The 144,179-nt window shown below is 46.4% G+C and overlaps 6 protein-coding genes, 1 long non-coding RNA gene and 1 pseudogene across 10 annotated transcripts; 3 read left to right on the plus strand and 5 right to left on the minus strand.

The window, feature by feature from the left end:
* Positions 1–5,056: 5,056 nt before the first annotated feature.
* On the minus strand, positions 5,057–8,387 carry LOC142564951 (uncharacterized). The gene is made up of 2 exons (XM_075676167.1): positions 8,109–8,387; positions 5,057–7,050 (listed from the first exon to the last, which is right to left on the minus strand). Exon 2 carries the CDS (start codon positions 6,498–6,500, stop codon positions 5,484–5,486), a length of 1,017 nt encoding a protein of 338 aa, XP_075532282.1. The 5' UTR covers positions 6,501–7,050; positions 8,109–8,387; the 3' UTR covers positions 5,057–5,483.
* A 7,445-nt stretch (positions 8,388–15,832) lies between these two features.
* LOC142564575 (uncharacterized) lies at positions 15,833–18,767 on the minus strand. Its single transcript, XM_075675629.1, has 2 exons — positions 18,684–18,767; positions 15,833–16,287 (listed from the first exon to the last, which is right to left on the minus strand). The coding sequence occupies exon 2, from the start codon at positions 16,219–16,221 to the stop codon at positions 15,856–15,858; it is 366 nt and encodes a 121-aa protein (XP_075531744.1). The 5' UTR covers positions 16,222–16,287; positions 18,684–18,767; the 3' UTR covers positions 15,833–15,855.
* Positions 18,768–25,505: 6,738 nt separating this feature from the next.
* LOC142563714 (uncharacterized) lies at positions 25,506–32,480 on the plus strand. The gene is made up of 2 exons (XR_012824393.1): positions 25,506–25,744; positions 28,338–32,480. It is a non-coding gene; the product is annotated as an uncharacterized LOC142563714 (long non-coding RNA).
* An 842-nt stretch (positions 32,481–33,322) lies between these two features.
* LOC142563713 (ral GTPase-activating protein subunit beta) lies at positions 33,323–94,658 on the minus strand. Of its 3 annotated transcripts, none has more exons than XM_075674309.1 (28): positions 94,435–94,658; positions 93,567–93,765; positions 91,858–92,022; positions 90,695–90,928; positions 89,488–89,745; positions 85,185–85,355; positions 83,244–83,522; positions 81,773–82,071; positions 78,621–78,763; positions 78,431–78,534; positions 77,797–77,910; positions 75,312–75,434; positions 67,405–67,488; positions 60,987–61,127; positions 59,517–59,743; positions 58,524–58,634; positions 57,432–57,621; positions 57,040–57,128; positions 52,929–53,053; positions 52,021–52,191; positions 50,519–50,591; positions 49,952–50,122; positions 48,035–48,173; positions 46,381–46,536; positions 42,973–43,221; positions 38,865–38,991; positions 36,897–37,013; positions 33,323–35,014 (listed from the first exon to the last, which is right to left on the minus strand). In XM_075674309.1, exons 1-28 carry the CDS (start codon positions 94,636–94,638, stop codon positions 34,900–34,902), a joined length of 4,578 nt encoding a protein of 1,525 aa, XP_075530424.1. In that variant the 5' UTR covers positions 94,639–94,658; the 3' UTR covers positions 33,323–34,899. The 3 variants fall into 3 exon arrangements, with proteins under 3 accessions (XP_075530424.1, XP_075530423.1, XP_075530425.1); XM_075674308.1 differs by having other exon boundaries at positions 67,369–67,488; XM_075674310.1 differs by lacking the exon at positions 67,405–67,488.
* Positions 80,444–80,612, minus strand: LOC142565076 (U2 spliceosomal RNA; annotated as a pseudogene).
* Positions 94,659–104,812: 10,154 nt separating the features above from the next.
* Positions 104,813–122,289, plus strand: LOC142564854 (uncharacterized). Its single transcript, XM_075676035.1, has 6 exons — positions 104,813–105,836; positions 106,864–107,738; positions 112,614–112,967; positions 117,458–118,413; positions 119,452–119,805; positions 120,661–122,289. Exons 1-6 carry the CDS (start codon positions 105,190–105,192, stop codon positions 121,087–121,089), a joined length of 3,615 nt encoding a protein of 1,204 aa, XP_075532150.1. The 5' UTR covers positions 104,813–105,189; the 3' UTR covers positions 121,090–122,289.
* A 2,183-nt stretch (positions 122,290–124,472) lies between these two features.
* On the minus strand, positions 124,473–142,723 carry LOC142564727 (uncharacterized). Of its 2 annotated transcripts, none has more exons than XM_075675865.1 (5): positions 140,229–142,723; positions 136,597–136,953; positions 135,545–136,082; positions 133,067–133,487; positions 124,473–124,915 (listed from the first exon to the last, which is right to left on the minus strand). In XM_075675865.1, the coding sequence occupies exons 1-5, from the start codon at positions 141,538–141,540 to the stop codon at positions 124,475–124,477; spliced, it is 3,069 nt and encodes a 1,022-aa protein (XP_075531980.1). In that variant the 5' UTR covers positions 141,541–142,723; the 3' UTR covers positions 124,473–124,474. The 2 variants fall into 2 exon arrangements, with proteins under 2 accessions (XP_075531980.1, XP_075531981.1); XM_075675866.1 differs by lacking the exon at positions 124,473–124,915 and adding an exon at positions 128,458–129,999.
* Positions 142,724–142,793: 70 nt separating this feature from the next.
* Positions 142,794–144,041, plus strand: LOC142564728 (uncharacterized). Its single transcript, XM_075675867.1, has one exon. The coding sequence runs from the start codon at positions 143,058–143,060 to the stop codon at positions 143,883–143,885; it is 828 nt and encodes a 275-aa protein (XP_075531982.1). The 5' UTR covers positions 142,794–143,057; the 3' UTR covers positions 143,886–144,041.
* Positions 144,042–144,179: the final 138 nt, after the last annotated feature.

Below are 144,179 nucleotides of genomic sequence, written 5' to 3' on the forward strand. Positions count from 1 at the left end.
CATATTTCAGTTCCCGGGAGTGTCCAGACGCCGTTTAACGCGATAAAAAAACGCTTGGGCAGAGAATAATTTTTCCCCCAAAATCGAAAAAACACTAAGCCTATAGCCCATGAAAATATCATTTTTCCAACGAAAAATAAAGTGCCTCGAAAGCGGTGGTACTCCACATATTTCAGTCCCTGGGAGTGCGCAGACGCCGTTTAAAGCGATAAAAATACGATTGGGCAGAGATTAATTTTTCCCCAAAAATCGAAAAAACACTAAGCCTATAGCCCATGAAAATATCATTTTCCCAACGAAAAATAATGTGCCTCGAAAGCGGTGGTACTCCACACATTTCAGTCCCAGGGAGTGCGCAGACGCCGTTTAACGCGATAAAAATACGATTGGGCAGAGATTAATTTTTCCCCCCAAATCGAAAGAACACTAAGCCTATAGCCCATGAAAATATCATTTTTCCAACGAAAAATAAAGTGCCTCAAAAGCGGTGGTACTCCACATATTTCAGTTCCTGGGAGTGCGCAGACGCCGTTTAACGCGATAAAAATACGATTGGGCAGAGATTAATTTTTCCCCAAAAATCGAAAAAATACTAAGCCTATATAGCCCATGAAAATATCATTTTTCCAACGAAAAATAAAGTGCCTCGAAAACGGTGGTACTCCACATATTTCAGTCCCTGGGAGTGCGCAGACGCCGTTTAAAGCGATAAAAATACGATTGGGCAGAGATTAATTTTTCCCCAAAAATCGAAAAAACACTAAGCCTATAGCCCATGAAAATATCATTTTCCCAACGAAAAATAATGTGCCTCGAAAGCGGTGGTACTCCACACATTTCAGTCCCAGGGAGTGCGCAGACGCCGTTTAACGCGATAAAAATACGATTGGGCAGAGATTAATTTTTCCCCCCAAATCGAAAGAACACTAAGCCTATAGCCCATGAAAATATCATTTTTCCAACGAAAAATAAAGTGCCTCAAAAGCGGTGGTACTCCACATATTTCAGTTCCTGGGAGTGCGCAGACGCCGTTTAACGCGATAAAAATACGATTGGGCAGAGATTAATTTTTCCCCAAAAATCGAAAAAACACTAAGCCTATATAGCCCATGAAAATATCATTCTTCCAACGAAAAATAAAGTGCCTCGAAAACGGTGGTACTCCACATATTTCAGTCCCTGGGAGTGCGCAGACGCCGTTTAAAGCGATAAAAATACGATTGGGCAGAGATTAATTTTCCCCAAAAATCGAAAATACACTAAGCCTCTAGCACATGAAAATATCCGTTTCAGGCAAGTAAAATAATACCTTCCAAAGAGCTGTTTGCTTGCATAGATCGCTCCGCACGCATTCTCAGAAGTCGGTTTGCGCGATAACGATACGATTGGCCACAATGTAATTTTCCCGGAAAATTGCGCTGATGTGAGCACGTCATGGATGTAGCATGCTATATGTAGTGTGTGCGACGTAGTACGTACGTTGCGATCGCGGAGACGGGCGTAAGATAATTTTAAGGCGAATTTTGCCCTGCTCGCGTCACACTTGTGCGACGTTTATTTCGAGGCCAAATAACGTGAGACTGTTTGTCTGCATGTGAAATGCGTACAGTGTTCGTAAAGAGAAATTACGCATTTGTGAGAACCTGTTCCTAAGTGCAATGCTTAAAGGGTTTTGAGAGACCACGAAGCATCCTGTTCACTATTCAGCACCCAAGGAATGGTTATACCTGTATGTAATGATGTGGATTGTGCGGCCATGACGCCTAATGAGTGGGTATGCGCCACACGCATCAAGGTGTACATCGTCATCATCATCAAGAAAACTCGTGGCCACCACAACGGGAGCTGCGTGCGGCTAGAGAGCACCGAGCAAAATCGGAACGCTCGCGTCTCCTACTGCAAGCCGGCCTCCGCTACAGTGTGACAACCAGCTATAACCGCTGGATACATGACAACAGATTCCACAAAACACTGCTTCAATTCATACACAACACAGGCCTCACAGCACACATATAACACACATATACGCACCAAGAATTATGCCTTAAGGGCAGTCTTTATCGCAATTAAAAGAAAGAACGTCTAGGCTCTGCATCTACGGGCGTGGAGCGATTCGGACGGCAGCTCGTTAACCGGCGGTTCGAGTCGCGGCTTACTGTGACCAACTGTCCGGCGGCCACGGGGACCTGATGAGGCCTATGTCCCGCTGAGCGCTGCTTCTCGCCCGGCGAGCTGGTGTCGTAGCGGCCTGTTGGCTAGCGGTGTTAGCAGCCCATGGGCAAGGAGGCACCAGCCTGCGGACCAGATGATCCAATGTGCCCGTAGATCGCGGCAACCGTGGCTGGCTAACCACTGACCTGTACTGCAGCGGCTTGGTGTTCTGCCGGCCTGCTGTACGCTTCTAAACAAAATTATATCATGGGGTTTTACGCGCCAAAACCACGATATGATTATGAAGCATGCCGTAGTGGCGGACTCTGGAATAACTTGGACGTAACCTGGGGTTGTTTAACGTGCACCTAAATCTAAGTACACTGGTGTTTTAGAATTTAGCCCCCGTCGAAATGCGGCCGCCGGGGCCGCTGCTTTAGGCTTCTACTGCCGCCGAGTCGTGGTCCGGTACAAGCCATCTCGAGGGGTGCTGGACTTCAGACTGCCTCGCAGAGCTCCCAGGTTGACAACCACCACGGCAACCATGACGGAACTCTGACGAGTAGGACGGTCGATGTGTAATCGGGCGCGGCAGGGATTCCAGACGTGCCAGACTATTGCAAATATCATTGTTCAGTTTTTCGAGTATGTAAATTATCGCGTCTGTGCAATGTAGTCTGTGTTCTCCGTACAAAGCTTCTGACTGCCGTGTTAATAAGGATCCTGAAGCGTCCACATTATCTTATTGCAACGTCCCATTTCTGAAACTTACATATGACGAGTCTTTATTTCAGATTCCAGAGCAGGACCATTGCAGGAGCAGTCAAGTGACCTGGCTGCACAGCACAGGTGAATGGGCTTGTGTAGGAGAAGGAGGAGAAACATTTATTAAAAAAAAGAAAGGACAAGCAGGTGTCTTCCTGCTTGTGCGGGAGGCGCCCTTAGTCCAGGGCTCCTGCGGCTCTTGCTGTCTCCCGGGCCCGCCGCACCAGTTGCTGCTGGTTACGAGGGTGCGAACTAGTCAGCACGGCCTCCCACTGTTCGGGTGTGGGGTTGGGTATTTGCGGGGCTGCCTTCACGTTGGGGCACGCCCATGTGGTGTGATATAGGGAGGCGTAATCATTACAAAGGGGACATTTGTATGACTATAGCGTAGGGTGGATTGCGTGAAGTCTGCTTAAATGTGGGTATGTATTGGTTTGTAGTTGTCTCCATGTTACGGCGTCTTCACGCGAGAAGGTCTTGTGCGGAGGTGGGTATTGTCGTCTGTTCAATCTGTGGTGTTGTAGTATGGCGTAGGTACGGTACGGGCTCCATGGATGCGTCTGCATGTATCCCTCTCTTGTGGCGCCCGGGAGGCATGAGCTCGGGCTACAGTGTGCGCACGCTGATTTCCACGGAGGGACTCGTGTCCTGGAGTCCACACTATTTCAACGTCCGAAAATTGGGAGGCTTGTTTGAGGAGTCGGTGGGCGATTGAAGATATTCGAGCTCTCGCGTAGCTACGGCAAGCTGCCTGGGAGTCGGTAATAATTGTGATGTACTCGTTTGTCAGACTAGAGCTGATGGCCAAGGCGATGGCTGTCTCCTCCGCTACGAGGGCGCTGGCAGTGCGGACCGTCATCGAGACCACCTCTTGCAGGTTATAGTTGATAACGCTGGCCGTCATGGCTGCTTATTGGGGGTACTGTGCGGCATCTGTGTATAGTGTGGTGGGGAGACTGCCATATTTTGTCTGTAGAGTTTTTGCGCGAGCTTGGCGACGATCGGCATGATGTTCTGGGTGCATGCTTCTGGGGATAGGGGCTACCTTGATGTGCTCCCGGAAGTTGGGGGCCAGATGGATTGCTTTTTCGTGGCCTTTGCCGTGTGTGGGGTAGCCTAGGCGCGCTAGGACTGTTCTTCCTGTTGGTGTGAGGGCTAGTCGTTCTCGTTGGCTTGTGAGGTGGGCGTCTATAATTTCTCTTATAGTATTATGGACTCCTAGGGCTTCAAGCTTGAGTGTCGCTGTTCCCGGGGGTAGGCCGAGCGCTTGCTTGTAGGCTTTCCAAAGAAGTACGTCTAATTGATCTATCTCCTTGGGAGTGAGGGGCAAGTAGGGAGCAGCGTAGGCAATGCGGCTGATTATCAGGGCCTGGACGAGCTGTATTATGTCGTCTTCTTTCAGTCCGTATTGTTTGATGGTGATACGGCTGACCATTCGCATGATTTGGAAGGTGGTCTGCTTGAGACGTTGGATGGTGTTTGCGCCTCCGCCGTCCTGTTGTATGTGGAGTCCGAGAATGCGGACGCGGTTTACTGAGACAGACATATTCAAGTACCCTAACAAGGCTGTCATTGTTTTTTGTTTGACTGTACCATTAACCTACTATTTACTGCATTTCACAACAAAGTATCCAATTTCTGTTGTGTTTGTATCTTAATAGCTCAATAAAATTCGACAAAAATAACTGAAGTGATAATTTCTTCACAATTCTTAGTGAGACACCAAGGAAAGCATATCGGAAGTTACTTGTACTTACCAACTGAATTGAAGAAATGATAAATGAATGGCAATAAAAGTGGATGAAAAACAACTTGCCGCCGGTGGGGAACAATCCCACGTCTTCGCATTACTCGTGGGATGCGTTGCAACCGACAAAAGAACGCTGGCCGCGGAGAAACCATGCGGTTACCGTCGTGGAGAAATCGTCGGCCCGTATGTCAGCCCAATGCGGCCACGATGATTAAACCGGCTGTGATGACTCCGGCCCAGTGTAGCGGGCGAACCACCTGCCGGTGGTCGGCAAACAGACTGGCCACGTGCAAAAACCAAGCCTGGCCCAACCCAGGTGGCCAAGACCGGGCCGACTACTTATTAACTGGTCATGGGCGCCTGTCCGACGTTCTTGGGCGTGCATATAGAAGTTGGCCGTACATATACGATACTAGCATCCGACCCAACGCAAACATTATACAATCCTTGCATGAAAGGTTCTAGACATGACTCAACGCCGCTAAGACGCAAATCCTTGTTTTAGATAGTTAAGAAAGCAAGCAAATGAAACAGGCATGTCATTCACAACCACACTTTTGACAAAGCATATTGTCGTTGTCCACTTATCCTAGAGCGCTATGAAAAGCTGCCAACGCGTCTTTAATTGAGTTTTGGAGATTTCTGGTGTCTAGAATTGCTAAGACGTATACTCACAATATTCAAAGGGCAAATGTAAATGTCAGAAACCTCTTTAAAAAACAAGCACCACGCACACGCGCTGACGAATAAGCGAATAAAAAAAGTCAGGGTGGCGCCAGCAACTTTAGCAACGCATCGGGTCTATAACAAAAAAAAACTACATTTTACACATTCGAGGTTGCGCCATTGGATCGGCACGGGTGCAACCGAACGTTTCGTGAAACGCTGGCATGCTGGACACACCGAGCGTGCAAGATGCCGAGGCAGTGTCTCGGTCCAAAGAATCGAAGTCCGCACGTTGCTTTCCGCCGGCGCAGAACGACAGGCACGCCCGTCGAAAGAACAGCTGCTTCGAAGAGAATCGATCGTCGTCGGAAGGCAAGGTCATGTCCATCCTGGACAAGAAGGCGTAGCGGATTGCCAAGGCTGTCGCGGTGGCGTCGCCGAACTGTTCGTCGTCCAGCTGCCCGTGGAAGGCGAACGATGAGTTCGCGTAGCACTTCTTCAGCTCCTCGTAAGCGGTCATCGTTTGCTTCGACCACGACGCCGAGGCGACCGCCCCGTCAACGAGCAGTCGCAGCGCCTGTCGCGCCATCTGGACGCCCAGCAGCGCGATATTCGCGTTGCTGGCCCCTGGCACGTCGTCGAAAAACAGGGGAGGCAGGGCGAACATGTACGGCACGGAGACCAAGTTCCGATTCGCGTCGGCCGAGAGCTCGGTCTCGTACCTGCCCACGTTGCCCGCGGAGAACGCCGGCGCGCGCGAGAACGAGTCGACGTCGTCGGCGATCCTCGTCCTCTTCATTACGGTCACCTTGTTGTAGATCCAGTGGTCTTTGCGCATGCCGAAAGCCGCATCGAACCCGGTTCCACCGACCTCGTTCTCATAGAGGGAAGAGCTGGCGCCGAAGGCGGTGACTTGGAGGGCTCTCGCCCTGGCAACCGCGGCGCGCCTGTCCTCATCGGTCATCCACGCGCCCAGCACGTGGGCCTCGTCCGCGATCACCGCCTTGAGGGCCGAGAAGTAGGTTTCCACGGTCTGTGCGGCTGTCGACGATACGGACAGCACTTTCGCGAGCGATTCCCCGAAGAGGAGCCCGAAGGTGGTCCACGTATCCGCGTGGCAGACGTCCTCGACCAGCTTCCGGTCGTGCTCCGATCCCGAGGCGATCATGAAGTCGAGCTTCAGAAAGTTGGCCGCCAGCAAGGTACGGGGTAGAAGACCCTCACTTGCGGCACTTGGCTGAGGAGCGCTGATCTTAGGTTGCGGCAGGTGTCGTGGTATGCCGCAGCGAAGACCCTTGTGTCACCTGGCAGGTTTTCCAAGCCTTCGAAAGAGTTCGTCACTGTAATCCATTTTTGCGGCGGGAAATCTGCGCACTCGCTCGTGGAAATAGGCAACGGTGTAGAACCGTAATTTTCCAGGCGTGCGATGCTATCGTCGAGAGAGAGGCAGTCCTCGATGACAGTGTCATTAACATCGTCGTGACCGATGACTTTTAACACTGATTCGAGGTAGAGGCCACTGCTGCTGTCTTTACCGATGTTTCGGAAGCGTCCCTTGAAGGAGGCCACCCTGTGCACTTCAAATATGGTGTAGTTGCCGTCCTTCGGAACAGTGACGTTGAACAGGCCATGAACGCGGTAAACATAAGGCGGAGTAAATGGGTGAATTCTTCGTCGGAAGTCATGTTCAGCCACAAGTGAGGCTTTATGTCAGTCACCTGGCAAGAAAGAATAAGCGTAGTGTTAATTCCTTTGACAGCGTAGAATCCATTAGCACACAAAATACTTATTTTCTATGTCGCCTACGACGGCAAAGCTATTTCGGCGGTGTCGAAATTTGTATCGCTTTGCGCATGTGGAGTACAAAACTGCTTGCAGCCACTCTCTATACTCTATGGCCGCTCTGGTGGATCAATAATTAAAATGAAGCACAGGAGTACGCTCCCACGTCTAAAGTTACCACCAAGCATCTCGAATTTAGCGGCACAGTCCCGATTCTTGAATAAACGTCCCGAGTTTGGACTTAACCCAGTCGGGGACGGCTAAATATCATTTTCTTTTTTTTACAAAATAATCAATTAGCTAGATGGTTTTAATGCCTATCAGCCCGATCGCACATTCTTCAATTTTGTCTTTCTTTGCATTGTCCCACTAAGGCGCTTTAGTTCTTTCGTGGTTCTAGTTCCGTGCTAGGCCTTAGCCGTTCAACGTAATTCAGTAGGCACTGACATCCGAATTAGTCAGGCAAGAACTGCATCTTTCAGTTGGTAGGGCTAAACATTTGTGCAACTCTGTTGCACTCACAAACTGGCGGCTCCTCATGTTTGGCTGCTAAGAAAAAAAAAGATTATGGGGTTTTACGTGCCAAAACCACTTTCTGATTATGAGGTACGCCGTAGTGGAAGACTCCAGAAATTTCGACCACTTGAGGTTCTTTAACGTGCACCTAAATCTAAGTACACGGCTGTTTTCACATTTCGCCCCGATCGAAATGCGGCCGCCGTGGCCGGGATGTGGCAGCTAAGAGGTGCGCATAAGTTCCTAATTTTTATGTTTCTTAATTTTTATCTTTTTTTTTGCTTTTCGTTCATTGTTGAATTGGTTGGAAGTCTCTGCGGTGATTAAGCGTTCACATGACCTGGGCGTTGCCACGTAATGCTTTAACAACGTCCGCCAGAACGTGTGGCCCGATACGACTACGCGACGAAGGGTTGCCCTATTTCAGATTCTACGCTATGCGACAAACAACTATTTTTTCCCAGGGTCCCGCCGTCACCTTGAAGAGTTCCTCCAAGGTTTCCCCAAGGCTCCGCTTTTCGTACAAGTAGGCGACGCAGCCGCGGTAGTAGTGGGAAACGTAATCGGCAGGCTCCTTCCAATCCTGTCGCGCCATCATCTTCCGGTGCCTCAGGGCAGTGTAGTTGCGAAGCACGTCCGTCATGAATGACGACGGTGGTGGCGCTGGCGTCGGCAACGACTCCTCTCGGAGCCAGCGGCCGCAAACGTGACGGTAAAAGCCGCGGTAAGGTGCCACGCGTCAAGGTGCCTATGGCGTCCATGTATTCCAGCACCTGCATGGAGCGAATTTCATTAAAATAAAATTAATTCAATTATCGGTTTTTACGTGCCAAAACCACTTTCTGATTACGAGGCACGCTGTAGTGGAGGACTCCGGAAATTTCGACCACCTGGGGTTCTTTAACGTGCACCTAAATCTAACTACACGGGTGTTTTCGCATTTCGCCTCCATCGAAATGCGGCCGCCGGGGCCGGTATTCGATCCCGCGACCTCGTGCTCAGCAGCCCAACACCATAGCCACTGAGCAACCACGGCGGGTCGAATTTTATTCATTTGGGTAGGAGATACCACAAATTCCACAAGCATACGGTTTCCCACACAGCTGACTTGCCCTAACCAAGATGGCCGCGTTCCAGCTAGCAGCAATGGTAAACCCGAAACACGCGTCTTCGAAGCTTGGATGGTGCGAAGGAGGGAAGGCAGCAGGAATAGTGTCAGCAACCCTCGTATTGAGACCTTAATTATCATTCTAACCCGAGGTTCGCGATCGTGGTTAAAGTCTACAGACAAGGACTCACAACTATGGGCCATCCAGCAGGCCCGGGGTGCGCTCGAAAGGCACAAGCCTCGTGACCCACTACAAACGCGCCCAACGGGGCTAGTGCAGAGTAGAGTATAACCCCGGGTCGACGCTTGGCCAGCGTCACGACTCGTTAAATCGTCGTTTGCCGGCACTTTATTAAAGTTATTCCTATCCTATCCTACAGACAAATATTAAGTCAAGCTTAGGTAATGGATTAGTTCTCGAGAATCTCTAAGGTGTCAATATTATCGCGAGCAGAGCCTTAGTAATTGAGAAATTGAGGTAAATGCAGAGCACGATTAGAGACTCCCCCGGGACATTCAAGTGCTTGCTCGATGACAAAGGCACTCCTCACTTAAATTCTGTGACTAGCACTCAACTACTCTTTACAAAAAACATCATTATATTGCATTATAACACGACAGAAAATGCTAGTTGTTCACTTCGATTTCAGTTTTAGAAAATGAAGACCTCATTGACATTACCCTTGACAACGACGCGGACACTCGACAGGTTTCATTTTCGCTTGACTCCGCGCAGCCCGCGCTTTCGCTAGTTTCGTTATCGCGTAGTGCTGCGCTGATTTCACTGGCTCCGAAAAATCGCACAAACTGCATTTGAGTAGCATAGAATTGCATTTCCATGCGATGCCGCGCGATGCCCGAACGGTTCACGCCACTTGACCAAAAGCAGCTTCAGCGGCAAACCCACCGCTCTGTCGTGGCACGGTTTCTCCATGGCCGTGCGTTCGCGTTTTAGGCAAAATACCGTACCGCCCTTATACCGTACCCGTACCCTTATATATAGCTTTCATTGATTACGAGAAAGCGTTTGATTCAGTCGAAACCTCAGCAGTCATGGAGGCATTACGGAATCAGGGTGTAGATGAGCCATATATAAAAATACTGGAAGATATCTATAGCGGCTCCACAGCCACCGTAGTCCTCCATAAAGCAAGCAACAAAATCTCAATAAAGAAAGGCGTCAGGCAGGGAGATACGATATCTCCAATGCTATTCACAACGTGTTTACAGGAGGTATTCAGAGACCTGGATTGGGAAGAACTGGGGATAAAAGTTAATGGAGAATACCTTAGTAACTTGCGATTCGCTGATGATATTGCCTTGCTTAGTAACTCAGGGGACCAATTGCAATGCATGCTCACTGACCTGGAGAGGCAAAGCAGGAGAGTGGGTCTAAAAATCAATATGCAGAAAACTAAAGTAATGCTTAACAGTCTCGGGAGAGAACAGCAATTTACAATAGGCAGCGAGGCACTGGAAGTCGTAAGGGAATACATCTACTTAGGGCAGGTAGTGACGGCGGATCCGGATCATGAGACGGAAATAATCAGAAGAATAAGAATGGGCTGGAGTGCGTTTGGCAGGCATTCCCAAATCATGAACAGCAGGTTGCCGTTATCCCTGAAGAGAAAAGTATATAATAGCTGTGTCTTACCAGTACTCACCTACGGGGCAGAAACCTGGAGGCTTACGAAAAGGGTTCTACTCAAATTGAGGACGACACAACGAGCTATGGAAAGAAGAATGATAGGTGTAACGTTAAGGGATAAGAAAAGAGCAGATTGGGTGAGGGAAAAAACGCGAGTTAATGACATCTTAGTTGAAATCAAGAAAAAGAAATGGGCATGGGCAGGACATGTAATGAGGAGGGAAGATAACCGATGGTCATTAAGGGTTACGGACTGGATCCCAAGGGAAGGGAAGCGTAGCAGGGGGCAGCAGAAAGTTAGGTGGGCGGATGAGATTAAGAAGTTTGCAGGGACGGCATGGCCACAATTAGTACATGACCGGGGTTGTTGGAGAAGTATGGGAGAGGCCTTTGCCCTGCAGTGGGCGTAACCAGGCTGATGATGATGATGACCGTACCGCCGTCTGTCGGGCGCCATTCTACTCACCGGCGGCCACAAAGGGCGGTGACGGCGTACGCAACGTCACCACTGCCCCGGTTGTTTGGCGGGAGATTTGAATTTCGAAAGAGGTATTCAGACCCTTCAGATGCAACTGTCTCGCAAACTAAGTCTTTTCATGGCACGAAACAAGCGTTGCGAGGTTTCTGGAATGGTATTTAAACAGACCACCACGTCGGCTGAGTGTTGGCCTTTAGTGTCCCCTTAATTCAAACTAGATATGTGGAGAAGCGCACTTGCAGAACTTCGCGTATACCCTATTGAATTTTATTGTGTGTAAATGAATGCACACAAATATATAGATACTTTCCGGAAACCATCAGAATTGTTCAAGGATCCCGTTCTATTGTAACTAAACATTTTCAGCGGCAGTTGTAACAAACAAACTGGAACTAATACGCCAAATAATAACACAATAATGATTGAAGAGACAGACGTACAAAATAAACTCGAGGAACTGACCTAGTCGGTGTCCCTTTACTTTTGAGCTGCGCTGAGTGAAATTAATCACCTGCATCTGACTGCCATGAGCCAAGGCACTGAGCATGATCTCAGAAGCCGCACGTCATCGAGTTTATACTCGCCGAAATGCGAGGCCGCTGTTCCCCTAAAACGAACCTAAACGAACACGGACGGACGATAAAGCTTCGGCAACAAAGCGTTGTACCCGTAAAAAAAGAAACGATAAGTTATTCAGCGCGCAGCCCCAACTTTTGCTACGATGGCCATCTGCTAAGGCACCGAACGGCAAGCTTAGATTAGTGGAGCGCTCGACCGGCTATCGCTATCCCTATCCCTGCCTGAGATACACGCTTATGCGGACCCCTGATAAGCACGCGTTGCCTGACGTCGGTTGTTTCGGATTGCCGACTTTTCCCTTGAACCGAAAACCGATCAAAGAAATGGCGGTTTTGCTCCGAAGAAAATAACAAATAACGTTTCGATTACGTTTTCGTTCCAAACAAAGATATCCTTATTGTTCGATTTTCGTTCCTGTTTTCGTTCCGTTCGACACATTGGACGCAGGACGCGAAAGCGCAAACGATACCAACTGGTTTGTCAGTTGGTTCTAAAACCAGGCGGTAGTTTCAGCTCTCTCGTCCTGTCATGCATGTCTATTTGTGTTAGCTGATGGTGATTTATCAATGCGGAAGCATTACATCTGCGCCGTGACCACCGCATGGCCATTGTAATGATATACCGGAAGCATTTACCTTGGGGAAATTCTAAAATTAAATTATGGGGTTTTACGTGCCAGAACGATGACCTGATTATGAGGCACGCCGTAGGGGGCTGGGGGGGGGGGGGCGTTGCTCGGGAATTATCTAGACCACCTTGTGTTTTTCGGCCTGCACACAAATCTAAGTACACGAGTGTTTTTGCATTTCGTCCCCATCGAAATGCGGCCGCAGTGGCCGGAAGTTTGGGGACCTTCTTCCGTTCACCGGATTTTTAGTGACAATTCTGAAATGAAAAAAGGCAAGAGCCATGATGCTGCCGGAACTGCTGACTCTTAAGCTAAAGTTGCAACTTCAGACGACAGCGATGAATTATTGCAACGTAACCGGTGACGAAACTTCGAGTTTACGGATATGGCATCGAGATGGAAGTCGCCGAAGAGCAAGGAGTGGGCGCATCTTCCCTTCCGAAATGCGCTATATACCGCCACTTTGTATGCAAGGTTTAGTATAATGCGTGTTGTCATTGGTTGTAGTTAAAATTTCATTATGCGTTCACTAGATGTATTCTCGCGTCCTGCGTACGTTAAATTGTGTATCCAGTCTTTTCCTGGGACGAACGGCTTTGTCCTTGATTGGGTACTCTGAGGTTCTGCCTCCGCGAAATCGTTCGAAAGCTTGAAACGAACCTGCATCTCGACGAGCAGCGTGGAAAAAGGAGAGCGAAGAAAAGGGCTCACAGGATTCTCACCTCCACGCATGCCCGGCTGACGCACAGCGCTTTGGGCCTGGGGAACGCCCGGAAGACCAAGACGCTGAGAGTGACGCCAAACAGAGCCATGAGGGCGACCGCAATTATCGCCACTGGGGTCCGGTTCAAGGAGAGCGCACCTGCATGCGTGTATAGAGCGGTGTCGCAGGTCTAAAGGGAGGGGAGAAAATCAACGACAGATATCTAACGCGCTTGATCGTCAAATAAATGTTTGGCAAAGCTTTCTTAAGATGTTGCGAGTTAAAAGCAACAAGACACGTGTTGCGCGCAGTTTTATTTTACGTCCTTGTACATACCGCAAGGAAGTGTGATCGATTTTCTCTCATAGCAGATTTATTTATTTATTTATTTAATTATTTATTTATTTATTTATTTATTTGGAATGTTCACGAAATGCGCAATACGAGTCACCGACTGCTCCACAGCGTTCCCATCATCAGAACATGTTGTGATTTGCTTTTGGCGGTGACATGCATACATATATAACTGTCGGCGCTCAGAGACGCGTTTTGCAGCGTAGCGAGTGTATACGTTCCCGCCCGGCCACGTGGCAGGACAGTTTTTTTTTAATGTGGTCAATATGTAAGAACAGCGCCACCCACCGGTACATCTGTACAGGTGAGTACAGATGGCGACATTGAAACCTTGTTACGACGAAGTGAAAGGGGGAGCTAAAATTGCTTCGTTATACGTCATTATTACATGTACTGTAATATGAATCTCTACGGGGATTTCAAAGGGAGCTTCATTTGCTTCACTATATCCATTGTTTTGTTACATCCCGTTTCGTTATAACGAGGTTTGTCTTAATATTATATATATATATATATATATATATATATATATATATATATAAACCGATTCGTTGTACGATCGAGTGCTGTCCTTCGTGTGAGTCATTTGACCAGACGGCAGCTGCAGCCACGCTCAACAAAGTCCGCAAGGTTTCACTATAGTTGCATCATTCGAAATATATGATGTCGACAGGATACCGTGCTGGCGCCGAAGAAAGATGGGTAAACGATAAAGGCGGCTCGTACATCTTCACAATATCTAAACCTAGACAATAGGCGAAACTGTCATAAAATTGCGCGTGCCTCAAACCAAGACAGGTTTCATACAAGTATAGCTTTGTTTGTTCCAGTGGCCCATGTTTGTGTAATGTTTACGGAAACCGTTTTTTTTTTATTTTTATTTGGGGGGAAGGGAAGCCGAATTCTCGCAAAGCCTCGCCAGCATACTCTCAAATATAAATTCGACAAGGCTCAAATTCAATCTTTTAGGCCTATTATGAGAAGCCAACAAACACTGACACCAGGGAGAGCATAGGGGAAATTGTGCTTAATGAATGAAATAAAGATACGATAAATTAATAGAAATTAAAATTGATGCAAAAACAACTTGCCACAGCTGGGGAACGATCCCACATCGGGCCCCTCGGTTTCCTTTCTTCTCGATTAATACATTAAAAGTGTCTCGAATCGGGCAGCATTAATGCGTTCAAGTGGCATGTGTGGGTTTATTGACCTGTTGCCATCGCCCAAATAGATCACGTACCCGTGACGCCTCCGGCACAACGGATGTTCCATATCTGCCGCCAAAGTTTGTGAGTGGTGGCGCTGGCTAACACTCCCAGGGTTAGTTCTAGTAGGAAAAAAATAAATAGCCCAGAAAGTGTATGGGAAAACGGCGCCGCGGTAGCTCAATTCGTAAGAGCATCGCACGCGCAATACGAACACGTGGGTTCGTTCCCACCTGCGGCCAGTTCTTTTTTAGTCCACTTTCATTTCCATTCATTCATCATTTCTTTAATTCAGTTAGTAAGTGCGAGTAATCTCCCCTATGGTTGTCCTTGGTATCTTTGGTTGTTGGCTTCTTACGGTACTATTCATACATGAGGTTGTTAAACAACTGCACACTTCGTACAAAAATGAAAGATACGGGACCCTGCCTGTCCTCTGCGAGGACCGCACTCTCCTGGAGCCGCGAATACACGCAAAGTAACTCGAGCGCCCACTCGGGCGGCAATTTTGCGAGTATTTGCGGGCTTCTTTCACGTTCGGTAAGACACTTTTATGTAGCACGTATTCAGCAACAGAAAGCTGTATTGGGAGTTTTTCATGTCGCTCTACAATTTTCCCATCGACGCTTTTAATCTAACTATAATATTTGAGAAGCTGATTAATTAAGACTGTAATTAGGCGGAATGCAATAATATAATCTGAGCATCTCCAAGCGACGGCTAACAACATTACCTTGGTTCTGCCCAGCTACGTGGCATTCGCAAATATTTCAATCTTGGTGCCCGATAGTTGGGACAGCCTGTATATGTAGTGTCATTTCCAAATAATTCTGTTTACGGTACACGGCTGTGTTGTGCAACTACGTTATTTTTCCACGCTCTTTGTTTTAGCGGAGCAGTACCAACCAACCCAAGCTTCCACCCTTGTCTAAAAAAAAAGATTATACGCGCCAAAACACAGATATGATTATGGGGCACGCCGTAGTGGGACTCCGGGACAATTTTGACCATCTGTGCTTCTTTAACGTGAACATAAAGCCAAGTAATTGGAGAACGTTGGGCGAGGCCTTCGTCCTGCAGCAGACATAAAAAAATAGGTTGATGATGATGGTTATTATTATGATGATGAAAGCTAAGTAATGACTTGGGCGAGTTGGTTCATACTTGGATAAAAAAAACGTAGCGCGACTGATACGAGGAGGAGGAGAAACACAAAGCTTGCGATGTAGCTCTGTGTTTCTTCTCGCCCTTGTCTCGGTCGCGCTGCGTTTTTTTTTTTTTTGTTATCCAAGTCTAAAGCTAAACACACGAACGTTTCTTTTTTTTTTTTGCGCTTCGCCACCATCGAAATGCAGCAGGCGTGGCCGAAATCGGACCCGCGACTTCAACCTTGGAAGCGCAATGTCGTAACCACTGCTCTACCATGCCTGATCACTTCTGCGTTAGCTCAGTGCAGCAGATGCTGCGCGTTTGGCCCACTCACCTGGTTGTGCGCCTAGTTGAGCTGCACCCACTGGTTTCATAACCTGCTGCCGCAGGCGCTGCAGCTGTTCCAGCGACCCGTCTGCCTTTGCTTCACGCTTCCAATGCGATGGAATAACATGAGCATCCTCTGCTGCAAGATGACTCGGTTCTTGTGCCCACCAGCCCGAGGTAGCCTGCACCTCTTGTCCAGCTGGAGGTGTTTGGTCCTTCTGCTGCTGCGGTTCCTGTTGATGCGAGGCCTGCGCTTCTTGTCCCGCTGTTTTCTCCGGCTCCTGTTGTTGGCCTTCTTGTTGGAGCGGTTCCGTTGTCGAGTGTGGCTCCTGAAGTTCTGCTGGTTGCTGTTGCTGTCCCCGACTTGCCTCTTCGTCTTTCGCCGGCTCCGCTGCCGCTTTCGTCGCATCTCTTTGTTCGCCGTGCGAGACAACCGGCTGGGGGGTGCTCCATGGGCTTCCCGTTCCTCGCGAATCTGAGCAACGAAGTAGAATCAAGGTACATATAGTTGAACGTGGCTTTCCCGGTGTGTGCAACTTCCTGTTGTCGCATACTGTTGTTACCGCATCAGTAAGAGGCAGCAGCAGCCGTAGTATTGTGCTACAATCGACTTCCGTTAATCTGACCCTTGCGGTACCGCGAGTCTTGGTCGAATTATGTGCAATTTTGTGCACACTGTTGCGTTCGCGCACGTGATGCATACCTCGTGTCTTTTCTGTTAGATGGCTCCAGTGGGTGAAATCAGCCTACCAGTACATAAATATATACATAAAGACCAGCTTGAACGATGGCGGGATAGAACCTGTCTTCAAGCACAGCAGCCCAATTTCTCTAACGATTAGGCCACGATCGCAGGCATGATCCTGTCATGCCAAAGCAACGCTTTGAAACGCCTGGCGCGTTTGTCACGTGCACGCTCTCGCATTCTTCCTTCGTGAGAGCTAGCGCTTTGAGACAGTGCGTAACACTGTACTGCCTTCGGCATCGTCCCATGAAAGCAGTTAGATACAAGTAAAGAAAACTGGTCGGACGATTCAAAGAAAACGATTCGTGTTTAAAACAAAATTAACTTTCTGTCCCGGCCCTGCCAAAGCACATGTTCAGTGAAGCTGTTGGAAACCATCGCTACAACTGCTGATGGGAAGTACGCCGCCGCTGGTCGTATTGCCGTTTGCTTTTCCCTTTGCCGCTCCTCGTATTCATTGCTGCTCCTCGGCAGTCCTAACTATGCGTTGCCTACCCATAGCAGTGCTGCGGCAACAATGAAATCATTTGCTAAGCCGGTTCTTATATATATGAAAGGCTTGTGACGTCACTCCCCACGTCGCAAGCTGCCGTTATCAGCAGTAATCTTTGCCGGGAAACGTATGCGGGGAGCGCTACGTGGTTCCCATTATCAGAAGCACCTCATCATATATTATGTGGTTTGGGTGCTTGTTTTGCGCTTGTTCTTTAGTGAGGCGAATGCTGAACTATATGTCGCATGCGTGACACCAAAGGATGTATGCACTCTTCACTTTAACCCCGAGGCATTTTTTTCCTCTTTTTTTTCTCGTGAGGATGACGCCGCGAAAAATCCTGACCAACTGGAAGCTAACAGCTTCGCCGTAAAAGGTCATGTACAGTACATTCCACGTGCTGTGAAAAGCCGCGTAAGCGAAGCTTAGACGAGTATAGACAAGGCGACATGGTGCATCAATATAAGGAAAGCGCCGCGGATTTCGGCAAGAAAAAAGTAAATTCTATTCAGGGGCGATATATATTCTCCAAGCATCACTTTCGGTGACGCCACTGTCTTCGCCAGATTACGCGTAACTCAACGCCGGATGCGTCGAAGAATATACAGCCGAACGCGTTCCTGTTACGCGCATATACACAGAGCGAGCCTGGAGTTAATAGCGCCAGAATCGCTTTCACTCGTATACGCTAACGCATAGATATAGGGCGCCGCGTCGCGTGAGGAACCCCCCCCCCCCCCCCCGGAAGTGATCGCATCACCGACGACAGCAGCAGCCGCTTCTGCCATAAGGTTTGTTCGATTCAGAAAAAGGTGCACGGCACCTCAAACGAAAAAGTGCAGAGGGTGCAGGGGGTGCCGGGCTGCACCCACTCGCTGCAAGGTTCAAGGGTGCAGTGCACCACGGCGGCACCTTGCCTTGCACCCCATTCAATCGAGCACGGGGGTGCAGGGTGCACTGCTGCACCTTGGGGAATCGAGGGTCTAGGTGCAGTGCACCATGAATAGGTGCAGAAGGTGCAGAGAAACTTGGCTGAATCGAATAGACCTATACTTGGCGAGACAGTGGTCGAGAATCGCGACAGGCCAAATCGAGGAGAAATGGGATCGCTTGCCGTGGGGTTTATACTTCATGGCAAGCGATCTTGGGCGCGACAGCGACAAGCGACGCGATGGAGATGGCTGTCGCGTTCACTCGTCGCTTACAAGTCGTACGCCATGCGAGCGATGACTTCCAGCGACGTCTCCTTGGTGTTGCCAGTATTAGGGCAGCAATATAGGCGCCGGAACTAGCGCGACGCGTGCTTTATTAACTTAAGTTGATGTGTTTTACTGTGAAAAGCAGCACAAAATATTTCTTAAGGTCTTCCAGTAGGTGCTTATCCTTGCACTATAGAAATTAAATCGTTTGCTCGTTCCGTGCCACAATACGTAGTACTTGAGTGATGTACATCCTGTTCCGGCTTAGTCACTCATGGCACTTCCGGGCGACGAGCGACGAATTCTAGATTTGCAGAACCGAGCGATCGCGCGACAAGGCGGGGCGATCTGTTCAAGCGACGGCCCGATCCGTCACTCGAAGCCGTCGCTCGTCGCTGTCGCGCACAAAATCGCGCTCTTGGGTTTAGGCTTACCTTAGACGCCGCTGCTCATGCTTACAGGGCTCCCCAATCCGACCTGACCGTCCGGCGCGGTGTGGTGGTGTTTTCCTGCGATAAGCCCAGTGACGCACCGCAGCTTATGCAATACAACATAATACGTGCAATAATTAGAATAAAATACAATAAATGTTAAAATAATAAACAATAAAATAGCAATGGGATCAGCACGACAAGAGCAACGTTCAGTCACTTAACGCAAGTCAAATCGAGTCAAATCAATTTCGCTTTGAGAGCAGTGACAGTAGAGATTCTAAAAAGAAACTCTCTACTGCTGACGGCACACGTCATGCAGTAGAGAAAATGACAGAAAAAGATGCATATAAGTACATTTTAATGCACGAAAGTACATCATGAACTACAGATTGCGAGTATTTCAATCGAAATGTAGCATGCTTCAATAACGTCCCCCTTCATTACGCCACCTATATATATATATATATATATATATATATATATATATATATATATATATATATATATATATATATATATATGTTATGGCAGTCTAATAAATGAAGACTACGGAATGGCAGCGTCGGTGTCTGTCACCGAATTATGCAGTTGCAGACACGATCAATGCATCAAGCTTTTGCATGTTACCATCGCCGTTAATTCTTCTAAAAAATTGAACTTGCAGCGAAGAAGTGTCGTTCAGGGACAATAAGTATCATATATTTTTTAAGTATCCGACAAATTTCGTTTAAATCAAATTAAATTAGCCATGCAAAAACCTTTCTGCGTTTGGCGTGCGTTTTCCGGCTCTCAATTTTTCTATAACTTGGTACTTGAGTTGTTTGGTTGTGGAGCACTTCGTGCTATACTTGAGCAACTGTAACGCTACAGTATTATCATTATCATCCCTACCCACGTGTTTGATCGTAGTATACAGTGAAAGCGAGAACCTGTGTGACGCATTGTGACTACATGACATTTGGTGCCACGGCGATCGCCTAGCGCTCACCTATGGCGCAAAAGAAAGAAACAAAGAAAACGCTGTGGCAGCCGTGCGCTCCGAGTATCGCGTTTCACTCACTGAGCACTGTACATTGCCTGCACTGCTTTGCCGCGGTCTACTTGTTCCAACGTTCATAAAGGAGCCGTTCATACGCAAGAGCTTCGTGTCCCACGTGAATTGGCTGTCTTCGCCTCCGCAGGGGTAACGGCTCCGGAGTTTGGGCACCGAAGGCGAGCACTCAAATCTGTAGTCGTAACTTTGCCGTCTCATCAGTGTATCAGCCTTCCTATTATATGGTGCGTTTTCCTTCCTCGCGCTTCCCAACTTTGCATGGTTGCGTCCGGCACACGAGTGCTTGCTGTGCGTCGACGGCGAACGCAAACGCACGGCCCTGCTCACACTCGCCGCCATACCGTCGGCTCTCTTCGCGTTAAGCTTTGTGAAATGGGCCATGACTGAATGCTGGGCTATAGTTTCTAAGACATTAGGAATGGCGAAGCATTGCAAAGATAAATATAATTACAAGGGGCAGAGAACGGGAACTCACCGACACATGCGTGATCAGCGAAGCAGCTCAACAGAAAAGATATGTATGTATGTCTGCTTTGCATGCCACTGGCTCAGACTTCTGCCGTTGGCGGCGCTGTTCGCCAACACGACGCTGGCGACTTACGACGGCCGCCCGGTGTTGCGCACCCGATGTTAGGGCGCGCAAGAACGCAAAAAGATATACAGTGGAGCGCAAAAGGAGTGCAAAATGACGCAAGCGGGGCGCGAGGCTTTTGGTACCTCAAAGACGCTTGGGTCCGCTATTTCTAAAGCTGCCTAATGTCCCTTACGAAACACCGGTTTACCAGGGCCGTGGAGGACAGCAGCAACGCTGGTAGCGCCATCTTGTATTACTTTGTCGAAGTACAACGCATTAAAAAGGCGTTCTTGTCGAAAGAAAGAAAAAGCTGCGTGTTAACGCCTATATTCCTGCCAACTGTTTACGCCAGCAGCCAAGTAGGATATGGTTGATAACTGCAATAAAAAGTCGCAGTTTCGACCTAAACGAAAAACACTGATAGTGATAGCGACCTATTAGACACGAGGTAAGATTCGTAGAGTGAACTGCAATAAACACTGGCTTACTGACTAAATTATCAAGCGCGGTGTCACGCGCGCACAGGACACCGTGACCTTACTCGGTGACCTGGAGCACTCGCAGTCACAACGCTGGCGTGATGAAGAGCGACGGCAGCAGGGAGCGAGAGCTTCGCGTTGCCGCTGGCTTTACCGGAACTTGGGTCTCCAGAACTTGATATTACGGAGCCCCATCACAAGGCGCGCGAAACAACGGCACGCATGAAGCCACCGGGCACCTATTGGCCTCGAGCTCCACCACTGGAAAAGCTGGCGCCACCGTCGGCGTGACGTGCTAGGAGGGATCACGTGGACATAGCGGCCGCGTCGGCTGCTACGGGAGCGCCGAAGCGAGCTGAAAACGAGTTTGAATTCCCTCGTACGCTGCGATCCTCATTTAGTGGCGAAGTTTTCCCGCTTCGAGTGTCTCCTTTACAACGCTTGAAAGAACTACCATAGATAGTGGCTGCCTTTGAAGGCGCGCAACATGGTAGGCTACTGCTCGGTGCCGCAGGGCCGGACGCACGTAACGGAGGCCGGTGTCAGCCTTATTCACACGTAGCCGCAGGACAAGAAGGTGCGTGAAGCTTGGCTAGCGAAACATAAAACCGGCGAACAGTCATCGGCTACAACTCGGGTATGCAGCAAGCACAGACGCGAGGAAGATTTCTGCTACGGCGCCCGGTCTGCGATGTTCTGAAGACGCGCACTGAGACGCTCGCCCGAGTCTGCTGCACGAATAATGTCATGACGGTTCGGTCTATCAACTTGTCGATGCTACAGATACTGGCAAGTTCAGTGGAGTGGAAAGGCAGCGGTAAGAAACACATTTAAAAAAAGCATGGCACATGGTCATGTTTGTGTTATGAATTAATGAACTGGATGACAAAAAAAGGAGCAGCGGGATATTGAACGCTGAGAACACCGATAAACATACAGTGCGACGCAACTCGAGAAGTAATATTGAAAGGTCAAAGAATTTAGAAGAAAAGAAAGATTGAATCGTCGCGACGGCACATCATAGTCCCTGTAGGCGTCGAAATCTCTACAATGAAATTATTTTTGAACCACTCTGATAGCGCCCACGCAACAATGGTTGCTTGTATGCTGTCAAATGCTCATATTCTGCGGCCTAAAGCTCATGGCACGGTGCGAAAACGCGCACGCGGCGAAAGCGAAACTGTGCGCGTACAAGCATACAGACGCGCAGTCGGTCGCTGCGAATCTGCGCGATCGCTGCATTGAGGCTTCTTTACAAACACTATATAAGAGTTATACAAACACTATAAGAACAAATTTCATATAGTTTGCTCTCAGCGTTTACCTACCTTTCACGCAAGAAGCCGGTTCGGGAGACTCCATCGCGGCGACCGCGCGCAGTGGCGTTCACTGTACGTATTCGGTAAAGAGATAGCGTCTGTAAACGATTGTGTGCTTTCAGTTTGCCCAAGATTATTATTTAGACAGTAAACAACTTCTCTCGTTTCGAAAGTACTTACAGAAATGTCCGGGAGAGCTCGCGCGTGGTGTTTTCAGTGAGCGCTGACAGCAAAACCTATGAGTAGCGCGCCGCGTGATCCCACATACTACGCCAGCGAGGCGCTTCCGATAGATGGCGACTCCGTAATTCCTCGCCGCCAATAGGCTCGGCCTAACATTCGCACCCGCCGCAGATTTCCTCCAATAAACGGTGCGCTGGCGGGCCGCGTACGCGCAGCTACGGCCGGGTTGAGGAGGAGACGCGCACAACCAACGCGCGCTTGATCACGTGACCTCCAACTTTGGACGAGCGGGAAGACGGCGCGCACTAAGCCAACATCCTTCTCGGCTCCCCCTCGCTACCCTCGCGCTCTCTCTCGCACCCGCAGCATACGGCACGCGGGGCGCTGTATTATTGGACTTGGACTTCGTAGGAACGTCGAGGTGACGGAAATTCAGCTGGAGTGTCCATATAAGTGCTAGTGCAATAATAGCTTCGTGTCCAATCTAGAGATTTCGCGCACAGAGATCTCAATAGCTAAGAATAGACCATTATGAATATCATTTCAAGATATTAAAGGGCCCCTGAAACGGTTCGGACAAATTTTGTAGACGCGTAGGATACAGCTTAAGTGGAACATTCGCACCACAATTTAAGTGAAGCGTTACGTATTAATGGAGCTACAAGCGATTAGAAGCTACCCTCCTCCCTAGCCATGCTTTTCCTCCTCAACTCGCTCGCCGAGCGAGTGGGGCTAAGCTCCGCCTTCACTGGTTCAGCGTCACGATGCGACGTCACATCGTCCACTTCCGGTTGTTTTGGAGCCCGCCCCCGCCCGCGCGAGACCGCTCCGCTAGCCGCTTGGCCGTCGACCCCAAGCGAGAGCTATCGAAGCAGCGTGCGTTGCGAGCATTCTGTCGTAGCGCCGAACGTGTCTTGTATTCCGGTAACCACAGGCAAGCTGGTCATTTCGGCAAATGACTGCAGGCATAAACTCAAGCTGATGAAGGAAGTTTAGCGTAGACGTACGTGAGCGGCCTGATCGGTCTGCGCGGTCGATACACTTGTTGGTGCAGCGCTTAACCAGCCAAACAAAGCGCTAATATTGCTCTAACCAAGTGTAAAACATTGTAAACATTTATAAAAACAACGTGTTACACTCCTGCGAAAAATACACACCAGCAGCAAAGAAGAATACACTCCCTAATACCGGACTCGGGAAACGCTATTGCGTTAGTAATCTTCCGGTGTAAAGTGACGGCCACAAACGCGCAAATCCTGGCGCCGATCGGATAGCGGCAGTCCGATGCGCAGCAGCCAGTTCGCTCGTACGCTGCCTTGCAGAGGGACACGATGTCGCAGCTTGACATATTGCCAGTCGCTACGTTTGCAGTCCACAAGGCAACAAAGTCGAATCGTAGTGCTCGCGAAAAGACTGAGACCGACTCTGACCGCGGCGCTCTCTTTAAAATGGAGTACGTTGTAACACAAGCAGACGACACATGCTGTGTGCCGGAAGTGCTTAAGTGTACTGAAAAATTATTCTTGTGCATTCTCTTTATGTTACTTTCTTTTGATAAAAACAAATTAACTAACATTCAAACTATTACGAAGATCATTTGTTTACCATAAAGTTGGAAAAATTATCGATCACGCGCCCTTGTCAGCCAATCGGATAGCTCGCCCCACTGACGTCGTGTGGGTGATTTCGGTCATATGGGTAGGGGTGGCTTAAAATTCCGCCGAGCAGTGCGCTGCGATCGGCAGCGATGTGCATATTTAAAACCTTATAATAAATTACACGCTTTACGCGGAGCACTTATACGTGTCAATTAATGATCAGAAGGACCTACTCTAACGACTCAATACGTTTGTAGAAAATCGTCAAAAGCGTTTCAGGGTCCCTTTAAGGGAGTTTACGGTAACGTAGACAGGGAATTGCTATAGGATATTCTCAAGCACGAGGGCATAGACGAAGATTTCTTGGAGCTGTTGATGGAGGTACACAAGGACACCCAAGTACTTATATTATGGGAAGACGGGAAATGCAATGAAGTTGTAGGAAATTCCCCAAGAACTGAAAGGATGTCCTCTGTCTTCACTGTAATTTACGCTGTGTTAAGAGCGTAGAAGGATCACTGCAAAGCAGTGAATTAGCTTTTAATTGATCTATCTTCCATCCCTAATGGACAAAATGGGCAACAGAAAGCCACTAGGCTGGCGTATGCGGACGACCTATAGCCTTACTGGCGGACTTACAGAGAATTGCGAACGTCAGTGGCAGTGCGGCGATTAATCTAGGCCTCAATTAGGCCTATATCAATTCAACAGGAAGTCGCACCCATAGTCAAGCAATATAAATACCTCGGTGTATACATAAACGGAGAAAAGGCCTACTGAAGTATCCACCAAGATAACATAAAAATGAAAGGGATCGCAGCGGGATGCAGCAATAACGAAATATAGAGCACTTTGTGGCTACAATGATTACGAGGTGGTGCTAGGAACGTGGGCAAGTGTAGCGATACCAGCGCTAACGTTTTCAAATGCAATTCTGTGTTATTCAGCAGAAATCTTGTCAGGATTGGAGATTAACCAGGGGGTGGTGGGCCGACTGGCTTTGAGTGCCCTTGACGATGAAGCCACAAATGAAGCATTGCAAGGTGACATGGGTTGGACTTTTTTTGAAGTCAGTAATTTTAATTAGTAATTAAATTTACTTAAATTAATTTTTAAAGTAATTTAACCATAATTTTTCATACAATTTGAACATCTTCATGTGGTATCTACAACAGGAGCCATTCTACCCAGTTAGCCACCGTAATCCAGTCTCGAATATCTAAAAGCAAGATTAATTCTAATTCCCATTTGTTCGTATTATTACGGCAGATCATCTCGTCTGTGATGCGGAAGGTGACTTCTGAGTGCAGCAGCGAAGGCAGGGCAGCGTGCTTTCTCGGCTAGTAGTGCATGGATGCGCACATGCCTCTCGACACTTTAAGGTTTCTTACCTTCTAAAGGTCCTTAGAGCCAACCCACCGTTGTAACCAGCTGATAAAGCTTCACAATATTCTGTCTTCCTTTGCATATTCGCATACTCTGCCGCTACCTGGCCCGCTAAACCTTGCGCAACCTTGATGCAGCTGGGCCCAGGTGAGGTTCGCGATTGCAGCGCCGCAGTTTCCCGTAGTGACGTTGAAATAACTGCGTGTTTATTTTGACGGCTTGTGAAAGCGCGAAAAAGCGTGCGTGCGTGCTGTAAACATGACCTGCGAACTAGCGAAAATTTTTCTGTGATTTTTGCTTAGGCCAAAATGTTGATGCTTCAGATTTCGTGAGGAATGATCAACCGTTCTATAGCGAGTCGTGCGAGTAAGTTAGCGGCGCCCTGTGATGCGGCGATAAGAGTTGCTCGAATCGGTGATAACTCATTGGATAACCCACGCGGCTGTACAAGATCCAGCTCTTGCTCGGGTAAGGTGACGCATATCTATCGCTCTTTTTTTGTGAAAGCTGCCTTTTGCTTTGCTTTATGTTTTTTTAAATGGTAAGCCAATCATCACGATCAATGCTTGAGAAGCCGTTGTGTCTGATGGATCGTTTTCTCTATTGTAGCGTTTGCAGGAACGTTTTGCCGTCTTGCTTACACCTTTGCCTAAAAGATAGGGCGAATGATTGCGCAATTAGATTGGGAAACGGGCATATTCTACGACTCTGAATGCCGTAGGAACCCGTATGTATTGTCAGAAGCAGCCTCTAGGAACCGGCGAATAACTAGATCGCATCGTGTTTCGTCAGAAAGTGCGTAGCAGCGTTTATCGTATGTTGCCGGCGTCTCATCTTTTACCATCCGATGTATGATCAAGTTCGTTGCAAATTGGCCTCGATTTCGTGCTAGTAAGAGCAGCAGTAAACGCTATAGAGTGTTTTTGTTTATGAAGAGAGTTGTCGTTTACTAATCGTCTTTACCGTAATATCTAGACTTCACGAGCAGGCTCTGATCTTAACTCACGGAGATATGTTTCGTACAAAGCCGGTGTCTTAAACTGCCTCTCACGAACACCGAGACTACGGTTGGACTTGCACTGAACACACCGCGTAGAACATATGCTGTATCAACGCCTTCATTTGGCGTTTGAAGCGCATCGCTATTATCTTCCCGGGTATGCACATCGGTATGTTGTCGCCTTAGCATAAGCACGGAACTTGGCTTTGTTGCAAAATCCCCCTGGCCTTGGCAAAATGCAGGGAAGAGATAAGCAGTTTGTGGTAACGACTCATTGCAGTAATGTGTGGAATTTCAAGGAGCAAGTTCTGACAAAGTGAACATGTATATGATGGTCCAATATATTCATTCAAGATGTGAACTAAAGCCGTTTCTGAGGCCGACACAGACGTTGGTAGGCTGAGTCCCTCACATTGGTAATATGTTGAGATAAGTTGACCATACTGAAACTCATTGCCAAAGAAAAATAACTCTAATGACTCTTAAATGCCGGATCACTTAAGGAGCCATATTAATTGATGGCTATCTCGACTACACTGCTGGCTTACGTGCACTCAAATTCTGCACAGCCAAAGGATTTCTTGAATATCATGGGGTGCAGTGTTTGTCTAAGAGGAATTAAACTTGTTTATCTATTTTGTCAACAAATTATCAGTAGACTACTAGCTGAAGAGAACAGTGTTGCCAGCTGTTGCTACAACAGTAAAACACCTTCCACATACGCAACAGTCTGGAAATTTCCAGGCACCCCACAACAGATGACGCCACTGCACCTTGTCACTAAGAAAATAAACTTCCTTGGTTTGGCATCACCACGGAATTCCATCACCATGTAATTTAGAATTCCTGTTTGTTACAGATAAATCAGGGAAGGAACATGGTTATTAAAGCAAATTGCACCAATAAATTCCACTTCTGTGCAGCATTTCACCACAAGCAGGCCAATGGTTTCGAATGGAGCCGCTGGCAAATGCCTCCCTGAACGGTGCAGAGCATGTTAGAAAGTTAGAAAAGTTTATCGAGAAATTAGCTGGTCTTGAAGCGTTGCGGACATCACATTTTCCATGCGTTTTTTTTTTTCTTTTTTTTTTCCGTTGAATGAAGGTGCAAGCCCTCTTGAAGGTACAACCTTAGAAACAATACCGGTGCTTACAGTACATTTATTTTTTCATATTCACCATCACCATACTTCCTAGCCTTACTGGTACATGACATCAGCAAATTTTGTCTTTAGAACCTTATTACTCAGCTCCAATCCGGAGATTCAACTGAAGACCGTCCGATTGGCCGAACCCGCCACTAGGGTCCAAGGACTCCAGGCCGTCATCTAGCAGGGAAGGCTTAAAGCCTTCCCTACATCTGTTGGACAAATAAAGTTTTACAATCCAATCCAATCTGTGTCATGACCATGGTAAAGTTGGTGAATCCAGGTCTGGCATTTTGAGGTCCCACCCCCAATTTTAGTATCAAACTAAAATATCTTGCAAGTGTTTCCCGACCTTCACGCAAGCTAGTTGTCTCTACAACTTCAAAAATATGCTGGTACGGCTTTAGCCAGTTGTGTAGGAGAGAGAAAGAGGGAAGTTTAACCCTCTCTGGGCCAATGATTCCTGTAGGAATCATAATCTTTTGTTGGAGAAAATATGACACTGAGAAAAACAAACAATAAAATTATTCTCTAAAATCCGAGTGTCAGCAACCGTCTATATGCAAGTCCGAATAGCCACGTGCTGCTTACACCACCTCGAGTTGTTGGCCCTTCGCGAGAGAAGATTCTAGTGGGATATATTTTTCTTTATTTTTCCCTTAGTTTTGTTGTTCAAATGTACATATGAAATAAATTTTCACTTTGTCAAGAAATCTCAGACCAGAAAGGGTTTAGAAACGGCATAGAGGTCAACCTGAGGTTGATTCCTCTACCCTGCTACTCTGTGTTGGTATAAAGGGAAGAGGGGACAGAGAGAAAAAGTGGGTTACGAGTGCTGACGACGCAGACAAAAGCTGTAAAAGTGTATTTGACAGAGTAACCCAATGGACAGAACTAAGTGCAAATTTTTGCAGCTGACAGACTCATGGGTCCGGCCAAATCCCAACGGCGATGCAGTTTCGGCAGCGAGCAGCCTGGGTTGTGCTCTTCCTCTACCTCGGCTGCGGCTTCCTCTGCCTGACACCCCTGTTTCGACTGACAAACCGCGACACTTTGTTGCGCATTCAAGGGCCCAACGGAGCTCCAGCAGCCACATTCATATTGAACAATGTTCCAGGCGTGGTGCTCATCACCGCGGCAATCCTCCTTTACGTTCAGGGATTCGCAGTGTTGTTGGCGTGTACGAGGACGGACTTCAAGTCGCGCGTAGTGAGGAGCATGTTCCCGTTTCTGCTGTGCGCTGCGTGGGCAACGCTTTGGAAGAAACCGGAAAGAAGTGACGACGACTGCAAGAAGTTGGATGTCGTTGGGGAGCCACTTGTACTCATAGTGTAACGCCCCGATCACATGGTGCACTCTAGATCGCTGTTGAGCCTAGTCGGGATAGAATTTATCGCGATTGGCTGCCTTCTGAAGCTCCTTCAGAGAAGCCAATCACGATAAAGAAATTCAATTCTGATCGAATGTGCCCGTGTGATAGCGGTACAAGATGTGTCTGTGTAATATGAACCGAAGGATGCTGTTCTTGACCCTTTTTTAATTCCGCCGCGCATTTTCTCGTTCGAGCCAATAGCTTGATTACCCGATCTGAGCCTATCAAGTAGAAGAAAGACGGGGAATTCAGGAACAGCAAAATATCCGCTATGGCACCTAGGATCTGTACAGAAAAGTGCTATAACATGGAAAAGTGCTCTACGTGCATACATTTTGCCAGATAGGAAGATTCAATCTTTCCATCTGACGGTCACATTTGCATGTCTGGAGCCATAGGACAAAGTGAAAACTGCTTAAGAGACGGCATTTAGAGAAAATCCGAAGGCAACCATAACAAGCTCACTTGTACAGAGTGCTGTATTCCAAGAACACTAACGTGCCTCATTTTAGTTATTTGTGTGTGCCTTTAGCAGTGCAATACATGTTTTTGTGTCCTGTCCTAGAATAAGAGTCATATGGTGAGAGGGTCAGAAAGCCATGACAGGAACAAGTCGCATGAATCCATGAGAATTGTTTAATTCTCTCCAAATGCTCAGTTTTGTTATTCTCCATTGTGTTTCACTAATGCCAAAGGAGTCCTGTTCTTGCGTTCTTCAGAGCGTGGTGAACAGAACGTCAGTTATGTGTAGCGTCAGGACAGATGAGATAGCTTCTCCGAAATGTTGCTCAACATGTGCAGAGATATCGCGCAGCTACAGTATTGCACACAGAAGACATGTTTTCATTTCGCACGTTTCCTCAGCAGAAATATTTTTTATCATAAGAACAACTGAGAAGTCGCACGTCTTTCATTATAAACCAAATTTAATTTTTGCTCCAGAGAATGTTAACACTTTTCTGTTCACTACTTAACGTAAACTAGTCCAAGGTGCTCTCAGTTTGCACACCTCAAAGGGAGCCTGGAACACTTTCCTAACTAATCATGTAATGACCTCACTACAAAAGGATGTCGTCTCGCGAAACTCGTACTGACATTTTTTTAATCCTTCAAGTGGAGTTAGAGGTGGTTATCGCACCGACGAGTGCCTTTCTCTTTTGTCTCCACTAGCATGCTGGAAGCTACACAGGGGAGAAGCTAAGGGGTCAATGCTCCGCCCAAAAGTTGAGTCTCTTGACCGTGAGAGGGCTCGTTGCAGCCCCTCATGGTGGCTGCGCTAGACTACACTTTGCAGCACGCTACGCCACCGCTATTTCAGAGGCCGCATGCAGCAGATGCAGCTACGCACAACTGTCGTGTGCAGACTGGTAGTGCAAAGATGGAATGATTTTTCTGTATTTCTGACGCTGCAGATATATATTTCGATTTATTTAACTCAAGATGAACAATAATAGTATTACTTGGAATGTTCTCGCGATCACAGAATCGTCCAATAGCTGTTGGTGGGCACCACTGCTCGTAGCGACAGTGCGCAACAACATCGCGGAGGCGAGAGCAAGTGATTTTACGCTGCTTTTGGCAAGAGATTGTAAATTCCCTGCTGCATGAAGTGCAACAATAATTGGTTCACATGTTCACAGGAACCTCTTCTACAGACTGGCATTGTTTTCTTAGTATGTTCAACAAGTGTTTTGGCGCCTCTTCAAGGCAACTATATGTCACCATGACAACTCAACTGCTAATACTACTAGTGCGCATTTATATTAGTTTAAATCCATGAAAAAAGTTGCCTTTCCCATGGCGCAGCTGGGGGCATTCAGGAAAGTAGAAAAGCTCCGCAATGTGTATTAAACTGGCTTTACAGCAACGTGCCTTGCATTACAGACAAAAGCAATGCATCATTGTCTGTAGACCACACTTTTCGCTTTCCAAAATTTACTGAAGCTTTGGTGCCACTTAAACGCATGAAAATGTGATATACTGAGCTAAGCTAATTGACTTGCATTGTGCATGTCTGACTTTTGTTCTGTCAATGTTACGACTTCTTTTGCAGTTAGCACGATTTTGTAACCTGTTCTCAAACATGCACACAAAAAATACTTTGCATATCAGTCCTATTCACACTCTCACTTGTGTAAACTGCCATGTATGGAAGGAAAATGTACCATCACCTTGCAGAGCACTTCAATCACAACTATGTTTAAAATGCCGTTTAAGGGGAAGCTTTAGCATTGGGCCCAACTCCGATGGCACCTATTCAAATACATGTAAAACGTGGAAATGCTTTTCTAAGATAATTCCTTGGCCGATTTTAAAGAAACTTGTTGCATTTGAGAGGGAAAGTTAAATTCTAGTGGCTGTCGAAAGCAGAATTTTGATTTTGGGCCTTTTGATTTTTGCAAAACTTGCCAAGAATCGGTAAATCTGAAAAAAAAAAATTGACGCACAGAGATTGCAAGTCTGGAACTCTGCACCAAGAAAAGATGCTGCAGTTCTGTAAGCAGCATCCGTTAGAGTATCTAAAGCAGACAAATTTAATATATTCATTTACAGCTTACGTGGATTTGTTAAAATGCTCACAAGAGTTTTGCAAAAGTTCCATCATCAATACTGATTATATTTCACAGATATATCAATGTTTTTCCACTTTAGATCTATTATTGTGATGTCTTTATTCAATGTCAAACTACAGAGTTGTAAATTTGATGTTTTCAAAAATTTTGCAGATTTCAACAATTTTATTGAAAGATCGACGCCTTAAGTAAAGAATCAGCTTGCAACAGTCACTACATTATAACTTCCTTCTTTTAAATGTAACAAGCCTCATCAAATTCATAGCACTGGTTGCCAAGAAAAACGATTTCTCCTTTCCTATGTATTGAGATATGAGGCCCCGAACTAAAGCTTCCTCTTAATATTACCTTGGGATGACTTGAAGTATTTCCTTCGGATCAGCTCAGCAAACGTAGTTAAAGTTACATTATTTCATCACCAGCCTCCATCTTTCACTTAAAATAACCGCACAAATCATTGCAGCCAAACTTGTGATACTTTGCTTTTGTTGTCAAAAGACAAGAAGTCTTTACAACATCTCACTTGTTACCGTTTGCAATTTGCAAGGCATCAGTCATCGGCCATTTTCCTTTTATTGTCATGATCCAAAGCAACAACACGACTTCACTGTCACACACTCTTTCTCTTTTTTTTTTCTTGCCATAGCTTTCACACCTTCTCATTCTATATGAAAAGCTGACTTGCCATACCCTGAAAGGTCACCTATTTTTTTACAAGGCTCCATTCGTAGTATTCCACACTGGGTCAAGGCAAAACTGCGCATTTAACAAACCACTACAGAAGTCGGTGTCATTCACATGCCAAATACGTCTATGCTTAACCCACTTTGATGTACAGTGAAACTTTAAGATGACACCCCCCCTCCCCAAACACGGATATAATGAACTAAATACAATATGTTTCTCACTGATATCAACTTGTGAAGCATACACGATTATAGTGAATATCAGATTATACTGGAGTTATTTTTACTTCTGATATTAGTTCATTATAATGAGGTTCAAAAGTACAGTCATATTGTAGTCCTGCATTTAGTCACATGGACTTGCAGAGTGTTTGTGATATTTGATGCTTGTCATTGCAGAAACCAAATAAAGAACTTTGTCATGTCTTGGAATTTATTTCTTAAAGGCTGCGTCTTCGCTAGCGCTCGAGACTTCTTGGCACAATTTTTACAGCAGTAACCATTGTCGGTACTTCAGCTCTCAACAACTGCCGGAGACATGCAGACACTTGAATGAAACCACTTTTACCTAGTGTGAAGATGGTAATACTATAATTAAAAAACAGCCTTATCGTCATGACGCGGAGATACTATAATGGATGTGGTATCCTAAAACGCAGGTTGGGGTATGCTGCATCCACTCATCCTGAACTATAAATGCCCATGCATTTCCTGCATTGATATGATTATTCGTACCTATAAGTTGATTTTACTATCCCCTTGTCCCTGAATGATACCCTCACAAAAAGACCTTTAGGTTGTTTTCAAATAAGCCTCCGCAGCTCTCTTGTAATATCAACTGCCACAGAAATTTTCACTCAAGGGAGTCGTGCACTCCTGTACCACTTGGCTTCTTTGATCTCGCAACATCATGGAGAAAGTGCTTACTGCCCAATTCTTTAACAGTACCGTGTAAGCGCCGACAAGAAAGTACATCAATGCCTTGCATTGAGGGAACGTGGCGAAATGCGTGTGGTTAAGTGCATGCACTTAAAGCACACACGTCGCAGTGTCGTCTGCTAGGCTGTTTCATTCACGGCAACACATCTGCCCTGCCACAAGGACAGCATCGTCTGCTAGGCTGTCTCATGCATTGCAACACTTCTGCCCTGCCACACAGTAATGATGAACTTTTTGGTTGATGTTCATGTGATATTTAAAAATTGGGCAGCTGTACAGTGACATGCAAATTTGCACACATATATTTACTCTAATGGAGACACGGGTCCTGTTTGAGCAGAATTTTTAGTTCCACGATGGTGCACACAAGTTTTCTTGTAATTAAACAATCCATTATACGCAAGGCATTACACGTGCAAGCGCTCAAAAACAAATCAATACGTGCAATGCGTGCCCACTGTGGGAGGCTGCGTGAATAACTTATTCAGTTATTGTCTTTCTTGTATTGAGCATTCTGAAACTCTGGATTGGTTCTACTTCACAAACATGACATACTGATCCTACAGAGCAGCTTACTAATGACCTTGCGTATCATTATTTACAAAAATCGGCAAGGCGCATGATTTGTTCATGTTTCTTCAATATGCTTATCTAATTTCTTAAGCAGATGTTTGCGCTGCGTCCTTTTTTGTTATTCTTTGTTTCATAGATTCAGAAGCTTGTAATGAGCAAGGCATGAACATCTGACCGATAGATGTCACTGTATATTACATCGCTGAAATGCACAATGGCTTCACACCATGTTTCAAGTAAATAAAATTATTTATCTGCAATCAGAAATAGAGTGACGTCCAGTGATACCACTACTCATACAACAAACTGCCATTAAACATTCTACAAGATGTATGCTTAAATGGACTTTACACCTTATCAGGGGAGCCTTCAGCAATGCTCACTATTCCTTGAAGGAAGTGCAATGTTTTTCTAGTGTTTGGCAAATGATGCAGCATTTTCACATAAAGAAATAATATACACTGCCACTTTCTGTACGTCAGTACAAATTATTAAGTACAAAGCACATAACTGACACATAACCAACATTTTTGTATCAGGTCAAAATCGCTATCGTGGACAAGTGAAACAACACAGATTCGAATGGGAAAATAAAAATCTGAAGATTGTGTTTGAAGGTGGTAGAAATGTAGCGTGTATAATTAGAACTCTGATGTTCGATTCACCATTTTTTGCAAGAGAAAATGGAACTGAACCCTTGTAAAAATATCCATTCACAAAATTTGTGCATCCTGTGCGCATATGTAAATTGGCTTATTTGAATCTCATTCATGCATAATGTTACACGGTCAGCAGGAATGCAGCTTATTATCATACAATAACCGTCACCTAACACTTTTACAGTGACACATTAAAGGACGCACATGTGTCCATGACACCATAATACATGCAGTGCAATTGCACATCAGGACGCCCACAGTGGCAGCCACTTCGAAACATGTCGTTACTTCAAACTGCACTAATTAACATGACGGCAATCGTGCACTGCTATGAAGACACGGTTGCTGCGTACACACACCAAGGAATGCCCTGTGACAGGACAGCTGTCTTTCCATAGAAAGTGATCAAGTCGTAACTTCCACCGCACAGAGCCATGTAGGAGCATGATATTATATCACAATCATGCCCCTGCCGTCTTTGAAACAGGGGTGTGACCATTGATTGTCATGTTTCGCTGTTCACGGCAGAGCCGCATGGCACTGCGAGCCACTGCCACGTGGCAGACCTCTTCTGAATACTGAAGCTCACAGCAGCAATGATGTCGGGCACAAACACGTGACGTTGGAAAGCCATGCTGCTCCTGTTCTGAAGTTTGTCGCTGCCTGACGCTGTCTCAGTGGGTACTCCTGAATAGCTGCTCGTAAAGTTCTGGCTGCCCTTGTGGCTGCTGGAACTTGGTTGCTATCTCTTGAATCTTCATTCGGCGCCTCACATGCGGTGGTGGACACCTGTTGTGAAATGTAGACAGCACCAGCACTTAATGTCCAGCACTGCACATACTTCTACAAATAAAGTGCCATTGCAGATATAACACAAGCAATAACATTTAACAGCTGGAAAACTTTAAATTTGTTATGTCTTGTGGAGCGCATGTGAATGCATAAAGTGATAGCTGAGCACATGGTGTTTACAGCAATAGCCAAGCATGTAGCTCTTACAGCAATAGCCAAACATGCGGTTCTTACAGTGATAGCTGAGCATGTTTTTTATGGCAATAGCTGAGCTCATTCTGATGAAAGAGCGCAGAATGGTTTCTTCTGAAATGCTTTTATGCTCAAATTCAGGTACCATAGCTTTCTGCTTTGTCTTCAGCCGGCACTGTGAGTACTTTATGCACAGTTGAGAAGGAAGCACTGATGATCCACAGCAGTGCTATGGGAGCCCTTGGCAAAGAGGCCCTAAAGTTTGTGACTATTGCATAACCCGGTGCAAGGCCACCATAAACTTAGAAGCCAGGGCACTTAACAGCTGCATCACACGGACACCTGTAAACTCTTCTGAACTTTTTGTCTATCTCAGGGAAGATATACTGGGTGTCACATGATTGCCCTTCCGCTTTTGGTGAAGGGAGCTCATCGATATCCCTTGACAGCTGAAGAAAGTACCCTTGTTTGCGCAGTGCTTGAGATATAACTGAAGTTTTAATTGTCATCTGTCTTTAATTTACTCTTGCTTGTATATATATCAATTTTGGTTCCATAACAGACCAGTTGAAGCAACGCTTGGTCACATTTATGCTTGCTGCTTCATTATACTCTCGACCCAGAGCACCGCTTAAGAGGAAGCTTTAGCTCGAGTGCTCCTATCTAAATGCATGTAAAAGGAGAATTCGTTTTTCTCGGCAACCACCGCACCAAATTTGACGAGGTTTGTTGCAGTTAAAAGACAAACTTAAAATCTAGTGACTGTTGGTTTCGAATTTTTGAGTTAGATTGTCAATTTTTTATTAAAAATTGGCAAAAATCGGAAATTTTCAAAAAACGAAACTATCAAGTTTACAACTCTGTAACTTAACCACTAAATATGATAATACAATTCTGTGAATTGCATCTAATAGTACATCTAAAGCGGACAAAATTGATATGTTACACATGAATATAAAAAAAATTTAATCATAGGTAAATACAACTTTTGCAAAACCATTGTAACCAACGTAACAAATTCACGTAAGATGTAAAATGACATATTGAATTTGTCCGCTTTGAATGATCTAATGAATGCCGTTTACAGAACCGCGATATCAATTCTTGATGCAGAGCTATGAATTTGTAAACTTCGTGATTCTATTTCTTTCAAACGGTCAAATATTTGAAAATCGTTTTAAGAAAATTCAAGCCCTAAATCAAAATTCCGCTTCCAGCAGTCACTAGAATTTAACTTTCTCTTTCAAATGCGACAAATTTCATCAAAATCGGTCCAGGGGTTATCTCATAAAAACGTTTTTGCGTTTTACATGTATTTGAATAGGCCGCGTCGGAGTTGGGCCCGAGCTAAAGCTTCCTCTTAATTGTACACATGTGAACATGATGTACACCCTCGGCCCCTGCATGGGAGAAGGCAGAGAAGACATGTTGCTTGCGGACACTAGTCGAGGCAAAGGAGAGTGTCTATGTTGGAAGTGAAGCTCATCCCCTGGCAGCATGGCAACACATTTCAATTCCTCCTATCTCCTCTAATAACAAACGAGTTTAAAAAGTTTAAAATTTTATTTAAATAAAATGCTCCTTAGATGGCACTTTACAAGTTGTAGAGTATAAGCAAAACTTCAGGTGGGGCCTGGTGAGAGGCCCTTTAAAGTAACAAGACAGGCCTAGAACTAAAGGATCTCACATCTCAGCTTCTAGCCGCCGTCTCCGGCATATGTTGACAGCAGTCTGGCGGATAAGGACACCCAGGACACGGCGACTGACGACCATTCCGTCCACCAGTGGCAATGCCTGCATGGTTCTGGAAAAGAATTCGAAGTACCTGTGGTGATACACTGCTCACAGGACACACTACCAAGTACTTAGCAGCACTGTATGTCCATAATCCTGTTTGACTACTTTCTGGTATACTTTCTCACTTTGTGAGATCACTTTCTGAGATACTAAAGTAGGAAGCGCAGGGTCTAGTCATGAGTGGCAATGCCTGTGTGGTCATGGAAAGGTGCACCTAAATCTAATTAGGTAAGCGTTTAAATCCTCACTACGAAGAAGTTGAAGGGAGTGCCAACATTGCTTTGTTATGTCTATTAGTTCATTGTAACTGTCTCCCATGGTCAACAATGCCTGCCGAAGAGTGGCAGATTGCAGCGAGTTACTACTACAGTCGAACGCCTTCATAACAAATTGATTGAGGCCTCTGAAATAATTCGATATACAGGTCACTTCGATATAGAGGTCGCGCACTGCAAATCTTGAAGCAGAACTGGGGCAGAATTATTCCTTCGTTATACAAGTCATTCCGTTGCAGAAGCGCTCGACTGTATTGGGTAAGCTGAATGGCAGCTAGCTTTTCTTTTTTTTTTTTTTTTTATTGCGATAAGGCTTGCCCTTAAGGCATAATTCTTGGACTGTATATGTGTATTATATGTGTGCTGTGAGGCCTGTGTTGTGTATGAATTGGAGCATTGTTTTGTGGAATCTGTTGTCATGTATCCAGCGGTCATAGCTGGTTGTCACACTGTAGCGGAGGCCGGCTTCCAGTAGGAGACGCGAGCGTTCCGATTGTAAACCCGTACATGTCCATATTAGGTGGTATGCATCTGATTCCACCACAGGAACGGAGCAGTATGGACACGTAGCACCCAGTGGTAAATGCGACCAGTTCCACCTTGAGACAACAGCCGGTGTAAGGGCCACCCCGGCCCGAAGCCTCCTAAGCACAACTTCCTCCGCCCTAGTAAGGTGAAGGGGGAGGGAGCAGACACACGGTGGGATAAGAGCGCGTGTGTCCTGCCGGAGAACATTTTTACGGGCTCGCAGCGAGTTACGGGGTTGGGGTGGGAGGGGAATAGGTGGAGGATCAGGATTAGGAGGGCAGTGTGCCTGCTGGTCAGCAGCAATGTTGTGAGGGTTCGCTGAATGGCCTTGAATCCAGTGTACCTTGACGCAAGTAGATGTCTTACTATTCATAGTGTGTATTGTCTCGCAGATTTCCATCGCCTTATCAACCTTCTTGAGTTCCTGGATAGCCGCTAAAGAATCGGTGAAGATATCTAGTTGCTTGATGGTAGGCAGCTTAGAAGTCGCATCTTGCACAGCGTCGTGGATGGCTTGAAGTTCCATTACTAGAGCGCTGGCTTCTGTAGATAAATAGCGCTGGTGGCCGCTGATGAAATTATGCGTAGTACTCAGGAATGATGTCCTTCCGCCCTCTGGGAGAATGGCAGCATCCGTAGAGACTTGGCAGGTGTTAACTAGCTAGCTAGCTAGTTAGAAAAGCTAGCAGCTAGCTTTTCAGCGCAGCCAGTTTGGCACGTTGCCAGTAGCTGACAACTTGCAAGTGTTTTGCACTTACTACTTTCATTAGCAGTGTCTCACGCCACCACATTTTGGTGCAATGAACAGAAAATTGTCAGTAAATGTTGAATATACACTAAAAAAAAGTTTGTTAAGCCCATTCATAGGAAATTATGCTTTCTTAGACTGAAGTTTTAAAGACATGGATTTCTATTAACTTTCTATGATAACTTCAAGAAGAAATTACGTACTTTCTTCTATTTATTACATTGTTACAACCTGTTCAATAATGCATATGAATTGCAATGCACTAAGGGCACCAAACTGCACAGGAGGGGTCTGAATAGGTACCTACTTGGTTCCTCGGCTTTGTACTTTTATGCGAAACAGGCCACTTTGCAAAGCATGGACGAATATCACAAACACGTCTCCACGTCCAGACGGAGTTTCCTGGCCGGTATTTGTGGCTGGTAGCAATTCGCCTGCAATGCAAAGAACGGCCCAAAGACAAAGCATAAGCCAAAAACAAATAAGCCACTCTCATCGCACAAGAAAGAGCAAAAAGCAGACTCGTAAAGCCAGCTTTTCTCTCAATAGCACTTTTTTTTTTCACGCAAGATTTGCCATCCACCTAACTATAGCTTCATTTGCAGCATATTTGGCTAAATCAGGTTAGTTCAGTTGAGCACAACTTGCCTTCCTTTGTTCATCTGATCTTTCTTTTTTTTTAATGAAAATAAGAAAGGAGAATTTACCAACCTATAATGCTGAAGGCTACCCCTTTTACAATAGTGATAAAAGGAGTACAAAAAGTTATTAACACAAGGAAGAAAAACATGCTTACTGTGTTGTTTCTTTATATTGTATTTTTTTATTACTATGCGAGTGCTTAGTTTGCATGCTCTTCGGCATTTTCATTTCCGAAAGCCTGCCTCATCCTTGTGAACTTAGACATGACTGGCAATACACACAGTATTTCGGCAGTGCAATTTCCCCACGGAAGGCTGCTAGCCTCTCGTGGCGCTGCTGTGCCTTTCACTGCTATTTTCGACATTTTTTTTTTAATGCGAAAGCTTTACTGGCCACGAACTTGCGATTTTTCCGTGGCGGTGCTCCGAGGAGGCACATGACGTTACACCGCGTTCCTCGTCATTGCGTTCGCCTTCGCTTGCTTCGCCAGCTGCGTCACATGCCTGATAACATGTCGGAGGATTGAAAAGGAGAGCTCGTGAGCGCCGCAACCACAGCTGAGGTGTCAGTATGGGCGGCGACAATTCTGATAAGCAGGAGGAGGCCTGGAATCGACATTGGAACGAGATGAAGAGGAAACGAGTCGCCCAGGGAACAGACAAACAGCGCACCGAACGACTGGCTAAATGCCGCAACATAGCTAGACAACCAGACTAACCTGGACTTGCAATCAAAATTAACGAAGGCTAACCATGCTATGCCTTAGCTTTCGCTACGCACATTCTGGCAAAGCCGAGCTAAGCCACTGCCAATTTTTTATTTACTTTCTAGCATTGCAACACTGCAAATGCAGTGAAGTCACTCCGCTTTATGGATGCCAATTAAACGGCCCTGAAATACTTTACTAACTAATGATAGATTAACATCACTGTTAAATTATGTCACCTCACGAATCTCCTGCTGTGAAAATTTTCCAAATCCTTCAAGCACAAATGAATGGAGGCAGAAACTGTGTATTTCGTGACCGGGCAGAAGGGGAACTGACAATTGGGGCTCAACCTCGTATGTGAAATGAAGGAAAGTGTGGGGGGGGGGTGGTTCTACTCTGCCAGCAAATGCGTACTCGATCTGCAGATGGCTCATACATTTGTGCATGCTGTTTCCTCACCACTGTTTGCGTTGAAGTGACAGACAGCATGAATCACTTTGCTCACTGCTGCTGCCGTGCTTGCTCATGCCAACGCTTTGAGAGTGAGTGTCTGCAGTCATCGAGTATGAGGTGTTCGCGTTTGCCTGTGTGCACTGACACCATAAAAAAAAATTAAATTTTGGGGCTTTATATGCCAAAACCACAATCTGACTCTGAGGCACGCTGCAATGGGGGACTCCAGAACTTTTGATCACCTGGGGTTCCTTAACGTGCACCGAAATCTAAGCACAGAGGTGTTTTTGCATTTTGCCCCCATTGAAATGCGGCTGCTGTGGCTGGGATTTGATCCCGCGACCTCGTGCTTAGCAGCCCAACACCATAGCCACTAAGCAACCACAGTAGGTGCTGACACCATGCTTGTTAATTCAGTTAGTAAGGAAATGTTTCCAAGTTTAGAGGGCCGATAAACCTACTATCCTACCTTCGTATAACTGCACTAATATGCTATCACAATCGACGCTTCACCTTTCGGCCAACACTATGACCTTCTTTAAAATTTATTTATATCAAATGAGCAATAATCGTATTTCTGATAATGTTCTCACGTCATGAAATCAGCCAATATAGCTGTTATGGGCCCAGCTACTTGCGACAATGCTGCATGATAACATTGCGAAAGCGAGAGCAAGCGATTTTTCACCACTGTTAACACAATAATGTAAATTCCCTGCTGTATACAGTGCAATAATAACTGGCTCTCATGTTCACAGGAGCCTTGTTAACAGATGGGCAACATTTTCTTACTGTGTTCAAAAAGTGTTTCAGGGCTCCTTTAACCAAGATGGCTAATTTCCCACTCAGTTGTCAAAAGCAAGCTTTCAAAGCTCAGATGACACAAGGAACACAGGTTGACCAGGATGGTGGTGTCAGTCTACACACCAATAATTTATCTACAATTCTAGCTTGAGATCCGCTACCTTGGAGATTTCACTTGATTTTACTTGATCAGTTTATTTCATCAAATGACACTGAATCACCTTTCCATTCTTTTATAGGCAAAATTGCCATCTACTTGACAGTAGTGGGAAGCTACAAAGGAAACCCATACAAGCTTCACAGTTCAAGAAAAAAATCTTTTAGAGATGTATGCTGATCTCACAGCTGATATATCAAAGACCCTACATGCCCTATGTGCTAGTTTTTACACCCTTCGGGAGTACTAAGGGTCTGTTTGATGGCTCACATTCAAGCACATTCGTGACTGGCCATTCTAAGTGACGGCAGCAACACACAAGGGGTCCGGAACTAGTGCTTGCAAATATCTGCCAACTGGCTGTGCGGTTTAACTAGAGGGAGGTGAATTTGGTCGCGAAAACCGGTTATCCGGATGTCAAGAAATTGATGTTTAGGATATCCGGTTTAAATAACCGGTTAGCTGGATATTCAAATATTCGCACGTGAATATTTGGTGTTGCTTATAGCTTATTTAAATTTTCAGTTCTATTGCATGTCTAAATATTCCAAATATGTTACGAATATAAGAACAGAAATTACAATACAAGTACAGGAGAACAAATAGCAGGCTATCCGAACATTTGGATACTATAACCGAATGACCAACCGAATAACTGATCACTCCGGTTATCCGGTTTTGAAATTTGAATAACTAACAAATCGAATAACCAGATAGCCGGTTTTTCCGCAAAACCAGTTTGATGTTGCTGCACTAGTTGAAGCACGATGGCGTTAGCTTTTACCACCGCAACCGTATGAACATCCAGCAGAACTCTAACATGGAACCAGTATAACATAAAAAACACAAATGACAGATCACTGGTTAAAAAATCTGTGCATATAATTTGTCTATTTGAATGAGATGCTATATGCAACACGACTTCTATTTTACAGTCACTGACCATTGCATTTCAAAGCACATTGGGGGCTTCCACATGCATTGCATTGCATTTACATTTGGCATCGACCATTCTATTGCACATTGGCCTTCGCTAAATGAAAGTCGTTGTGGAACTTCCCTCAACAGCTTCAATGCAAAGGAAATATTCATCCTGGTCAGCGTTTTTAACCCAGGATGAACACATTTCCAAGGCTCTATCACCTGAGCTAACCAGGAGGCTAGCAGATTGCAGAGAGAGGTCAATTTAACCGACAACTCTTAAGTGCAGTGACACTGAATAATGAAAAATTTGTTGCACAAAAACTTGCAGTCACTCAGTAAATTTGGTCAGTCAGCTAGCAGACCGAAGCTATTATAGCTTCCTGCTACTACTGTCAGATGAATAACAATTTTTCCTTTTATGGACCTTCTTTGAGGATTTCTGCAGAACTAATTTGTCATTGCTTAGTTTTGCGCATTATTTGTTATCCTCTTAACTGCTGTCACGAATTCCGAAAAAAAATTTATAAGCATAAAAACAAAGTTGGCAAAAGTAATTGTGCATTATTGTCAAAATTACAGAAACCTGATGTTATAGACATGTACAAACATTGCCAAAAATTCACGACGCACTAACTTGCCGTCGGCACCAGAGGACGCTCGCTGTGATGGCGTATCATCTTGTCACCGGCAGTTAAGTGGTTAACTAGCTGAGGGACTACAACTTACTCAGAGGAAAGCAGACGTGGTCCTCGAAACTCTCAAGCCACACAACCAGCACCTTGAGTTCGGCCAGTGCCACGTTCGGCATGCGTGCCGGTCGTGAGCGGGCGGGACGTGTCACTGTCTCTGTGGTGTCAATGTTGAGAGACATGGCACGCTGAACCTTCTCCGGCGGCCCCTCGGCACCTGCCGTCATGCCGTCGTACACTGGCGATCCCATCATAGTCGTTGTCGACCGCTCGGGGAAGCTGTCGGCTACATGGGAAAAGGAAGCACCGAAAAATCTGGCCTCAAGACTTCAGCACTCACTTTGTGCATAGATTACTAAACCTATAGCCAGGCCTAGCAAGCAGAAGTTGCCATTAACCTGATTGTAACATAATTCAATTTATTTCATGTTCCAATAACGCTGGAAAACACAAACTATGTGGGTTCTTCGTAAAGAAAATAATGAAACTTGGTTTACATAATCAAGGCCAATGAAGCAATGCAAACAATTAAACTGACCGAAAATTTCGTTCATTCATTGATTAATTGACAACATGCTTCTTTGATTGATTGATTGATTGACTGACTGATTGATCAATCGATTGATCTATCAGGTTTAACGTTCCAGAGTAACACAGGGGCTATGAGACAGCTGTAGTGAAGGGCTCCGGATTAATTATGACCACCTGCAGTTCTTAAATGCACGCCTGAACCTAAGTGAACATTTCAGCACTCTGCCACAATGGGCATGCTGCCATCGCGGCGACTAAGCCACCACGGTGGGTATGGACGTGCACAGTAATGCCTTCTCCATGGTAGAGTGTATAAGTGAGAGTGGACGAGGATGAAGAAAGAAACAGATACACAGACACAGTGCTTCTGTATCTGTTTCTTTCTTCGTCCTCGTCCAGTCGCGCTTATACACTCTACCATGGATTCTAACCAACTAGCCCGCCAACGTGTTTTAACCAATGCCTTCTCATTGTCTCTGTTTTGTTGCGTGCTGATCCACAAGAACACAGAGCTAACATGCTCAAAACTTCTTTAAGGAAAAATATGTGCCAACCTGTGAGCTTTCAAATTTGTAAGATCCCTGGACATAAGGGAGGGGTGGGGTAATTGCATGGAGTTTTCTTTTTTTCTTTAAGCCTGCTGTGAGCACACACTTTTTGTGGGACGCACACACTTCATTAAACTAGTACCGACAGAAATTTTTTGTCCTATCTTTATTACTTTATAAGATTGCCCTCGAACCAATAATTTACGTTAGGGAGCCTCAATTCCCCGACAGCGCAGCAAATAATTACGTTAGCTTTTATTACGCCCATTTCAAAACACACGCCAAGAGCAGAGCAGTTGCAGATGTGAGAAAGGTTACCTATTTCGACACCGAAACCTGTTATGGCGGCCTCGTGGTGCCACATAGCACTGATCCATACACACACACTGTGGCCGTCACGCGTAAAACCAAGTCCATTCACAACGCAACAGGAAAAGAGGGGAGAGAGCGTCCTCCTGCGTTCCCAAGAGAACAGAACAATTGGGGAGGAGGGGGGGTCGCGCAGTCTGGCAGCTTTCGGCAACACAGTCACTGTATGTCCTGCAACCATTACACCTCGCGACCTCCAATTTCGGTGATGTGAGAAGTAACCTTTCTTTATGTCCAAGGCTGCACTGCACTTGAAAGTTTTGGGCAGGCCGTACAAAGGGTGCTGTAATTATTCATTTGTGACGCTCTCAAGGAATTGGGGCTTCGTACCATAACTATGGAGCTACCTATTAAAGCAAGAAAAGGGGGACTACAAATTTTTGTCTCGCGAATCCTTAAAGGGGTGGAGACATCAAAATTTTCGTTCATGCGTTTGTTGATTCAAACGTTGCGTCATGCTTCAGGGAGCACGATACACACAGCGGGATTCATATATATCCGATAAATAATTTAATAATAGCATTATTATACCGAGCGATTTCGGTTTCGGTTTCTGGGCTCCGGGGGATGCTATGACGTCACAGAGGAGGAAACGCACCATGGCTTGGTCACGTGGCCTACAAAAAATGGTGACGTAAAACTATGCTGCGTCGTCTGCTCGCGCATACGCGTGCTCTGCCAGCAGAGGTCAGCCACTGGCGATTCGAAGTGCATGTCGCGTTTATTATAATTATTGCGAAGAGCGACAACAACGGTAAGAATATATTGCGGTTTGAGAGAGTCATTGATTCATACCGAAGCGTCGTAAGCTTTAGCTTTGAAGTGAACTGGAAAAGGCCTAGCAACGATATCGGCAGCACCGAACAATCAGAGGCGGTGAGGCTGCCGTCGGTGCCAGAGTGACCACTCCTCGGTCGCTGATTGGCCGCTTCGCCGTACGGCTGCCACACACATGGGTCCCGGGCCCGTCCTCTCTACGGCAAGGAAATCTCACCATTCGCGAGCAAAACGGCTGTCGCACGGGGGCCGACGAACGGCAAATGGCATGCGGCGAGTCTCCATGCCGGTAACGTGGACGGGCCCTCACATTGAGAAAGGCCAAGCGAACGAGAGACCGCTCCGAGCTGCTGAACTATGCGACAATGCGGGGAGAGAAGCGGACAACACGAACGCCGCATATCCTGGTCCCTTTCGGAGTCGGCCGGCTAGTGTTACACGCAGTTTGCCGTTCGCGGGCCGCCGTGCGGCGTTCGTGCTGTCCACTTCTCTCCTCTTGTGTCCGTGTCTGCACGCCTTACCCCTTCTTTGCATTAAGAAAGGATTTCTATATGCCTGTAGCTCGGTCATAGTGGAGGCTATGCTCGGTCACTCGGCTCAGCAGGCTCTGTAATCGGCATTTCATCGCTACTCATCATACGTCACGTTTTTGTGATAGTGTGCTATGACGTCAATATTTTCGTTCCTCCTCTGTGACATCATAACTGCCGTGCTAGCGATTGGTCTTGACCACAAGAAGGAGTTTTTAATGACTTTTTGGAGCTGAATTAAAATTATTTTGAAATGTTTGCAGCGTCCAATACCTCGTTCTGGGTGTCCTTGCATACGGAAGCAGCCTACAACATGCTTTTTATAGCCTCAAAATTTGGTGTCCCAACCCCTTTAAACAATATTTTACCTTTAGATGTAGCAGAAAAGCTGTAGCACACTTGGAACAGAATTGATGGACAAGCAACACATTGTTTTTAGGTCACAGCGACTTTACCTGCAAGTTTGTTGTTGCCGATTTCACCTGGTTTGAGAACTTGCTCGAAGCAAGTACCCCTCTAGTGTCCTCCGAACGAAAGGTTTGGAGACCAACGAGCTTTCTCACGAAGATAATTTCTTTTTAGTAAAATTTGAGGCAACACTTGTAAAGCGGTAAAACGAGCCTGAATTCGTAAACTGTATGATTAATTTTGGAGGAATGGCACATATGAATAAAGCACACTCAAACAAACCTTTGGGCCTCAGGGTGACTTCACCAGATGCGACGTCTCTGGGAAGGTTCTTGGGCGAAGGGACCACAAAGACTAGCTCGGAGAGCACGTCCGACCAGTACAGGACCTGGTGGTGGCCGCTGTATAGGCTCCCACCGTGGTCTGCTGGCAGGTCAGCTGCACAAAGACAGTCTTCATTTGCAGTATGCCCCTATGGTCAAAGCTCGACTAAACACGATATAGCTCATTGTTAGATACAACGAATTATCGGATATAATAAAGCAAGTGCACAGTTTGCAGAAGGAGTGAAAAGCGGGCAAGTTTCTTCCAGTATATACTTTCAGTTGTGAGACTTTTTCATTCTTTCTCACGTTTCGTTTTTATGTATGCTGCCCAAGAACGTAAAGTTTGGTTGGCCATGGTTACTATACATAGCATCATCATTAGTCCAATTTCAGTCCTAAACTTTAGGCCTGAACTTAGCGCCTAACCCTTCGATTGCCAAGATAAGAATTAGCATGGGAATGATCTTCATGCTGCCTTTTTTAAGCACCTCAAAATAGACCTCTAGCATAATGCCAACAGCTCTGGGTGCTCAGTAGGTTCCTGCTGCCATCATGAAAGATAGCAGGAACCGCTAAGATTCGTTTTCCCGTGAACACAGTGAACTCGGGTCCAAAATGTTTGTGGGAATGCAGGTCCAAAATGACATTAATCGAAGCAACCACCACCGGTATTTTGATTATCCGGAAGCCTTGAACCGGTGCTCTCACATGCCAATTCCCTGGCAGCCCTAGCCACCACCGCAGCAACGTTAGGCCTAGCTGCTTTGACGTTGGCTACCAAGCTTCCTGCTGTTCGCTGCACAGCAACAAAGCACAACGCGTTGAATAATGCCAGTTTTGAAAAGTCAGCTTCGCCGCAATACCACGAAGTTACACGGGGAAGCCTACACAATGTATTGCGGTGAAGCACAGTAAGAGTAGAAAGAGGCAATGGTCACTAAACACTATTTGTATTCTTTAATTATACATGCGTGCACCTGCCATCTCCGGTCAACGTACGAGCACTAATATGCCTAATAAGTGTGCCGGAAGGCCTTCAGAGCCATTTTGGCGGTGCGAGTGGTGATTTGTGCCCTTGGGGGCAGTAGGCACTCATTTTCTGGGTTTGCTCGATTTTTTGGATGTTTTTGCAGCCCCTGGAAATCTGAGAAATCGGACATTGATTGTAAACAAATTAACCTGTTGACATATTGACACCGAGAGCAAACGCCCAGTCATCTACTTTCTTACCAATCTTACATTACATATATTATTCAAAGAAGCCGTACAAGTCCAATCGGAAGTGCTTCAAGATGTATGCAAGATGCTTAAATATTGTTTTCATGAGTGCTTCTTGCTTTGAATGCAACCTTGTCATGCACAATTGGCAACGAAAGGGTTCAAAACACATCAAAAGTCTCATGCACGTAGTTCTGTTTTCAAGAGATCCCATACCGGGAAGAGCATGAAAATGGTGCCAACATCCCTCTTGAAACCACCAATCGTGGCTTGATTCGACTGTGAATCGGATCCAACCTGCTTGTACGTCGCAACGCAACAAAGCACCCGTGCTAAATGAGACAGAGGCGCACGCTTTCAGAAAGGTGAAACGGTCGAAAACCACGCCTCACCAATGTTGAAATCCCCACTGGTGACTCGCCATGACGTGGCTACATTGCCAGTCCAGCCAGTGTGCATTCCCACATCTACCGGCCAGCCCAAGGACCGCAGGAACTCGAGGAACTGGGGGTGCACGTTCCGGCTGCTCGTCTGCATCAACGAAAAAGATCCCGACAAGACCAACTTTGGCTTGATACCTTTGTAAGCGACACAGTGTGCATTACGACAAGAAATGCGCTGCCGATTTCAGTGATGCGCATGTCCCTAGGCTATCATGAGGGCCTTGCAGAGAAATTAAAATGTGTTGAATCACAAGACACAATGTACTTCACCTTGTACAATCGTGCCATATCACCACAGTACGATGGGAGACACACAGCATATTTAAGTGACTCACACATCCCCTAACTTCTATTTTCATTGTCAGCTAGAAGATGTGTGTGCTCACTTTTTATATGTAAATTGTTGCTATGCAACGCAGGCTAATGTGCCAAGCATCATCTTCCATGAGAGAAATTCGTAAAGGTGTTTTATTCTGCTTTTCAGGCATGGCTTAATGGTTAGAGCAGTGGGCTTCTGTGCTGGGGGACCTCCCCTTCCCCCCGCCTAAGTTGGAAACCCAGTTGACCAAGCTGGCCCATAAACGGCCAGAAACATACAAACCACAAAGTGGTAGCAACAATCAAGGAAAGCTCTCGCTTTAGAAAAAGGAAATTGCGAGTGCAATCCTCCGGAGAGCAAAGCTTGTGGCAAAAGCTGTTATCGCCCTTTCCAATTTTTCCCATAAATAAATGTGATTCAGGACACATTTATAGCACCCTCAAATGGAAAAATGTCATCCACCTGACTGTGGCACTAAGTTATTATAGAAACTGGATTGTCCATTTCATAAACTTTCCTACATCTTGCAAATTTCTGCAGAACTGATTTGTCATATTCAGCAAACAGCTTAGATGGAATTATAATGCTCACAAGGCTTTTGCAAATGCACTTGCAAAGCGACAGCATATTTCAGCATTGTATAATACCATCAATTTTATCCACTTTACACGTCTCAATAGGTGGAGTAAGCAAAACAGTGATATCACGCTTTACTGCTGCGTTATTGAGTTATAAGCTTGATGCTTCAGTCTTTCTTTCTAATTTTGCAATATTCAACAGCTCTTGTAAAAAAAGAAAGAAATTGACAGCCTAAACAAAAACATCTTTCTACAGTCGGTAAATTTTTATTTTTTTTTCTTCTGAATGCAACAAACCTCATCAAAATCGGTGCAATGGATGCCAAGCAAAACGATTTCTCTGTTGCCATGTACCATATTTACTCTATTATAATGCACCTTCAATTGTAACATGCACCTGTTTTTTCAGACACAAATGGAATATTCATTACTCTCAATTGTAACGTGCACCTTGACTATTGTGCTTTAAAAAGCTGCTTCTGTAGAGATGCAGCAACATCTGGACCAGATTTTATTGGGTGACAGTGATTTTTAGTGAACATGATGAAGTTCCAGTGCCCGCAATACAGAAATGAATGGCTTTCGAGATATGTTTACATTAGTCTGAAGTTGCTTGAGGTGCAATATGGTAGCGGTCAGCGACAACAAACTTCCAGCATCTGCAGGAGCTTCTGGCACACTAGGCTCCGCCGAGACGGATACTGCCACTAAAGGAGTCACTTTCGGAGTCCCTATAGTGGTCAGGTGCCTGTGTGCTGACTAGTCAAGTTCGAATTACCTGGCAAAGGCCAATTTTAGGATCGAAGTAACGAAAATTTGGGCCCATAGAAATGCATGGCGCCGGCCGGCACTTTCGGTCGGGATCGAATTAACCACAGTCGAATTAGCGAGCGTGCACCGTATTTAAGTAGGAGCTTCCGAGATAAATCCACCTTTTAAATGTAGCAGTAGTACATCGCAGAAACTCACCACGTTGCCGAGGATCTCGAGCGGGGTCACCTGACCCTCCTTGACATAGAAGACAAACACGGTGTCGTTGGTGCGTGATGGGATGCGGTCAAGGCTGTCAAGCGCGCTGTAGAACCCCGCCTGGTTCTGGTTCAGGGCCATCAGGGGCTGGCCATTTCCCGTACCCACCACCTGAGGTCCGAGACACCACATGAACAGCGACAAAGCTTGGTCAATATCATCATATCAGCCTAGCTTATGTTCACTGCAGGATGAAGGCCTCTCCCAGCGATCTCCAATTACCACTGTCCTGTGTCAACTAGCCCTGTCTTACACCTGCGAGTTTTTAACTTTCATTGCATCACCTAGTTCCCTTTCATCCTTGACAGTGCTTCCCTTCTCTTGGCAGCCACTCCTTATTGATTGGCCGCTACTGATGCAGTGTATAAGTGGGCAGTACACAGTTAGTTAACCTCCATTACAAGCAGCACGGCAGTTCAAGCCAAAGGTAGTAAGTGCAACACAGCTTGAAAGAAGTTCAGTCACAGGAGCTAACACAAGTTGGAAGAGATTCCGTAGCGTCATTACCTTTGTGATGTCATCCCAGAGGAATCCCAGGTGAGACAGGAACAGGCGGGCAGTCTGGAAATCTTGACAGACACTGAAACGACAAAGAAAAATGTTTTAACACTCTTAGCAGTTCAAAAGGTTGCAGCTAAAGATTTACATTTTTGCTTAGTTATTTTTTTATGAGATAGTAGCACTGTAAAGGAAAGTCACCAGTCTTTGTTGGTTATGCCTATGTAAAAGTGCCAGAGGAGATGCCAAAGGTAGTACAATCAAAGGCATGATTAGGCTAATCCTGTGCAATATGTATTTTCGAAGTGGTTGCAATACAATGTAATGTAATGCAACAGAGACACCAAGAATGGAAGATTAGGTGTAGCATTTAATCACGCATGAACTGTACTTGTTGTGGAGCTGTGCTATTGCTGAACTACTTATACTGGTACGTCATCAAACCACTCTGATAGACATATATGTAGATGTTGCTTCGTAACTTAATAGACAACACCACTAGATCACAAGGTCGTGAGGAGTAGGCAGGCAGCGTCAGCAGATCAAGGTCATAAGGTGTGGATAGGTAGCATCAGTACGTAAGTCATAAGGTCGTAATAGTTCATGGATGACAATGCAAGTGAGAGGTAGTTCATGTGCATCATCAAAACATGAGTAGCCATAAATAATTCCACTGCAATGCAGTCTCGACTGTAGCATGTGAACCCGTGTGATTTTTTTTTTCTTGAGAAAGATCAGAACCGCAGCCCGTACCAGACACAGGCAAAACATCGCAAGGGTCTTCTGCTGGATCTTTTGTGCAAAGAAATAGCAATTTTCTATGTTACCAGCAGAGAGTTGTGATGCTGTATGCGTGCCAGTAGCAGAATCTTCCAAGCATGTTGAGGAAAGAATGAGAGAAGAAAATCTTATCCGAGAAAACATATGGTCCCAATTACATCCAGGATCATAGAACCAGAGTGTCACAAGTTGGTATTTCCATACCTAACTTGTTTCAGGAACGTTTTCTCTACAGCAAATGAGCTCAGCTCAGCCAAACTTGGTTGTAGCAAGAAATAGACCCGATGGTGAACAAACACAATTCTACCTGATTTGCATTGAAACCATTACAGTCGACATCCGTTAATTCGACAATGCCAGACCAACAAAACTGATCGAATCTGGTGGGTCGAATTAAACAAGCTGCGTAACAAATGGCAACCGCAAAAAATAAAAATAAATGGCAAAACACCCCGCAGATTAATTTGGCAGAATTCCTGGCCATTCCTTTGATAAAGTGCTGTCTTGAAGCTTTCTTCAAGCTCTTGATAATGCTTTCTTGATGCATTTGGCTATTTGCTCGCATTGACAATCATTGTCTGCGGTTCCCCCCAAATCTTTTCCCACCCCGTACAGCGTCAAGGACAACATTACAATGGGTATGATGGCTCACAGGCACCAGGCAATGAGCAGACACATGAACACCCTTCCATCTTTCCCTTCAGCCACATACGAGCAGACTCGAAACAAACCTCGGAGCGTGGCAGTCCGTGGCTGGATCTGGGAAGTCCTGCTCTAGCATGGCCTCTTCCCATCGCCGGCAGATGCTTTTTTCAACCTTGGCCTGCTGGTCGAGAAAGCCCAACATTTGGGCCTCATCGCGCGTCAGCGTTTGCGACGTTGGGTCCGGTATACTCTTGTCGCTGGGGGTTGAGAAAAAGAAAGCAAATGATACAGGAACGAAAAAAGATGCACTAAATGCGGACAGCATGCATACCCAAGCTCAGGTTAGCTGAAGTCAACTACAAGCGAAGGTGAATAAAAAAAAAAGAAAACGTGCCGCAGCTTATTCCCTTTCCTCTTCTGTCTTTATTTCTGTTACAGAATTTCTTTAATTCATTAGCTATACAACTGAGCCTCATTACAGTGAAACATCCGACACAAAAATATTTGTTATAGCCACTATTTATTATAAACACATAATACTCATTGCGCACTCTGATACTGGTAAGATGCATTTTAGGTTCACTTCATTACATCCAATAATTTGTTATATGATGATTATGCTCAATGCACAATATACAGTTTATATGAATGTTTTGCTTGAACAAGTTAGTGTATTCTAACACACATTAGATATTTCTGTCACCTTCTGAATAAGTTTGCTTGAATTACTATGTAATTTTCGTGTTGACTTATTGTTTTAGTGTGTTATATGCTCACTTCATTATTTCTACTTGAATAAATTCTACTACGACATGCATCATGATCAGATCATGGTTTTGAAGCATAACCCCCACAATTAAATTTTCTTTTTAGTTCCTTAGATGGTATTTTAGTTCCTCTTTCAAAGTAAACCAAACAGAGATAAGTGATAGCAAAGGGTGAACAAGTGGTGATTCAGAGTCCAGCCAGTTTTTTTATGCTCAGAGGGACTTACATTTCGCAGGTGGGAATTTCGGCAATGCTTTCAGGAAACAGCGATGGAGGCGGGTTAGTTCGATCCGCTGGTTCGTAACAGGGCATCGGCCTGCCCGGGTTTGCAGCAGCACTTCGAGCGTTTGACTGCGCAGTGAGTAAATCAGCTGTTGAAGGTGACACAAACAATCTTGGGCCACCCACCAAAATACACACTCAATATTGTTCTTCACAGCAAGCAGAGTTGCCAGGTCTGAAGACTCAAAAAAGTAGCCACAAGAATACACGAAAGTAGCCAAAAATATTGAATACTATTTGCTGTGTTGCACTCAATGTTGCTCTTTAACTATCTAAGGGTGAGACGTATATGAACACATCTAAAAAAATTTATTTTGCATCTAAATGCGCAAAATTCACCGAGAATAAACATAATGTACAAAAAAAAGCAATTGTGCATAAACTTCTCAGCACTAGGTGGCAACACCAGGCAGAAGACTGGAAGTGAGCTTCACCCCAAGCCACCTATGGCTTCGTTTGGAACTTGTACAGACGTCTCTCGTCATAGGTGAACCTTAGGCGTAACATTGCATTTGGTTTACACCACATGTGTGATACCGCTGCAGCTGGAGATCTTGCATAGGTCTGTCTCCTCTGACCATGCTTTCAAAAGAAAGCAAGCCACATGCCAAACTCCTTCCCTGTCCTATGTTCCTGCTCTAAACCCACAAATAATGCTTGCTGCCTGTCATACAGTGTTGGGTGAGGACATTCAGCCAGAAACTCTTTACTCAACAGTGAAACTCTGCAAAAAAACTTTTTTTTTTCTGAGTGTTGCAGCAGAACTCGTTCCATAAAGGGCTACAGATAAGGCAGATAAAGCTTGTTGGTGCATCTTAACCACAGAGTGAGGAAATAAACTACAAGGAAGCATGCCTGAAGCAGCCAGCCTTGGCAAGCCAACTCTCTGCAGAACTATTCCCTTCGCTGTTTCCCTCGAAAAGTCAGCTCAACATGTGACCCCTGGGACTCAGCGTATTGGCTGAGAATGTTTGTTTTCTGGTAGATTTTAATTGATGCACACTTGCTCGGCTTTACTGCCGTAGCGCTGCCTGCAGAGTGGTAGCACGCACTCTGACATGACGATCACATGTTGGGCTGATACGCTTGGCTCCAATCATGTTGCACAGCGCTGCCTCGTAGCTCGTTCCTTCCTCCGCAATCTTAACATAATCTTAACCCATTCTAGCTTGAGAAGATTTCGTGACATACGAAACTTGAGCTCCTAAATCTTAATGGGATGTCTAAGCGACAGAAAGCATGATTTTCGTGTCATGTGCAATCACGTGACAAAAACATGATGGCAAGTCATTACCACCAAATCAAAAAACAATGATCTGCAAAGGGAGTCTACAATGTGGGCGAACACTCCAAGAAACTTGCATGGCTGCATCCATTCAGGTGCAAAAATTCACAGTTGTCATCTCTGCAAATGCTGATTGATTTAAAGGGATACGGACACAAAATCTGAACATTTTACGATAATACAGAAAATGAGTCCTCAGTGTGCGAGTACACCAAAAACAAGTAGTCACTTCGCTCATTTTTCAGTGGATGGCTTTATTTTTGGCGTTTTCGTGAGCGCGCGCAATGCCGCCCGGCCCAAGCGAGTTGGAAGGCGTGACGTCACGACACCCCTGTCGGATAGCCAGCCGGCCGGCCACGGTCATTCGAGGCGCTCCGCCGCCAGAATCGCGAGCATGGATTCGGGTTCTGGTGCCTCTACCAGCGATGAGTACACGTCTGCAGACGAGGACCGTTCCAACTTAGCAAGAAATATAACCGCTTACGGTTACGAGCCTTCCGCGTCAAGCGGCGAAGAAGAGCAGGCGGCCTTGAACGCACCGGTCAGGCAGTCCAGGCCAGCAACATGGTAATTTCTTTTTCTAGTAAACTTGAAGTGCAGCAGCAGCAGTTCGTAAAGTTATGTTACGTAGGATGCAAAATGCCTAGTTTCGTGACCCGCGTTGAGGCAGAAAGGGAGCTATTACGGCTGAATCGTAGGTAGCGTAGCTCGTCCCTTTGTGCGTACCTACACTGTCGGCTTTCGATCGCTGCACACTTCGTTTTTACGCGACGAGGCACGGCATGTGTAGAATTTTTCACCCATTTCATAGCCCTGTGTTTACGGCTACTTTCACATTCACGCCATTAGAAGCCATTTACTGGTTGAACTCGTTGAGATGGGCGGCTGCGCTAGGGACTCGTCAACCAGATCAGTTAGCTACATCGATTCTGTGGCCATAGACAAAGGAAAGTCTTTGGCTGTGACATTTAATAGGGAAATGCTGCGCGAACAACCAAGTCATGAAACCCGACGCATGATTATGCAGAGACCTATGAAAACCCGCAATTTTTTGCTTGAGGTTGAAAAGCAACGTGTGAAACGGCAATGTAGATAAATGTGCTGCGCATTTTAGATTACTACACATGTATGCTGTTGTCTGGCGTTCATTCACTGGCTGTGTTTTGTATATTTCATCAATTAAAAGAGCGCTTGTATGCTGTCATTCAATATTAGACGCAGCAAGGGTGTACACAACATGACTATTTTGTTTTGTGATAAACACATGCATCCGCAGGGTAAACAATTTCTGTCACAAGCCGAGAATATCTGTTCCTGCACAGCCAATGAAAGGCTAATTTCCCTTCTTTCAACAGGCACTCCTGCGGTCACCGCTGTAGCTACATGCATACAGAAAGAGAGAGGGTCTGTTGCCAGAACAACAAAAGTTGGCAGACACAGCTAACAGTTACGAATGCATCACTAAGCACCCGCTCTTTGAATTGTATTGCCTCAACAGGAGCCTTTAGAGCGACATGCCAAGGCTTTTGAGCACAGCCGGGCTGGTCGCATAAGCATCGTCGACGAAGTGGTCCGCGCAAATGAAGGCATTTTTTAGAAGTCTCCATGCTGGCTGTGGTGGCTGACAGGCACGTATGCAAAGTTCACACACCTTCTTGTCTCTGGGAAACGTGCGCGACGGCGTGTCACGACCGATAATGCTGTTATAACAGCCATGGGCGCAGTAATGTCTGGGCATTTTCTTCCGCCACGATGAATGCTTCAATACTGATCGACGACCGTGCGAACACGCGTGTAAGATGCACCACCTGCATGGAGCGCTGACGGGGATAATGTTTCAGACAGACCACGTGTGAACATAGCCGACGGCGATAAACAAACGCTGCAAGGGACCGACACTCCGGAAAGATTGCGCCGGCTGTGGCTGACCTTGGCTGCGCGCGCGCGGGCACGCGGGGGTGTCATGACATCAAGTTTCAGCTTCTCCCGGCGGCCGCTTGGAGGCAAGGCGCAACAGAAAATCGCAAAAGAAAGGTGTTTCTCATTCTTTTTTTCTAAGCAGCTTGCTGTATTCGTCATTTTTAACAGTTCAACTTTTGTTCTGACGCAGAAAACCACCCACCAATTTTTGTGTCCGTATCCCTTTAAAGGTTGCCATAAGGTTGTGAGATGGTTACCCTGCCAGTTGAAAGCTTGCAAGGCACAAAAATGTGCACATATAAAGGCATTCTATCATGCTATATAGTTTTTTTATGACAAGCCAATAAATTTCACCCAGAGGTATCAAATGGTGTAAAAACTAACATTGGATGTTCTAACCTCACATAAAGGTATATTTTTACATAACAGTATACTTCTACATAAAAGTATACTTCTAATTGGAAGTCAGAAGTGTGTGTGTTTTTTTATCTTCTTCTATCATTTTTCATCTTTCAGGTTATCTTGCAGTATGTGGGGGGCTGCAGGCTGCATTTATCAGATGGGATCTATCAGATTTGCTACTTCGCTCGATAAATTGCAATAAAGAACAAAAAGTTAAGCCCGCTGACAAAAAATATTCAGCTGGACTATTCTTTAGTCCTTGCTATATTACAATGGCAGAAAATAACAAAAATGTGGTAGCATGTCACGTATAACATTCTAATTCATATGAAAAATGCACAATGCTAAATACCTAATCACTGATTACATAATCAACAATAATAGAAGAGGAAAAATTGCCACAACAGAAATGACTCGGAAGAAACAGTCCGAGGCACTTAAAACCTACCTTGTGGCGTGGAAGTTGACGTAGCTGCATTGTCCACGCGTGCCTCCCAAATGGGACCCTGACCAAGATTGTCACGGTTGGAAGTGCCCCTGCATATCAGTCATTTCATGAGGCAATGATGCAATGAAGAGCTGCATTCACAAGCATGTATTGTGGGGCTACTGTCAACTGACTAGGTTGTTCTACAATACACCCCGTAATATATCGGGGGGTGGGGGCAAACAGATTTTTAAGTGATTGCATGTGAGAGCACTTTGATGCTTTCTCATAGGGATTTCTGAAAGAGGCAGCAATTATGCACATGAGAAGTCACAATGTCCAAATACGTTTTGTCAGCAGTAACGCCGCGTGACTGATGTCATAGTGGCAGGCTCCGGATTTAACATACTCACCCTGGTCATTGCCGAGGTTTTGTTCCAGCACGGCGATGACGGCGGAGTTTTGCGAGACGAAGTAACGAAAGTGCTTGCCAACGGCTTCCGGCAGTGATGACATGGCGTCGGCATTCCCAAACTTGAGCAGTGCCTCTTCGTCAAGCAGGGAAGACAATGTCTCCGGACCGGCCATCTTGGGGAAGTAGCCCTGTCACAGGCAATGGCAGTAATGGTCAACCAGTAATAATGGTCATGTTTTATTTGCTTTAACATGTACGCCATGGACACTCTAGTTCAGAAACACAGCATTTCTCTTTCCTGTTCACAGCCAAGAGGAATCTTTAACTCAGTAGCGACTATGTACGCACACAGAAACGAAGAAATCGTATTGCTCAGCATGCACTGCATCAAATTCGAGGAGGTCTGTTGCATTTAAAGAAAAAATATTACATCTAATGACTGCAGAATCTACTGGCTGGAGCAGATTTCTCATTTAGTGCTGCAATTTTCCAGAAATTTTTTTGCCATTTGGCTAGAAATTTTTCCTTTAAGAAATAGCCTTTCTCAACAAATGGCAAACGTGTTGATAATATGTGCACATGAAAACGTGTTTCAAATGTAAGCACGCATTTTACTTTTTGCGTTATGTTTTCGTGTTATCCTTTTCTGTGATTATTGGAGAAATATGTTTTGCTGCGTCAACAAAACTTCAGTTGCGAGTTCAGTGAAGGCGTGTGTCTACTCTGTCTCCGTCCGTGTAGAAAGGCTAGATGTCTTTTTCTACCACGTATCTGTAATTGCTCGCCCAAATGTCAGCTCTAATAAATAATAGGCTGCCAAAAGAAGAGAGTCGGAGAAACTGCCATGCTGCGGTCATGGCAGAGAGAAGTACAGCATGCATGTGTATGTGGTCTAATGGGTACAGCATTGAACTATCGCCGCTAAGGGACCACGGTGCGAAGTTTGCTGCTATAGGACACTAATTTTTTATTAATATTATTGATTAGGTCCAAAACAGCATGAGACAGGAATCTACCTGGCCACCACAAAGCACCAAGCATGAGGCAAAGAATGCTTAGCTTTCTAAAGAAATGAAGTAGGCTTCCTCACCACGTGATCCATCATGCATGACAGGAGAGCTTCGGCAGCATCTCGAACCCGAAGGGAGGAAGGTTTCAGTTCCTTTTCGGCTTTCAGCTGGGGTACATCAGACACCTTTGGCTGTAACATACAACAAATGGCGAGAAATGTTTTTGGCATTTGCAACAATGCATGGAATAATGCAGTGAGGGTAATATGAAGGGGAACATTAAATTTGTGTTTCAAGATCATAAGCTGTTGTTTCAACAGCAAAACCAAGCAAGTACAAAGAGATACAAAGAGATACAAAGGTACATAGAGATACAGCAGTTAAACAAGAAAGCTAGCTACTCAACAATCCCTGTCACGTAAGATCTGAAGCCAAACTTTAGCAGCAACCACTGCTTTAGAGCCAATTCAGTGCATCATTTCATAATGACACACCTTGCACATCAGGTTAGTTTGTGCAAACCCTGGAACAGCTTAACTCTGCACTGTTTCAAGGGCCAGTAGTACTATAGGCCCAAGGAAGTATACAGAATTATAGCATTGAACATTCTCTCAAGCACTTTGGTCATGTGCACCAAACAGTATGATTAGGAGTTGAGCATAGCTTCCCTTCAAATTAAAGCTGCATTTATTAATTGGCAATTCACGGTGCAACATTATGCTCTTGCCCTGAGCCCCTCCTTCTCTTTTCGTGACTCCTCTCCGAAACTTCATAAAAACCAAGCAATGGCTCGAGCAAGCACCCAACGAAACTTTGACGATTTCCCGCAACGCCTTTTATTTCATAACTCCCAAACTTTTAATTCCACACATCACCCTCACCAGCTCCCACATAGCAATTTTTAACATGCTAAGACTTCTGGTTTTTTACACAGATGTGCATTTATTCAGATCCTGCACATTCAGCATTAACGCAATGGGTGGCTCCAGCTGCAATAACAGCTTCACTGCGGAATCACTGGAGTTGCGCTTTAGGTACCTGTAAGGCAAGATGCAAAGCCCCACGGACAGTACCTGCGACTTGGATCCCGATATACCGAGTTCGACGACCTCGAGCACATGGTGCACAGTCTCCTTGTCCTGCATGAGGAGCGGGTGCGCCATGAGCCATGCCGTCAGGCACTGGAACGCCGCCACGATGGTCGAGTGGAGGTCGCGCGAGTGGAACGGCGGCGGTCGCTGACACTGGTACACGATGAAGTCGCAGATCCACTTCACGGCGCGCGGACACTCGAGAGAGTCTGCGTAAAAGACCATGCAGAAAAACAGAAGTTATGCATTGCGTATGTGCAGAAGACACTGACTGTGATGACCGCGTGTGGTTACTTACATGGTCGTGCTGTTAAAAGGAAATTGAAGAGGAATGGTAAATCATTTTGGACTTGAAGCGTTGCTTCAAAACTCCTTTTTGCTTAATTTCACGGTAATACATTGTTTACTACACAAGAGAAAATAACAGCTAAGGTTACACTTCTTTTAATTTTGTACCGAAACCTGAGCGCCAGTAAGTCACTTGTGATATCATGGCTTTCGGTGTATTGCAGCTGTTGCATCTCAGCAGAAGTTCTTTAAGCTTGCCAAGTTCATTCTTTGCCTCTTTCGGAATATAATGTAGTTCACCATTACCGATAACAATTAAACAGGTCTGAGCATGAGCTACATTATCAATGTGTTAAGCTGTGCCACCTTTATGAAGCAGCCTTCCATTATCTGCAGGCCTTGATCACTTCAGCAAGCCACAGCACATACTTATTGCTATAGACACTAATACAGTTACACAGTGATTTAACGAACTCCATGGGATGCAAGAATTATTTTGTTAAATTGAGAACTTTTGAAGTGAGAACTCCTAAAACAAGGGCTGTTTGTTAGTTTGAATAGGTGGCCCATTGAGGTAATGGATTTGCCTACGAACTAGGAGTTTTATTAGCATATAGGTGAAATTTGCCAAAGATGTTCCAAAATGGATTGTTTTGATACATCAATCAGGTCTAAATGGATAACGGTGTTTCTTGAAGTGATTACATTTTCTTAAACTCCGGTGGACATTCATTTATGCAGCTGACCCGCACATAAGAGGTTCAGGTATCAAATATTCTTAACAGATCAAAGAAACACATCACATAAATTAACAGCTTGCATACCGATATTATCCCCTTATTTATCAAAAATCTTTGTTGAACTGGGCAAGACACTCAGTTTACTTTGTTGCATTTTCAATGAACATGCCTCTATGAAATGATTCAACAAACAAGTGTTGAATAATTCGAAGCAATTATAGAAGGGTAACTGGTGAATGCTAATTTCTTAATACAAAAAAAATAATTTTTCTCTTCAGTGTCCGGCTGCAGTAATGAACATAAGTTGCCCCAGCATCTTATACGTACATACCTTAAGGTATGTACATATAAGATGCCCTGAAGATGTCAACACAAACACTATGCTGTTTCACAGATTCAAACTTCAAAGCAAAGTAACTGTCACCTTGCTGGGGCTGGCGGATTCTCGCAAGTCCCGACAACACCTCGAGCGCGGCCAGTGAAACGTGGACGTCAGTCTTCCAAGAGGAAATCAGCCGGTGGCAGACGAGGTAGATGGAACGCACAAATAAAGCATTGGCCGAATCTAAAGAAGAGAAGCACAGATGCAGGTCACCATAAAGAAGGCATTCATGGAGAAATAAATGAAGGAAGGCGTCCTCATAAAGAAACCAGTGACATTTGCTGGACACACTGACATCTGCTGACACAAACCACTAAGTGGTGTGTGTCATTAATGAACACAATTAACAACAGTGACAAGGATATGATTGACAATTACTTGCTATTTGCAAGCACATAGGACAGAGGCCAAGCAAGCAAGAAATACAGTGAACATTAATACCAGTGGAATGGCAGACCCATAAATGGCCATAGTTCCATGCATACAAGCAGCCCATAGACTACACATAGACCAAGCCACAAATCACAACTTTCGGAAAAGGAACAAACAAAATTAAAAAAAGCAAATAATACAGCTTGTATGACCCATACAGCCCATCTGTACAACCCCGTGTATAACTCGTCTCTTTTTTTTAATAAAAGAAAACAAAAATGCACAATTATTTTTAAACCGGGATGCACAACCTTATGATTATACTGCTTTCATCAACATAAGCAATTAGAATGATTTCATGAAAGAAAAAGATTACCATTCACCCTAGAGTAGCCTGTGAGGCTATGAAGGAAACCTATATGGGTCTCTTAAAATAAAGGCTTTGCAACTTGCACCTTTGTCCCAGTTTGTGAATCAAACCCAATACCAACAGCAGTTTATCCCAGACTCATTAAAACATCACAAGAATTTTTTCCCATTCATGCTTTGATGCAGAGGATCATGTCCAATGCACATTCAGGAAACGGTTGTGGATCAATATTGCATTGTCAACTCGTGTGGCAATACATGAAGCAAGTTTGCGTTTCGTTCTTGCTAGATAGCACACATAGCACACATAAATGAAAACTGTTAAAGTGAGGCTGAGTAGTGATAACATTGTCAAAAGCAAGTGAAATGCAGTTAGCAGTGATACGCATACTATATACCCTAGCAACAGCAAGTTCCAGAGGCCAGTCGTATCTTCCTTATCACAAAAAATGACATTATGCAAAGCTTAGGTGTCACAGTGGCTTCTTTGTAGAGCTCTACCACCACTAAAAAACTCAGACGCAAACCTACTTTTGCATTTACATACAAAATAAAAAGGTGAATGTCATGTGGCTTCAATATTTCACTGACACTCTCAAAGCTGCTTTATCAACTCTGATAATTGTGTGAGAAATGTTATAAAAGTATGCTCAACAGAGCAAAGTGTTAGTAAACATCTCAAAACTACTAAAACAACTAACAAAGTAAATGAGATGCATGAACAAGCACACATAATTTTCTAATGCAGACATGTCAAAAACATAGCTCAAGCTTGAGCATACATATTTTCCAGAAACACCGCATGGGTGTCGCAATAAGACCAGAAGATGACTGTGTGGAACACGTCATTCGCAAGCCACAATTACAAATGCGACTCCAACAGCAAGCACTATGCGTGATTCTTTACGTATAATAGCCATGAAAGAAAAGTACTATTTTTTTAAAGAGCACGTTTGAATACGATGTGTTTTTGAAGAAACTCACTCAAGCTGCTAAAGCTATGCGCACATTGCTTTAAAGCATGCTTCAGCACCTACAACAAACAAGTCATGCAATATGTTTAGTGTTTAGTGAAGAGAATTAGAAAACACGTAACACAAATATTTCCCATTTCAATGTTTATGCATGATCCACATTATGTAGACACTTCAGAAAATGTTTAGAATTTAGTTTAGTAAAGAAAATCAGAACACAGACATCAAAAAAGGATTCATATTTTACATTTCATGCCTCGCTCACATTAGAAAGACACTTTCAGGCTTCCATATTTTACACCAAATGTAAACCACTTTTGAACACCATACAGAAGTTCTTTAAACTTATAATAGCATAGAAAACAAACTCATTGCTGATATTTTTAAATATTAAAGCCTTACAATTCAAAAGTTCCACCACCAAGCGGGCAGAACTATATCTCAATAATGTTTATGCAGTAGACTTACATTAATTCGACTCCGTTATTCGACTTTTCGGTTAATTAGTTCTCGACCGAAAATCCCGGCCGGCGCTCATGTATTTCTGTGGACCAAAGCTTCCGTTATTTCGATCTCAAAATTGCCCCTTACCGGATAATTCAACCTTAATTGGTCAGTTTCGCCGCAATACAGTTATGTTATGCGGTGAAACATATGAACGTTATTGCGGTGAAGCATACCAAGAATGGTAGGCTGTGGCGCGTGCTATGTCACGGGACACAATACGGGTTTCTTAGTTATACACGCGTGTACGCGCCGTCTCCGGTCAAAGTAAGAGCACCTAGATGCTTAATCAGCGTACGAGCAGCCATTCAGAGCCATTTCTGGCATTGCTGTGGCAATATGAGCCCTCGTTTCGCCCACCATGCATGTCTTGCATGTGAGGCCGTTCCTAGCACATACTAACTATACGTGAGCGCGCATACTGTGCTCCGAGAAGCGGTGAAGTGTGCTTGGAAAAGCTAGCGAACGGGAAGGCGTTAAGATGAAAAAGCTCCGAACGTCGAAGGGACGTTTAAAGCCAACAAAAAGAATAGGGGTCTATCTAAAACACTGAAGACCTGCCAGTAAGCTTATTAGGCCTCCCGGTGCTCGTGCTATCACCGGAGACGGTGCATGTGTGTGCGAATTAAAGAACATGTGCTATGTCCCGTAACAGTGGCACCTTTTCCCGCCTAATATGCTTCACCGCACAGCACCGTTGTGTTCTGGGGAGGCTAACTTTGAAAGAAAATACCGCCAAGTGAATCAACGGCGTGCTTTGGCGTTTTTTTCTTCTGCCTTTTGTTTCATTCGACCGGCCAGATAACTCATGTAGTTTCGTCGGTCCCGTCAGGATCGAATTAATGGAAGTCGACTGTATGCCCAGTGTTTTTTTTTTTATTTCAACAGAACTTCTGAAAAAAGGTCGCCTGTGGCAGATGGAACAATTCTATTCCTTGCATTGGATTAATCGAAGGGGTGCACTGACTGATTAACAAAATTTTAATAGTTTAGCTTTCCAACAATTACTTCAGGGCACATGTTTCAATTAAAAAATTGGAGCCAGTGAGTTTTCAAGGCACATTCATTTGGAACAAATGTTAAGGGTGGTACCAGTTTCATGATAGAGGCTTCTGAATTATGTGACAAAATGCATTGGTGCTCCAGTTAAACTTGCAGTTCACTGCTTAAGAAGGTTATTTCTTATGAACTAGACAAAAAAAAAGCTTTTGCCACACGTATGACCGTGCTAATGCAAAAGCGGTTGCTAGTATCGAAATTTCATTTAAACATCTCTTGAGTACTTACTGACTTTAGTAATTGCAACATGTACCCTAAAGGGTAGTTAAAAGGCTAATAGATAAACATTTCGTTAATTAGCTAAACACTTACTGCAATTTCTCATGCAATAATCGTCAGCCTCAAATTTTCTACATCAGGCCTATGATAGAACTGTTTTACCTGCCACTGGTGATATTTAAATTTGTTTCAAAAAAGGAAACTTGGTAATATCAGTTCTGGTTAGCCTTGTGACAACAGAACACTGGCGACTTCCAACTGACATGACTATATACAAAGCTAAATCACATCCGCAAACCTGAAGTATTAGTAAATACTTTAGTCACCACAACAAAGCAATCGATCCGTGCCAGCAAACAGTACTGTCCACAAATGCATGCATCAACAAGAGCAGAAAGGCATACACGGTCACAGATAGGCAGCTATCAGTATTCACAAGCAAGTTGTCCCACACCGGATTGTAAGTAGTATTTTCACTCCTTAATGCTTTTTCACTACACATTTCTCACAAGTAGTATTCCTGTGCCAAATTTCTCTCACGTCACAGCACCATGACTTCGGTGTTGCAATTCAGACAGAAGATAGTTTGTCTAAATAGAACATGTAATAATTTTTTCGCCACTAGAATCAAAATTAAGTCTAGTTAAGTTGTAGTGAGAGGCCAAAATGCCAAATCAATTTCGGCCACTGGGGGGGGGGGGGGGAGGGTGTCCTTTAATGTCTACCAAAATCTAAGTATACACTAGCATTATGTGCCAATTAGAAGTGATACTGGTCTTATAACTGCTGTCACAGTCAAGGCTATGAATTGCTGCTACAATCACCAAACTATTTTTGCAATGCCAACTTTATGCATAGCTGGAAGTCAAATGGGCAGCTGCTTCCACTAATAGCAGTGCTCAGGTTCTGCTTCCATGATCCATCGTCTTTTGCTAAACTAGCTTTTAACAAAGTATGAGTGTGGCATGGTCCGTGTGCCCTTCTAGTTCGCTGCAGTAAGGTTATGCTTGTTACAAGGTGCACAGGTATGTGTCCTTCCATTAAAATCAATTTTGGTTTCTATTACCTCAGAGTGGCCCAATGATGCATCCTTTGAGATCACTTTTACTCTAATGCTACCATTACAATATCAAATGTAGAACCCATCTTCTCGGTAATGGTGATGGTAGGTTAAAAGAAGTACACTTACACTGTAGTTATTTATTGCTACTGTTCATACCTAGCGACTGTGGCGAGTGTTACTGAAGCACTGTGGAGGTTGTGTGAAGGGCAGACAGTTTTGCGGTGAAGCTTGTACATTCAAAGATGTATTGCATGTGGCTGCTGCTTCGAAGGTGAAAGGCAAGATGTCCAAATCACGAACGACGCAGCCATTCATGCACTGCCTTGAAAGCCCCATTCCCACATCTTGCAGATTGTAAGCAGCTTGCATTCGGACAGCCCCAGCAAATTGTTCTTCAACGTTCACAATGCCAGAAATTTATTGCTCAGTTAACTATGGTTTATTTTGCTGCCTCATAGTGGAGCACTTCAAGCAGATTCTACTTAAACACAGACAACCTTGACAAGTCACTGCAAACTGTTCCACAATGCGTATGCACACACAAAAAACATAAAGAAGCCAGCGTACAAGATCTTTGCTGCTAGCCGTGGCAGCAGGTCACTACGGTGACAGCGTTGCCACCTATGAACAAGTACTCAAAACACATTCCACTCCAGAGGAAGCTTTATTTCAGGATCGCTCCAGCTTAAAATACTACATCAAAAATGCAGAAATCCTCTCATTCGGCCTCGGCTGAAGCCATTTGAACGAAGCCATCTGTATTTAAAAGTACAGATTCAGTTATAGTGCCTATCAGAGGCACACTGTTACAGCGAAGCTGTATACCTCTACCCTCCAATGCATTTCTCGTGTCTGTGGGCAAAAATGTGAGCTTGTCCCAGAGGTAGTACATAGGAAGATTTGTAACATAATGAGGTAGAAGACGAAAAAAAAAAGAATTGATTTATTGTGAAGTAATACTGTATCGTACTGTAAGTTACAGTAGCCCTGTGAAGTTTCATTTCAAGGGGCAGCTGCATGGCTTCACTGGAATGCTCCTTCCAGGAAGGCTTGAGTCGCGTTTATAAGCTGGTAAAAAAAAAATCGGGTCCCAATAACCACTGCCATAATGGGAATGCGAGTTACATAATGACTTCGACTAATTAATGATAGCCAAGTTTGCAATATTCAGATGGAATGTGAGCAATATTTAAAAACTGGGATGTTGACGAAGACTTGATGATGTCTTCTAAATTCTTTATGATTCAGAAAAAGGCATCACCTTGAAAGGCATCAATTTAAAGCCTCTCATCTTTAGCCTGCATTTAGTGGACACTGTAAACTTCTCAAAGACCACTGCCATCTACATGAACATGTTATCTTGTGATCACAGTTGCCAGCTGCCCACTTCTTTGATGGATTTTATGGCCTTTTCAATATTATAATAGTCTAAGTAGAACAACTGAATATATAGATGCATAACATGAAAGCCGCTTGTCTTTGGTAATGAACAATCCTCTTCCTGGCACGAACAAGTTTAGCACATCCATGCTTCATAAATCTATGCTTTACACCCCTAAGTTCATCACTGTGGAGTTCTTAAATGTCACAAATTCATCTGAAGGGAGCCTACTGCACTTGAATATAAAAACCAGAGTTACACCCCATAGTAAAGCTTCCTCTTAAACATGCACGCCTTCGCAGACATTTTGCAAACTGCTCCAAAATGCACAGCGAAAAATCGACGGACAGTCAGAGAGCTGTGTTACGGCTAGTCACTGCAGCGTCTCACACCAACGGCACAGCCTGCTAGTGAGACAGCGCTTCAAACAAGTTTGTTTAATGCACACGCACACAGGCACACAAGATATAGGCATACACGTACAGACAAACGGTACACATCTGGCCCAAGTGAATTTACCACAGTCTTCTGAGCTTGACCAGGATTCAGCATCCGAGTCAGATGACGCACTACATGACTTTTCTCGTGCTGACACCTCGTCATCTGTAGGGCAGAAGGTTTCTGTGACGGCAAGACACTCGTCGAACCTGCATCTTCCCTTCCAAAACGGGCGTAGGTTTACTGTTTATGGTGGCTGATGTCTCCACGAAAAACCAAATCACACTCTATTACTCAGAGGGAACACTAAGGTGTTCCAGTAATGAAAATTGAAATTGGCAGAAATCTTCAGCTCAGGACCAACCTCGATTTCCCTATTAAAATACATACTAATTGCAAAAATGCATTCAATGCACTTGAGACAACCAAAGGACCAATTTGAATTAAGTTTGTTGTGATTGTGAGAGAGAGTGAAATTCTAGTGGCTTGAGGAGGCAGAATTTCGGTTTAGCAGCTGAAATTTTTTTGCAAATACAGTAATACCTCACTGATACATTCCAGTTACGTGCGTTTATCCCGGCGCCAAAGTTCGCAACCGAGGACAGAAAAAATGACCCAATAGAGTAATGCTTATTTGTTACTGGTTCATACATTCCCAGGAAACATGATTTCTTTGCACCAACGTTCAATATGCTGCCAAATCGCGATTAAACTATATGTTTTCCAGCCGCTAGATCCCATGTAAACGAGAAAATGCGTGAGGCGCACCCGATTCAGAACAGTATATAGCCGCCCACCGCAGCAGATTCACTGCAATATTCTCCCACCCGTCTCAGGTGAAAATGCCGGTGCGCACTGTTTCTCATTTCGGTACCAGCAAATCTTCTCCGGGGTCATTGCATGCAGCATTCACAGCTATCAAGACCAATCTTATTGCGATAAACATCTTTGCCTATCTGTTTCACAGTGCGTGATGCCGCCGAAATTTTAATAAGCGATAACCAAAACGCACTGTTGTTTCCTGCTGAAGACTGCGATCGTATACGTTTTCTGGCCGCTTCATCCCACAGGAACAAGAACAGGCATGAGGCCTGCGCGATTGAGTACAGTATATAGCCGCCAATCTCACATGAAAACGACGGCATGCACAGTCTCATTCTGGTGCTGCCCAGGTCGTCACACCCCACATTGACAGCTATCGCTGCCAGATTTATTGCGATAAGCATCTTCACTATCTGTTTTACAGCGCGTGGTGCGCAGTGCCACTGGTAGCGTACTGCATGCATTTAGTAGGTGATAATCCAAACGTGACGCCATTCCCTGCTGCAAGCGGCGCGATGTGGGCATCCCATTTCGCTTCGAAGGCATTCGGCGTCAGCCACCAGCCTGATTTAATTTCGGTTTCCCGTCACCTTCTTAAAACACCACACAACAGGAAAAGAACAAAACGCATCTCAGGCCGCTGGAGCACCACCAACCCGACGCGCATTGGTGCCTCATGCCAGAACAATCCACAAGACACTTCGCATTACGTAGATGTCAACAATAGTTGAGTCTGTCAAATTCGTTTGGTTACTTTGGATCATACGTTTTTGCAGTTAGTAGTTCTACGGTATTGTTTAAAATTGATAAATTTCTAAAAATAGAAGCATGACATTTACAAATTCGTAACACAGCACCAAAAACTTCATGAGTTCATGTGTTCTGTAAACTGCACCTGTGAAACTATCTGAAGTGAACAAATATAATAAATAACTTTATAGTGTACAAGAAATAGCTGCAATGTTTACAAGGGTTTTGAAAAGGTCCTACACAAATTAGTTGTACATTCTATGTAAGCCTACAGTCCCGAATGGTAGTAAAACAAACCAAAAAGGCACAGCACAGGCCATCTGGACAAGGGGGCTTTAATCTCGACAAGCTCATTGTGCACCGATGGCACTTGAGTAATGGTTGTCAATGGCTAACACAGAGCGTTATCTTCCATGCAAGTGGAATGAACACGCAGCTGGCACTCCTAACTACCGCAGAACTCGGGGAGAGGAGAAAACTACCGGAAAACCACCGGTATCACATTAGCAATCGCACTTGACAGTGAAGAGGGGCCTCGGAACCCCTTCTGTGGTGCACTTTCCTGGCACCGCCACAGGCATTCTCCTCACGCGCAGCAAGCGGGTGGGTGCGAGCAGATTCACAACTTGAGGCTGCACCAAAATTAGTTAAATGGGTGGCCTTCCTTAATGGGCAACACTTGGCCCTGTCCTGCATCTGACTTCCACACCAGCGCTCTGGCGTATAGCATTAGAATAGGTGTGGTTCGGGTCTCATCACGACGCAATTTGAATCGTGTGACGCTGGCTGGATTCACCGCCACCATTACATTTCGTGGGTGTGCCACCACGCACGGACTGGTGTGAGGTTCCTTAGAGCCATGTGAGGGCCTATCGATTTTCTCTCGGATCTTAGGCACCAAGAGAAAGTTTTCTTCATCTTACGGCCAAGACATGGGGTCACCGTTTGGCTAGAGAATAGTTAACCTGTTGGTTACCTAGTGCCTGTCAGAAGCATACCTTTACAGCAAAGCTGTACAGTGCAGTCCACTTATAGCAATACCACATATAACGATATATCGGTTATAACGATGGGTCAGGTAGCAGTGCCATTTTATGCATTAGGTCTATGAAGGAAAAAGCATATTTAACAATATGTTATTCATCACACATCGGATATAACGATCAAAATTTTGCCGTCAGGACAGTGTTTGCCATGCAGAATAATCCTGACATTTGCATTGCTTGGTTTCTCTGAAACGAACAATGCCGAGACAGGGCCATGTTCACCAACACGAGTTCGTATCTGTCGCGATTACCGCACAGCGCATGCCGCCCCGCCCATACTGCCCATGCACCGGAGAGCATTGTGAGTTGGCACAGCGCGCCACAAGACGACACCAGCTGCTTCACATTTCTGCGCCTCAAGCATTGCCCACAATCGCACTGAAAGAGAGAGAGGAAACGAGAAAAAAACGGGTGAAAAGCAAAGCGACGCGGTGGTGTCCTTCCCCCAACTCAGTCCCTCTCACAGCGAGCGTGATAGTAACTTCACAGCTGAAGTCACCGAAGCAGCAGACAGCCCAGTTCGAATATGGCGCCGACAAAGCGCAAACCTATGTCACCTGACACGAAGATGTAAATTTTGCAGGATTTTTGACACGGCTTCAAGGCAAGCACCCTCGTGAAGAAATATGAACTCACTCAGTTGACAATATCTGGAATTCTGAAAACTGGGAGCACCGCGATTACGGAGGCAGGAAGTATTAGTGGCCACGCCGATCAGTGGAAAAGGGTTAGGGGCCCTTTGTATGCCGATGTGGAAGAGTTGCTTTACCAGTGGTTTATCGCAAGCCGCATGCATAATCTGCCAATCAGTGGGCCAATACTTGCTGCCAAAGCAAAGAACTTAACTTTTCTTCTGGGACAGCCAAATTTTTGGCGTGGAAGAGGCTAGATTTGGCGTTTTAAAGAGTGGCATGGGATCGTTTATAGAAACATGGTAGGGGAATCGGTGTCCTTGGATATGCAGGCGAAGCAGCAGTGGCTACTAAAAAAGCTGCCTGGTGTGCTGGAGCATTATGCGGACAAGGATATTTACAACTATGACGAAACTGCTCTTTTTTTTTTTGCAATGTTGCCATCAAAGATGCATGCTTTCAAAGGAGATACATGCCCTGGTGGGAAGCACTCTAAACTTAGGGTGACTGTGTTGCTGCGCGTTAGCATGGGCGGGAACCATTGCCTCAAGCCTTTCATTAGTGGGCGATCCAAGAAGCCAGCATGCTTCAAGAATAGTCGCGGGTAATCCACACCTTCTTATTGCTGCTATCGCAGCAATAAGAAGGTGTGGATTACCCGCGACTTGTTCGAGGAGCGGCTGCTCAAGTTGGACAGCATAATTGAAAGTCAAGGAAGAAGAGTAGTGTTGCTATTTGACAACTGTAGCGCAGACAGCGTTAACGCGAAGCTGACATCGGTCGAATTCATGTTTCTGCCTCCCAACACGACGACAGGCATGCAGCCATTGGACGCTGGCATGATAGCCACCTTTAAGGCTTTATATTGGCAGCACATGCTGGGAGTGGCTAATCTCAGTCATTGACCGCACAGCTCCTGGCATGTCGGGCCATGCAGACGGGCCGGCCCCCTGACCTGAAAATCAGCCTTTTGAAAGTCGTGCGCTTCGTCTATGGTGCGTGGTATGAGGTGAAGCAGTCCACCATACAAAACTGCTTTGAAAAGGTGGGCTTTGTGCACCAGGTCAAACCTACCCCCCCCCCCCCTCTCTACTTATGATGAGACCAACACGGTGGATGCCACCATGTTAACCGAGCTCTGGGAGCACGTCGCTACTGGTGATACAGGTGGTGCATGGATGAAGTAGTTCTTGACTACAGACAGTGCTGCCTCATTATGCGATGAGATCACCAATGAGGCGATCGCCGAAGGTGTGCTGTCATGAAAGACGGCAATGTTGCGCGGTGGTGACGACGGCAGCAGCAACAGCGACGAGATTGACAGTGGCTCCATGACCTCGACCTCAATGTCCTTGCAAAGTGCATTGTCGTCGATTGGTTCCTTAATTGATTTTATGCATTCCACAGGATTGCCACCAGCGTTCACACAGCATCTAGAAGCAATGCATACCACGGTTGTGACGCTAAAACTGCCGCAAAAGCAAGTGCAGATTTTAGATTATTTCAGCGTGCCTAACACTTAACAGGATCTTTGGTGCTAGAAATAAAGTTTTGTTTTTCACGGCATACTTTCTACATCTATTCTTCAGTGCAAGTGGCAAATTCGGCTTCGAAGCTACGAAGGTACGTTCGGCAGCATTATTTTATGGCAGCCCAGATATAGCATTCATCGTTTATAACGATCACATTTTTCGTATTTCTCGATATCATTATAAGTGGACTGCACTGTATAGCTCTGCCCCCCAATGCATTTGTCGTGTCCATAGGCAAAAATGTGGGCTGATCCTGTAAATAATACATAGGAAGATGTGTAATATAATGAGATAGAAGTCAAAACAAAAAACTGGTTTATTGTGAAGTAATATTAGAATTCGGATCACCTGAGCTTCTTCAACACAGGCCCGAAGCATGGCATACAAGCGTTTTTGCATTCCCACCGTAAAGCGGCTGCAGTGGCTGAGAATTGAACCCATGACCTTAAGCTCAGCACCAGAATACCACAACCAGCTGAGATGCTACAGCGGATTGCCGAAGAAGTGACCACAAAATACCACACAAGCGCCACGTGATGGCTGTACAGTTGCTGTGATTAGAGGTGTCTCTTTTTGTCTGTACAAGCACATATACTGCCAAGTGTGCCAAAATATACCACAGTGGTTGAAACCTAACGGTCGTTTGTTGTGTGCCTTTTATGTACTGGTACCAGTGCTGAACTCCCATTCCTACTGAAATTATACCACAGTAGCCTTGAAGCTGAAAAATTCAGCTATGTGCTGCTACCACAAATACTGCTGATATCATTAGCAAAATATGCCACAGGGGTTGATACCAAGTACACAAACACATGCAAAAAGAAGCTACCGTCTACTCAGCGCTTGTTTCTGTATATGGCGGTGAAATGAATATAATGTCAAAAAGTGAAGCTTGTCCACGTCACAAACATTTGCTTCTCATTCCCAAGTGCAACCAGATCCTTCTACTATTGCCCAGATTTCAAGGTTTGCCAGAAGCAACAAGGCAACGTGGTACCATGTGACCATAGCACTAATTAAGTCCCTCCGTAGTGCAGAGATACGAGACATTGAGGGGCTCTGAGGTCTGACATTAGCAACAACCATATAGTAAAGCCAACAGACACCAATGCAAGGAAAGCATGCTCAATGTCACGATGCTCGAGTCTGGGCTTTCTATGAAGTGCAGTGCTTCATTGTTACTGGGGCTAGGGGAAGGCGTTCGCGACAGGGCAAGTGATAAACTGAAAAAATCTTACTACGTGATTCCCTGGCATCAACGTCTGAAGCAACCATCACTATCGAGCCATTTCAATTTGTTGGCCAACATATGGTGGACCTCCTCTCAGTGCCCTTCACTTGTTAGCCATTTAGAGCTAAACAACTAATTGTAACGGGCAACAGCAAACATTCACATTTCTTGAAAAGGTGTCCAAATCTGTTATGTAATTTAATATAATGCTGCATATTACTCAGCCCTAGAAATACTGTTCGTAAACTACAATCACAAAAATAGGTGCATAAAGGTCACTTAATATCAAACAGATAGAAACATGAGTTAACCTGCCAAAATCTTTTGTCGATATCATAAGTCTATATCAGAAAAGTCATAGACCGCACTAGCGAAGAAGAATTCAGCAGCAGGTCTCATAACCTATGAAGGCTGCCTATAAGCACTTCCAGGAGAGGGGGGAGATAAACTTATTGAGAAATGCTCAGAGGTCGGACCTCCAGGAGAAGTAGGCATATCTGCAAACTAGTCACATTCAGGTGACCCAGACGTAGCTGCAGGGCACTGAATGTGGGAAAGAGGTAACCCCTGTACAAGTTTTCATCCCTTTGGACTCTGTAGTTCCCGCCAAATTTAAGTTTTCAAAGCTGCGTCACCTGTCAGAGCTTGTTTCATCACAAATGTAACTGGTTACATGCGATCGATTACTGAAGATGTAACTGATTACAAGTAATTAATTACATGTAATTTGTTAGGTACAAGCGTGTTATTAACCTAATAGCATTGTTAGGTTTCTTTGCCTGGAGATGCGTGTGCAACGCCCATTACAGCCCCACCGTCTTCATCCTAGTTCAAGAACAAACCACCACACTGTCAGTGTGTTACGGGCCACTACTGCCCAAGACAATATTTCCAGGTAAGATGACAGCAAGGAATTCAGGCCTTTCTATATCACAAAGAAAACTTTGGCTAAAGCTGTCTGGAAAGGCCAATTTCTGAAAAATAATTGAACAATGAATCCAATGCCCACCACTGCGCTGAAGGGCAGGGGACAAGACCCAAGGTGCCATGTGATATCGGCAGAGCAGCTCCAATATAAGAGGAGGCACGTGAGGAATTGTGCTTTACCATGGCCTCGCAACGTTTCATTTGCTTTCATCTCTGCTACTCATCACCAGGCCATTTTACACCCGCTGCAGGAAAGGACTCGACCAGTGATCTCGGATTGCTCCTGTCTTGCACCAGCTGACACAATCTTATGCTCGCAAGTTTCCTAACTTCATCACACCATCTCATTTGCTGCCTTCCCTGGCTATGCTTCCCTTCCCTTGGCATCCAGTCTGTAACTCTAACAGACCACCGGTTGTCTGCCCCGATCATTAGATGGCTTACCCAACTCCATTTCATTCTCTTAAGGTCAACTATAATATCAGCTACCCCCATTCACTGGTATTCTCTCTGCTTTTCTTACACTTTACAAGATATTGAATAAAGGGAAAATCAGACATCCACCCGTTTGTAGCAATTGCTACAAAGGAAAAAAAGATATTCTTCACGTAGAATCCTCCCTGGAATGGCACCTTATGGAATCTAGAGTGCAACCTAAATTTCGAATGGGAACATGGTAAACTACAAAGAACTTCAGCCACGCTATCCGTTATTCAACTGGCCCCCAGCTCCTACCCCGTTGCCCTACGACCATGTTACCGCCCTTTCAGGCTACGACAGCCTGAGAGAGAGGTCATAATCTGGCGCAGTCCGAAAAATCGGATGTTGACTGCACCGATAGTACTTTCAATGCCATCGATAGTAAAAGAAAGCTATAAATACTATCGACGATCAATTCATCAATAGTTTTGCATCGCTACCAGGTGTTCCTGTCCACTTTCCCAGTTTTGACAGAGCTGCCTTGGATACTCTGCTGAACAGTCTTATTCAACAAAGAGGAGGAAATATTGCTAGGCATCACTATATTATATTTTATGCTGTACCACACCTGAGCACAGAAGGTTAGAGTAAGTCATGCTGGCGTTGTCCTGGCCTCCGGCGGGTCCCGGTTGCGTGACCTGGTTGGCCTCCTCATATGCTGTTGCATCTTGGACGCAGAACAGCAGGCCACCTACAAATGGGGCAGAAGCCAACGCTACTTGTCCAGTAAAAGCAAACGCAGAACACCTAACAAAAAAGGCAGCTGAAAAATGTGCTTCGGCTGCTTTTGAAAAGCCCTATTCATCAAACAAAAGGCTTAGGCAACCCTCATGTTCTAGAATATTCCTCCCCTCGATGTTCCACCTCAACTGAGCAATGATGACTGCTAATGGAAACCCCTGTGAATCTGGCTGGCAACAGACACTGTTAATTAAACGTCGTTACAACGAAATTGCATACAACTTGAAAATAACTTCATTATTTTCAATATTCATTGTAAGCATACACGCTGATATGCAGGATACGAACAATAATAAATTACAAACATGCTTTGCACGATTGTTAGTACACAACCATACAATTGGCTTAATTATATGAGACAAACTCGTTGGCCTTGCTGGCTGTGTCTGAAGCAAACCACACAGCTGGACGTAACAGGCACATATGTCCAGAATATGTAATTATTTCAAGTTTCTCTTGCCGGGTACTCTTGCAAACCGATTTTTTCGATGCGGATGATGCTGCCCGTGGACCGGTACTATGCTAATACGGCCATCAGTCTAGCCAGCAAGTGTGACCTCTTGTTTGATTGCCGATGAGGGCTATTATTATGAACAGCTTCCTGCAATGGCTTATCGCCAGCCATTCCGCCAAGCAACAGCAAATTTTGGTCAAGGCAGTGTGCCTCGACCAAAATTGACCAAATTGACCAAATTTTGACCAAATGCAGCATGCCTATGCCACTAGGTCTAACAAGCGCTGCTTTATCATGAGTCGGCAAGTAAAGTAGTGGTCTCGTGCCGTCAACATGGCAGCAAATTTGTCCCCGGCCACCATGTTTGCGGCACCACACGCGGATCATGTGACACAAATTGAGCAGCAGGCAGAGCAGCGTCCGAGATTTTGCAGGGCTGTGGCAAAGTCCCAGTAAGTGAGCAGGTCCAAGAAATCAGAAAGACATGAATTTTAGGCAAATCTGTGAGCTCCCATAGACAATAGTACAAAAGCTACCTCTAGTAATCACTGTTGGAAGCTCTAGGAGTGAAACTACATTGTAATCTAGCATTCTCCCTATCTCTTTTTTATCTCGTAAAGTTACCTATGCTTGTACGATCTCTTCCCTGCTTTTTTTTTTTCCTTTTTACAGTTGTCTCCTGCTGATTTCTAACCAGTTAACAACCATATCAGCTTTGAATCCCAGTGCTTCTGGAAGGTGGACATTCTATACAAATAAAATGTGAAAAGAATGTTTATGGCAGCGTTACACCTCGACTGAAATGGCCACTGCATTTCGATGACGCTTTACAATGATTCTTGAAAAAAAGACTTTGTAGTCAGATGCTCAGCGTGACTAGGCAAATGCAGTGAAATGAAGGTGCATTTCCTAAGCAATAATAATAATATTTGGGGTTTTACGTGCCAAAACCACTTTCTGATTATGAGGCACGCCGTAGTGGAGGACTCCGGAAATTTTGACCACCTGGGGTTCTTTAACGTGCACCTAAATCTAAGCACACGGGTGTTTTCGCATTTGGCCCCCATCGAAATGCGGCCGCCGTGGCCGGGATTCGATCCCGCGACCTCGTGCTCAGCAGCCCAACACCATAGCCACTGAGCAACCACGGCGGGTCATTTCCTAAGCAACTTCTCTCGGGAATTGTTGAGGAGAGTTTTGGAACTGCAATGTCATCTTTAGTCAAGTGACAGCGCTGTGCTCTACTCAGTGGAGTCGAGGCAGATCTTCCAAGACGAAGCTTGTGTTGAGAATGCAGGAGTTAACAAAGTGAGCTTGAGTACATCACAAGGACCGTGCTGGATATCTTGCATGTTGAGGCGGACAATCGCAGTAAGTACGCATCTTGTCATGTAAGATGGAGGCCATTCTTTAGGATTTCTTGATGCACTCAATTCTGTTAACTTGTAACTGAAATGTTGCTCGAATGAATTTTGCAATATCATTGCAGTTGGTTATTGTTGAACTTCATCCATAGATTATGTGGTGTCTCAAGCGAAATTCAATTGAGAAAGTTAAACAAGGAAACTGAAGGTTGGCAGGATTTCCTTGCCACTAATAATCCACTATATCATGGCATTCAGTATTCAAGGCACAGGCCTGGTGTTCAGATTTTATGCATACACCACGCAATAGCGTAAAACTACATTCAGTTGATAAAACTGATTAAACTGACAGTAGACAGGAATTCTCTCATTGGATATATGTTTAGAAACCACCATGCCATGGCCTTCAATACGCAAGACACAGCCTTAAGCCACTTGATGAACCTCAGAAAACTAGCACGATTAAACAAAGCACCAGCAGAAAGTGGTCTTACCAAGCAACATCTGGGTGTTGGTCGAATCCGTTTCTATCTGCAGCGCTCCAATCAGCAGGTTCATAAGCCGCGCTCGCAGTGATTGAAATGTGATGGACTGGTTTGTGCCGAAATCTGCAATAATATTTTGATAACCTGCAATGAGCACACGGTCCACAGTTCCTTGTTTTTCATCTAACTGGCTTTAGAATGCAAACGGTATTCGTCATTGTCTGAACAGCATTGCTCATGCGATGTCAGGCTATTTGAGAAATGAGTCACATTTGAAAGCAGGATTACAGACAACTTATCACACACACACCACATTACGCAAAAAAAGTTGTTAGCCAGATGAACAACACACAAGTTCTGTACTTGGCAATATGACTGTCTGTGGACGACTGACAAATTTCTCAACTCCTTTTCCTTTTTCTTTGGCTTTTTTCCCTTCCACCTTAACAAAAGCACATTGGTCATCCCAGCAACTGCGAAGAAGTTTTCACTAGTCAAACAATGTTGTAGTATCGTCACACATTACTCAGCACCAGTTTTTTTTGTTCTTCCTTTATGCCAAGAGAGCGTAGGGAGTTGCATAACGTTTACTGCCACTCACTCAGCAGCAACCGAATTTTTTTATTGAGCGTGGCAAACTCACCTTTCAATGTAAGGTTCCCATAGTGCAACGGCAAAGGCAACATCGACAGCAAGAGGTGCGTTGAAGCCCAACGCAGTTCAACCTGGGGCACGTTGGAGAGAGACCTACCAGGACACAAACACAAAAGAAATGTGAACGATGCCACGTAGGTGCATATGGACACCACGGGAAACCAGCCATTTGCACTGACCTGATCTTGGAATCCTTATCGGCGCAGAAGACGGACTCAAGAGCCTGTAGGAAGAGCGGCAGCAGGACGTTGACTCCCTCCAGATCTTGGCGGAAGAGGTTGCACGAGTTGAGCAGGATGCTGGCCACCACCTGACTCCGCAGCTGAAGAAGCGCAATGGGGCACGTTCGTTTCATGTTCAGCATTTTGGATTAATGGCACATATAAAAGCACGCCTCGACTCGAAAGCTCCTCTTAGACTGATATGGCAAGAGGGCAATGAAACCTCTAGGATTACCCTCACTGAAGCATCATGTTTACAATTCTGTAATTCCACAATAAAAAATGGGTACAATTTTGTAAACCACGATATCTAAAAGGTATCTAATAAACGTCTAACAGATGTCTAAGAATGTCTAAAAGGAGGATCAGCATGTCTAAAGTAGACAGAACTGGTTGACTAACTGAATTCAAGCCTACAGAAAAGTGGAATGATAAGTCAAGCTAGATCAATAGACTATTTATCCAGAAATGCCACTATATTAGATTATTTATCCTGTGCGCCAATATATCACTTTATTGCGTAGAAAGTTGTTGCTGAAGGTTCCACTACTGCTCTTCAATTTGACCCACCCAACCAAAACAGACAAGCTGACGTAATCTCCACATGACCTCCCTCCATGCTGCTTTCAGCCAATCAGCCAGTAATGACGCCACATGAGAGGTGACATAGTTCACAAAAGGTCGTGCCACTTCGATTTCTTCATTTTTATAATTTTCTCATTTAGGAAAGGTTTGTGCTCACTAGAAATGATGAATCAGATATTACAGTAGCCTAATCCTTCAATCTGACTCTACTTAACGTTTTCCTTTAGTGTCCATCTAATGTCATATGTGTGTCCTGCAAACTAAATCCAGGTTTGGTCCGTAGGGAGTCCATGCATCATGATGTCATGACAGTTCGTCTCACTCCATTCTTGCAATTGTTGCGGCTACTGCACACACGCACAGCCAGAAGCAATTAGCAACAGAACTCTTGTTAACTTTGTTATTATCAGCAACATCACCATACCAAGCGTTATTGATTCACGATGTCAGCAAATTTCGCTGTGTCATCCCATCACAATAACGTCGATGATGCCAGGTCTGATGTTCAGCGACCAACTTTTGCTTCAAATTAACTAACCCCGAGTAGAACTTTTTGCTGGGCGAGTTGGTTGGGATCTAAAGAATACATTGTTGCGCCAAAAAAGGAAAATAAAGAGTTGGGAAGGAAGAGTACAAAACGACAGATTCGTACTCATGAAAGTACGAATACGAGTACGAGTACGAAACGACAGATTCAATCTGTCGTTTCGTACTCTTCCTTCCCAAGTCTTTATTTTCCTTTTTTGGCGCAACAATGTATTCTTTTGAACTAACCCTTTACCTCCCATAGACGAGCTAGGCATGTCCACTCGTGTTGCCCGCCAGCTACCATGGATGAGCTGAGCTAGTTCCTGGTAAAAAGTGTACAATTATATTGCCAGAGACAATCTCAGCATGTCCACATGTCTAGTCCTGTTCTTCAGTCACAAGTGGTGTGGCACAGAAAGAAATTTGAAATATAGGTGTATTTTTAGAGGCAGCAGGATGAAAAACGATGTTGCCGTAGCCAGGCCAGCACACTAAGTGAGGCCACGCTAATGTAGACCACAATAAGTGAGGCCTTTCCACATGATCAAACATGATTCCACATGGCAGTCGGCTGCGTCACAGCTGTCACAGGGCAAAAGTCACGTTTGGGACAGTCACATTTTACAGCAAAGCTGTATATGGCTCGTTTCAAGCAGATCAATGTCCGTAGAACAAAAACCGTGGGCCGATCCCGGCTGACTTGCAGCGGAGGTGAAACATGCTTCAAGCACTTCGCCAACTTGTAGAAATAAGTTTAATATCTTGGGTCCAAATAGAACCCGTATCAGGTATTAAGCTGATAAGAACAGATACCACACTTTGACCCATGTCAGTCATGTCTATGTTCGCACCACCCTCTCTTTGTCTGCGTTCCAAGCACTTGCAAATCTCCTTTCCTTTCCTCCCGCTCTCTCGTGGTGGCGGTCCTGTCAAAACCTCACACGTGTCTAGTTTCCTCCATCTCCTCAAGGCAGCCGTCCCTTCATCCACGTATATAAAGATTATGGTAAAGGAGTCCGTACCTATGTTCAAAATTCTGTGTCAGATCTGTGGCATATGATAAACAGCTTCGCTGGTCATCTACCTTCACAGAGTAGAATGGCTCATGATTTTTTTTTTTACTTTGTTGGCACTGAACAAGCCAACTTTAAGCAATGCAGCAAAGCCAACTTTTTTTTACCATTAAAAACATTTTTATGTGTCTTTCTAAATAAATATATCATTCTGAATGCATTTCTGGAATTTATTTAATATGCCGATTTTATCAAGCATATTCAGAAATCTGCATTTTTTGAACATTTTCCCGAACATGCCAGTAGTGTTTATACTATTCCAAAAATATGCATAAACACTGCTTTGAGAAAACTTTAAATTAAAATCTGGAGTATTACATGACAGAACCGAGATGTTATTATGAGGCGTGCCAATGTGGGAAGCTCTGGATTAGTTTCTGACCCCCTGCGTGTTCTTTAACGTGCACTTGAATCTAAGTGCATGAGCATTTTTGCATTTTGCCCCCACTGAAATGTGGCTGTGACGGCCGTGATACGAATGCACGACCTCTAACTCAGCAGCGCAATACCATAGTCACTAACCTAATGCAGCGGGTAACTCCTTTGAGTTTGATTTCAGTTTATGCATAAAAACAGACATTACAAAATGCGTGTGTATACAGAGGAGGGCGCCAGAGCAGTGATACTGAAAACGCGACTCTAGGTCAGAAATTAAAACAAAGCATCACAATTCCTATAGGTCGGCAACACAACAGAACATCAGTAGAACGAACTAATATCAAAGAGAACACAATAAACAGGAAATAAAGGTCATCAAACAACGCTACACTGGAATAAAATATAAGCATCAAGAAAATGGAAGTGGCAAAAAGCATATGCCTCTAGAAGAACCAGAGAGACTGACCTACAAGAATAAAGAAAAAAACAAACAAGAAACCAGCGGGGCAGAGTAAAGACCGAACTGAAGCAGAATGCAACAAGCACCTCGATGCTGCCGAGGCAGTGTTGCAGGGCGAGGTAGAACCGGGAGAAGTAGACTGGCAGGATCTCCTCGCCCGTACGCTTGGAGCAGAAGAGACGGCAGAGTGTGCCCACGGCTTCGGCCTGGCCGGCCTCAAAGCTCTCGACGCTCAGGCACGGCGGGAACTCGATGGCCTCGGGCATGCCCGGCAAGGACGTCGAGCCGCCTCCCGAGGCCGAGACCGCGCTGCGAGTGCTACTGCTTCCGCTACCGGCGGACTCGAGAAGTGAGCCCGAGCGTGAGTGCATGCTGCTTTCCGTGCCTGCACGTTCGTGTGAAGCGACGCCCGAGATGGTTATTTCATTCAAAAACATAGATGAGGGGCAATCGTAAAGTTTGTACTATCGGTACCACAAATTTGGAGCGATAGGCATCAAAATGAGAGCACTGTCTCTCTAGCTTTAGCGGAATATAAAAACCTTATGCATGAATGGATGCCGACAGGAGTCGAATTAACCGAAGTGGCACGCCTTTAAGTTCGAACGGAACAAATTTTTATTTCCTAGCAATGTATAGTTTATCACCAGGACATTCCAGTACGTTCGAATTCAGCGAAAAGTTTAATTAAGTGAGATTTTTTAAGAATAGTCAACTATACACTAGACGTAAAGGAAAATAATGAAAAAGCAAGCTATCAACTGCCACCAAAAGGGCCACCACATCTGCCTACTCTTTAAGAAGGCGGGCACAGAAACATTGTAATTAAAGATAGGAAGAAGGACAGTAATGCCGGAAGAAAGACGACAAAAAAAATCAAAGAAACAAAAGTAAAACAACAACAAATAATAGAGTATGATGTCCTATGAGAAATCTGCTAGGCCACATGGGAAGGTCGTCTTTGTGTTGAGATTCCTGCCTGTGAAAGACAAATTAACATTCTGATTGTCAAATTTCATTATGAATATCTTGGAAGCAAAGTGACATGAAGTGTCTTAATGAACAAACGTTCGTAAATTACATTGTTACGAGCACGGCATTCAAATACTATAATTGTTTGCACAATTTGTGTCTGTCAAGGAGTATAGACCCTGTGTGCAAACAACATTTGCATAGCCAGCATAGCCAGCCTTTTTATTCAAGCACCGATAGTGCAATGTTGAAGGCCCTCAAATTAAATTAATTTCCGATGTTTAATTCTGTGGTTTTATGCACCAGAACCACTATATAATTGTGAGGCACACTGTAGTAAAGGCCTGCAGATTAATTTGGACCACCTGAAGTTTGACCACCTGCCCCCATCGAAATGTGGCCACTGCACCCAGGATTTGGTCTCACACCGTTGGGCTTGGCAGTACAACGCCATAGTCCCTATGCCACTACACCAGTTGAAGGCCCTGCGCATATCTGCACTATCTGAAACTAGGTTTTTTACATTGTTCCACAATCTCATTGCAGTTGTCCCACGTAGGATTAATGTCCACCAGGTCTCCTCACCTTCAGCCTGAAGGAGGCCAGAATTGCCCTGCGCATCCAGTTCAGAGCCCACCAGTGCAGCCTCAAACAGCCACGCGCCGTACAGGTGCAGCACTGAGTTGCACCGCGGACGCATCGGTGCGGGCGTCGGCCTCAGCTGCTGAGACGCGGTGGTAGCTGGTGGTGTCGGAGGCGGAACCAGAGGGGCCGTGGCTAGCGACGCTCCCGTCGCTGCTGCAGGTGCCAAAGCCGATGCCGTACTCGAGCGGATGTTGGAGAACACCCCTGGCTTTGACATGCCTGGAGAGAAGAAGCCATCAACGGTGATGCATTTGTTGTAGTAGTCGTCAGAGTAGTAGTCGGTGGTCGTTCAGGAAGGCCCTGTCTTGTGAGGTATACAGTGCAGTCCACTTATAACGATATCACGAAGAATGAAAAATCCGATTGTTATAACCAATCAATGCTATATATGGACAGCCGTAAAAAAAGAAAAAGAGCTGCCAAACATGCCTTCGTAGCTCCGAAACCAAATTTGCCACTTACAATAAAGAATTGACGTTGTAGAAAGTAGGCTGTGAAAAATGAAACGTTTATTTATACCTTTAAACAGCGTGTCAAGCGTTAGGCGCCAAAACAGTCATAAATCTGCACTTGCTTTCGCGGAAGTTTCAGGTTCACAACCGCGGTGTGCATCGCGTCCAGCAGCTGCATGAACACTGACGGCTACAGTGTGCATGAAATCAACGGACAACTCTATTGACAACAGTGCACTTTACATGAACATTAGGGTCGGTGTCAAAGACGGGCCACTGTCAATCTCGTCGTCACTGCCGTTGCTGTCGCCGCCTCTGTCACACAACGCCACCGTCAGCCGCAACAATGATCGCCCTGTCGGATATTTTTTGCAGAACAAGGTAGCGCTACCTGCACACAGAAATTCCTCCATCAAAGCACCACCTATTTCATCGCCAGTAGTGATGTGCTCCCAGAGTTCGGTAACATCAGCGGCTGCCACCGTGTTGGTTTCACACATGGGGAGTTTCGCCCTGGCACACGAAGCCCGCCTTTTTCATTGATCGGCATGGTCATTGGTTTTAGACTTCATCATTATGGCGCTTGTGCTCTTCAGAATCCTCGATATCATTGACTGTACAAGTTAGTACTTTGAGTCGTGCAAAATTTGCAGTTTCATCTCAAGTGACACAGCTTTGCGCTTTGTCAGCGCACCTACCGCTAATCACTAGTCGGTAATTTGAGGAGTATCATGGAGTACGAGCTCTCAGCGGAGCAAAACTCATTTCGTTCTTGCAGTAGAGCGTCTAGAGTATATCAACTGACGATAAAAAAAGGAAGAAACACATGAGAGTACAAATATTTCAACAGCAGAAGTAGCTTCCATGTGCCCAATGGCTGTGTCCATAAGCAGGGGTTCATTCTAGAGGTACTAAACAGTGCAAACAAAACAAAAATAAAGGCAGAAAAACGGATGACACTAGTGCTTACAGTGAGAGACAGCACGCGTGTCCGTCAACCAACCAGTTCGATTGCAGATGGTATTGTGTGGTTTTACTCTGACTTTGAAAGGGAGACCTGGCGAAGCTGCTAACAGTAACACTGATGCATTCCGCAATATATTTTAAGGATAGATATCTAGAAAGTACACTAGTCTTAATGATTTCCACCAACAAGTAGACATACTTCATTACGTCTTAGCTTCCATCTCGCAACTTTAACATGTGTCCTAAAAAAATAACTGAAAATTTAATTAGTGACTCTCTTTTTCATTTGCAGTCTCCACCCTGCAATTTGCCGTGCAAGTGATCTCCACCTCTCCAGGTAATCCACCTGACCAGACTGAATTGCACTATATGCTCCAAGAACTTTCTTAAAAATCTGTTCAAACACGATATATGGGAGGCATGCCACCACCAGCTCGAAGCATAGACATCATCGACTACACACCTTTCAAATTTGAGATGGCAGTGATGCGTGTGGCCCCCCTCCTCTGGTGCGGGGGAGTCGTGGTTGTTCCGGACCCAGTGTTTGTACTCGCTGATCCGCTGCCCGCAGAAGAAGAACTGCTGTGCGATGTTAACTTCTGGTGGTCTTCGTCTGCCGCAACAGGGCTTATGCCTGGAGTGACAAAGTCACAGGGAGCACCAGGTTTAGAGGAGAGAGCACTGTTCTTTAATGGGAGTCCTCATCCCTGTCCAACCAAAATATTCTTTCTGAAATAGGAACTGTATAACCTAGTAAAGAAGCAATTTAAAATTGGGCCAGAAACTGCCTGCGTGGTGCTATCGGAAACGACCAAACCCACCTTTGCAACGTTTGTATGCTTTACAGCACAATACAAATGTACTGCGGCAGAGCTGACTTTAGGAACCATGCGGCAAAGATGACTGACTTTAGGTAACCCGAAGCTGACTTTAGACTGCCGTGGTGCAACAGATATTTGACCCTTTCTCATTTTTCTTGACAAGAAGTCGCGTGTGAATTAGATTTCTACTTTGTTTAGATGCTTTAATGTCATTTCTACATTAGTTTTCTACATCGGACATATAGAAATCGGGCGCATGTTTATCTCGGGGGGCCTGTTAGAATCGGGCAAATACTTCCAAATGAAACAGCAGTGTGTTTTTGTGTTTTTTCTGCGCCTTGTTTAATTTGACCGGCTGAATAATTCAATCAATCTCGTTGGTCCCATCAAGGTCTCATGAATGGAAGTCAACTGTATCATGAATACATCACAATGACCATGGTGAAGAGATCCACGTTACCATAATGTTGACGTGATTACATCAGAATGATGGTGTTTATGTCCTTTATCATCATCAGCACAAGACCCTCAGAAGCAACAATGAAAATCATTATTTTTATGGCTGCGAAAATGAGGTGCTATGGTAGTAATGTTTATTGTTATGACAGTAGCACAATGATGGTAACCAGTGCTTTCTGTTTCTCTCACCCAACATTTGTGCTGTTTGATGTATGCTTGTATACTCTACTTCCATTAATTTGACCTTGATGGGACCGACAAAACTGATCAAATTATCCAGCGAGTCAGATTGAACAAGGTGCAGAAAAAAACGCTAACACAACGCTGATTCATTTGGTTCACTCTGTGTGTCCAAAGTAAAAAAAAAAAAAACTAAAGTAGAAATGAAACTATAGCTTTTAAAGCCTAAATTAAACACGCACCCATTTTTTTAGCACGAAAAATGGGCAAGAGTCTAACGTGTTGTAGAAAGCTGACCGGTTTCTTAAAATCAGCTTCGTCGCAATACAACTGTGTTATGGGGTAAAGCATACAAATGCTGCGATTGCAGTTTTGGTATCTGATTGCACAGTGCAGGCAATTTCCGACCCAGTTTTCTTGGGGAAAAAAACAAAGGCGTGCGTTAAGCGATATTCACACTTCACCCGGTGATAAGAGGTGGGGCCATCTATGACGTTTCTGGTGAGACTCCTCCCCTGTGAGCACCAAGGGTTGCGTGCTCCCTGTACGGCAAGCAGATGCATGTGTGAAGGCTTCTCCCTCTCCCTGGGGATGGGGGAGTATTTGCAGCTCTTGAGCAAATGCTCCCCCATCCCCACGGAGAGCTCTACGGGGCTACGCCGCCTGACGTAGTGGTCCCTTGGTGCACTCTCAGTGCTGCAGGGAGGTGAATTTCTCCTCCATGTGAATAGTAATTTAAGGATTAGGTAAATACCATAACCAGACATTGTGAGCGACGGTTATTGCTAGCAAACCTTCCTAGGGCAGGCCGAAAATAGTAGTTTTCGATGAAAGGTGGCACGTCTTTAACACATTTAACACATTCTGCCGAGACAGACGCTGCCACAGAAGCGCTCGCTATTGAGGTCACTATATGGGTCCAGTGCATGTGGGAGTTTTGATAATCACAGTAGAATCTCTAATTTGAACACGCTTAATTCAAACTTTCGTTTCATTCGAAGTGATGCTGTGGTCCCATCAAAGTTATATGCATTCCAATGGGCGAAAACGACCAGTAATTCGAACGTGAAAGCATTTGCAATGGTTCATTCGAAGATACTGCGCTCCCACAATGCTCCCAGCAGCGCACCAAATCACCAGCAGATCCACTGGCAGCAATGCTAGACTTAGCTACTTCGACGTTTGTTACCAAACTTCTTGCTGTTCGGTGCCGTGTTTTTCATTAAAACAATTCGCCGCTGTTAGCAAAGGCGCTGACTCTGTCTTTCTAATCCTCGCCAATGGCTTCGAAGCGCGGAAAGCATAACGCTTTGCATAACGCCGGTTTCCGAAAGTCAGCTTCGCCCCTATACAGTAGCGATACGCGGTGAAGCATACCAAAAGTTAGAAGGGCAATTGTTACGGGTCGTGGTATTTTCTTTTATTATACACACGTGCACCCACCAGTCTCTTATCACAGTACAATTACCAATATGCCTATTAAGTGTACTGGCAGGCCTTTAGAGCTATTCTGGACGTGTCTGTGGCGGTTTGAGCCCTTGGGGGCAGTAAAAGGCATGCATTCGTTTTTTGGGGCCACCAGATTTTTAGAACGTTTTCGCGGCCCCTAGGGAGTAAGTAAAATCGGACATTAACTGTAATTTGTAAATACGTGTGAATAAATCTTGTGGAACTTCCCACCCATGTTTTAGCTCAGTGCACATGCGTCCCTGCAGGTAAGTCCTCCATTCAATTAGCTTCTTTTAAACCGAACTTCTTTTAATTCGAACAAATTTTCAGGCCCCTTCGAGTTCGAACTATCTGGATTCTACAGTATGACGAAAAAAGGAAAATATGACAGTCAAGAACTTATTAATTTACACAGTTTAACGTCGCATGTAGATTTGTGTAAATATAAATTTTTGGTTCAAGGCAAAATGTAAATTAATAGTAATTAGTGTAAAATAATTTCAAAGCGAACAGTTCAAATTGTGGGATTTACCTCACACCTAGGCCTCAGAGCTAGATGTTGACGAATCTGAAATAATGTTAGTTCTTTACTTGCCAAAAAGCAAGCAGGTTCATCTCTGGAATCAGCTTATATTCAAAGTGCCATTGTTCAGATATTTTCATGCAAAAATGCAAGTTCAGAATTTCGTACAACTCCAGGAACAAGAAGATTTGTTTAGGGCCTCTTGCTCACTGTTAGACTTCTGTCGACTTAAAATTTTATGGTCGTTTGAGGTCACCGGTGTGTTTCACATTCGCCCATCATGCATCATTGCGATGCTGTGAAGTTGGACTTCGAATGCATGACGCTAGCACTTTACGCTGTGTTGCACAAATTCAGCTTGAGCTTAGCCTTTTCTATTCTGCAAGTGTACAGACAATCTTGGTAGGCACACTAGCCACTTTCGCAGTCCTCAGTTTAGCCCATGCGTATGGCCTGGGACACAATTACCAATGAGTGTCAGACTTCCTGTGATGTTTTGAAGTACACTGCCACATCTGCCTTGGCTGTCGGGCCTAACCAGGGCAGTTTCACTGGGTGTCAGCCACCGAAAATACGGTTCAGTGCCACGTAGACACAAATCTATTCACAGTCACTGTAAATAGTATGGTTGAATAATCAAGCAGACGCAGAAATCAGCATGCATCTGACAAAGAATTCTTGCCTTGGCTATAAGCTACCGTATTTACTCGAATCTAACATGCACTTTTTTACCATAAGACGGGTCCAAAAATTGTGTGCGCATTAGAATCGAGCATGACCCTAAATCTGCGTTACCATATCGCCATCAGCATTTCAATATGGCCAGCTCATACACGCTTCGAGCCCAGCTGTCGTAGCTTCATCCGTGTGCTGCAGTATGTGTGCTTAGGTTAGTCTACTGCACATCTTCAAATTTTTTGTGTTTGCTCTATCAGCATAGAAGTGCCGTTTGTGAAGACATGCAGAGTTCATAACGACGCCGCTTTTAAAAGGAAAGTGCTCATGCGTGCGGAGACGAACGAAAATTGGGCCGCATCATAGGCGTTCGGAGTTCCCGAAACTTGCGTGCGGGATTGGTGCAAACAGGAGAGGTGTTCTGCTCCAGTGGCTGCTGTGTATGGCTTTGGGGCTATGATAGATGTCGTAGTGGAGGGCTCTGGATAAGTATGTGCACACAAATGTAAGCACACGTGGGTTATTCTTCTTCGCCTCCATTAAAATGAGGCCGTTGTGCCCGGGAATCAAGTCCATGATGTCGCACTCAGCAGCCAAACACCATAGCCACTGAGCTACCGTGGTGGGTGGCTGTGAAGCAGAAGACAGCACCCACGTACCCAGAGTGGCATCAACGAGGGTGGCAATGCCCATCATGGCTCTGTGGAAGATGTGGGGCAGCGCGGCCAGGCACGGGTTCTGGAACGGGTCGACGATGGAGTCACTGGCCTCCAGGAGGCTGTAGAACCCCGGCGTCTGGCTGACGATCTCGGGACGGCACAGGTCCACGGGGTTGCCGAGCACGTGCAGGAAGCGGTACCACGCCTGTGCCAGCTGCTCGCCACTCAGTTCCGCGGCGAGACTCACCGCCTCGTCTTCTGCATGACAACCATGAACAAAGCTCATGGAGTTAGTCCGTTGGTACACAAAAAATGATGACTTGCTCTAGCTCCATACGTGAACATCCACAGGGAGGCGGCAGCTGCACCACAGATGACAGACAACACAACGACCTTACCCAGCTTTAGAACATGGTGTCAAGAGAGATTTAGATTGTCCGTAAATGTATTACCGTTTATGGAATAGTGGGTAGTCAGAGTCATGGATGGCAGTGGCCATGCTGGTAGTGGCATCTCGTGACGCTTTGTCCAACCACAATGCATTGAAAATGTTAATGATTTTTCACTCCCGAATCCACATGAGGAGTTAAATAAAAGACAATTAGTCACTGCAATAAAATATCTGTGGATTCTATGTTTAAACTCTGTGCCACAAGATGGCGCCAACAGCGCAGCCGCCCATGTATACGTCTCCGGTGACCTGGTAACCTTAAACTGCAATACATTTACAGACAGGTTGAAACTTCCTAACGTACAATATCTTTGCCTATCGCTGAGATATAATACAAACTAACCATTTCACAACCCACACTGAGAGACTCCTCAGCCATACAGAAGCCTCGCCCATTGGGCTATTGGGGGTTCCTACTAGTCCACGTCGTTCATGAAGCATAGGTCTAAAAATTACATTTTTTAAGTGCTCTAAGCTCTATGCTTTTTACTGTGCTCTAGCCCTCGTACTCAGAAATGCATCTTAACTTGAAGCCCATGCTTGGCTTGATCTAAATGAAGCTTGGCATGAACGTACCGAAGACACTCTTTGCATTTCCTTCCGCGCATTCACGACAGGCGTCATTTAAATCAAGTCAAGCACGGGCTTGAAATTAAGATGCATTCACAAATGCGGGGGTTAGCTTATTACAATAATTTTTTTAAGCAATCACGGCTGGCAAACATTTAGTTGAGGATGTGACAAATGATGGCTCACCCAGCTTGAGTTCTGGGTAGTGGTGACCATACATGAGGCGCAACACTGCGGCTGTTAGGACAAGGTTGATGCGGTTCCACTGCTCAACGAGCGCCCCGCGGTGCCTCCAAGTGCAGCACAGCTCGCGGAACGTCTTCCACAGGTTGGGTGATGGGAAGCAACGGCTGCATGCCAGCAGCCACACCTCGAACAGAGCCGTCAAGATGCGCTCGCACATGTGGCTACCCATGTCGTCTGCAACGGCCAGACGCAATCCCAGTCTGTCATAATGTGAATCATTCAGATGTACACCATGAAACCTAAAGACTCTGGGATGCAGGCCTGACTACCTTTAGAGTTGAACTTCGTTCAAACGAAGTTGCGCCCAACCAAAAACACCTTTATTATTTCCCATATTCATTATAAGCATATATTAATTATGCACTGATATTGGTGAGATGCATATTTAGATTTTTTTCATTATGTCCAATAATTTGTTAAATCCATGTTCATTATATCAATGCGCAACTGTACCTCACCGTCCATGTGACACGCAATTTCTCAACAGCAACAAGAACACTTTGCTTTCACATTACGCAGAGTTCCTGTAAAGTGAAATGGTGACAAAAAAGATTGATAGAAAGATTACCCATATAACTAAGCTAATTGAACCAAGCAATGAGATCTAACATCTGATACCAGCACACAGCCTATGAGAGAAGCCACAGTGGAAGATGAGCTTCGGATTAATTATAGACCACAGAGGCCTTTTTAACGTGCACTAAAATCCTAGCACGTGTGTTTTCTGCCTTCCACAACCACTGGAATGTGGCCACAAAGGCTTGGAATGGAACATGCTACCTAGCGCTCAGCAGCAAGATGTTATAGCTGCTTGTAGAAAAAAAATTTCTGGTGTTTTGCATTACAAAAACATGATCTGATTATGAGGCATGCCATAGAGGGGGACACTCCGGATTAATTTTAGACCACCCGGGGTTCTTTGACATACGCCTAAATCTACATTACACGAGCAGTTCTTTTTTAAATTTCATCCTTATCGAAATGTGGCTGGCATTCCCGGGATCGAATCAACAACCTCGTGCTCAAGCAGCGTAACCGTGGCAAGTTGGCTAGCCACTAGGCTACCCCTGCAGGTAGTGCAGAAAAATAAATGGAAATAAAACCTTTTCTGGATGGTGGTGCCAATAAAACATCGTTGACAGCCAGTAGGAAGCGAAGGATCTCATCCCACGTCTCCTTCTCAATCTTTGTTGACTCCTGGGCGACTGTCTGAAGCCTTCTCAGCACCTGGTGGCAGAGCACTGCCTGGCGACTGATCATGTCGGTCTCTGAAAGAATGGACAAGGTTTAAGCTCTTTTCAGAAGGGACCGTATCCTTCAACTTTTCTGCACGACCAAAACGCTTCAACATTGCAGACAAATAACGAGAGGAGGCCCCGATTGTTCACTTGAGATTTCCTAAGGATGATGATGATGTGTTGTGTTTTGTGGCGCAAGGGCCAGGTTTGGCCAAAGAGCGCCATGACACGTGGAGGAAAGTGGACGAAATGATGTGCAGTTGAACAAGGCAGCAAACAGCTCGGACTTTTTTAAGCCCACAGAATATGTTAGGTGCAAAAGAAAAAAGCGCTAACAGCATGGCAGTTATGGCAAGTTGGCTGACCTTGACCTCTCTGCCAACAGTGAGTTTAAGCTCAAGACATGTTCTAGCCTTTCCTGGAAGTACAAACACTAATTGATCTAATTACTCTAAATTAGTTTGCTCTAATTGCTGGGCATCTGTGTATTGTTCTAGCTCATGTATCATAATGTGTTGATGTGCTTTTGTATTATTTACGTTTGATATACATCTGTTCATACTCGCACATTTTTTGTTTTTATTGTTATTTTCTCTTTTCTTTTCTTTCTTTTTGTCTTTTTCTTTTTTTGTGTGTATTTCTGCTTAGCATGTCCTTATATCAGTTCTACTTTTAGACCTGTTTGTTAATCTCATGATACTGCTTTATTTTGCTGCCATGTAGTAATTCCTTTCACCACCTAACATAGACCAAAGGTCCCAAAACAGTCTTTGACTAAGGGACCTCCTTTTGTATTTCATATCTGTCAACACATGTAACCACTTTGAAGCAATAAACTTTAAAATTGGCCCCGATTGTGGACAACATAGTTCAGCATCTGACCAGCCTGCCGACACGGAACGAGCGGCCAGCGTAACTAGCCCAACAATAATGAGTTAATAAGGAAGGCAAATGTCGAGAGATAACTTTCTGGTATGCTTGCTAAGATACGCTGCAGGGACCATTTTTGGTTAGCTCTACTGGCTAGTGCAGCATGACAGATGCAGCTGCTGTGACATACAGACATGTCAGAGTCTACTTGGCAGGTAATCTTCAGCCTCACCACGGTACGAGACAAGAGACACACTAATTTATTCCTTTACACTGTACATATGGTTACACGATCAGATGCACTGTGGCCAGCATCATGCGAAACATTGTCTAGTACTGAAAAGTACTCTTTTTTTCTTTCTTTTGCACAAATGTGCTGTTGGGCTAGTTGGTTAGACATAGAAGTGCTCTACCTTGCCTTGTCTATTTGGTTGTCCAAGGTTTTTTTTCTTTTTTTATTTTTGGCTGACAAATATCACTATGCTTTTTTTTTGTCCTGAACTTCTGCGCTAATTCTCTCACATAGCCCACTGAGTTAGGGTAGAGGAATGCCATGCACGGTGCATGTGGAAACACAGGCTCTCTTTTGCCATCTGAAGTAGCTTGTAGGTGGGCGGGACACGACACTGATGTGCAGTTGCAGTACTGTCAGTACTCAGTACGCGAGGAAAGTACTGCATTACTGTCATCACTATGAAACTCACGGCTGTCCTCGCGAGGCTCGAAAAGGTTGTACAGGTGGCGTAGCATCCTCCTGAAGTACTGGTTGGCATCGTCTTGGACTGGCTTGGGAACGCACGGCTTCGGCTGCGTCAGGGCCTGCATCCACTCGCAGTAGACGTGGACGCAGTCCCGGATGGCCTCGTGCTCCGTGAGTGGTAGCCGTAGCCCAAAGCAAATGACCTGGGAGGAAGGTGCTCGATCGTCAACTCTAATCTGCTTGTTCCATTTCAAACACATGTCCATTTGCCACTTGTCAGCACCCAATTTTCGACAGTGCTGACAACTGTTAACTGGAGTATCAACACATTTCGGTACAGATTTTGAGGATGTATTTCTAGAAACTGGTGCTAAGCTGAGGATTTAAGCTAAATGTTCTAGAACTGGTACAGCGTAGCATACAAAGGAAGAAACAAGAAACAGTTCTAGAACAAGAAACCAGGCCTAGAATGCAATACCAACCCGGCCAATCCTCAACCCTAGTGAAGCTAAGTGAACCTTGCCTTGCTACTGCATGGCTTTAACTGTGCAATTAGGGCATGTGCTCCATGGTTATATAATCATATGTTAATTAGCTATATTTGTTAATTAACTAGCATCCCTTTGCAGTTTGTCTTGCAAGTAGTGTCCATTGATCCAAGTAATCCAGGTGATGTGACAGAATTACAATATCTACCGCAGGAGATCTCTAATAAGTCTGTTTTCATTCAACCAGTTCCCCCTTTATATATGTGCCTTTTTCCAACAAACTATTCACGAAAGTCGGTGCTTGTGTGGTTCCCTTCCTGTCCATATCTGCAGTATTGCACTGTAAGCTTCAATATCCCGTGCGCTGCACAGGTCATTGCGTACCTCCATGCACCAGTTGACCTCAATATCAGACACCAGAGTGCTTGGTTCACACTTGGCAATGTTGATCCCCAGGTTGCTCGCCAGTGAGTGAAGAACAGCGGCGACAACATTGCGGCCGGCTGCACACGGAAATTTCTGGAGCACGCTGGTGCTGCGCTCCTTCGCATCTTCTGTGACGGGCAGCACGAGCCACTCTGAGTACATTCTGGAAGAGGAAATGAGTGAAAACTTGTGACAGAAATCATCGAAGGTGTTCGTCAGAGTCAGCGACAGCTTTGTTCTCTAACCTCCTGCGCATCCCCATGCCATCCGTGAATAACGAAACGTTATGAGCACGCCAACAGACACATGAAATTGGCAATCTAGATACCAACCACAAAGTAGAAATGATACCACGATGCTATATAGTACCTTGTTGCAATCACAGCACCCCATTTGAAACTCAGTAGCAACCCCCACTATACCTAGTACCCTGGCTACAACTTCCTAGTAATACCTTTCCATCAAGCAGCCATGCTAGACTGTTGCAGATAGGGTGTTCGCATTTGGCACAGGCACTCCTCATCCCTTACTCTCCTCTTCCTGCACATCTGTGCTTTCTCTCTCAAATCTTTACTTTCCTCCTCGTCACTCATGTTACCCTCTCCAGTTTTTATCGTGCAAGATTGGCCAATGTCCATTTAAAGTGGGCAAAGTAGCTAAAGAAAGCTATCACTCTAAAACACATGATCGTTAAAGGAGTACTGACATATATTTTGAAGGTTGCTTCTCGCATTTAAAAGGATCACACATAACAAGTACAAAGGTTGAGAAACATGAGACATCTTATTTGAAACTACAGCCACCTCAAAATGCCAGACCTCGGATCATCATTATTGTGACATCAGGATACAGAGCTCAATATACCAACATCATCTAGCAATAGGGCTACATGTGATGGTGTTGTTCGTAGCGCTATAAAAAACAAGAAGAGCACTGCGCACATTTATTCTGGATGTGCTCGTGTGTGGCAGCCACAGCAATTGCAGTAACATAGCCAGGCACTGTATTGTGACGCATTTACATTTACACCTCCCAGGTAATAAAAGCAAGAATGGCTTGTAGAAATAAACACAGCAAATTATTTAGGGCACTCTGGAACCTGCCAGGGCACTTCTTGAGATTTTAGAGTATTTGGACCCTCACACAATGTAAAGCAGTGACAACCTGAATGTGTTGAGTCAGTACTTCTTTTAAAATAAACAGAAAACTTTCCTTTACATAACGAAAAGAAACTGACTTCTTCTGTAACTCCTAGTCAATCACTGGAATTAGCAGCAACAGGTTAGAAAACAAAGAAGTATTGGAAATATCAGGCAGTTACATATGAAATAACTTGGAAATTAAAGCATTAAGTATTCCTTTCTTTTTTCCTTTGCAACAATGAAGCACCTGTTATGCTTTCTATAACGCATAAACTAACTGCAAGGCATCAGAAAGCAAAGCTTGCATTAATCCTTGCTATTCAACAATTCATTTTCTTGGCATTTACAAAAATGCTGGACCAGAAGTTAGCAGAGGCTGTCTGTCTTGTGTGCTAGGTGCAGTGATTCAAATGTGAACAGTTCAGCGCGTGACTTTTGCACAGCCCAGAAGAAATTAGAAGGCATAAAAATGTGTGACCAAGTCCTACTGATTGAAGTGACATCCAGTGGATATCATGTGAACATCCACTGCCATGACATGGATATCCATCGTGTGGAGGTCCCACTCCCAATCATTTAGATGCACTTTCAGGGTTCCATGTCCACAAGGACACATTTACGGACATCACACACGCATTTTATGGACATGTCAGAGCCTTTGCCATGCCTGCTATGTATGTATATTCCATTCATAGTGCATACTGTGTGACAGCCTTCCGCCAAGCACAAGTGGCATAATGAACCAGCTGAAGTTTCCAAAGTAAATTACATAAAAAATTTGCTAAGTATGATGTGCACACAAGCCACAGATTTGATAGCTTTGGATTGTAATTCTAACTGACAAGAAAACATAATTCACTAACAAAAAAAAACTCAAAGACAAAGCTTTTTGAAGGACTATCTATTCATGTGTAAGCCAAAAATGGCTCTTGTGCAATATCCTTGGGACATTTGTGGTGGGATATTGAAAAATGCACATCCAGCAGATGTCTTATCTGTCTCCAAAACAGAGCACGGACGTCGGTACATGATCTGGACGCCCTACGGATGAAGTGTTTTCACTGTGTTCTTGTGCCCATGACACAAGCAGTGTCATGGACACTGCTTGGCCGTACATCTACCATTGGGCATACATCTAGGTGGCCTTTGCTTTTTGCTGGGCTGCGCAAAATCCATGCCCTTTGCTTTAAACATATGAATGACTGCAGATAGCACAAACATGCCCGCAATTCGTAACTACACAATGCTACTAATTCTATTTTTGCTACACTAGGCCCCCGCTAGCATGAACAAGCAATTTGAATGTACTTTTGCAAACACAAGTAAGGCCTGTAGTGACTTCAACAGCTGTGGTATAATAAAGCATGACGCTATTTAATCCCCAAATATCAGCACAGTTGCTGTGTTAGACCCCCGCTGAAAGGTCTACGTACTGTCACGGAAGCACATGGCACTCATGGTGTATATTTTTGGATGCCAGTGCAGGAGACCTCCTACCTAGAGTAGAACGGTGGCTTAACCCGGGACACTGCTTCGCAAATAAACGTGTATTCCTCCTCCTCCTCCAGTGCATGAAAACCACCACTGCCAGTCACAACCTGCTAGCACATGCTAAAGTAGTACGTTCAAACATGAACTTCTGGAAGATACCAAGTCCCAAAATATACCACGTAGTATTGAATTAGTTATTTTGGTTACTTTGGGTTTTAAGCTCAAGGCAATGCAGATGGCTGACGGAGAATGTGGTCGAAGTAAGCATGTGCTCTCGTCAGCACCTTACAAGTGATTGCTGTGACTGAAATAATTATACAATAACTACAACCATAGGTCAGCACACTCACTCATGAGTGCAGTGGCTCCTATTTGGTCTTTGCTGATTTCACAGAGGTGGGATAGAGTGTGGTGAGTGAGTGAAAAAAAGATCGAACTGGACGAGGGTATCAACAGGGATGAGTGTCAGTGAGTTTGAGTGGATGTGAGTGACTGTCGGCAAGTGTGTGCGGTGGACATGAGTGCTAACATGACTAAGTGCCCGTGAGCCTGGGTGGAAGTAACTGTGAGCATTGACTGGTGCTGGAAAGGGTATGTGAAGGCGAGTATGAACGCGAGTGAGCGCTGGCAAGTATCTGTGGACAGGAGCAGCAGCGTTAGTGAATGCTGATGGCTGTGAGTACACATCAGTGTGAGTGAGTTTGGTCCAAAAAGATTTTGGTGCAAGAGTATCCACTTATTGTGCCGACCTACGACTACAACGCAGCATGTTGGAAATATGCCAGGGGATACAAAATCCCAGAGTTGCAATGAAAGATGATGCTCTGCAACTCTAGCTTCAATGGGTTCATGTCTAATGACACAGCATCCCAACTGTTGCTTACTGCAATAACAAATTTCATTAACATCAGGTTTATGTTTAAGTGCGACAAATTCGACACTCGTATATTAACGCTGGAGTTAGACGCACCCTTGCAAAAACGATAGAATAGCGGCTTCTTGCTGAAAACAAGCATTTCGAAGGATCCAGAGCTTTGTGAAGCTGTGTGTAGCGTACAAGGATAACTGCATGAGGCGACGATCTTAGCTCAACTTTTCATTAACCTGAGCTCGCATGGCTCATGGAAGACAGAATTTTGTTGAATCGCATTAACATCAGAGTTGCAAAGGCAACGTTACCGCGAACGTGCCAACTCAGAGTCGTCAAAGAATACGGCGGAAGCCACGGCGGCAGTTTGTTGTAACTCATCGCATACGCCTTCAGGCCACCATGGAGCAGTTTTCGCGTAAGCCTTCGCGTGCAGATCGCAGTAGGGCAAATGATGCGTCAGGAAAACATTTAAACAATACATGGAAGGAAACACCTCATGCACACCAACAAGAGGGTGTCAGCGTTGGTATGCATAGGAGATTTCGAGTGGCGGTTGCTGCTTGATTTGTCAGCCAACAATAGGAAGCTCACCTGTCTCGTTGACGAACCATTTTATGAACTTGTGCTGGCTAACGCATAGCACTTGCCACGGAAAATACTGCCGCAGGCGTCAGATCGCTCAGTGGACGATGAGGTGAGGCGACACACCTCCCCCCGAGTGCCAGACTCGCGTCCAAACTCGAGGCGCTGTCCGCTGACCTCGAATTCGTTCAGGAATGGCGAAAAATGTTGCTGCTATAACGCAGTCTTCGCGATTAAGTAAGAAATTGTCCACAACATAATCGCATTTTCTTGCTAGGATCAGCTGGGACACGCTGCCACAAGCGAAACAGCGTTGACGGGAGCGATTCCTCTTGGGCAACAACTGATGATGATGATAATGCTAAAATTTCGAAACTGAAACTAAATGTGTTATAAAATTGTTCCCTTCAAGTCACACCGATCGTGCTTCTATTTGTTACAGCTTCCCGATTACATATGTTTCGTTTTAACTGCGAAAAACCAGTTTCCTTGCCTGAGAAACAGAAACAAATTCCCAAGATTGGGATGTGTTTCTGGCTTCGCTTTTGCCCTATGTAAAGCCCCTCCACGCGCCACCGCCGTTTTCGGCGGAAACGTGTATGGAGGGGTTTTAGCCCTGTGCAGCCCGCTAACTTTGACATTCGGTTTTCTTCTGAGAAGGTGCTAAGAGTGCTAAGAGGCAAGGGTTGCTCCACGCAGGATAGCAAAACCCAATGCTCTGGCTCTCAAAATCGCCTCCGCCACATCCATCCACCAAAAGCATGGATGGGATGGATGCTATAAGCGCCCCTTTGAAACAGGGCGGTGGCTGATGCCAACATAACATATTTGTGCACCCTGCATTCGCTTCCGGCGATTGAATCGACAAAAAAGAAAGCGAACCTTTGAGATTTGTTTTTATTACTCTTCACATTTTTATAAGAAATGATGTTGATGGCCTATTTTTGGCATAAAGTTAATATAACTTACTTCAGAGTTAGATACAGTATAGTTATGGGGACGCTTTGTATATATGGGCTTTGTATATATTTGTATATTATATATCATCAATCAACGCAAACAACGCAATTATGAACCTCCCTCAGTATGGTGGCGCCATTCACTTCAGCGGCCTGCAAACGCATGCCTTCATACACCGTAAGTTGTACATCGTATTTTTATAAATCATCATCATCGGCCTATCTTGTGTCCACTGAAGGACCAAGGCCTGTCCCTGCGATCTCCAATTACCCCTGTTCTGCGCCAACCGATTCCAACTAGCGCCCGCAAATTTCCTAATTTTATCGCCCCACCTAGTCTTCTGCCGTACTCGACTGCGCTTCCCTGCTCTAGGCACCCATTCTGTAACCCTAATGGTCCATCGCTTATCTGACCTGCGCATTGCAGGACCTGCCCAGCTTTTTTTTTCAATGAGAATGTCGGCTATACCGGTTTGCTCTTTGATCCAAACCGGTCCCTTTTTCTCTTAACGTTATGCCTAGCATTCTTCGTTCCATAGCCCTTTGTGTGGTCCTTAACTCGTTCTGAAGCTTCTTTGTCAGTCTCCAAGTTTCTGCCCCATATATGTCAGCACCGGTAAAATGCACTGTATGTACACCTTCTTTTCAATGACAATGGTAAGCTTCCAGTCAGGAGCTGATAATGTCTGCTGTATATGTTCCAACCCATTTTTTACTCTTCCGTGAATTTCCTTGTAATGACAAGGGTTCCCTGTGAGTAATTGACCTAGATAAACGTACTCCTTCACAGACTCCAGATGCTGACTGGCGATTCTGAACTCTTGTTCGCTTGCCCGGCTATTCTTTATCCTTGTCTTCTGCATATCGATCTTCAACCCCATTCCTAGACTCTCTCTATTAAGGTCCTCAATCATTTGTTGTAACTCATCTCCAGTGTTGCTGAACAGGACAATGTCATCTACAAATCGAAGGTTGCTGAGATATTCTCCTTCAGTCCTTACTCCTAAGCCTTCCCAGTTTAATAGCTCGAATATTTCTTCCAAGCACGCAGTAAATAGCATAGGAGTGATTGTGTCTCCTTGTCTGACCTCTTTCTTTATAGGTCTCTCCCTTTTTTTGTGGAGAACTAAGGTAGCTGTGGAATTTCTGTAGAAACTGTCCAATATATTTACGTAACCGTCCTCTACTCCTTGATTACGTAATGTCTCTGTGACTGCTGGTATCTCGACTGAATCAAATGTCTTTTCGTAATCTATGAAATCCATTTATAGAGGCTGATTTTACTCTGCGGATTTCTCGATTACCTGACTGATGACATGGATTGGATCCATTGTAAGGAATCCCTTCCTGTAGCCAGCCTTTCCCGTTGGTTGAGCGAAGTCCAGTGTTGCCCTTATTCTGTTGCAAATGATCTTGGTAAATATTTTATATAATACTGGGAGTAAACTAATGGGCCTATAATTTTTCAATTCTTTAACATCTCCCTTTTTGTGGATTGGTATAAAGTTTGCATTGTTCCAGTTTTCTGGGATCGTTGAAGTCGATATATACTTCATATAGAGAGCAGCCAGTTTTTCAATCATTATGTCTTCTCCATCTTTCATTAAATCGACTGTTATTCCATCTTCTCCTGCCGCTTTTCCCCGTTTCATGTCTTGCAAGGCCCTTCTGACCTCATCGCTAGTTATAGGAGTAGTCTCTGCAACCTGTTCATTACTGCTTCGAATGGAGGTGTCGTGGCTCCTCTGGATACTACACAAGTCCGTATAGAATCCTTCCGCTGCTTTTACTATACCTTCGAGATTGCTGATGATATCACCCTGCTTATCTTTCAGTGCATACATCTTGGTTTGTCCTATGCCAAGTTTCGTTCTCACTGATTTTATGCCACGCCCATTTTTTACGGCTTCCTCAGTCTTCCTCACGTTATAATTTCGAATATCCCTTTTCGCTTTGTTGATCAGTTTTGACAGTTCCGCGAATTCTATCTTATCTCTTGAGTTGGACACTTTCATTTTTTGTCGTTTCTTTATTAGGTCCTTTGTTAATTGGCAGAGCTTGCCTGCTGGTTGCCTTACTTCCCACTTCAGTTGCTCCCTCTGAAGCCAGCCTAGTTCTGGTTTTATTAATTACCTCTACGTAACCTTCATCTCTCTGTTCTAGGCTGCATATTTGTTTGCAAGTATCAGCCTGAATTTGTCTGCTTTAACCCTTACTGCATCTAGGTTGGCCTGTTTCTTCTTGACCAATTTTACTCTTTCTCTCTTCAAATTGGGTGAATCCTAGCCCTCGCTAACCTACGATCACTGCACTTTACTCTACCTAACACTTCTACATCCTGCACTATCAATATAAACGGCTACCGCATTTTTCTGAAAGATATACAGAATGAGCTTTACACATTGTCCATACGTACGGGATACGCGTGAATGCTTGCTTTTGCACGATATTTTTAATATTTTTAGGGCTACTAAAATAAGTTCTAGCAACATGGCGGCACCTTTGCGGTTGCCGCTAGGTTCGTCAAGGTTTTCCTGTTAGTAGTTAGTATACTAAGCTTATCATTCCTGCAGGGCCCCTAAAATAGTTGCGTTATTTTTTCCAAAGAGGTGCTGAAATGATGTTTTAATTTTCATAATTCATAATGATATTTCAAACACTTATGTCATTGCATTAAATGAACGTAGACCTCTAAAACCTGAAAAAATAGTGATATGCCTCAAAGCGCTGCAAATTTAATATATTAGATTTTCTATAGCCAGTTTCGGTTTCGTTCCCCAAGATGGTACTTTGTCCTAACGCCGCGACACAGTACATATATATATCTGCGTGTGTGGTCGCATGGGAGCAGGACATTGAGACGTTTTTACGCTTGCTCCGGCTCGCTCGGTCACCTCGGGTTTTGCTACTCATTGTGAGGGCCGATGCAGCAGCACAGCCGACGACACAGTGAGCGAGTCGGTGCACGTGTGACGTCACGAGACACATACCGTGACGTCACGACACAATATCCTCCGGGGAAAGGAAAACGAAACTGCCTGTATAAAATTTTTGCATAAACATATTAACGGTGTTCTGAGGCTTGACACTATTTTTTATTCTTTTGGAGGTTTATGAGATTTATTTAACGCAAGAAACGAGAAGTCGAGAATACCATGTGAAGTAATCGTAGAGGAATGACCCTGCGCTTATACCACTGCTCTGTCCTGGCTAATTTTGCAGCAAGATTGCGTTGCATGGTCCAGACTCATTCATTTATTTTTATTTCGGCATTTTGGTTCGCTTGTAGCAAGCACAAAATGCTGGGGGCATAATCTAAAAGCCACAAGAACCTTGTTGCATCTTTACCCGATAATTGCACTTCGACAGGGGCGAAACAAGATGTCCGTATGCGACAAATATACAGTAACACCACTATGCATGTAAAATACAATACTAGAAGTCTAGGAACGAAAGCTAAAAAGAAAATGCTTTACTTTTCTGCAAGTCATCAAAACTTGGAGAAACAAAAAGCAATAGCAGCACTGCAGAAAACAATGCTGGTGATTTCAAAGAGTAGGCAACGTACAGGGTCCCAAATATTTCGCGGCGCGCGTTCCAAAAAAGATTTTGCGCTCATCGCTGCACTGTTCTAGCTCAAAAAATTTGCAGAACGATCGCATTTTGGCGTCGACCTTGTTGAATATAACACTTCGCACAGTTAACGTACTGCCTAGTTTTTAAGAAAAAATGCAAATTTTTCAGAACTTATGGGAATGAGAGCTGCTGCCGCGACACCGCAAGCATAAACTTGTGTCGCCGCTTGACGTCAGCTGCAGAAAGCAGCGTTTCAGGGAGGGCTGCCGCGTGTTGCCCGCTCCTGGAACGGCGTCTCACAGTCGAACGATGCATGTCTACCCAAGCATATAATCACAGTCATGCCCAGCCACCGACATAGGCCGAGCCGTCATACCTGGCTTGACGAGGAATATATACATAAATATAATAATTACAGCTAACTCAAAGGCTAACCAAGTTAAACCAAGACTCAACCTGGCTAAACCAAGCTTTCGCTTTGCATATCCAGGGTAAACTGAGCTAAGCCACAGCCAATTTTTTCAAAGTAAAATGCGTGAGAAAATTCGTAAAGTCCAGCTTACACACAACCTACAGACACGATAGCGTCGGACTGCAATTTGAATATACGAAGAAGTAATTTGGATATACGAGAAAACATAATTCTGTTACGCGGAAGCTCAAACACAAGCCCCTTTTTCCTTGCTTAAGGGGGTACGAACCATTGATGAGCCACTGCTTGTAGCCTCTGCCTTAAGTGGTATGAGCCATTGACTCGCCCTGCACTACCACCGGGATCGGCCCACAATAGTTTTATATCGAGCCCCGGGTCGCAGAGAGAGATAAAACTTTATTATGTCCTTGATGGGTTTAAGGGGTGGCGGGGGTCGGGAGACTAAACCCCAATCCCCCCCTTCCTCAGACGGCGGCCAGTCCTTGCTTTCTGGCGGCGTCTTCGGCCATCCGGACGGCCCAGAGCTGCTCCTCTGGGTCCAAGCTGAGCAGCAATGTCTCCCACTGCTCGGCCGTACTAATGATGCGTGTGTTAGTGCGGGAGGTGTTGGTGGGTGTCAGCCTCAACGGTGTTGGTAGGTGTCGGCCTCAACTAAGCTTCGCCTTTAAGAAGGGAACGCTATCGCGTTCCCTTCTTAAAGGCGAAGCTTAAGTGTTCTCCAAGTTTTGTTTTATTCTTAGTAGAGCATTTTCCACTTTTTGCCTTATTTGTGCGTGCAGAGCGTCGTCATTTTTTAAAATCTGTTTTCACCTTTCTTGCGAGTACGATTTTGGGTTGTCGATTTATCTTGCAATACTGCAGTAAGGCTCGTTTAGTGCACTGATTCTACTGCTTGCCTTGTTCCTTTCTTTGCGCCCCCCCGCCACTTTAATGAGGCATAGGCGCTGTCGGTACTCAATAAATACGTAAATAAATACTACCTGCTTTCCAATGTTCCTCTCCCTCTTTGATCAATCTGTGTGATCGCCCGCTTCATAGGCCAGCGGCTTAATATCAGCATCATTGCTATCACTGCCTCCTCCTCCATCATCATCATCGTCTAGAGGCCAGTTCACTTTGCGCATGGAGGAAGGAAAAAGGTAAGAGGAGCACTACGTCACGGAGCCAGCCTTGGCAAGCGAACGCTCCGTGAGGCCACAGTGGTGGCCCAACACGTGACCTGTTGCGTCGACATCACGGATCAAGAATCGAGATTTGCTGAGACGTGTTCCCAGTAGCTATGGATGAATGGATGGAAAAACTTTATTGTGAGTACCAGTAGCTATGCCAGTAGTTTTTAACTGGTGCGCGCATGTCCGGCTGCCCTGCCATGGCTCTGCCTGAACAGCGGGAACACTAAAACTAACTGCGCACTTTGACGTGCGATCACGTGCTGGGCCGACAGGTTTGGCTTCAGTCGCGTTGGTTATGCCCCTCCTATCTTTTTCCTTCCGCCATGACTTTGCGCGTGGCATTCGAGGAGGAGCATTCGACGAAGACGAAAAGAAGTACGATCACGTAGCGCGTTGTCACGTTCCATCTCTCTCGCGCTTTCCCTTCGCGTGACATTCTACTCGTGGATCCTTCCTTGTTCACCAGGCTGATCGTTTAACGCAGACCATGAAAGACAAAGCGGACAAGAGCAAGAAATCCTCGCTCACCAAGAACCGGCCGCCATCAAACGCCGGCGCCAAGGCGACAGGTGCTCTCACAGCGGCAACAGCGGATGCACACGCCTTCAATGCGTCGTTGCAGAAACTAGGCTTCCGTGGCAGTAATCAAGAGTCCGATGCATGTTCCGCGCCCGGCGTCAGTGCGGAGCAACCACGCGTCACTCCCGTGACCGATGGCATCGCCTTTGGCCCGTCGTTATTATTGTCCGGAAGCGCGGCTCAAAAGCACGCTGCTGAGGACGTGACCTTCAAGCCAAACACTGATACGAAGATGGCCTCCGCCGCACCGTTAACGCACGTCTACAGACCTCCGAGTGCGGGCGCATCGAAGGCTCCAAATACCGCGGGCGCTCCCGTAGACACGTCTTCTCGAGCAGACCACAGAAGCGTTGCCGCGACCCGGACACCTTCGGATGCGCCGTGGGCTCGAAATTCCGGTCGAAGCAAAAAGAAGCGGGGCAGGCGCAATTCGAAGTCCTCGTTGTCGTCTGCGTCCTCCACGCCCAGCAGGACGCCGAAACAAGGACCTGGCGAAGGTGAACGCAAGGCCGGCGATGCACCCTCAACACCGAAGTCAAGCCGAAATGCAAACAGGCGAGTATTTATCCTGGCTGAGAAAAATATATGCGAAGTCATAGTTGACGTTCTGGACCGTAGTCGCCAGTATATATATATATATATATATATATTCAATGCCAGCGCAGTAACCGAAACCAGCGGTAACTTTAAGGGAGCCACTGTTCGAGTGGTTGATCAGAGTCGACGGAGCTTGGTCAGGGTCACGTCAGCTTCCTTTCCTTGCACATCATGTTGAAGCAAAGCAGTGGACACGAAGCAGCAACAGCACCCAGCGAAAGCTGTGCCTGCTCGATATAGCATTAACGGGTTGGTAAATAGATGAAAATGTAGTTTCGCCGCACCGGGACCACTGACTTCTATGCAGTGTGGATCTGACTGGACAAGCCTAGTAAAAATACAGGAGGCTGTGTCTGAACACCATGAAATTCTGCCATCTTTTCAAAGTATTTTCCTTTAAACTAATTAGCGCGCAGCCACCTTTAATTGAGCCAATCAGTGTTTACAAGACTACGAATTTGACATAATGGCGAATATAGACAGTGTCTATATAGCACCGTACGGGATTAATGTGGGATGCAGTGATACTGACTTGTAAGTGCACACCTTTTACTGTGCAGTACTGTCACGCGTACAATAATTGTCGTTAATCTTGCACTCATGTTCCTTCTTAGATGCTTTGCACTCGCTCTTGGAAACTGCCTAGAAGTGCGGGGATCCTGACTGTGATTAAGCTGAGCGATCACTCGGCTTGTCTTTTCCTTTAAGATCAACACAGCTCTGTTGAACTTAAGGGAAAAGCTGACAAGGATTCGCCCACGCAGCCACCGTATAATTAACCGAAGAAATGCTACTAGTTTTCTAAATTCAAGCACTGCCTAACTTTCAACTGCTGGTGACTGAGGTTCGTTATAACCGCGGTTATCCTGACGATGTTACCAAGGCGCAATTGAGTGTTTTACTTTGGTAACATATGTGCCAAAAAGGTGCTTGTGCACAAGTCAAAATGCGTGTCTTCTTTTTGACTTCTCGTCACTGTCTCCAGAGCGGCGCCCCAGGACCACGCCTCTGGCATCCCACTTTCCAGTCACCAGAGCTCCACTGGCACGGTACTTGGCGGCGTGTTCACCGGTAACTACGACGACTCTACACCGCCCAAGCAGACGGAGGCAAAGGCCAAGAACTGGGCTGACGCCCAGGGCACGAAAGGATCAGCCGCCGACCTGGTGATTGTGGCTCCGCCGACTTCTCACAAGCAATTACCAGCTTCCTCGGCTAAAGAACACGCAGCTCCAGAAACTGCGCCGCCGAGCCAGCGGGGAGTCGACGCAGCAGCACCGCCAGACGGCGAGGCCGGTAACTTGGCGGTCGTCCCGGGACCCTTAACGAACGCAGGAGAGACTTCGCAGCAGCGGCACGGCAACGTATTCGCAACGATGACCGCCACGTCGTACGGCTCCCAGGACGAGAGGTCCGCTTCCCATGGTGCTGCGCCCGCAGGTTCTGTCGGCGTCGTAGCTCCCGAAGGCCATCTCGTTCCAGAGGCACCGCTGGGCCAGAAGGTCGTCGACGGAGCGGTCGGTCCTTCAGCTCACAAGGATGGCGACTCTGAGGCTGTTCTTCGCGACGTGCTTCCTGCGAACCCGGCGCTTCCCATGGCGGAGGCATTAACGTCGCCGCAGAAGGTCATCGAGGAGCGGGAACCAGACCAACCGCCAACGGCGTTTACCGGCCAGCAGGGAACATCGCACCCGGCGCAATCGGGTAGGGAGCAGGAAGACAGGACCGGCTGGAGAAAGCGGTGGCGAAGCGGTAACAAGGCGACGGAGGAGAGTGGGGTCAGCGAGGTTCACGTGGGTTCTACGCGAGGCGCGCTGAAAAGCAGCTTCGGCACCCAGGGCCAGTATTGGTCCTTCTACCGTGAGTTCAAAGTATCGTTGATGAAACTGGGAAGTGTTGGGTGTGAGTTTATACGGAGGCGGACACAGTTGGCCGTACCCGCCAAGCGTGATGGATTTAACGGGCGTCGGAACACGTACGCACTGCTTGTGCGACGCTGACTCGAGTTCTTCCGGTTTCTAATTCGCATTGTAATTATTTGTATTCTACGCATAAAGTATATCATACACGGCCGCTTGTGGTATATTGTTTCCATCGAAAGCAGGGACGAATATGAAAAAAAATATAGATATGTCGACTACAAACTGTCAGTACTGATTGTACGGTCATCTCTGTGCACGATGATGCCGACGTACTCTCTGAAACGGTTCCGCAAGTACTCCGTACCTTCCGAATACTTCCGCGCAAATGACACAAAACACGTCCGACAAGTTGACATACATGCATATGCGAGCTACTATGGAAAGAGCATCGGATGAATGCGACATTTGTCAACCTGTGGAATGCTGCATACAAGTGCGGTGGTGCAAACACGCAGTACTCGTCCGCCCTTCGCAATATGCGAGTCAACAGGACGGGAGCTTACAGTGCACTCTGACCAACTGAACTTAGGTGTCCCAATACTGGCAATTACAGAAACTTCAAGGAAACCTAGTGGCCACACCCGTCACTGGCACGAAAAGCGAATCGTGCATTAGTGCAATACTTGAAGTGCACCGGCTTACGAGACCGTTTATAGTGCCCCTGCGCATAGTGTCCCGCCCACACGCGCTCAGTGATCCCTTTCTACCCTTTTCCTCTTTCTATTCCCCTTTCCCCCACCCCCAGTGCAGGGTAGCAAACCGGATGCTCTTCTGGTTGACCTCCCTGCCTTTCCTATCCTTGCTTTTTTTTTCTCTCTTCTCTCAAGGAAACATAGAAGAGTCACCGTCATTCACCCGCTGCTACTTGCCACGCTTAAAACGTAGTTCACTGATGAATGGCAATTCTTTGACGCAGGTATGCGAATGTTCGACACTTCGAATGTGGAAACGAATAGTCCGCGCTATTCGATTCATATTCGATTCGAGAATTCGAATTCGTCAAATAATCGTTCATTGTCGGATGTATAAAGGATAGAAATGGTCACTGATGTCCCGGGGGAGACAAAACGATGTATGTGAGGACTTCTGCGTATAACTCACTTGGAGGATGTAACGCGGGAGCACCAGTTCCTAAGCGAAAGCACGGGGCAGATAACTTCTCTCTAATTTCGAGTCATTTTAAGTCAGAAATGGTCTATGTTGGGCAGCCCATATACGAATCAGTTCCGAGTTATCATTTTGCCAGTCCCACCGCGCTTGCATTTTTTTAAGCGAATGGGCGGTGTTGCAGTACCGCATTTAATTCTGTCCTTCAATCAACAATGCAACAGTGTATACGTACATCTGGTGACATCCTGTTCCCTTGTCTTTAGTACTGTCATAGTCCGTAATGTCCCAGACAATTTGAATTAATCATTTACGTGCTCCTCGGTTGCCTGGAGGTATGACTCCGCGCGATATTATACATTCATGGTGTCATCGTATGCAGATTTCTTCTATCAAACTGTCGTCGCGCGAACGTCGTATTTTACGTCGCTTTATAAAGGAGATAATTTAGTCGATATTAGATTTGATAGTCGAGGGTCGGCTTTTCTGAAATACTTGTACTATATGAGCGATTCAGAAATTTCCCTGTTCGCACGTTATTTAATGTCACCAATTTCATGCGTTCATTTTCCGTATGCCATTTAAATCGTTCTAAACGAAGTTGTATGAATACGGAATAGTTTCCGCGTCGTATCTGCAATAGTACTGAAAACTATCGGTAAATTTGGACTGCGTGATATTACTTTCCACTTGGGCATAGTTTTCTTAACATGCCCGCCTTCTTTATGCGTTAAAAAAAAACTCCATGCTCTCACGCGCTTCAGGAACATACAAACACGCACAAGCACTGACAACGGCCCACGCTTTAACGAAAAGTGAAAATAATTAAAAACTAAATGGCGCATCGTCACAAGTGTACGTCAAAAATACGTCACCGCCTATTATAACGATCGACGTATTTAATTTCAACACTTTTGACTTTCTTTCCGATTTCCTCGGACGTTGCCTTTCACTGCCGGATTCGGCCACTGGACTCTACGGATGATAAAAGAGTGAAAAAAATTGTACCAATCGTTACAAAATACGGCTTCCTGACGATACTCTATCGACATCCCAAAGCCCAACGTATCATTTTTCATATCTAGAGTTTGATTCCTCAAAATTTCATCGCGGACGGCACAACGTGAAGCCCATATTACATAAAGCGTTTTTGATACGCTAGAGCAAACTTCTATTTGTGGACAGTTCGGAAACCCAATTGGTAACTGCCATGTGAAAACATTTTTACGTGATATACCGTTAAAGGCCCCGCGTCACAGAAAATGCGGTGTCGGTGTCAGCGTCGGTAGGGTTGCCCATGAGAGAGAAATGCCGTATATTAGGTGGATGATATGCCACGCCTTGCTATGTGACATGCGGTATACGCGGGTCATATTTCCAAACCATTCTATCACTAAGGTTGCTCATACCTTGTCTGACATTCGTGACAAAGTTATTCCTCAGAATTTTGAGAATGGCAGCCCGTAAACAAATGTCACGATACAAAACAGCGACAGCGCGTGCCCGTGGTGTTAAATCTTCTCAGACCGAAATATTAAAAGTGCGAAAGAATAACAAAGCCATGAAAATGACACAGTTTCATGGCGCGCCTGTGCACTACCTCTGGGCTCGGCCCACACAAGAGTTCACACTTCTACCAGAAATCTCGCCTTCGTGCATAACATTCGGCGCCAGCGTTTCCCGGTAACCATTAAGGTTACATAAGCTTCACTTGCCGGGAAGCGTGAGAAGCAGTCAGGGATCTTTGAATGCTATTGCGTTCCACTCTTAAGAGGAAGCTTTAGCTCGGGCCCAGCTCCGACGTGGCCTATTCAAGTACATTGAAAACGCAAAAATGTGTTGCTGAGATAACCCGTGGACCGATTATAATTAAATTTGTTGCATTTGAGAGAGAAAGTTAAATTCTAGTGACTGTTGGCAGCTGAATTTCTATTTAGGTCCTGAATTTTGTTAAAAAGATTTTCAAAAATTCGAAGGTCTGAAAAAAATAGAAGCACGGCGTTTACAGATTCATAGCTCTGCATAAAAAACAGATATCGCAGTTCTGTAAACGGAATCCATTAGATCGTTGAAAGCGGAGAAATTCGATACGTCATTTTATATCTTACGTGAATTTGTCATGTTGTTTACAAGCGTTCTGCTAAAGCTGTATTATCATATAAGATTTTTTGAGATTCATGTGCAACATCAATTTTGTCCGCTTTAGATGTACTATTAGCTGCAATTCACGGAATTGTATTATCAATTTTCGTTGCTGTGTTACAAAGTTGTAAACTTGATAGTTTCGTCCTGTGAAAATTTTCGATTTCTGAAAATTTTTAATAAAGAATGGCCGAACTAAATAAAATATCCGAAACCAACAGTCGTTCTTCTAAATGCAAAAGTTGTTCTTTTAAATGCAACAAACCTCGTCGAATTTGGTGCAGTGGTTGCCGAGAGAAACTAATTCTCCTTTTACATGTATTTACATAGGAGCGGCCGACCTAAAGCTTCCTCTTAAGAGGAAGCTTTAGCTCGAGGGCCCCTATCTATATACATGTAAAAGGAGAATTCGTTTTTCTCGGCAACCACTGCACCAAATTCGACGAGGTTTGTTGCATTTAAAAGACAAACTTAAAATCTAGTGACTGTTGGTTTCGAATTTTTGAGTTAGGTCGTCAATTCTTTATTAAAAATTGGCAAAAATGGAAAAATTTCAAAAAACGAAACTATCAAGTTTACAACTCTGTAACTCAGCAATGAAAGATGATATCACAATTCTGTGAATAGCATCTAATAGTACATCTAAAGCGGACAAAATTGGTATGTTACACATGAATATAAAAAAATTTAGTCATAGGGAAATACAACTTTTGCAAAACCGTTGTAACCAACGTAACAAATTCACGTAAGATGTAAGATGACATATTGAATTTGTCCGCTTTGAATTATCTAATGGATGCCGTTCACAGAACCGCGATATCAGTTCTTGATGCAGAGCTATGAATTTGTAAACTTCGTGCTTCTATTTTTTTCAAACAGTCAAATATTTGAAAATCGTGTTAAGAAAATTTAAGCCCTAAATCGAAATTCCGCTTCCAACAGTCACTCGAATTCAGCTTTCTCTTTCAAATGCAACAAATTTCATCAAAATCGGTCGAGGGGTTATCTCATAAAAACGTTTTTGCGTTTTACATGTATTTGAATAGGCCGCGTCGGAGTTGGGCCCGAGCTAAAGCTTCCTCTTAACGGCGAAGCTTAAGAGTCATACAAGTTCCAAAAAAAATTTTTTTCCCCACACATCTACTATACATACACGGCCAGAAAAGAAGTGAGCCAGTTCCAGTTTTCCGCGATGTGAACTGGTGTTTGCGTTTTACGGTGTTAACGCACACAGGTTTCAGCATACGTAAAGCTCCAACTCCTTTCGTTAGCCTTGTTCGGGACTCCGACGTCAGTGCGATATACACAGCTCTCAACGCACCCGCCGTGGTTGCTCAGTGGCTATGGTGTTGGGCTGCTGAGCACGAGGTCGCGGGATCGAATCCCGGCCACGGCGGCCGCATTTCGATGGGGGCGAAATGCGAAAACACCCGTGTGCTTAGATTTAGGCGCACGTTAAAGAACCCCAGGTGGTCAAAATTTCCGGAGTCCTCCACTACGGCGTGCCTCATAATCAGAAAGTGGTTTTGGCACGTAAAACCCCAAATATTATTATTATTATTAGCTCTCAACGTGACGTTCGTCACCGAGGCGGAGACCAGGAGAGAGTGCCTCGTCTACGGCTCCATGGTCTGCGTGAGCTCCGTGCTGTTCTCCGTGCTGGTCGCGGTCCTGATCCTGGCGTTCTTCCCGAACCGAGCCATGACGCCTCCGGTCTGCGTGACGACCGAATGCGTGGCGGCACGCGACTACCTGGCAAGCCTGATCAACACCAGCAGGGACGCGTGCGGTGACTTTTACGGCTACGTCTGCGACTCGTGGATCGCGAAAAGAAAGGACGCCGGCAGCTTTCTCGGGGACAGCATGACGGCGTCGCTGGCCAGCATCAACGAGTCCCTCTGGCGGAAGAACGCGGAAGGTACACGCGTGGTCAATTGTCTCCTTCAGTATAGAGACGCATGCGTTTTAGAGGGCAGCTCTTAGGCGCCCGTTGCTGGGTCGAGCTTCGGCGTACCTCGGCCTCGTGCCTCGGCGTAACCGAGCGAACGAGCAGAGTAAATGATGAAAGAGCGAGCGCGGAGCGCAGCGGCTGATGAAAGACGGCGAGGACGAAGAAAGCGCGAGGAGGAAAGCGGAGGGGGAAGGCGCAGTGGCAGCGTGAGGAGGAAGCCACCTTGAAGCATCACCAGATGGCGCTCACATCCGTGCAGCCGCGGCAGAGGCGGCACCGGGCGTGCGGGGGAAAGAGAAAAAAGAACCAGAAAGCACGCCTTCGCGCATAGGGTTCGCCAAAAGGGTGTCCCGGCAAACGTTAGGGTTGTATAAGCTGCAGTTCTCACCAGTACTCACCTAGGGGGCAGAAACTTGGAGGCTTACGAAAAGGGATCTACTTAAATTGAGGACGACGCAACGAGCTATGGAAAGAAGAATGATGGGTGTAACGTTAAGGGATAAGAAAAGAGCAGATTGGGTGAGGGAACAAATGCGACTTAATGACATCTTAGTTGAAATTAAGAAAAAGAAATGGGGGGGCATGGGCAGGACATGTAATGAGGAGGGAAGATAACCGATGGTCATTAAGGGTTACGGAGGGGATTCCAAGGGAAGGGAAGCGTAGCAGGGGGCGGCAGAAAGTTAGGTGGGCGGATGAGATTAAGAAGTTTGCAGGGACGACATGGCCACAATTATTACATGGCCGGGGTTGTTGGAGGAGTATGAGACAGGCCTTTGCCCTGCAGTAGGCGTAACCAGGCTGATGATGATGATGATGAAGCTACAGTTGCCGGGAAGCGGCAACTGTGTGGCCGGTCTATATATGGAGCCGCCCGTCGCGGCTCTGCCAGTGGGTACGGTGGTCGGTGCGACGCCTCAATATATTGTAAAATAAAAGCACGTATAGAGCTGCGCTCAAATTTAGCATTAGCGAGTATCGCAATCGTCGGTGAATTTTAAAGCGAAACTTTTTTTTTACTCTTCCTTCAACTTTCCCACTGCTGCTGCTGGTGATGTGGCTGTATTGCACACCGCCTCGAGGTGGTTCAGAGCGTGTATATATACATGGAAGGAGCGTAGCAGAGTGGAAAGGAGACGCGAGAAACTCGTTTGGGCCTTTGCACCGTGTCGTTTGTGCACAGTGCCCTCTGGAGCTCTCGGGGCGTCACCACATTCGCCTCTTTATTAAAACTGCGACAGCTTGCATAGCTAATTCAGGTGCTCGATCGGTTTGGCAAAAATATTTATATGACTGCTTGTGCTCAGATATCATGCAGTCATCGATGCGACCATCACAGGTTCTAGAACTTTGCATACCTTGTGATGGAAGTGCTCAGAGAGCAGGCGCGGCCGGCCCCGCGAACGGAGAATCGTGCGCCGGGACCGCCATCTGTTGAACCGGAAGTGCCGAGCAGACAACGCGGCCGTGAGTCTTTACGAGTTTATGCCGCACCTATTGTAGGAAACTCTATGCGCTCTGGCAAGCGTACGTCTGGTCTGACCCTAACTCTCTCGTGGTTCGAGGCTAGCTGATTGTTCAAATAGAAATAATAGAAATAGCGAGGCCCGATGGCTACGACGCTGATAACTGATGTGGCAATGGTTTAATTCCCACGCGTGTGGCCGCGGCCGAGCGTGAGCAGGCGATATGTACATCTTCGGAAGGTATATACAATTCTTATCAAAATTCGAAACGCATATTTTCGCTTATTTAAGCCTGCTTAGTACAGTGCTCCAGTATATATACACAGTAACGGTAAGAAGTGCACTGATTGAAATACCTTTCTTGACTGATATCAGTATGAGCCACCAGCAGCCGTCTATGGGAATATTGCAATTGACGACAAATACAAGGGGCCGGCAACTTCGAAACGGGGGAGGAGAAGGTCTCGTTCGAAAAGAGAGTAGAAAATTCGTAGTCACTGAAGTATCCTTACGTGATTTGAATACGATAGCATTAGGACTTGTGTAAGGCATCACCTTAAATTAAAACTCCATCTCAACTCGCCTTAATCCACTTTGCTCCAATGTGTACCAGCCTTATAACCCTCCCCCCCCCCCTTAATTCGCTCCACTTTTACCTACCTTAACCCACTTTAAATCTAATTTTGAGAGCGGGCCAGGTCCGATGCAGTGGCTGCTGGGCGTGGGATTTCGCACTGCGAGCCGCGCGCCGGGAACGTGACATCACCACTTGGTCACGTGGGTTTCGGTACCATCGAATGATAAGAACAGACGCCGGACTTTCCGCTACATAGGGAATTGAATGCTTTCGCATTAAAAAGATGTCTTCGCGCTCCGCTAGTGAGTTGCGCGCGCCGTGGAAGAGTACAACATTTGGCTGAGGTGTTCACAGCAGCGTAGACGCCGTCCGTGGACAGTGCTTTTTTTGGAGTGTATGAAGTGTATGGAAGCCGCTTGTTTCCCACGACACGCTCTGCAACGACCACTTATTGCGCTGGTTGAGCTTGTGAATGCTTGAAAATTTATCTTATTCGAGGTCTCATAGGCTCCGACGTAGAGTATTGCGTGAGGGGTTTTAGGAAAGGTTAGGCATCTTGAAAAGGAGCGGGAGTCAGCCCGTCACATACAATTTACCAGTATGAAATCGAATGTTGTACAGTGTTTCGGCGAGCCGCCGTGGTTGCTTAGCGGCTATGGCGTTGCGCCGCTAAGCACGAGATTGCGGGATCAAGTCCCGGTCACCGCAGCGGCCGTATTTCGATGCGAGGGGGGATGCAAAAAACAAAACGCCTGTGTGTTGTGCATTGGGTGCACGTTGAAGATGCCCAGGTGGTAAAATTTCCCGAGTCCCCCTGTAGTACGGCGTGCCTCATCGTGGTTTTAGCACGTAAAGCACCGTAAGGTATTAATTAGCAATATTAGCGGTCGAAGACACAATTCTTGCTTACACATCGTTAGGCCGTAGAAAATCAAGTGCAGAAATGCGCATGCGATACTTACGATTACGTGTCACACAGGGGAAAAAAAACGGAAAACCACGGAAAACCACGGAAAACCTACTCGTTCCTATGCAGATACTGCTGAAACAATACATGAACATTGTGTAAAGAGACCGCTTGATCCATTACGGAGCAAGAGATTGATTTGGGCAAGTCGGTTCATGTAGTTAAATGGGGAGAACGCAGCGCAAGAAGACGCGGACAAAGAAGATATACAGCACACTGGACGAGCGCTGAGTTGCAACTGAAATTTTTAAGTCACTACAATTCATCGGCACCCAGCGCTCGTCGCAATATACCTGCACAGACCATGACGTCACGGGTATGCGATTATTTTGCTGCTGTCACATTCCCGGAGGGAGGAAATGGATTGACGAGAAAAGCGAAAATTCGTAACAAACACTTTATTGGGCCATTAAGGACACGTGTAGTCCCATTGCAGTGACCAAAGAGTTTTCTGTACAAAATTTACTAGGGAAAGCTTCGGCGTTAGTGTCTACGGATGCCGCAGCTATGGTGGTTGAGCTAGACTAACAAGACGATGCAACAGTACGTTGGTTTTGCCTTAACTTCGTTTTTGAGGCTCTGTACGGCCTTATGATTTTGCGAATCGGTAATTTTCAATAAAGTAACGAAGTGTTCGGTTATGACTTCAATCTTTGCAATAATTAGGGGCCTAGTTGATACCTGCTTCCTTCTTCATGCGTTCAGAAAAATATGGGCCCCTATTTAAAAAAATGTTTTCCCGCCAGAATTGCTCGTAAAAGATGCCAGAGCATCACAATGTTGGACATGTTATCAAAGGCGGTCGGCCAGTGGAAAAGAGCGCTCAGGAAATAAAGGCTTTGTGAATTCGGCCCACGATATCTTTTGTTTTGTTCGAAATTTAAAAACACATATACCTTAATAAATAGTGCCACAAGAATGTCTGAAGCTATAAAAACGAAGCACAGACAAATTCCGTGTAATATACCCGTTATTACTATAGCGACTGAAGGATCTGAGCGCCAGTGTTCCCTTTAGTATTTTTTTATGGAAAACATTGACAGTGAGGGTTAAGAACTAGAAGTAGTCAAATACAAACTTTTTCTAATACAAATCGGATACGAATGGCAAATATCTAATCGAACTTCGGATAGTCAGACGCAGACACATACACTTGCAAAAGAAATATTTATTTCAGTATACTTATAGTACCACGACTGTACTGACTAGTGCGAAAAAGGCAGCAAAATATCTTAGGACAAATGACCAGTTTTATAGAATAGATCATAAATTGTTAACGAGTTTGAGAATCGGGGAGCGTTACCGTGTTGCCGACATAAATCCTATCGGCTCGTCCCTTTCGGGTGTCGCAGTACAATTATAAACATCTGCAATGAACGCTTCGATATTTATCAAACAGTATAAGGCTGACACTGTATTCGACAACATTGGTCTGAAACCTTCGCAGGAGATTCACGCGACCTCCGCTTGGCGCGCCGCGTCTACCAGGCGTGTCGCCGTTACATGTCCGGCAGCTCGGACACGGCGACGCTCAGGGAAACGCTGGAGTCGGCGAGGAAGCTGTTGAGTTGGGCCCTGATCCGCGACTGCCGCGACTACCACGGTCTCGTCGCGCTCCTGGTGCGAACGTCGCTGCTTGTCGGCTTCCACACCGTCTTGGTCACCGAACTCTTTGGCGAGAACGGTCGCACGGTTCTGCGGTTCACCTGCGGCAGGTCGCTGGTCCGCAAGCTCACGACCGCGGGCAAGCGGATAGATCTGCAGGCCACGCTGAGGACCATCGTCGGCGACGATTCCGAGGACATCCCCACGATCCTCGAGGTGGACGAACTTGCGGGCGGCAACCTTGACGGACCCGACTGCGCAGCGAGCGTCGAACAGGCGGACGTCGTTGGGCCGTTGAGTCTGTTTGTCGGTGGCATCGTGCCCGGCGTGAACGCGAACTCGTGGGCAGAGGCGGCCGAGGAGGTCCTGGCGTCCTCTGGCGTGAACGCGTCGCAGTTTTCCGATTTCGCCGTGGCTTCTGGAGCGGCCGGCTTTCGCCGAGCTTTCCTCGACGTGGTCTCTGCGGGCGGCGTCGAGGTCAGCGCGTTATACCTCGCTACGCACCTGGACGTTGAGATCGTCTCCCTGGAGATGTCGAGAAGGCACTCGGATTCCGAAGGGGCGGCGCGGTTCTGCGTCGCGCTGTCTCGAAGGCCTCTGGCCCACTCCTGGCCGTCGCTCGTGGCGAAAATTCTTAACGTTCGCGGAAGCGAAGAGGCCCTGCGGAGCATGTTCGACCAGATCAAGGCGACGGCCCATGAGACCACCATGTTCGCGTGGCTGCCCGAATCAATGCGTCGAGTCGCCGCAGGAAAGATCAGTGGAGTGAACCTCGCAGTCGCTTCTGAAGACGTGTCCGTGAGTGGCAGGCCTTTCTTCGATTAAAAGATTTCTTTGTTGCTAGAAACAGCGCTCGCATGTAGAGAAGGTATGGACGTGCTGTAGGCTGTTTTCACGAGTGGAAGACCTAATTTTGAGCGACTGTTAGTGCGCGCGACCTGTCACAACAGATCGGTCTAGCCGAAAGGAATATCGCACTCCTTAGGATGAAAAGTTGCAGTGCTGGAAGTGGTGCAAGACGTTATCAGGTCATCGCTTTTTTGCATGCTAAACTTGGTGCGGAGAGGCGTCGAAATGTTCTAGCGCCGTTGCTGGGCAAGAAATTGTGTTGAGCGGTTTCTTTGGGGGTCGACTTTCATGCATGATTATCTAAACGTATAAACTTTGCCAGTCAACGACACTTTGAAATGACGGTAAAGGAGAATACAGAATATGCACACAGAACGGGTGCAAAGCGGAATAGTGCTTAATGCAGTTTGGTTGCAAAGGGCCACAGGCTTTGAAGCTTATCTGACAAAAATTCTTTTACACTTTTTTCCTATTAGCGCTGTTGTGAAAGCGCAATATTTTGCCTTCGAAGCTCTATTCGTCAGTTTTCATCTTTCATAATGCACTGGAAGTTTCACTACTCCTTCGGTGAGGACAACTCCTAGTACACTGTTATATCGCGGTAACATTGTGATTTTTGCTATAGTTTGCGTAGGCGTGCGCTGCATTTTAATTTCCAAACTGACACAGCGAGACCAGTGTCACCATAGAAACAAACGGGAATAGTTCGTTCATGGCACTTCTAAAAGCGCGCTAAGCCGAAGAGCACAACACGAACAACAGTAGACACCGGTGCAGGATAAAGCAAAACTATAGCAGCTGCTTAAAGTTTCCGTGCGCTGAAGGGTGGCTGGGTATGGTGATCGCGTCTTTGTCTTACTTGCATTTTCCTAATCGTGCACGTCATCCGATATCTGTTGGTTTCAAGCGACCACAGTGTTCTTCGCCAGAACTCCTTACCAACGCCTTTATTATTATTTTTGTTTGTCTCTTTTCTTAACACTGCAGTCTAAATCTGCCCGGACGGGCAACGCCACAGACCCCTACGCGTCGCTCATCGCAAATTCGGAAGAGAGAAACGCAACTTTCGTCGAGCTCTTCGTGAAGGCCATGTCAATCGCTCACGGCCTGCGCATTCGAAGTCCGCCGACGCGGTCGCAGTCCGCCGTCTCTCAACTGGAAGAACGCCACGAGGTGGCGTACTTGTCGGCGACGTCGTCCATTGTGGTGCCGACGCTTTACCGGCGCGCTCCCCTCCTCTACGCGACGGGCGTACCGTCCCACTTCAACTATGCCACCGTCGGCGCAGTGCTGGCCACGCGGATTGTGGACGTCGTGGCACCGGCTATTGGGATGGAAATGGTAGGCTTCTCAGCTGCCTCACATTCCGTCATGTCGTGCGCGAGTGTACTTACTGGCGAGCTCATTCATTTACAGTTGCACTCATTTCTCCAGTACATTTAGCGTGGACACATTAGTTCTTCGTGTAGTGCGTGTACAGGTCACGTGGCGCGTATTGGACGCTGTGGTACTTTGTGCTATCTCGTCATCACTTGCCGTCTGCCTCTCCCGTTTCTCCTTATCCTGGCGAGGAGTTAGCAGGCTTGGGACACGCTCTTCCGGAAGACCAACATCAGCTTTCTTTAAATAAAGGCGAATCAAAGATAAGCATAACTTAAGCGTAAATAATTACTTCTTTATGGCACCAAAAATTCCACTCATGCCGTGAGTCTTGGTCTTTTCTGGCTTGACAAAGCCAGAGCCAAAAAAGACGCGGAAACGAAAGATGGATGGATTTCACGCTTCATCGCGAAGTCAAAGAAATATTGAAGTCCGGCCCCTGAATCTTTTTCCTTCCGGTCTTCAATCTCTTATTGCGAAAGGAACGAAAATATAGCTTTTAAAGAATTTTGTCCTTGTAAACTTATTTAATGCTGCTCTTTAGTCTCCCTTTAATATATCCACCCTTCTCTGTGCTTAGAGAGCTCCGCTGCAAGCGCCGGGGCTTAGCCGAATGGTTACGGCGTTGGGCTGTTGAGCTCGAGGTTGCCGGTCCAATCCCGGCCGGGACGGCCGCATTCCGATGGCCGCGGAGTACCGTGCGTTGTGTCCACTATACCACGCGTGCCTCATAATCAGATCGAGGTGTCCGGCACGCAAGACCCCCGAAGTTGAACTAAATTGACGCTCCCCTCTCATCTCGGCGCGCCATCGCAGGGGCAAGGAACGAGCCCGCACGCCGACGTCTGGTGGACGCGAGCGGCATGGCGCCAGTTCAACGCCAGCGCCCTCTGCCTGCAGCGACTGCACGGACGCCTCGGCCTGCGGCACCGCTCGAGTGGCGGCGAGCTCCAGCGTCGCGACGTCCTCCTCCGCGTCCAGGGCCTCCGGCTCGCCTACGACGCCCTGGTGGCCAGTCTGGGTCCCGTAGCGTCCAACGTGCACCTCCGGGCCCACTGGCACGAGGCGCAGGCCGTGTTCTTCGTCAGGTTCTGCCTGCTCTCCTGCGACGCCGACGAGCACCGCCAGGCCGCGTTATCGTCGCGCGCCCGATGCCTTGTGCCGCTGCACAACATGCCCGAGTTCGGAGCCGCGTTCGACTGCGTGTCGCGGGAGGACTTCGTGACCGAGCAGTGCGTGGCGTGACAATCGCGCGGCGATCCGCGAAGCGTGCGACGCCGGTAGCGCCACCTGCTGTAATAGCTCGGGACGTCTCGACGAGGATGCGCGCGTTGCAGAGTCGAATGCGACTCGTGTCTGCTTCAAACTTAATGAGTAAGATGTGTGTTTGTGTTTTTTTTCGTGGGGGTATAAACGGAACAGCTTGGACAATTTTTAGAGGTATCGTCGCCCCTATACTATTATATAAAATGGCGTCAATACTGCGGATATGCGGATATGGCCTTTGCGGTACACCATGACTGCTAAGGTCACCGCAACAGAGGCTTGTATGAGGCACTGGAGGTATGCCAGCTTAGAAGGTTAGTAAGCTGGCGTCTAGCCTTTTTTTTGTGTTGTGTGAATTGAACGGTGGGAGAGTATCGCCGAGGTCTATGTTTTCCATAGCAAACGCACTTCCGTCGAGCATCGCCGTTGCGCATCGATTAAGAAAATTTGATGGCAACGATGACTACGTATTTCCTAAACCCTTCCGCTGTTATGGAGCTTATGTGTGCAAAGTCAGTGCAATTACTGTCGCGGCTGCCACTGCCTCGTAGGTCAATGCTTTCTAAAAACGTTATGCTTGAATGAACTTTGTTGTCTTACATGCGTCATCCAGTGATATGATTATTCTACGTGATGTATGAGCATGTGTTCGCGGGATGGGTGGATGGATATGAGCCTACCCTTTGAAGCGGGCTGGTGGATTGCGACAACCATTTTTTATGTTGTCGAATGTCCTACCTTATTGTTTTACAAATTTTCAGCAGTCCTGAGAACTTATGCGTCTCGGTTATTTGTGGCTTCTAACTTTTGAATTTCAATTTTCAATTTTATTTTCCCATCTTACAATACGGATAGAGGAGTTGCAGAAAAAAGCTACACCACGGCAGCTTGACAAGTATACAAACCTAACCACACCTACCACCACACCACCACACAGCCACCAAACCTAACCACTCTACCACCACACCTCTAACAGCCTTTACTAATCTCCACTGCGGACTCTCCTATTTCCCCCCTGCTGCCCTGAACTCAAGCGTTTTAAGGAAGCCAGCGCAGACTAAACTGACAGCCGGGTAGATGTCGTGTTTAACGCGGGTAGCGCCACCTGGTTTTGCTCGGGACATTTCGACAGGACTCGCGCGCGTTGGCAGAGCCGTATGCGACTCGGATCCGTTTCTAAAATAGTATTATAAGTGTGCATTTTTTTCTGTAGTGGAAATCAAACGGCGAGGACGACAGCGACTCGGATCCGTTTCTAAAATAGTATTATAAGTGTGCATTTTTTTCTGTAGTGGAAATCAAACGGCGAGGACGACAATGCCACGGTGTACGCTTTTCACGTTTTTATCGGGCAACGCAGTCGTGACTCTGTTTCTTAGGAGAAACTTCCGAACCGAAACCAATACGAATGTGTTCTCATTCCTATACAAAGTAATACACAAAGTTTATACAGAGCACGTTTGGTAAAAACAGATCAGGTTTACTTACATTAAATGGTTTAGTAGTTCAATAGCAAATTTCATTAAATGGTATGAAGGCAGCGCATGCCGTGCTGCCGTGAAATAATTCAATGAAATCAACCATTAAATACGGCAAAATAAAAGCTTTGGCGCAACCCAGCACACCGTTTGAAAAGGGACGCTCATAGCATCCACCCGTACATCTTACGAACACATGCGTGGCACGTTAATTAGAATACTCGTCATAGAAAGTATTTTTACGGCAAAGTTCTTCGCCATCAGCATCGCTGAAGAGGTGGGAAACAGAGCAACTGACTGGGAGATTCTTATGACTCGAGCAATCGATTCTGGTGCATGCAGCAAGCAAAACGATAACCCACGAGATCGGTTCTGGTGCTGCGCCGCCGTGAAACCACACCTTGACGCGAAATTCGCGCTGCCGTGAAGCGACGCCGCAAGTACAATTTTTCATATAACCCGTACCCGGATTACGCCACCATTCTTTCCATTTACTTTTTAGGTGTGTGTAGTCGCGCACTAAAGATCTGCGTATACCCGAGAGCGGTATGGCCGTTGTGAATAGATTTGCTTCAAAGTCGCATAAAACAGTAACTTCGGTGGCTGACGCCCGGCGAAACAGCACTAGTTAGGCCTAACAGCCAAGACAGACGCGGCGCTGGCACTCGTCGCTGATGGGACCATATATCATGCGCGCGGTCTAGACTGAGGACTGCAAAAGCGACGAGGCACCTACCAAGTTAGTATGCGCGCTTACATAATGTAACGGGTTAAGTTCGCGTGTAGACGGAAGGTATCAAGCTGAATTCGCGCAGCACAGCGTAAACTGCCGGCGTCGCGCAGTCAAGGTCGCACTTCACGGCATTGCGACAACGCATGGCGGGTGAACGCGGCGCGCTGTCACGGCCTCAATAGCCGCAAGAGTTTAAGTAGACTGAATCACAACAGTGACGAAGAGCCTGCAAACAAGTTTTCTGCGCAGCTGGAGTTGGAACTATAACTTACATTCTTGCATGAAAATATCTGTATATTAGCACTTTGAAAATAAACTTGATTCCACCAGAGACAAACCTGTTTCCTGTTTGGCAAGTAATTAACGAAACATTTTTTTCTAGATTTCTGAACATCTGGCTCTTTCGTCATGGATTTAGACAAATTACACCACTGTTCCAACTGTTCGCCTCGACTTCGTTTCGAACGAAAAAACTGATATTCGCACAATGTTCACCTTCACATATATCAACATTACCCCCAAAAATCCTAGCAACTGTCTTCCTAATCCACAGAAACATACATTTGCCGTGACTAACATACAGAACAAAACGAATGTAGTGAGCACACTTACACCAAGCGACAGCATAAAGTATGCATTACGATCTCAATTAACGCTCTTGTAGTTCAGTCCGTGTAGCAGTCCCAGGCAGCAAAGACGACTTGCATGTACATCCAGCTGTAGCATCATTCACGCCCATTATAGAAACGTAATGATCGAAATAGTTCCTTGAACCAGAGATCGCATCTTGGGCGCCTGAGTTACCGCGACAACGTCTTCCAGCATCATCAGTGACACAGTAACAACAAAAGGCAACATTACAATTTGCAAATATCACAAAAAATAAGAAAACACAGCATATCATATCATATCATATCAAATCGTATAAAATAACAGCCGTTTCAAGAAAGGACATGTGCGACGCTAATGTTCAGAATAGACACACTCGTCACCAAGGAATCTCGTCAATGTCATCCTCGCACTTTGGTTTGCTACAAGTACAGTGTGCAGCGAGCTTCGTGGCTTTGTCATAACCTTGCAGAAAGGCACGCCTCCATTGATTCGAAAACATAGTGCCCGTATACAGTGCTTCCGGTGAATGAAAGTACACCCTTTAGGCCAGACATTGCTCGGATACGAAGTCCTCCCTGGACCCGCAGTCAAAGACGGTCCCGAACTCCGGCATGTTGTGCAGCGGCAGGAGACAATTGGCGCGCGATGACAGCACCGGCTTGGGACCCTGCTGGTCGACGTCGCACGAGAGCAGGCAGAACCGAGCGAAGAACACGGCCTGCGCCTCGGGCCACAGACGCCGGAACTCGTGGCCGGCGGTGGCGACGCCGAAGCTCTCCACCAGGGCGTCGTAGGCCAGCCGCAGGCCCTGGACGCGGAGCACCATGTCCCGGCGTCTGAGCGCCGCTGTTGTTCCGCCGCCGGCTCTGTGCCGCAGACCGAGGCGGTGGTGCAGTCGCTCCAGGCACTGGGCTGTGTTGTTGTACCGGCGCTTGGCGGCCCGAGACCACCAGACGTCGTTGAGCGGGCGGCTGGGCCCTTCCTGCGGCGCCGTTGTGACACGCGTCAAATCGTGACCATATCTCGTTGGTGAACTCTGCAGCCTTTGTGTAGGCGCATCTGGCACGGCTGTGGGCAGATGGGTAGCTCGTGCAATGGGCAAGACACACCCGCCGTTGTGTCGACCGAAAGTACGCCAAAGGCAAGAAGAAGAATAAGGGAATCCGAGTGGCTTGATATCGATTACAGCCATATGAGGAAAAGAGACAGTGAAGCCAGAGAAAAGAAAGCATAGGAGAATACATCGGTTCGGCTCGCGCCTGGGGCAAGTTATCTTTTTATCCACTTTCGTTTCCATTATTCTTATCATTTCGGCATCTCAATTTAAACAAAAATTACCCTGTGATTTATCTGACTTTGTTGTCTTTTCGCTAGATGGTTGTAACGAAGGCATACGCGAACAAATTTTACACAGTTGACGTTTTGGTCATCTATACGGTGCGCCTGGCGCCGTATTCTACGCCAATACGTTTTACTTTTACAGCGCAGTTCTTAAGCGCCCGTTCTAATGTTGAGCTTCAGCATGCCTCGGCGGCGGCGTTACCCCTCGTAACCGAGCGAATGAGCCCAGGCAGAAGATGAAAGCGAACGAGGAGCGCAGCGGCAGATGAAAAAAAGAGCGCGCAAGGAGGACAGTGGACGAAAGGAGGAGGGGAAACAGACTGCGCATGCGCTGAGTTGCCGGCCGCTACGGCATCCGCCGCCGCCTAAGCTACCTCATCTGTGCTTTCCAAGGGGGGAGGGGAGCAGCAGGGGGTGAAGTGGGGAGCGCTACGCTCGTCGGCGGTACCAGCATGTGTGACTAAAGCCCCTTAAACTTCGTGAAGTAGAGACACTCTCCTCCTCTGCCTTCACTCCTCCTCGTTTCGACTCTTTCACGCTCCCTCCTCGACTGTGGCGCCGCCTACAATGCTCGAGCGTAGCAACGGCGCCAACACGCGCTCCTCGCCACTCCGTAGACGCTTCTCGAGCAAAAATGGCACTGATGCGCGGCGCGAGGGCCCACGTGATGCTATTAGGCTAATAGCGACGCGGCGTCGGCCTCGGCCACAGCGCACGAGGAGGAGGCGGCATTCTTCAAAGCGTGGCACTACTTTACGAAGTTTAAGGGGCTTTATGTGTGACAGGTAACAGTGCTCCCGCAAGGGGCGATGGCGGGCAGTTACGAACTCTCCCTTTGGTGTTGCCGCCGCTGACGCTGGCGGCATGACTTTCCCGTGACGAAGGGCCGCTCTTGTCGTTGGTGGAACAAAAGCGTGAGAACTAAGCGTAGTGCCGAGCAAGACGGGCGGTGCGGCTATGATGGCTGCGATATGGCTGCAGAGTAGCGCACGCCGTATGTATGGAAACAAAACGCGCTACCCACAGCGTTCTCTTGCTAATATAAAACATGTGCCTATACAATCATTATGCAAGATATTGACACGCGAAGTGAAAACACGTACAGAGTAGCGGTCAAATATCGCATTAGAGAGTATCGGAATCGTGGGTGAATTTTTTTTGTTCGGACACTTGACGCAGCGAGTGAAATAAAATGAACAGTGAAATTTAGGAGCTTTGATCAAAAGCACGGTTCTTGGTTGGGACAACAAAATTTATGCCATTAAACATTACCGCTGACGCGCTGCCTATCGAAGAAGTTAATCTGTAGCTACACCAAATTCAGCTAGACAGGCCATTTAGCATGCAGAGCATACAGTAGGTATACGGTCGATGCTAACTGAAAATAAATTGCATTTCCTCGCACATTTCCGAAACGAATTTATTAAACTTGTACTAACCTCAGAATTCTTCCTAAGTACACACGCTTTGAAAGCTCCCTGGTTCCAATTCGCAAATTGCAATATGTTCCAGAAACTGATAAGTGAAAAAAGTAACTGGATGGAATAACTTTAATGAAAGGTCCTGTGAGCTACGGGGCGCGAGGTCCCATAGAGCGGGCTACTCCCACGTTGGGACCGGGAGTTGTAACTCCCTGGCCGCATCGTGGGCTCGCAGGACAGCCCAGAGCTGCTCCGCCTGGTCCGTGCTGCGTAATGCTTCTTGTAGCCTGGCGGAGTCTTGATCCTTGTTTGCGTGGGTCCGACCACACGGCCAGAGCAAGTGATGTACGTCTAGTGTGCTATGGCAATTTTCGCAATATGATGTTTTGTATAGGTCAGGCATGTAGTGATGTCTTTTCTGCGTGGGGTACGTGTTTGTTTGAAGCATTCTGAACGTGAGGGCTTGAGGCCTGGTGAGCTTATTGTGAGGTGTGCTGTATATTCTGCGGTCTAGATAGAAGTGCTTTGCGATCTCGTTGTATGTGGAGGGAGGGTCCCGATTCTCTCTGGGATGGTCACGACCAGAGTAGGTGGCGTCGCGGAAGGTTAGGTCTCGCGCGCTCCTGTGCGCCATCTCATTGAGATTGCGAGAGGTTTCCTCGATATCTCCGAGGTGTGCCGGGAACCAGCAGATGGTGTGATGCTGCAGAGGTGCGGATCTATTGATTATTTGTAAAGGTAACTGTTCATTATTCAATTACACAGTAATAATTAACTTGGAAGTATTGCCTTCCTCTTCGAGTAATACTGCTCTAGGACTAGAATTTTTATTCATGCCATACGTGATTAAAAGTCCTGCTAGGATAATAATTTATATAGATCCAACGGACATGTTGGAAACTATTTTAGGCGAAGCTTTCATGAAGCGGCAGTTCAATGCTTTGAAACTAAGTACGATTCATACAATTATCTTTATCTTCTTAATTACCTGTGTAACGTGTGAATCTCATGCTATGTTTATGTACTACACCGTTGAGAAGCTTCGCCGCAAGAGCCATAGCAGGAGTCAGCAGCAGGTGTTATATGAGTAATCAGGAGTCAAATTTTGTAAAATTCGCAACCATTTACCCTCGTTCACTGCGGTCCCATCGTCTGCTGTCACTCGTCTCAAAGCTGATTTGCTGGGAGCGAGAAAAAGATTCTGCAAATTTTGTCCCATGTACTTGCCCGTGTGTGTTAACTGAGATGGAAAGAACGTAAGAGTTTTCTACAAAAATTGCTATAGGAAATTCTGGCGCTAATGTCTGTAGGAGCGCCAAGCATCGCGGTTCAATTAGCATGGCAATGATGGACAGCACATGGGTGTATCTAGACTTCGTTTCTTCTGGCTTCAAACGTCTTTGCGACTTTGCAATATAGGCGATGTCCGAAACAAGGCGACCATGACGTAATTGCGGGTTCTAGAATTGCTCCTGGCGCTCGCACTACACAACAGCATAACCACCGTGGTGGCGTAGTGGCATGGACGCTTGCGCTGCCGAGCCCAAGGGCGTGGAATCAAAGCGCCGGCCACGGCGGCCGCATTTCAATGTTGGCGAAATGCAAAAGAAAAAAAGGAATGAGAAAGAAAAGAAGGGAAAGGCCCGTGTATCGTGCCTGAGGTGCACGTGAGAGAATCCCAGGTGGTCGAAAATAATCCCGAGTACTTCACTATGGCGTGCCTCGTAATCATATCCTGGTTCTGGCACGTAAAACCCCAGAACTTACTAAAAGTATGGCCTCCGAGATAAGCTAGGGAGCCATCGCTGGCCGCGCGATTTAGATGGCACCTACAATTGGTCATATGCAATAAAATATTGCGGTATAAATCGAACACTTAGCCAATTTTCTCCCATGTGCCCACAGTCTAATTGCCCTGTTGTGTTTAGAAAACGAGTAATTGGAAAGTTAGAAAAAAAAGCGTAATAAGTAACGTCGCAAGATGGACCAACAGGCAAGAAGATTAGCCAAGTCCGCGTATTAACCAGCATTCTTATCATGGAGGAAGGAGGAAGGGTGCGTGACGTCACGCAGCTACCTCAGGCAAGGAAACCTCACCTGACGCCGCGCCACCCTCGGTTCGGGGCCTGTCTGAGCATTCGTTCTTGGGTTGTGGGCCCACCAAGGTTGCCGGACTTTCCAAACCATTGTTAGCCTCCCAGCAACGCCCTCTTCGCGATTGGCCCTCGCCACCCACTCTCCTCTCTACTGTCCGCCATACCTTATAAGCGCGCTCGACGGCTAGAAATTACCGCTTGCTTATCGCTTGGTAACGGCCTGATTCCCGCGAGCCTTTCTTTTACGCAATGTTTTGTGACCAGGCTTCAACACCGTGACCTGACGCTTGCAGGTAGTCTTTTTTTTTCCTTCCTCCATGATTCTGGTCACAGCTGAACGATCCCACCGCCAGGGTTCACTCTGGTAATATCCGAAGAAAAATTGGCAGTGGCTTAAAACGGCTATGCCAGGATATACGTAGCTAAGGCATAGCATGGTTAGCTTTGGTTAATCTTGATTGCAAGTCCAGGTTAGTCTGGTTGTCTAGCTATGTTGCGGCGTTTAGCCAGTCGTTCGGCGCGCTGTTCGTCTGTTTCCTGGGCGATTCGTTTCCTCTTCATCTCGTTCCGATGCCGATTCCAGGCCTCCTCCTGCTTATCAGAATTGTCGCCGTCCATACTGCCGCCTCAACTGTGGTTGCGGCGCACGCGAGCTCTCCTTTTCAATCCTCCGACATGTTATCAGGCATGCGACGCAGCTGGCTAAGCGAGCGGAGGCGAACGCAACGACGAGGAACGCGGTGTGACGTCATGTGCCTCCTCGGAGCACGGCCACGGCGAAATCGCAAGTTCGCGGCCAGTAAAGCTTTCGCTTTAAAACTCTACTAGAAGCGACTGGTGGGTACTCGCACCGTTTCCTTAGCGGACGCAAAGGCCGGTCCGACGACCTCCGCGATCCGGGTCGCCATGAGCGCCCCGACGGTGGCGTAGTTGAAGTACGGCGGCACGTCCACTGGGTAGAAGTGCGGCTCGCGCTGGTACAGCGTCGGCACCACCACGGACGACGTGGCCTCCGAATAGTCCAGCTCGTCGAGTTGCTCCAGCCGAGAGACGATGAATTCCTGCCGCGTCGGCGGGCTTTGCACGAGCCGGCCGTGAACGAACGCCATGGCCTGGACGAAGATCTCGACAAAACTGGCGTTGCGCTGCTCGAAATCGGCGTCGAGCGGCGAGGTGTCTGTCACCCTGACGGTCCGTGCTGACTTCGGCTGCAACGTTATGGACACATTCAAAGGTCGTGGCGTAGAGGCCGTTGAAGCGAGTGCCTTCGTGTTGCCTAACGCTTAACGTTAACATGAAATGTGCGTTAGAGAACAAAGCCGGATGGATTATGTTTACTGTGTGACCGACGCGGCCGGTGGGGAATTCCGAACGGCTCAACAAGGAACGCCGCCAGGGGAAACGCGGAGCCAAACAAAGGCAATAGGAAAGCAGGAAGGAGACGTATCGTTAAACGTGGGGTGGGATCCTGGAAACTGGGACATTCCATTATATTGTCAAGTTTACCATCTAGTGAGCTCTGATTGGGTCACGGGGTTGCAACGGCCTCCCCAAGTGGCTCAAAGCACCAACCTGGCGGACGTCGGCAGAATGGCAGAATTTGACATTGTCGAAAATTTCACCGCTAGTAGTGCCGCTTCCAGTAGAGAGTGAGAGGGGCGAGGGGGGAGGATTCATGTAGTAGCCGCTGCTAGGTGAAGATGACAATAAAGGAGTGACGCGGCGTAGAACGCACGCAAAAGCAACCTCGTCAGAAAGTTGCAGTAGAAATCGTTCAACGCGTATATTCTCGGTTCTCGTCAAACCTGCTGCGCTGCCTCAGTGGATGTATGGCGTTCTGCTGCTGAGCATGAGGTCACGGGCTCGATATCCGACCGCAGAGGCCGCACTTTGACGGAGTCAAAATGCAAAAAAAAAAAACGCTTATACTTGTGTTTAGGTGCACGTTATCCCCAGGGGGTCAAGATTAACTTGGCGCCCTCCTTTGGCGTCTCTCAAAGCCACTGCAGTGTTTCTTGAGGGCATTAAACTCAATCGATCAATCAATCAATCAATCAATCAATCAATCAATCAATCAATCAATCAATCAATCAATCAATCAATCAATCAATCAATCAATCAATCAATATGGTCTAATCTCTGCCTCACCTCCGTCGTAGCTGCAGATTGCGCAAATTTACGTCAGAGGAGGTCACAGGCTGTTATACAGAGGCAGGCCGAGAGAAGCGTAACACGATTGAGACGTCTTAACAGAAACTGATGAAAAACTCCTCTCCACAACATTAGCCTAGTTGAAATTAACAGGATTTGTGCCGCCCACGCAATGCGTGGGTCAACCAATTGATACTTTATTAGGCTAACAGAATGGGTGCCAAGTTAAAGGGTATACGCACTCCATAGCGTTTCCACCTATTTTGTAACTTTCCGCCTAATTGTTCCTAGTATTCCCGCTATATTCGCTAAATTTAATGATGATGGCATATATAGTTATACGCAAGGACAACGAGCGAAGTTCTGTGTCACTCGAAAGAACACTCTTAAATCTTCAGAGTGCTTGCATACGCAATTTATTGCCAAGGCCCCAACTAACCCAGACGCTTACTACTTTTCCTGCAATTACCTGGCTCTTTATCAGCAAACAAAGAAGCTGCCTCATACAGTTAACCGCGGTGACGCCAGGCGAATGTCGTATCATTCATGAAGACATACAAACAAAAAATGACGGTATATTATTTACAACGCTTTTAGTCAAGCCAAGAACGTGAAAATTTTCTCACACATTGCACTTGCCATGACACCCCTTGGTGCGAAATATAAACTTGGTGTAGACTCTCTCACGAAACTGAGAAACACGGATGATAGCGGCCGCATGACAACTTTTAACATTTAATTATTATTTTTCAGAAAGCCTGTCTTTGATTCAACCGCATTTTATTTCGCACAGAGATGCTCCATGACGTTCCACTCACATTCCCTAAATGTGACCTCGGTGGCAGTTGCAGTTATGCCAGGGCAGCGTGAAAAATTTTTCACCGCTCGTAGAAAGCACCTACAACGCTTCGGAGCACTTGCATGCGTAATTTAGTGCAAAGGCCGTAATTAGCCAGCACGCTTTGATATTTGCCTTCATATTAGCAATAAGATGCACCTTATTTCTAGCAAATATAAGCTTGGCGAATCGCTTAGTTCACCGAATGCACTGGAGAAACGCATGAAACGCATGGGAATAGGGCAAATAAAACCAGGATTCAGTAAATATTTCCAACGTTTTTACATAAACCATGAAACTCCCAAATTCGCCACACATTACACAAGATTACCCCTAGCTATTTTATCCTAATTTGAAGTTGGGATCTTGTGGAGCTGTTTTAGTAGTCTGGAAAACATTTCGAATAACGGCAGGGTGACAATATGGAACGCTTGAATAATTAGCCTTATATAAAGGCTGTAATTTACCTAAACAAATTAAACATTTAACGCTGCAGGTTACTGGCAACATGCTTCCTACTTCCACAGAATATAAACAACATGTCTTGCATAGTTCCTCGACGAGACTGGGGATATATATGCTTTATACATCTCATAAAAAACGCGAAAAGGCGAGCATTCAGTAAATATTTTCAAAGCACATAAAGTTTCAAGCTTTCAGAACACGCCAACCCCAGAATAGTACCCATTTCGTTAAAATACGAATAATGTACCAAGTTCGGTCCTCCCATAGACACCAAGAAACTTTTGAATCCAAGAGTTTCGTATCACATCTTTAAAAGAACCGAGAAAAAGGTTTTAGCAGCTTTCATCTAACCCCTAAATGACACACACAAAATTTACAGACACATTGCCCCCTAACAAGACCCACAGTTTCTCAGAACATAAACTTGGTGAGTGATCTGCTTTCTTTTTTTCTCTTGAATACCGCGAGAACTGGCCTATAACGGTGTCGAGCGCTTCTTAAACATTGTGCGGTTTTACGTGCCAAAACCACTTTCTGATTATGAGGCACGCCGTAGTGGAGGACTCCGGAAATTGCGACTCCCTGGGGTTCTTTAACGTGCACCTAAATCTAAGTACACGGGTGTTTTCGCATTTCGCCCGCATCATCAAAATGCGGCCGCCGTGGCCGGGATTCGATCCCGCGACCTCGTACTCAGCAGCCCAACACCATGGCCACTGAGCAACCACGGGGGGTTCGGGCGCTTCTAATCGCATTAACAGCTCGGCAGCAAACGCCACTGAGTCGAATTGATTTGCCATGGTTAAACGCCGTCCACTCACCGTCATGTCTTCAGAGACGACCGCAAGGTCCACCTTCCGAATGCTCTTCTCGGCGACTCGGGGCATCACTTTAGCCAGCCACGTAAAGACGGTGGACCTCGAGGCGCTCTCCCTGAGGTACTCGAACATGGTCACGAGCGCTTCCCTGCTTCCGCGCAGCTCCAGGATCCTGGCCAGGAGCCTCGGCCAGGAGATCGACACGGGTTTTCGCGCCAGGGCGAGGCAGAACTCCGCCGTGTCCACGGGGTCCATGGGCAGCCGGTTCCTAGACAGTTCCATGGACAGGATCTCGGCATCCAGATGCGAGGCCAAGTACATCGCGGCGCTCTCAACGCCGCCGTCGACGGACGCCGCGACTTCGTGAAAGGCGAGCCGGAAGGCAGAGGCACCCGAAGCCAGGCCGATATCGGATAAGTGGGAACTGCTTCGCAGCGTTGGTAAACGAGTAGTGATGACGACGTTTCTGACTTCTCGCTTTTTCCCTAAACATTTATTTCTCAATATTTCTTTTTTTTTTTGCTAACGAGATCCCAAGATCCTCCTCATTTGTGTTGTTAGCTGTTTCTCGTGCACTTGCAAATTATGGAGCGTTCTCATTCGCAAGCAGTGTGGCTAAACTCAGTAACACACCACCCGGTGACAGGACTTCATCATCACCCATTCAGTACATTTCTAATTCAGTGCGCCAGTATTTCTTTCGTAATTCTTAAATTCCTATAAAATATAGTGACAACGCTTATTTGCACATAGACATACTAAATAAGCAATATGGAGTGTGCGTATTAAGAGTGGAATATCGGCTTTTTTTTTACGTTTTGACAAACAAGTCATTTTTTTATGCAGCCTTTGTTCGCTCTGTTCAGTAATATTCTGTATAAGTAATTTTTCCAACCTATTGTATTATTTCAAACTGTTGCTGCTTATTCGCACACTTATCCGAGTTTGGTACACGAATTTCTTACCCAACACCATATAACATAAGGGACCATAGCCACAACCCATATTGAGTTCTGAGGTCCGTACAGTACAAGTCTGATGCATCCTATTCTATTCGGTAACAAACAGTAAACTGTTCCATTTGCCATAAGTGATGGTCCTGGACCTCGACACCCTAAAAAAAAAGAATGCCAAGTGCGCAGCGCTTTAAATAATTTTAACATTTCCACGAACCAGTTTCGGTTTTGTTTCCCGGGAGGCTTAAGTGTCGTGACGTCAAGACGCAGAAGTGACGCAGGCGAGAACGGGACATCTCCCTGACGTCTCCCCATTTCGACGCACGTGGGAAATCCCGACATATAGACAAAGCGAGTGCCGAAACGTCGCGTAGTACTGACCTCACGTGACTGCCTTCGGCGCCATGACGTCCCGACACACACTCGCCTCCTGGGAAACCAAAGAGCAACTCATTCGTGGAAAAACTATTATGGGAAATTATTCGGGGCTCATTGAGGTTTGCTACTATAGTTTATGCAGTTTCGAAATCAAGGACCTTCGACTAACGCAAAAAAGAAAGAAAAATCGTGAATGCCATATCAGTCCTCCTTCTATAGGGTGGTTGCTCGGGCTAGTTGGTAATTCATGATCAAAAATAACGTACAGCGCGAAGGACAAGGACAGCGATAGACGACATACAGAGCGCTGGCTAGAAATGAAGTGAACTAGGGTGGTTGCTTGGGCTAGTTGGTAATTCATGATCAAAAATAACGTACAGCGCGAAGGACAAGGACAGCGATAGACGACATACACAGCGCTGGCTAGAAATGGAGTGAACTAGGGTGGTTGCTTGGGCTAGTTGGTAATTCATGATCAAAAATAACGTACAGCGCGAAGGACAAGGACAGCGATAGACGACATAAACAGCGCTGGCTAGAAATGAAGTGAACTAGGGTGGTTGCTTGGGCTAGTTGGTAATTCATGATCAAAAATAACGTACAGCGCGAAGGACAAGGACAGCGATAGACGACATACGCAGCGCTGTGTATGTCGTCTATCGCTGCCCTTGTCCTTCGCGCTGTACGTTATTTTTGATCATGAATTACGAACTAGCCCAAGCAACCACCCTAGTTCACTTCATTTCTAGTACAATGGGCCCTTTCCCTTCGTCTTTCCCCTGTTCCTCAGCAAGTCCTAGTGTTTTGGTACAGCGCTGAGGATGTCGTTTATCGCTGTCCTTGTCCTTCGCGCTGTACGTTATTTTTGATCAGTCCTCCTTCAACCCCTTTCGTGCACCGATTCATTGCGAAAGTTAGGTGTAACAGCACTATAAAAAAGCAATAAAACGAAACTGTTTGACGTAAAAAAATTGCTAGCAGATGAAAAATATCGTCTACGAGCTAAGCTCATCATTCGCCGTTTTCCTAACAAGCAACGCGCGGACGTGCCTGTTCGTCCATGACACGAGGGGGAGGGGGCTTCATACAGGTGGCTAACAACGAGTAAAATTTGGCGCCTTTCCGTCTCAGTCAACCAGCAACCGACCCGTTGTATCCGGAATCCGCGAAGACTTCGTCAACCACCGAGACCCACTCGGTCGCGTTGACGCCGGGAACGAGGTCGTCCAGAATCTCGTCCAGGGTCCTGGTGACATCGCGTTGCCCCGCACTTCCCGCACAGCGTTCGAGGTGGCCGCCCACGCTTCGGTCGACCGCCAGTATTTTGGAGAGCTCGCCGGCGTCGTGGTACGCGGCTCGCAGGGCGGCCTCCAGGTCCCCCCGCTCGCCGGTGGTCGTGAGCTTCCGGAGGAGCGACTGTCCGCACGAGAGGCGCAGGAGGACGCGCCTGTCCTCGCCGAGCAGTTGGATGGCCACGACCGTGTGGAATCCGAGGAGCAGCGACGTGCGCACCAGCAACGCAACGAGATCGCGGTACACGCGGCTGCGACGGATCGGGGCCCAGTTCAGCTGCTTGCGAGCGGACTCGAGCGTCTCGTTGAACGAACGAGCAATGCGCGAGTCGCCCGCGTAGCTGTGACACTTCTGATAGACGCGGCGCATCAGGCGCAGTTCTGTCGGATCATCTGCGAGGAAGCGGTTTTTGGTAGCTCAAAAAAAAAGGAACAGAAACACGGAGCACGCGTTGATTTATGATAGAAAGAAGGGATTTGGATTCGAAAAAGAAAGAACTAAGAATACACATACACTGAAACATAGGAGGTCAGCCATATTTGAAAAAAATCTTCCGCTTAAAGTACACACCCACACACCCACATATACCACATGAGCGGCTTCGCATACTTCACGCACATACACCTTATTTGGCTTGGACTCTCCTTTTGAATTTATGGGATTTGACATGCCGAAACCCCGATTTCATTATGAGGCACGCCGTAGTGGGATACTCCTAATTAATTTTGACCACCAGTGAAGGGATCCTTGACGTGTCCCCAATACATGGGACACGGGCGTTGTTGCATTTCGCGCCAATCGGATTCGATCCCGTGATCTCAGGCTTAGCAGCGTAACACCACAGCCGCCAAGCCACCACGGTGGGTCTTTGGCACTGCTAATACCAGGGCGTTATTGTGTGCCTACCATCTGCGTCCTCCCTGCGCCAGAGGTGATTGTTGATCTTGACGAGCGTAGTTGCGATGCTGTCCGCGCGGAAGCTCCCGCCGTCTTGGCCCTGCACGATCCACGAGCTGCACACGTAGCCGTAGAAATCGTTGCACGCGTCCCTGCTGGTGTTGAGCAGGCCGGTCAGGTAATCGCGCGCTGCGATGCACTGGGGCGTCACGCAGGCCAGCGGGGACGTCGCTTCGCTGCCGTACAACAGAGCGATCACGGCGCCCAGCAGCACGGAGCAGACGACGGCGATGGAGCAGATCACGCCGCCGTACAGCAAGCGTTCTTGGTAGGTGTCCATCTCCGTCAGGAAGGTCACGTTGAGAGCTGCGGGAGCCACACGCCTCATCAATTGCCCCTGATATACTACAGCACACGCCTGATCTCGTTCCACTAAGCTCCGCTAATACGGACGTCATATACAGTGGAGCGGTTAGAACCTCGCTGTGTTTCTCTCGACGTCCGCAGCTTCGCCGAGCTGAGGGAGAGAGAACTAAGATAGTGCGAAAGTAGAGTATAAAAATAGCATCGCGCAGCATAGAGACGCGGCGAGGAGGGTGGAGCCTAACGGGGGAGAAGGAGCGGCGCGGCGGGAACACAGGTAGTGTGACGTCATTGCTCTTCGATAAAGACCCGCGAGTTCGCTTCGGCGGATTTCGACAATCTGCCAGGTACACGGCGTCGGAGTTAGCATGCATCAGAGGTAATGCGCGACGGTTGCCGTCGCGTAGCATCGGTGCAGCGTCTGGCACACGACACCGACGCATATGGCATCTCGAGAAATCGCTACCGGTGCGGCGGGCGCCTCCAACGGCGCGCCGTCCCAACCAATACCCCCCACAGGAGGAGACGGCATGGATTTTTCTGAAGCCCTAACTTCCCGCAGCTGCACCGGTCTCTGGTGTTAGCGATACCAGAGCCACGCACAACGTTTTAAAAACGCGTTCGATTTCGTTGGTGGATATCCGGAAGGTACACTTAAGAGAAGCATTATTTGATCTGTTCTAGTAAATTATCCAACTCCAGAGCAGCGACTCTCACCGCGAGAGGATGTTTTGTGAGCATGACGTTAGGCGGGAACGCTGACGCCACCTTGAAATTCGCGCACGAGCTCGCCGTGACGCAGTTGCTGTGACATGGTTACTAGCACGAACAAAATAAACGGAAAAAAGGGTGGAACAGGACAAAGCGCTAGTTGTTTTTTTTTTGTATACATATCTTACTCGCGTTCCACGTGGGTTTAACCAATTAAGTGGAACATATTTGAAAATGTGTTCCACTTTGTGTAACCTATGTGAAACGAAATTAAGAGTGTACGGGCGCCGTCTATGATGAGAACAAAAAGTAATGGCACCGCGAAAACGGAGGTTCGAGGTGAAGTTAATTTGTTACACTTTTAAAAATATTTGCGCCGTAGCAGAAATGATTCGTTAAGAGATAAATAGCCTGCGAACAATACAGCTATAGGTCGAAGTCTAGGTGACAAAATAACCGTTTTAAGGAATTAGGAATGAACTTGTTCGCGACAATTTCGTTGTCTGGTACGTAAGGACAACCGACCAAGCACTTAGAATGCAGTTTATAGAGTGTCAATTTATGAACAACCGGTAAGCCGGAAAATGAAATGCCGAGGGAGACGGAGGTGGAACCGGCAGCTGGAACCCTGAGGAATAAGAAATTGTGGAAAACACGTATCCAATATTAAGACTTAACGGGGGGCTAGTCGGTTAATCATGACGGAATATGGCAACGCACTTCGATACAAGGATGTAACACAAAGTGAACAAACACGAGCGCTGTGTTACAGCGAAGCTGTATGTGGCTAGGGTTCCATGCATTTTTGTTCTCCGTGAACAAAAACTATCATCATCAATGGCTCACACCCCCATAAGCATTCATGCTACCGTAAGCAAGCGAAAGACGCAATGGCTCATAGCCTCGTAAGGCAGAGGCTACAAGCACTCAGCAAAGTGAAGCGAACAGTGCTTAAATTCTTTCTAATCACGCATACAACATAAAGAACAGCATGTCGAAGGAAGAAAGGAAAAACTTTAATGCTCTATTAACAGCTTTCAGCGGCTAACAGAGGTCTTCATGTTTTACTGACGTCTCCGTCGTCTTGAGTGGTCGGCGCCCCTATTCCAGAACACCGCTGAGCCTGGCCACTTTGAGAGCCTGTCGCACCAATCCTTTTTGGTCGAAAAATGTTATCATGAACGGCTCATACCCCCGTGAGCAATGGCTCATACCCCCGTAAGCAAGCAAAAAATGCAATGACTCCTAATCCCGTAAAGTTCATGGCTACTCACTTTCTTTAAGTTAGCTGCGATGACATACCCCTGTTGTCGTTGTCGGTGAACTCAATGTGGGTGTGTCGGTACTGAAAAGGGAGCTTTTTACGTGTTCCGTGCTGCAGACATATCTTTCGCAACGCTACACCGATCTGGCCCAACGACCACCCAGCGGCGTACGTGCATCGACCTGGCATTATCAAAAAATGTGATTGCAGTTGCGAATGAAATAATGACCACCGATCAAGACAATAAATGAGTGTGCGTACCTTTCGTCACGATGACCACCCATCGAGACAAAATGCGTTCGTACCTTTGTTCAAAATTATTTGTCACCTCCTTGTCGTGTGCTAAACAGCTTCGCTGGTCAACCACTTTCACAGAGTGGAATGGATCATGATTTTTTTACAGCGCCTGTGTTTGTTCATTCTGCGTTACGTCCTTGTTTCGAAGTGCACTGCCATATGCTATACAAGATGACTGTCAAAGTAAGTCAGCGATAGCCTTCCTGTGCAACCTGCTGCATATACCCAGACCATACGCGAATTACGAAGCCTTACGGGCCCATCAGCCAAACGAAGTGGCCATCTCACTGCCAACTACAATGCCGAATGATATTACGTCACAGTATATCTTGCTGTAATCGCGGTACCCGAGATGAAACTCCGTTGCAACCTCTACTAGCCCTAGTATCCTGGCTGCAACTTCCGTTATCATGCAATGTTGTATAGTGCCGATTGCAAGAAAGTTGGCGCAGAAGAAAACACCAAACACGTCACGTGTGCACTGCACAACACGAAGATGAAAGGCTTGCCCATTGGACAGCTTTAGGACACGTAGCTTACAGGCCCTTTAGAGAAGAGATCTTGGGAGTGTGGCCTTGTGCGTCTTCGATGCGCATGCAAAGCCACAAGAGCTGTTTCGCTTCATGAGATGCACCAGCCTGCATGACCACTTATGAATTGAACGACGCACGCTGCTGCGTGTGTGTCCGTGCAGAGCGCCCCTCTTCATTTTTTCAATCCTCTCCCTCCCTTCCTCAGTGCTGAGTAGCCATTCGGGCTCAGCCATGGTTAACCTCCCTGCATTTCGTGTATGACCTCTCTCTGTCTCTCTTTCTTCTTACGCATGTTTCTTACATACTGTGGCACAGTGCTTCGCATCGCCTTGTATATTGTCATCGCTTACACTTTTAGGTAGGCAGGCCTTAATGAGGCGTTCAGTACCACCTAGCGCTGACCTACCTCCGGCTTGCGGTATGTAGTAAACCAAAATTCTATTATTCAATAAGCGGATGACTCAGCAACTCACGGTAGAAGGACCATTGGCTCGGGGACCAGACGACACTCCTCCGCGCCCCGTGCGAGGAAACCACGCGGTCGTCGCTCCCCATGGACATCAGCCTGCTGCTCTCCGCCTCTTTTTTCTGAGCGGCTCCTTTCCGACACTTGGGAGCGCCGTCGCTTGCCTGTCCATGAACCAACGGCGCTGTCGCCGCAGCGGACACAGCTGGCGAGCCCTGTTGGACTGGTTCCTTGTTCTGCACGGCAATCCCGGGCGCCCCTGAATGTGCTGCAAGCTTGTCCTGTCCCGCCGTGTCAGTGTCCTTGTCCTCTCTGGCCGACCACGGCAAGACCATCTGGTCTTTTTGTGCGTCCGTCGTGGGGCCCGCTGCGTCGGCTTGTTTCTGGTCCAGCGGACCAACTGCCGCGTCACGGTCATCGAGGATGACAGCGCCGGCATCCGCTTGCACGCCAGGATGTATTACTCGTTGGTCGTGGGAACTTGACGGAGCGACGGCCGCCGTGTCGTCCCCGTTTTTCGGTTCATCAGCCGTTGCCTTGTCCGCGGGCCCCGCCGAGTCATCCGGCGCCAACACGGAGGAAGACCTGCGCTCATGCCTGACGGACGCAGTGTCGACCGAAGTTCCAGCGGTGGCATCGTTCCCGCCGTACAGCGCGACGATTTTGGCGGCTAAGTCGTTGATGACCGGCGCGAAGTCGGCGATTACCGACGCCTCCAGCGGCAAGGTGAACCCGGTGGTGGGTGCTGCGCCCGAAGGTTGTCGCCCCGACCCCGTGGTAGTCATGGATTCCGTCGGATCTCTCTCGGAGCCAGTGTTCGACAACTTCGAGCTGCTTTTTCGCCGCCGCTTCTTGCTTCGCGATGAGCGGCGCACGGGCGGAGGCACGACGTCCGCATCTCCGCCCAACGTAGTTGTCTTCGATCGCCTGCCTAAGAGGTGCGCTTCGGCGGCAGCAGGGGGCACGGTGGGAGGCTGCCTTGCGTCGGCGCCGGCTGCGGACGCCGCTGTAGCCGCCAAGCTGGTTCTAGGCGAAGAAGACGCAACTAAAGCGTGATCCTCAGTTGCGGTTTCTATGGAGGCTCGTGTTCCTGCGTGGGCGTTGGAAGCAGCCGCAACATCGACCTCCGTATGGCTGCCTCGAGGAGGGACGCTTGGTCTCTCCGGTGGCGGGTCCAGGGCGCGCACTACTGGTATGGACGCTGTGGAGTCCCGCCCAGCGTGGACGCTGTCCGCGGACTGCTTCCGGGAAGCGGCGGGTTGGGAGGACTTGCTGCTCGAGGCGGCTCCACCCGGGCCCGGTTCAGTTCCGCGTTCCATCCGGGCGACGAAGTTGTCTCGTTCGTGATGAACCCGATGGGTACAACGTGTCCAAGAGAAGGGCTTTCCAGCGAACAAAGCGAGAGAACGCGGTTCGGTCGACCGATACCTCGTGGTCCTCTTTCTTCTTATTGTCGATCGATGGCTGTCCCGCGCTATGATTACGAAGCCTGAGGAAGAGGAAGCGCACAGCTAGCGGAAATACGGTAAATGTTTTTTCAATTTCTCGACTTTTAATAATGTATTACACCGCCTTTTGCAGAAGATATAACACCGAAAGAAAGATATACTTTGAGGAGCAACTTTCGCGTACCGACTTTAGTCTTTCTACGCATTATATTTTACCTTTTTGTGTGGTAGAACTAGGTCATGCTCGAAGTGAAGCCAGCTGGTTTAAGCATGAATATATCGCAAAGATCTCTGGAAAAACTGAAGTTCTGCCGCACTGCTTTATAGAGCTAGGTTCGTGGTTCTTCAGAAGCTCGGCCTCACGGAAGAGTGCCGAAACCACACGCAGTAAAGCTGAGACGCCGTCAAGATAGCGGTAACGCTTAATTAGGGTCATCATGCTACTGTAGCTGCACGTTCAGCAGAACCCCGGAAGTCCAAATAGATAACATTTTCTTGCCTACATGTTGGGCTGTGCCGTGAGGGGGGAGGTCGAGGGTAGGGTAGGAGGGCGTGTACTGAACATTCTGCTAACGCATTTGGGACTATGTATAGGTAGAGCCTACATGGTTGTGGCACATATCCCATCTGGGTGATTGGCCAAGCTTGACTACAGGGCGCACGCAAAGAACGGCGATCAAAAGCATGAAGATGATGGTTGTGATCCAAGAAGTTGGCACGTACCGCGACTGAGATTGACAAGTCGTTGGTGCAACAATAAGAGGAAGAAATAGCAGTAATAGTAATAGTACTAATGTATATTAAAACCAGGAATTATTGTTTTGTTCGGCAACAAAGGTTCGCGCGTGTTTCTTCTGCACTTAGGACAATTCGGATTTTCAGCGTCAGTACGATTCTATTAAAAAATGTATATATATACTTTCCCATGATCTTTTTTAGTGTGTGTTGTTTCCACATTCGTTTTTCTTATTCCTCTGTCCCCGCTGTAGTTGGAACTGAATATCTTTGCCAACTCGTGAACTTTCTGTCCTTTCGGCTTCCTGCGCAGGAGAATGTGTGGCGGAAAATTGTTAATGACGTCGCAAACCGAAGGCCGCAGCCGCACTCTCTAACCGCTGCGAACGAGCGAGCGAACGTCGACGACAAAGAAGTGGACGCAAGTGGCTCGCGCGCCTCGCTGGCCGGGGTGGTGGACGGAACACTGCGCGACGTTTACTACTAGACGAAAGAAAGCTCCGCGCTGGGCCGTTTCCTCCCGCGACATGAGCACGGACGACGACCGGCAGCGGTGCGCGCCGCCCTCCTAAGTCGGCGCACGACCCCACGGTGCCGAACAGCCCGTCACCGCTCGCCCGGCCTCGACGACCCGTCCCGCGTGGACACCGAGGATGAGCGCGGCGAAGGCTATCTTCGGCGTCGCCGTGCTGCTATCCTTCGCCGGCTGCATCCGGGCCAGCACGGACGTCGACGAGCACGACCTGAACGACAGGTTCCTCGACACCCTGATCAAGACCAAGGACAGCCGATCGTTCCTCAACGACCTCATCTACAAGATACAGCTGCTGCTCAACGACACGGACGAGCCGCAGCACACAACCCTCGCCGCGCCCACGAGCCCCAAGAGCGCCGTGACGCGCTGGGCTGCCAAGAGCCGATTGCCCCAGATGGCGTTGGGGCCGATTGGAGAGGTGGTCGACATCGAGCCCTCAACGGTGGTGAGTAGGCCCAGCAGCAGCAGCAACAGCAGCGTGCTGCCTCAGCAGCAGGTTCAACAGAAGCCTCAGCAGCAGTCTCAGCAAAAAACTCTGAAGCAATCACTGAAGCAATCTCAGCAGCAGTCTCCGCTACAGCAGCAGCTGCAGCAGCAGGCGTCGCTGTTCAACGCCTCCCTGGAGTCCCTGCTGGCGTTGCCGCCCAACATTACGCTGGACGCGCTGCAGATCTTCAATCAGACGAATTTCATCACCAACGAGACGGTGGTGGACGTGGCTGCCGAGAGAGAGGCCAAGCGAAACGCTATCGGTCAGGACGCGAGCCAGCGGGTGGCCACGCTGGGCGTCATCATCTGCCTGACCTTCGTGGGCACGGCCACCTGCATCGTCGTCATGGCGTTGTACTCGTCCAAGTTCAGCGGCATCATACTGCTAAGCAACGGCCGCTGGTGGTGCCCGATGGTGACCCGCGGCAACGGCGTTGAACGCCAGCTGCTTGTGTAGTCGCGCCTTCCCTCTCCCATCCTTGTCTATGACTTGTTTTGAAGTGTCTTGATTGCTTCTTCTTTTTTTTTATTCGCTCACAGAACAGACGGCAAATAAAGCCAACGTGTCGTGTACGAAACGACTCGTGCAACGATGTTGCACGGCAAGGCTGAATCGCGCCTGGTGTCTCGTTAACGCCGGATGGCTTTGGCTAAGGTGAGCTTCATGATATGACGGCGGTGACGGATGTCTGTGTCAATTTTAACGTCGCCCGAGTATACTAGCTTGAGCTTCAGAACTTTGAAAACCCCG

The sequence above is a fragment of the Dermacentor variabilis genome, chromosome 11 (genome assembly GCF_050947875.1).
Source record: "Dermacentor variabilis isolate Ectoservices chromosome 11, ASM5094787v1, whole genome shotgun sequence".
Taxonomy (NCBI): domain Eukaryota; kingdom Metazoa; phylum Arthropoda; class Arachnida; order Ixodida; family Ixodidae; genus Dermacentor; species Dermacentor variabilis.

Coding starts and splice junctions, on each gene's coding strand:
- LOC142564951 (XM_075676167.1), bottom strand. CDS start 6,500: ATGATCGCCTCGGGATCGGAGCACGACCGGAAGCTGGTCGAGGACGTC.
- LOC142564575 (XM_075675629.1), bottom strand. CDS start 16,221: ATGCGACGAAAGCGGCAGCGGAGCCGGCGAAAGACGAAGAGGCAAGTC.
- LOC142563713 (XM_075674308.1), bottom strand. CDS start 94,638: ATGTACTCAGAGTGGCTCGTGCTGCCCGTCACAGAAGATGCGAAGGAG. Junction 85,356..89,487: donor CCTCGTTGATGCCACTCTGG/GTACGTGGGTGC, acceptor TTGTCACTCCAG/GCATAAGCCCTGTTGCGGCA. Junction 43,222..46,380: donor AGTCACCCTGAGGCCCAAAG/GTTTGTTTGAGT, acceptor TTTCCCATGTAG/CCGACAGCTTCCCCGAGCGG.
- LOC142564854 (XM_075676035.1), top strand. CDS start 105,190: ATGAAAGACAAAGCGGACAAGAGCAAGAAATCCTCGCTCACCAAGAAC. Junction 118,414..119,451: donor TCGCTTCTGAAGACGTGTCC/GTGAGTGGCAGG, acceptor TTAACACTGCAG/TCTAAATCTGCCCGGACGGG. Junction 119,806..120,660: donor CGGCTATTGGGATGGAAATG/GTAGGCTTCTCA, acceptor GCGCCATCGCAG/GGGCAAGGAACGAGCCCGCA.
- LOC142564727 (XM_075675865.1), bottom strand. CDS start 141,540: ATGGAACGCGGAACTGAACCGGGCCCGGGTGGAGCCGCCTCGAGCAGC. Junction 136,083..136,596: donor GCGCAGGGAGGACGCAGATG/GTAGGCACACAA, acceptor GCTTCCTCGCAG/ATGATCCGACAGAACTGCGC. Junction 133,488..135,544: donor GCGGATTCCGGATACAACGG/GTCGGTTGCTGG, acceptor GCTGCGAAGCAG/TTCCCACTTATCCGATATCG.
- LOC142564728 (XM_075675867.1), top strand. CDS start 143,058: ATGAGCGCGGCGAAGGCTATCTTCGGCGTCGCCGTGCTGCTATCCTTC.